This window comes from Melanerpes formicivorus, unplaced genomic scaffold (assembly GCF_026170545.1).
Source record: "Melanerpes formicivorus ecotype bairdi unplaced genomic scaffold, bMelFor1.0.p_v2 SCAF_3, whole genome shotgun sequence".
NCBI classification, from domain to species: domain Eukaryota; kingdom Metazoa; phylum Chordata; class Aves; order Piciformes; family Picidae; genus Melanerpes; species Melanerpes formicivorus.
Window position 1 is genome coordinate 35,248,986 of NW_027142355.1, and position 133,039 is coordinate 35,382,024.

At 43.7% G+C, this 133,039-nt stretch overlaps 1 protein-coding gene and 1 long non-coding RNA gene across 3 annotated transcripts; one reads left to right on the forward strand and one right to left on the reverse strand.

Moving 5' to 3' along the window:
* Positions 1-17,568: 17,568 nt before the first annotated feature.
* SLC38A2 (solute carrier family 38 member 2) lies at positions 17,569-34,254 on the reverse strand. Of its 2 annotated transcripts, XM_068170355.1 has the most exons (16): positions 33,974-34,253; positions 33,129-33,318; positions 32,741-32,822; positions 32,498-32,613; positions 29,486-29,559; positions 29,295-29,387; positions 28,998-29,079; positions 25,875-25,957; positions 24,818-24,876; positions 24,560-24,709; positions 23,633-23,712; positions 23,403-23,503; positions 22,911-23,035; positions 21,978-22,122; positions 21,769-21,866; positions 17,569-21,045 (listed from the first exon to the last, which is right to left on the reverse strand). In XM_068170355.1, the coding sequence occupies exons 2-16, from the start codon at positions 33,245-33,247 to the stop codon at positions 20,947-20,949; spliced, it is 1,506 nt and encodes a 501-aa protein (XP_068026456.1). In that variant the 5' UTR covers positions 33,248-33,318; positions 33,974-34,253; the 3' UTR covers positions 17,569-20,946. The 2 variants fall into 2 exon arrangements, with proteins under 2 accessions (XP_068026456.1, XP_068026455.1); XM_068170354.1 differs by having other exon boundaries at positions 21,769-22,122; positions 33,974-34,254.
* A 15,713-nt stretch (positions 34,255-49,967) lies between these two features.
* Positions 49,968-120,642, forward strand: LOC137454599 (uncharacterized). Its single transcript, XR_010990650.1, has 3 exons — positions 49,968-50,019; positions 117,484-117,669; positions 119,918-120,642. It is a non-coding gene; the product is annotated as an uncharacterized lncRNA (long non-coding RNA).
* Positions 120,643-133,039: the final 12,397 nt, after the last annotated feature.

The following is a 133,039-nucleotide window of genomic DNA, read 5'->3' on the forward strand; positions in this document are numbered from 1 at the left end:
CTGGTTAGGCCACACCTCGAGACTGTGTCCAGTTCTGGGCCCCTCAGTTTAGGAAGGATGTTGACTTGCTGGAACGAGTCCAGAGAAGGGCAACGAAGTTAGTGAGGGGCTTGGAACACAAGCCCTATGAGGAGAGGCTGAGGGAGCTGGGGTTGCTTAGCCTGGAGAGGAGGAGACTCAGGGGTGACCTTATTGCTCTCTACAGCTACCTGAAGGGGGGTTGTAAACAGGCAGAGGTTGGTCTCTTCTCCCAGGCAGCCAGCACCAGAACAAGAGGACACAGTCTCAGGCTGCGCCAGGGGAAGTTCAGGCTGGAGGTCAGGAGGAAGTTTTACACAGAGAGAGTGATTGCCCATTGGAATGGGCTGCCTGGGGAGGTGGTGGAGTCACCATCACTGGAGGTGTTCAGGAGGAGACTTGACAGGGTGCTTGGTTACATGGGTTAGTTGATTAGGTGGTGTTGGGTGATAGGTTGGACGCGATGATCTTGAATGTCTCTTCCAACCTGGTTTATTCTATTCTATTCTACTCACTCAGCACATATGGGGGAGAATGTTTCTGTTTATCTGCATAACCCCAAGGGCTGCTTATAATGATGCAACTCACAAGAGAATAAATTTTCAAACCCCTGCAAATGGATTCAGAACTTGTATTTGATTCCTGAGCTTGACTGTAGTTTGTCAGAGTATTCTTAGTCCAAAAGGGCCATTTAGAAAGCGACCTCATCCTACAGCCTTGCCTTGGCAGCACATCGTAGCTTGCAAATTTTGTGCACTCCAGTATACTGAGGCTGCACTGGAAATGTTATGGACTGATGTATGTGAAGCTGCCTGACTCAGTGCGTTTTTACTGTTACCATCATGGCCTAATGCAATTATAAAAGGAAGGAGTAAGTGCATTTTGTAAATGTGTTCTGAAATATTCATGTTCATTGCAAATGCTACCTGGTTCAGGTTGTAGATGCTTTTCCAAAAAAAAAGAAAGAAAAAAGTCATCTAAAACTGAATGGTGTTTTCAGAAAGGGTTGTGGTGCTGGTTTGGCAGAAACCATCAGACTGCTTCACTCTCTGTGGTGAGGGGTTGCAGGATCTTGTGTCTTTGGCAATCTCAGGCACTGTAAGGGCTAATTGGAAGTTTGTTAAAGTCAATGAAGAGAGACACAAGTGTTCTGTGCAAGGGGCTGAGCAGATCCCTGCAGTTGAGCCAGCAGTGTGCCCAGGTGGCCAAGAGGGCCAATGGCATCCTGGCCTGCATTAGGAATAGTGTGGCCAGCAGGAGCAGGGAAGTCATTGTGCCCCTGTACTCTGCATTGGTTAGGCCACACCTTGAGTACTGTGTCCAGTTCTGGGCCCCTCAGTTTAAGAAGGACATCGAAACACTTGAACGTGTCCAGAGAAGGGCAACAAGGCTGGGGAGAGGTCTTGAACACAAGCCCTATGAGGAGAGGCTGAGGGAGCTGGGATTGTTTAGCCTGGAGAAGAGGAGGCTCAGGGGTGACCTCATTGCCCTCTACAACTACCTGAAAGGTGGTTGTAGCCGGGAAGAGGTTGGTCTCTTCTCCCAGGCAACCAGCACCAGAACAAGGGGACACAGTCTCAAGCTGCGCCAGGGGAGGTTTAGACTCGAGGTGAGGAGAAAGTTCTTCACCGAGCGAGTCATTCGTCATTGGAATGTGCTGCCCGGGGAGATGGTGGAGTCACCATCCCTGGAGGCGTTCAAGAGGAGATTGGACGTGGCACTTGGTGCCATGGTCTAGTCATGGGGTCTGTGTTTATAGGTTGGACTCGATGATCCTCGAGGTCTCTTCAAACCTTAGTGATACTGTGATACTGTGATCTTCTGGGTAGCAGCAAAAGGCTGCTTACAGCCTTCTAATGGAAGGAATTACCAACTGAATGTTAAGCTGGCATGGCTGTGGATGGTCTACTATGTAGCCAGAACAAGAGTCTGATCCCATTCCAGGCTACCTCTGGGGGAAAAAGGGCTCAAATTCACCACTCCTTGAAAAATGGCTTGCACCAAACTCATGAATGCTATCACCTAACAGTAGATGAATCCAGGCAGGCAGAAGGAAAGACAATGCTGAAGTATTCAGCAGGAGCTTTTCCAAGGATATTGGCTACTAAAAGCAAGCTCAGGTGGCTCAGTTGGTAGCATAAGACCCTTAATGAGAAGGTCGTGAGTTCAAGCCTGCAGTGGGCAGTAGTGTCCTCCCTACTCTAGTCATGAGGTCTGTGGTGATAGGTTGGACTCAATGATCTTTGAGGTCTCTTTCAACCTTAGGAATACTGAATGTGAACACTGAATACATGCATAAAACATAGCCTGGTCTGAAACACTTCCCTGAATTTGATCCATAATGGGGAGACTAGGATGCAATGATGCAAATAAGTGCGCAGAAGTTGCAAGGGTTCAAGAGTAAGGAGCCGCCTGGGGAGGAGCACATCTCTATCATAGGCTGTGGTTGCACAGGCATCTCTTGCTTTAAGCCAGGCTGGAGCACAAGTTGAGATTAAGAACAACTCTCCAGTCCCTGAGCTCAAATCAGTTCCCAGAAGGGCCAGTGCAGAGGCAGCAACAGGTAAGTGGTGAACAGGCAGCTTTTCTGCCCCAAAGTCTCTACTAGCACTTTTAACCCATGTGGGCTGTCTACAAGAACTTGTTTGAGACCTAGATTCCCACCACTACACAAGGAACTTTTTCTCAGGCTCCCCCTTGTCTCCTTCCCAGGCTGTGTGCTCAGGAGTCCCCACTGGGCCGTTGTCTCTTTTCACCTGGGCAGGTCCCTTTCTTGGACCCAGGCAGCCTCGGTGGGGGCATGTCTGTGCTGAAGGTGGCAGGGGCAGGACCAGACTAACAGGGACCAGAGCAGGGTCACATGTTGCTGGACTTAGTGAGGCTGCCTGAAAATACAGGTGAAGTAGCAGATGATGCAAACCTCTGGTGAGGCTGATTCTTGGGACACTTTATACAATAGTCTGTAAGGAGCACTGAAGCTTGATCTGTGCCCTGCAGTAGGAAGCACAGCTATACAAGAGCTACATGGCTCTCTGGATTATAAACCCACATTTATTCTTGTCCCAGGTAAATGAAACAGTTCTGAGATTTTGGGGAAGGTTTTGCACTTTGGGTGGTTGTTGTGTGGGGTTTTTTTTTGTTGGTTTGGTGTGGGTTTTTTTTGAAAGCTTATGGTTTAGTGCAAATGTGAGAGGTGTGAAAAACCCAGGTGGCTGAGTGGCAGATCCACTGGTAGTAGCTGAACTCAGCCACAGACTCGCTTCCTCCTGTCTCCTTGGCTGACAGGACAAATCCAGCCCCACAAATTCACCCCACAAAATCTCCCAAGCTGTCCATTGTGTGGAGCAGGCCTGGCATAAGAAATGCCAAGATTTTGACTCTGGCTTTAAAGAACCCAAATCAGGACTGTAAATGAAAGAGCGATCAGACTTCTGGGCATGCCCACCGCCTGCAGTGAGAAAAACCCAAACAAAATCGGCAGCCTTATGCTACAGGGAAGAAAGAAACTAAATTGATGGTATATCAGAACTTGTTTCACTTGCATAATTCTGTTTGAAAGTGTTCTGAATTTAACCAGGGGAGTGACTGATATAAATTTCTGGGAACCTTTCCCCACTCACAGTAAACATTCAGCAAGCAGCCAGGCAGCGTCCATAGATGATCAAGAAGCTCTTGAAGCTTACAGCACTCTGCCATTATTACAATCTGAGCAGGGAAGCAAATATTTGCTTTCAATTTCACGGCTATGCAGCCTCCATGGGCACAAGCGTTCACTTATTCCTTGTTTGCCTTTTGGTTTGCATGCAGGAAGAGGGTTCAGTGCCAGTGTGGAGTATTACATACATAAAGCTATTTGCTTTTCGCTGACGTTCATCTAGTTTGAAATGGCTACTGATGCTTTTGATTTGATTCCTCACGTGAATTAAACAAACATGTGCCACTCATAACAAACACTGCTGCTCATGACTCATTAAGTTGTGTTTCCTAACCAGGTAATCAATTGCCTGAAAATGCTGTGACAACAGAGTTGATGAGCTGTGCAATGTGAAGAGGATGATGACACAGCCAAAGGCTGCCTTCTTCAGACCTTTAGAAGAGCGAGGAGAGGAGATTCGAGGAGAGGAGATTCGAGGAGAGGAGAGGAGATTCGAGGAGAGGAGATTCGAGGAGAGGAGATTCGAGGAGAGGAGATTCGAGGAGAGGAGATTTGAGGAGAGGAGAGGAGAGGAGATTCGAGGAGAAGAGATTCGAGGAGAGGAGAGGAGATTCGAGGAGAGAAGAGGAGAGGAGAGGTTCGGAGAGGAGAGGAGAGGAGAGGTTCGGAGAGGAGAGGAGAGGAGAGGTTCGGAGAGGAGAGGAGAGGTTCGGAGAGGAGAGGTTCGGAGAGGAGAGGTTCGGAGAGGAGAGGTTCGGAGAGGAGAGGAGAGGTTCGGAGAGGAGAGGTTCGGAGAGGTTCGGAGAGGTTCGGAGAGGAGAGGAGAGGAGAGGAGAGGAGAGGAGAGGAGAGGAGAGGAGAGGAGAGGAGAGGAGAGGAGAGGAGAGAGGAGAGGGAAGAGACGAGAATTAACCAGGTTGGAAAAGACCTTCAAAAGAGTGCTGCATTGGAAACTATAAAATCAGAAGGATTTTTCCTCATAATTTAATTTCATGTGTGGAAAAATTCTGGACTCAAATTCCTGGATTTTTCCTTACCTTTTTTTCCCCTTTATTAAGGCTAGGTTGTATTCTACATGTTGTCCTATCATGTTGTGGAAAGGGTGGAGCACCAATGTCATTAGTTGAGTACAGGCAACACTTTCTCTTTCCACTAGTGTCAGGACCTAACACTTTGCTAATTAAAATACCCCACTGCCAGCTCACCTGCCTTGCCCAGTGCTCTGGGTTTGCTGAGCTGATCCAGATCTCATTCCATGTATGCCTGCCGGGGCACAGGGACAGCAAGCACACACCACACCCTTCCTCATCTTGGTGACAATATGCAAAACCTAGGGCGATCCATCCAGGGCTGCTTAAGTATGGATATTCATTTATGTCCCTTCCAAATGCTGAACATTTGGAGAGTGAAATAAAACTTTTAAAAACAACTTTTCAATCTAGTCTTGAGCTGCTCTTGGAAAATATTTGACTAACAAAAAAGATCACTCCCTGCTGCATTTATCCAGTCTTAAAATATTGTGTCATGCAGAATGAATTCATATTTCATTCACAAGCCTGTGATTTTCACTAAGAAATTAGTTCTTGCTGTAGATGTATTTATTCTGTCCTATGCCAGTGACACAAGACTATTAATATCGTTATGCTGACACTTGAACTGTCATGTTTCTGCAGTAAAGCTTGCCCTCTGGTTTCTATTCATTTGGGTTATTCTATGTTAGTACATTGTGTGGGATGGCAATGACCTGGGATGCCTCATTCAGATGATGTGAACTAACACACAGTGAGAAGCCAAGGTCTGTATGCTGAGTAAAGCAAACTTTTGAGGACACACAGCCTTCTTCAGGTAAGATGTAGGGGCAAAGTTTAAAGTTTTGTACAACTGGAAGGAAGCTTCTCTAATCTAGACTATGTGTATAAGTTAGGCCACCTGACAGAAAGGGTAGGTGGTATTTTGTGCAGCAAAATGGAGAAGTTTGATAAATTTATCTCCTGAAGTGTGGAAAGGGGTAATGCATCACCTGCCTGATGGAAGACTGGGGAAGGAGGAGATTCTGGTGTGAGGTGAAACTTGGTTTCATAGCAAAGTATGCTGCTTCTATTTTAGGCCTCCACAAGAGCTTTTACAATCATCATCATCATAATAATAATAATAATATTAATAATAATATAAAAAACTATGTTAGTTTACCTAATAAAAGATGCAATCATTGCCTACAAAGCTTGCCTTGTTTATGTTCTCACACCTTTTTGGCTACAATAATGCTGTCTATAGATACAAATACTCCTCGACTACAGCTCACTTTGATATGTGAGAGTATACTCCCTTCATTTTACACCATGTGAAGGAAACAATACATTCCTGTAACAAAGTTCACAGAGGTGAATAACAAAATGAAAACGTTATTCTCAATAGGAAACTCCAGGTTTTGTCATGGACTTTTATGAGAATATGTGCTCCTCTCCTACACTGCAGTTTTTCTGCAGTCCTGTTTAATCATAGAATCAATAAGGTTGGAAAAGACTTCAGAGGTCTTCAAGACCAACCTGTCACCCCACACCTCATGACTACTAAACCATGGCTTCAAATGCCACGTCCAATCCCCTCTTGAACACCCCCAGGGACGGTGACTCCACCACCTCCCTGGGCAGCACATTCCAATGGCCAACAACTCTTTCTGTGAAGAACTTTCACAGAAAGAGTGAAACTAAACTTCCTAAACTTCTCCTGGCACAGCTTGGGACTGTGTCCTCTTGTTCTGGTGCTGGCTGTCTGGGAGAAGAGACCAACCCCCACGTGTCTACAACCTCCCTTCACGTAGTTGTAGAGAGCAATAAGGTCTCCCCTGAGCCTCCTCTTCTCCAGGCTAAGCAATCCCAGCTCCCTCAGCCTCTCATAGGGCTTGTGCTCAAGGCCTCTCCCCAGCCTTGTTGCCCTTCTCTGGACACGTTCAAGTGTCTCAATGTCCTTCTTAAACTGAGGGGCCCAGAACTGGACACAGTCCTCAAGGTGTGGCCTAACCAATGCTGAGTACAGGGGAAGAATGACTTCCCTGCTCCTGCTGGCCACACTATTTCTGATGCAGTCCAGGATGCTGTTGGCTTTCTTGGCCACCTGGGCACACTGCTGGCTCTCCACCTGGCTGTCAATCAGTACCCCTAGGTTAAGATGCATAAAAGATTTCAATGTTAGTTCTTGTATGGGCAACCTGAAAATTTAGTTTCTTTCTGTTTTCTGCATGAGTTTTGATATATATATTTTTGGGTTTGGTTTTTTTCTGATACGCAGTTTTGTCTCTTTTAATTTTACTGTCCTGGGAGATAGGTGCACATCTTTCAGAAAAGCAGGAAGTGCTTTGTCTTTACCAGAAATTTGCTGTGACATGTAATGCTTTTATTGATCTGCTGTGGTGTTGTCCTCAGATATGCTTCCCTTGCAGAGCCTTTTCCCAGAGCTCAGAGTTAGGGAGATGAGCAGCTGAAGTTCTGATAATCCCAAGCTAAAGCCAAACCGTCCTCCTAAGTCTAAATATAAAATGAATAGCAAGATGTGATCGGGGTTTGCACATGTCAGATTTGTTTGCCAGATCAAGTTCTGACAGGAAATGGCAATCAAGAAAAGCATCCTCAAGAGGATTCTAATAATTCTGACATTTGAATATTTTAATATTTTTTTCATTTGATCCTCTTTAAGGATTTACACAGTGCGTCAGGACAGTGCCTTCTGCATAAGAAAATTACTAGACAATAATGCTAAAAGCTCTTATATCACAGAAGGATGAACAAACATTTGCAACAGGAGGACAATGAAAAAATTAATTTAAAGGAAATAGTTGCTCTTAGTAACTCAATTACTTAACAGCATCAACAGGAATTGTCCTAATTTTCTCTGAGGTATGGGGTTGGCCTGTAATTAGTCAGCAGGAAGGAAACAGAGCAATATTGTTCTGTGTGCTGTCATATGGCAGAATCACAGGAATGTCAGGGTTGGAAGGGACCTCAAGGATCATCTAGTTCCAACCCCCCTGCCATGGGCAGGGACAGTTTCCACTAGACCTGGTTGCCCAACAGATAATGATGTCTTTGCCACCCCCAGAAGGGGCTCAGGGAAGCCTTGGTGCATGCAGCATGGCTGCTGCCTTTCCACTCAGTGGCCACTTTGTGTGCAGACGCTTGCACAGTGTGGTACTTAATTTGGATCCCCAGAGCCTCAAACACAGTGCAGTTAATGCAAACTTTGCCTTTAAGTTCTGGTCCTGTTTCAGATGATGCTATTCCTCCACAGCACCACCATTGTGCTTGGAGTATAAAGGCTTACATTCCAGACCAATAAAAACAACCAACCAACCCTGGGACTGTCATAATGGTGCTGTCAGGTTTGAAGATGGTTTTAACAATCCCTAGTCAAGTTGATTAGAAGTTGAGTGAGCACCTTCAGTGGGTTTTAGAGGGGGATTTTCAGCTTTGTTTCTGTTATTTCTTCAATTAATCCTTGTTAACTTTGTGGCAGGTTCAGAAAAATGTAAATATATGACAGCTAGTATAGACTAGACTAGACTAGACTAGACTAGAATTAACCAGGTTGGAAAAGACCTTTGAGATCACCAAGTCCAACCTATCACCCAACACTATCTAATCAACTAAACCATGGCACCAAGCACCCCATCAAGTCTCTTCCTAAAAACCTCCACTGATGGTGACCACCTCCCTGGGCAGCCCATTCCAGTGGCCAATCTCTCTTTCTGTGAAGAATTTCTTCCTAACATCCAGCCTAAACTTCCCCTGGTGCAGCTTGAGATTATGTCCTCTTGTTCTGTCATAGGCTGCCTGGGAGAAGAAACCAACCCCCACCTGGCTACAATCTCCTTTCGGGTAGTTGTAGAGGGCAATAAGGTCTCCTCTGAGCCTCCTCTTCTCCAGGCTAAGCAACCCCAGCTCCCTCAGCCTCTCCTCATAGGGCTTGTGCTTGAAACCTTTCACCAGCTTTGTTGCCCTTCTCTGGACACATTCCAGCAACTCAACATCTTTCCTAAACTGAGGGGCCCAGAACTGGACACAGTACTCAAGTTGTGGCCTAACCAGTGCTGAGTACAGGGGAAGAATGATCTCCTTGCTCCTGCTGGCCACACTATTCCTGATGCAGGCCAGGATGCCAGCATTGTGGATGAGATCACCACTCTTAAGGCTGAAATCTCCCTGCCCATGGCAGGGGGGTTGGAACTAAATGATCCTTGAGGTCTCTTCCAACCCTAACAAAGGTTGTTTTTAAATAGCTGCGAACAAAGGTATTTCCTGTGAGTCAAGGCAAATTCCTCCCTTCAAATATCACCATCAAGCTCTCTTGGGCAGAAGAAAATATTTTCTCTTCCTTCCTGTCTTGTTCCTGGAAAATGGCATCCAACCTACTATTTTCTGTTGATTTATTTTCAGGAAGTGGAATTAGTAATCAAGGTCAGAAGCTAGTTTGTGACTTTGCCATTTTACTGTCATCCTTGTGTTTCATATTATTTTAGTTGACTGTGATTAGAAAAGCATACAGCATTGATGGCATATGTAGAGAGACAATCCCGAGGTCCCTCAAGACTGGGAATGAGGCTGACCATTTCTGTAGGGAATAACTTGTACATCTTGTATTTGTAGCACCAAAGCTCATCACTGCAAAAACTTTCCATGACATGAGAGTGTTTTTCTGGAGAGGGGCACGCACGTGCCTGTGGGATCTGTGCCTGTTTAGAAGGAGGAATGAGCTGTTGGCAGTTTGTCTGAAATGGTTGTTGCAGGGCCGTGCTAGCTGTTGTGGGGGCCACAGTTGCTGCACAGCCATTGCAAGGGCCATGGCTGCTACATCAGCTGTTGTTTCCCACCACTTCTTGGCTGTCCTGGGATGTTTTGTTGTGCCAGGAGCCAGTGCTCCTTTGTTTTCTGGGATGAGTTTACTCATTGTCAGCTTGAAAACCATGACAAGGAGAGATTCATGTATCTTTGGCTAAGAGTCAGAAACAAGTGATATCTGAAAAAAACTTACTCCTTCCTTTCTGTGGGAAGAGGTTGGTTTTGGCTTGTTTCTAATACTTATCCACTCTAAAAACTCTGTGTTCAGATGGTGATCTGGACCACCATGCCTCTCAGATGAACTATCTCTTTGGTTTCACTGAGCAGACAAATGCTAGCAATTGCTCACAGTCAGCAGGAAAGAGTTCCGGCTTATTGTGATGTATTTTATTACTTATGTTAATGTGCAAGTGGGATAGAAGGCAGCCTTGTGGGCACTAAGTAACAAGAGTTAAGTAATGACTCACGTTTCCCTTGGAGACTGTCAAGATGTATGGGCTTTTTCCCAACCTTTTTCACATGTTTTCAAAACAATTTAAAGTGATTGTGATATTCATTAATTGACTTTTCTTTTTTTTATGAGGCTGGGCTGGCTGATGTTCTGTTAGGTGTTCTGTTAGGTGTACCTCATCCCAGATTGCTTCCACAAAGTCCTTCCTCCCTTCCTGTTCAGGGAAAGCAAAGAGGCAAATGATCATGAAATCACTTTGGGATTTTTCATGTTCCACACAGATATTCTTCTCATCTCCCTTCTTATTTTTCAGTGGGTCTACTTTCTTCTTCACAAACATGGATTTATTCCCTTTTTTGTTCCTTTCCAGCCCTTTTTTTTAATTCCTGTGTTTCTTCTGGCTTACTTTCCTCCCCTGTGGCTTGTGACTTCAGCAAGTCTCATTACCCACTCCAAAACAGCAGTCACTGGCTGTGTCTTCACTCATGCTTGCTGGGGAGGAGAAGAAGAAGACCTGAGGGACTGGAAGCCCACCATGGCCATAGGTGCTTGGCTGAGGGTGGTGCTTCCGTGCCCTATGTGAGATAATTGGCTGCCAGCAACTCTCATTCCTGTCTTTTGTGGACCTAGAGAGTCTTGAGAAGCTGATTGAGGCAAGGACCTTTGGCTAAGCATCCCTTTTCATCAACATGCCTTTGAGTTTTTATCTTGGAAACCTTTCTCTTTTGGACAGCAAAGCCAACTTGCAGCCTGGCCACTCCTTCACTCCTGCAGCATTTTTCCACATCTGCCAGCTATCTGGAAGACTGCAGGGTGAGTGGGATGATGGATGCAACACTGGCTAAAGGAAAAAAGCACAAGCCCTGAAGATTTGCAACAGGTCAGTGTGCAAGGTAGCAGGTAAGCATGGCTGAGCTGCAGCAGGAGGATGAAGAGAAAACTTCATGCAACTATGTTTTCAATTGTGCTCTCCAGTATCAAAGGTAAACCATAGTTTAGTAGCATTAATGCATCGATTGGCTTCCATACTCACTGCCATGACATTGTAATATTTCTCACTGCTTCTTTAGCACCAAGTCTTAAAAAAAACCCCTCTATTTTTTGCTGTATGGTAGTCTGTTTGCTAGACTGGGTGAAAAAGGCCTATTTCCTTTGTCTCTCAAATCAGTTTGTCTTTACACTCCCTGTGAAGAACATAAGGGAAATTTTACAAAGCAGATTAAAAGCAAAGACATTTTTTTACAGAGAGAAAAAAAACCCCAAAAACCCACCACCAAAAAAAATACCCCAAACCAAAACACAAAACAAAAAAACCCACCAAACCACCAAAACCCCCAAAAACCCAACAAAACCAAAAATAAAGGCCTAAGAAGTTTGCAAAACCTTGAGAGTTTAAAAAGTGAGTGGTTTTGAGTGTCTGTGGTGGAGTGAATAAGGAAAAGCAGCAATGCGTTAGTCTGAGGAAGAGTGAAAGAAATGAAAGCAGGAAAGATCTTGCAGGGGAAGTTCTGCATTTTTATCTCTGTGTTACTGGACTGTGTATAATAATTCATTGTTCACAGGCAGGGAAAGCACCATGTCTGGTTAGTTAAGCAAGAGAAAAGTCTGAATCACATAAGCAACTCGATTCAGATTACCGCAGAATGGACAGAAACAAAGTAATCTCTCAGAGTATTTTAGGTTCCATGGGTTTAAATTTGGTCAGTATCTACAAAAATAAGAAAGCAATAAAAGTAGTTACTCCAAGTAGTTTTCGATGCCCTTTTCAGAAGGGTTTCATAGTTCTCCAAAATTTCTGGGTGACAAAGATAGGATCTGGTTCTTTCCCACACTATCCACACGCAAGCAAGAAAGGAAATACTTCAGAGGTTCAGTTTTGGTCACGTTGCTTCTAGAAAACGCAGAAGAGAAGACTGGAGTTCCCTGCCAAACTGAAATTTACTGAGGAGGGCAGACGGATATCCCAACAGTTAGCCATGCTCAGACATAATAACCGTCACAGAACCTCTCCACTGGGACTTGGAGATAAGCTGTGTGTTGAACCAAGATACAGATTGTTTATACAGGTTGAGAAATGTACTGCAGTATGGAAACTGGCTCTGTTAAGTGCAGGAGTAGTGGACTGCTGCATCTGACTCATCACAATGGCTGGAAATCTGTGGCAGCAAAAAAGCAAAACCATTTCTTTTGTTAAACTACCGACCCAGTTGTGAAACACAGCTCATGTGCCAATCTGACCCACCTGCTGGCATAGCCTGTATTTTCTTTGCTAGTTCAAAGGAGCTCGCTGCAGAACTTGAGACTGGATCTGTGAAAATGAAAGGCTGCTGCGTTTACACCTCATAATCAATATAGTGTTGGCGCTGACTGTCTAAGATCTGAAGGAGCCAGGTATGTGAAATACAATATACATGAAATGAATGCAGTGAGACAGAAGAAATAGACATGAAAGGCTACTACAGGCTTCAGAAGTACAGTGTGCAAAAAGAGTTTGGAGAGTCCTGGACCTTTCTGTAACTATGGAAAATAATGTAGCCAGGGGAATCAATACTGGTTCTTGTCTGTTTTTCAGAAGAAGAGGCTTGTTAGCTTCACCTCCCCATCTGACTTCTTAATGTCTTTCCAGTGAAGTCCTGTTAGATTGGAAGAGCCCTTGTGCCCTCTATTCCCGTTGTGCACACACAGACGCAGATGCAGACAGAGTCACCCCAAACCATCACCGTTACATCAGGTCTGACTCATTTAGTTGAAAATGTTTCTTGGGCCACCCATGGCTTTAATAATCTGATTGGGAGAATATAAGCCTTCTTTGTGCTCAGAAATACCATATTTGCAGTAAAGCCAGAGGCCTGTCTGATCATTGGGAAAAAAGGAAAGTGTCAAAATCCTCCACAGGCAGAAGTATGCAGCCCCTGTGAGCTGGGCTGCTGCAGAAGGTTACAGATGGTCCCCCATGAGTGCCTGATCAGTGGTAGAGCAGATTTCATCATTTCCTGCAGTCAAGACATTTTGGCTAGATTTCTGCAGGCGGGCTGCTGTATGGGGCAGGCTTGCTGCTCCTGGCAGTGCTCCTGGCAGGAAGTACCTGCACCCAGTGCTGGCCCCTGGTAGCTCTTCAACAGCTTCTTGTGATGGCTCAGTTTCCTGTGGCCAGTATTCTCAGCAACTTCCTCACTTATTTCCCCCAAACTCCACATCTCTCATATGCCATTTTAGTCTGGAGTCCAGCAATCCTTGCAGAGCAGCAGTTTCAGAGCTGATGCTTCCCCTGTTTTGTCAAAAGAGCAATGCAAATATTTTAGTGGTGGCTATTTTCAAACCTGTCTTCTGAGGGTCTCTCTGTTGGTTTCTGCTATTTGCTGATGGACACGAAGTGAAACTTTGTTCATTCTTTCTGCAGCTGCTCCTCATGTTTGCACCATGCTGTGGCTCTGCTGTGGCCTTTTTGACTGCTGTCTTGTTTTCCTTGGCCTTTCACAGGGGCACACCCCTCATGTACTGCCTGCAGTGGAAGCACCTGTCTATCACCAATTTTGTTAATTGTCCAAGTCATAGAATCATAGAATCACCCAGGCTGGAAGGCACCTCGAAGATCATCTAATCCAATCCCTCTGCAGTGAGCAGGGACATCCTCAACTAGATCAGGCTGCACAGAGCCCTGCTGAGCCTCACATTAAACATCTCCAGGGGTGGGGATTCAACCACCTCCCTGGGCAACCTGCTCCAGTGCTTAGCCACCCTCATTGTAAAGAACTTTTTCCTAACATCCAATCCGTATCTACTTGTCTCTAATTTCAGACCATTATCCCTTGTCCTGTCACTTTGTAAACAGTCCCTCTCCAGCCTTCAGGTACTGGAAAGTGGTGATTAGGTTTCCCCGGAGCTTCCTCTTCTCCAGGCTGAACAGGCTGGGAAAGGTAGTGCTGCTGGGGTGCTGGTAAACTGGGAATGGAGTCATAGATAAGAGTGACAGCTCTGACACTTATGACAGCCAAAAGCAGCTGCAGAAGATGACAGAAGGAAATGGATATGAAAGCAGGTGTCATAAGAGACTGAAACCAGAAAGGCACTGGGCACAGATCTGAACTGGAGATGGGATAGCATGTCCACATTCCCAGGGCAGGACCAGGGGAACTCCTTTGTGTCATCTCAACTCCTTCTGGCACTGAAACCTGGCCATACCTCAGCCATCTCCTGCTCTGTTTCTCCAAAAGGAAACATGAGTACACGGATTGAGTGGGAGACCTTTTGGTATGATCTGATGTGATCCAGCCACTGCACGAACACTTGGTAGGGGTGAGGTGCCTAGGCATGACTAGGATGGAGGAGACTTAGCTACGCCAAAGGAGAAGAGATGAACTTCAGGGGAACCAGAAAAAAGTGAAGATGCCATCTGTGACCGGTTGACGTTGTCCCCTTAAGAAAGGGAATATGGTGGACGGAAGTTGGTAAACGGAAAGAATAATCTAAACTAATTTCATTGGAAGAGTGGGAGGAAGCACCTTCTGAACTGGGACAGCAGGAAGGTATACTGGGCTTTCCAGCACTTTTCTGCAGTCTTGCTTCCGCCTCTTCTTTAGGCAGCAGCTTTCTGTGCTGGGCTTTCTGCCAAGGCTTCGGCCTTGAAAACCAATAAGCTACCAGGCCTGTATTAACTGCTTTCCAATTAACACAAGTGCTTCTAACTTTTTTTCCTCTCTTTTCTTTCTCTTTCTATCCCACTCTGGGGAAAGGGGGAAAGAGGGGAGAGCGGAGGTGGGAAACCCCCCTCAGCAGAGGGGGGAACCCTCATTTCTGTGTTACTTTTTTGTATATCTTTATATATATTGTACATATTGTAAATTTGTATATATTCCCCTGCATATCCTACATTGCTTTGTAAATATACAGCTCCACTGCTTTGCTACTTCAGCTTGTGAGGTTTTTTTTCCTTTCCCTTCAATTTTTTTTTTCCCTTTTACTTCACAAGGGGGAGGGAGGAGGCTTTTTGGCCTTACCCTTCCAACCCACCACACCATCTCTTACCCATGGGGGACTCAAGAGGTCCCAGCATTGTGAATAAACCTGAAGAGACAGCTTATCCGTCTTCTGGAGCAAAGACCATGTGGTGGATAAAGAGGTTCAAAGCATGGGATTTTAGACACTCACACACAGCACAATTTCTTTTCTTCCTTTTTTTTTTTTTCCTCCAATCATTGCACCATCTCATTCATCATACAGCTCTTGGAAGGAATCTGAAATATGAAGAAATGATTACTTCACATATTATTCAAGTTGATGGAAATGCTTGATTGCAGAGAGATGGGTTTAATTGTTCAACTAGTCAAATAGCGTTCTAAGGGAAAGGCTTCCCTACTGCTATGGAATTCCTGTGTGATGGTAGGCAAGTTATGAGAATGAACATTTCCAGGCACAACCAGCTCACTCATTTGATGCTTAGGGTTCTTGCCTCAAGAACGATGATGGGATTGTTTAGCCTGGAGGAGGCTCAGGGGTGACTTCATTGCCCTCTACAACTACCTGAAAGGTGGTTGTAGCCAGGAAGGGGTTGGTCTCTTCTCCCAGGCAACCAGCACCAGAACAAGGGGACACAGTCTCAAGCTGCGCCAGGGGAGGTTTAGACTCGAGGTGAGGAGGAAGTTCTTCACCGAGTGAGTCATTCGTCATTGGAACGGGCTGCCCAGGGAGGTGGTGAAGTCACGGTCCCTGGAGGTGTTCAAGAGGAGATTGGACATGGCACTTGGTGCCATAGTCTAGTCATGGGGTCTGTATTGATAGGTTGGACTTGATGATCCTTGAGGTCCTTTCCAACCTAAGTTATACTGTGATACTGTGATACTGTGATACTCAAAACTCGATGCAGTTATGCATCAGACACATGTAAGCAAATGCTTCAATGCAAAATAAGGAACTGTAGGACATTGAATTGTGGACTCAAATGCATGTCTGCTGCAGTGCTGTCTCTGCACTCCAGTTCCCCAGAGGCATAGATTCATCAACACCTTGCAGGCCTCTAACATCGTGAAACTGAGTAATCACTTGTGTTTCACAAAGATGACATTGAAATGACAGCTAGAGAGAAATAAGGACACTCATCCCTCGTCAAGGTGGCCTTTGAACTTTGAGCAAATACATAAAACGCTGCAAACACACACACAAAACATTTAAAAGATCGTTACTCAGTAGGGGTTCCAGTGAAAAACAGTACACAATTGGTTTAGATTGAGGACAAAGTATCCTACTATAGAAAGTCCTCCAGGGGCTGGACCATCCAGGGGGAGGCACAGGAAACTCTAATTTTTTTTATTCCATCCCATAATCCTGCAATCCCTATACAAGCAGACCTCATAGCCCTATTCTTTCTTCTCCCTCCTTTCCCGGCACATGCGGCTGCTGCTATCCCTGTGGTTTGTGGGGGAGCATGGCTTTTCTGTGGCCTTCTGTAGCCAGCTAACTTCTCACTGTGCCACTGGACCTAGCTGATTCTCATAGTGTGTGTGGGGGGAAGGTTTTGGCCTGGTATGTCCAGGTGGAGGACTGGGCCAAGGCTGATTCTGCTTCATCTACGTATTTCCTTTGTGCCTTTGCATCTTTTGGTTGCATTTAACCTCCAATGCTGTGTGTTTTAATTTACTCCTTTGGGGTAAAATGCTTTCTGCCCTTTTGCCCTGGGCAGCTTGTGGCTCGAACCCAGACAACAATCCTGTATGAAAGCAAGCTTAACTAAGGCACTTCCTGATTTTTAGGGTACTTAATTACGCCTCTTTCACTGTTCCATTCATAATGTTTTGTTATGTCACACACCGTGTTTCACCTCCTATTCAGACCTTAGCATTTGGGATATACTCATATGAATAGATACAGATTTCTGGAGAACAAAGACCTGGTATGCCACACTTGCTTTGTATCCAAATGCTAAAATACAAGCAAAACAGATGCACCAGTTCTGAGAATTGTTTACAGCAGCAGTTACACTTCTCCTAGAGATTAAGCTGCAGGAAAATGGCACAAAATTATGGCTGGACTCACTCATTTGTTACACTTCCACAAAATCTAATACACTGAGGCTCGTCTTGTACTGCAAAAACAAAACAAAACAATGCAGAATTTAATCTCTCAGATTCTTTAATGCTCAGAGTTGTTGTGTTTGCTGTTGTAATGTAATAAATTGGAGACTTAGTTGTATGCCCTTTTTCCATGTTTTTCTCCCCTCCCTGAAAACTGCTTATAAATTCCAGTTAAGTGTACATGAAATTAAAGACACTTTTACTATCGCTTTAAAAGAAAATCCTTCAAATAGAATAGAATAAACCAGGTTGAAGAGACCAATAGAACAGAATAGAACAGAATAGAACAGAATAGAACAGAATAGAACAGAACAGAACCAGACCAGGTGGGAAGAGACCTTCAAGATCATCACATCCAACCTATCATCCAACCCACCTTATCAACTAAACCATGCAACCAAGCACTCTATCAAGTCTCCTCCTGAACACCTCCAATGATGGTGTATCCCCCCCTCAAAAAAAACAAACCCAAACACAAAACCAACCAGAAACAAAACCCCCACAAACAACAAACACCCAACAAGAACACCACCACCACCACACTGCTTAGGATTATCTATTTATTTATTTCAGTTAAAACATACAATGTTTCATTGAAACTGTGTTGCACTCCCTGCCAACAACTGTAGCTAGACTGTTGGCCTCTAACCATACAGTGGGTATTTACATATGTACACAGAGCTACCCGAGGACATCCAAATTCGGTGGCCTAACAAGTATGTTAGATCGCAGAGGTTGTTAAGTTGCCACAGTCAGGATATCGCAACATCCACGGTAAATTTCAGAAGGAAGGTATTACGTGAACCTGAATGATGCTTTTCATGGACCCAAGTGATTCCTTTGTTTATTGCAACATATACATTTGTAATAAATACAATCTTAGTGTTTTGCTTCTTTGCACACCTTAGGTGTAACACATTTCTTCCACCTTTGCAAGCGTTACGGTTTTGCTGTAAAAGGATCTTTCCTTTGACGGTTCTAACACAGATGTACAACGCGAACCACTCCTTGAAATGGTGTAACAATCAGTAATGAGAGAGGAATATATACACAAATCCTGGATTCCAAACCTACATTATATACAGGATACTTACAGTATATACACACATACAGTTTATGTACATAGACTATCATAAATATTGAAAAATAGGCTTAGTTTTAATGGATTAATGTTTTATAAATAACATGTTACACTTATGACTGAAATATCATGGAAGACAGTGATGTCTAACTGAGGTGACAAAACAGTGGTTTAATACTGAAGCTGCTCTTTTGGGTGGTTTGTCATGTTGGTAACTTTATGTAGACAGGTTTGGGAAAAAAAAAAAAACAACCAACAAAAAGAAACAAAAAAGAATTAAAAAAACCCCCATGGTTATGTTGGAAATCAACCCAGCCAAGTGGAACTCAACTGCTGCAGGTGGAGAGCCAGTCATCAAATGACACGGAACATAAAGTCTGGAAATCGCTACATTCAGAGAATTAAGTGACATGTATGATACACTATGAGGTGTCATCACAAAAATCTTGCTCCTCTCTAGCTGCTGAGGAGTGTGCAGTAACTTCTCATTTACACCTCCTTCCTCTGGTATGGTTACTGCAGGTAAGGAGGCTATTTCTCACTTCCTTTCACTCATTTTAAATACTGGCAAGGGAAGTGCTTCATCCCTTATGTGCTACAAATTGCTCAAAGGTAGACAACATTTTAATCCTCTTCCACTTTCATACACTCGTGGAGAGGAAGAAGAAAAGCTGCCAAAGTACTGAGGAGGCAGATGCTCAGCACTTGTGTGGAGATCAGGTAACATGGGATAGTTAGCCATGGATGTACAGTACCTGAGGCAGAGAAGTACCTAAGAGGTGTTCATCAGTGCTGACTCCAGGATCTTTAATTGCCAGTTGAGTACCACTGAACTAACAATACAAACAACACAAAAGGAATCTAACTTCTCATTAAGGTTTTACACTACAGACTTAGTGACCAGTACTTACAGTCATGCAGAAGTAGCAGTACAAAATACCTGCACTTTTTTTTCATAGATTATTTAAATGGCTGGGCAGAGATTGACATTATCTGCCAAGGAGTGACCATCATCTAGATTTGTTCCTGATTAATTCTACAAAAGCAAAAAAATCTCAGGCACTGTTTAGTGAATCAATTACAGGCCCCTACTTGTTCCTTCTGACACAACGACCGCGTGGAACTTGGTGTATCGGATTTTGAAAGCGTCATGTCAGATAAAGACAGGTGACCACACTGCCATGATTATTTCATTAGTAATCTCTGTCTAGGCTTTTGTACCCAATATTGTGGTGGTTGAGAACCTCTTATAAGCCAAGTACACTGTTATACAAGTGTTATTTCTCTTCAACCTGGGATAAGAATGGAAGAGTAAACATGCACTACAAACAAAACAGCTAACGACAACCATACAGCACCTGTTTCATCAGCTAGCTAGCTAGGGCTCATAAGAAAACTTACCTATTTCTGAAGCAAACAAGTATGAGATGACTATCCAGCCTATGAGGTTATCTTTAATACTACTATACAGTATAAATTGGAAGAGGAATCCCAGTTGCATATGCGAAGAGAGTTTGTACCAAGCATGAAATACCGGTGCAGTTGTTTTGTGTATTTGACTCAGAAACAGAATAGTCAAGTAATTCAAAATCCAAAAAATGGATGAGTAATTGAAGAAATACTGTACAGTTTTTGAATATTATACAACTAGTAAACTACATTAGGACCTTTTTGTTTTCCCACAGAGTGTTTCAAGATAGATTGGACAAAAAAAAACCACCCCAAAACAATGCAAGAAATATTGCTACAACTGACGATGGACCTTATTAGTAAAGAGAACTCCCCAGGAAGGAGTTTATATTAATGGCATCATATGCTCCAGTGCCATTCAGTTTCTATCTACAATAGGAGGGGAAAAAAAAAAACAGAAAAAAAACCCAACAAAAGTAAACCCCACAAAAGCAAAAGCCCCCAAACCCTGTTTACTCAATTGCACTATTGAGTACCTCAAGAAGGAAATGTTAACACCACCTTTATGATGTCTCGATTAACTGGTTTTGTCAAACATAGCCATTCCAAAGGGTGCTCTCTTTAAAGCTTGAAAATTTGGGTTTCCACACCATTTTTTTGGGGAACTGTGGTAACTGTGGTTACTTAAATAAGCAGACAAATGACTTTCAGGGTTATTTTCACTCTACTTTGAGCTAAAGTGAATTGCATGGAAGCGTTTATAATTAAAGAGAATTTTGAATCAGTTCATTTTGTGTTTCAGCCATTAGAGGCGTTGTTTTAAAAATAAAGTTTCTTCTCATTATGCCTCTAAAGGAAGGCAAATTAGATTTAATTTAGGACACTGATTAAATATTTTTTTTAATGAGCTCTTCTGCATAATTCTTTCATACTTTTTAGAAAAAGAATTTTCTTAAAGTCAAAATAGTGCTTTTGAGGTCCATAAGAATTTTTGGTACAAAAAATAATAGCATTTCTCTCTCTTTCTCTCTCTCTCATTGGTTATTTAAACACTTTGCTGTAAATTAAAGTTTTGTCTCACATCAAATGGTTCCATTAGGCACATTCAAGTAAAACAACAAAATATCCAAGTAACAATGACGAAAGCCAAACATGGCTTGATAAAAGTCTACAGAGAGTTCTGTCCATTCTCTGGAATGGAATAAAGTTGTCACTTCCTTCAGCCAGACACTCACGTGGTTTTGATGTTAATATCCACTTCCATCATGCAGAATAGTTTCTTAAAGACAGAGTTCAAGTATTCTACAATCAGAAGAACCATCAACAAAGAATCTGCATTTTAAAGGAAGCTGAATAGCTCATTTTCATTCTCAGTAGGTATCTGAGTGAACACTGGCATTTGAAGTGGAGTATTAGAGATTAAACCAGGACAGTTAATGGCCATCAGACGAAACATTCTGGGTCCAGTCTAGAATAATCAGTGTCATAGAGCCAGTCATCACAAGTATACCACTTAAAAAGAAGAACGCAGCCTGAAAAAAAGAGAACATACAAGAAGCAGTTCAGATTCTGCTGCTACACCCATCAAGTCATACCTGTTTATGGAATAAATGCCACTGCTCACAGGAGACAAAGTTCAAGAGGTAAGAGATCACAGTAAACACAATGAGGAACTAGGTACTTTTCTCATACTTGGGGCCCTTCTTCCAATAAAAAAGTACATTTATTTTCAGCATAACAGACCTCACCCTCAGCTGAGGGAAGTTAACATAGCTGCTGCTCCCAGTCAGGCTGTGATGCTGTCCTGACTTGAATGTGACTAAGTGTGAGATCACTAAGAGCACCAGGAACAGTCAGGATGACCCATACAATTGATGAAGGTCAGTTCCTATGGGGTAAATTATGTAAATAATTCTTGAAAGAAAATGTAAAGGAGAAGGACAAGACTTTGTCAGATTTGCTCTTAAGGGTAATCTGCTCAAGTCTGGCTCTTAACAGCAACAGAAAGACCCAACTACTGCTGTGATCGAGGGGGTTGAGAGAAATCTCTGAAGTAAACCAAGCCTTGTGCTGAGTATCTCCTCTGGTTTGAGTACCTGTGCAACTCCCATGTATGAACTATGGTGACACTAAATGTCACCTCACTGATCACCTTCACCAGGACTTCAAAATTCTTAAAGGGTAAAGAAGGAATGTGAAGCTCTTGCTCTGAATTAGGAAGCAGGTTAAACTATTACATATTTGCCTATACATACCCCAATCTTTTGCACTGACTTCATTGGTTCCTTCTTCACTAATTTGATATAGAAGGCAGAAGGAAGTATAAAGATCAGCATGGCAGCTGCAGACGCACCTGTATTGGAAAAAGCACAGAAATAAATATTCATAAACAGATTAATTGGATTAAGTTTTCTGCATGTTCTGAGATCTGAAAGACTACCGGAACTGGGGTGATAATGCTTACCAATGAATCCGAAGATGTCTCGAATAGTAGGGACAAAGATGACAAGCACATTGGTAAATGCCAGAAGAGCAACTGTAATGGAACAGTGACGCCACCATCTGAACTCCTTCCCTGCCCACAGCAGCTGGGTAATGGAACTGCGGATCTTTTGAAGAAGGGAAGGAAAAACAAGAGTGCAAAACACAATTTAGTCTTCATTGTTGAAGTCAGTGACTGTCATCAGAACTTTCCTTCTGGAAGTGTTTTAAGGTAATTTTCCTGCAAACTTAATAAAAGCTGAAAGACATTAAAGGGTTTTTGTTGTTGACTTGCTTTTGTTTGGGGATTTGTTGGGTTGGTTTGGGTTTTTTTTTTGTTTGTTTGGGTTATTTTAGTATTTACTTCCTGCACTTGAGCAGTCACTCTGTGTTTATGGTCTGCTTCACTTTTCAGCGATTTAGATTTGCAAAGCACAGCCAGTAAGAGAATAAAACCCCAAGGAAAACCATCCATCTTAATCAAAAAACCCCAAACCACACCAAAACACCAAATCAAATAAAAACATAGTGATTTTTATAACATCTAAGGATACTCCTCAACAATACCGACCTAAATGGCCAGTACTCATGTTCACAAAAGCCATGCTGACTTTTATAAGCTGATAGCACAATAGTGCAAGTACTTTCACAAATGGACAATTAGTTCCACCTTACCAGTTAATGCATACCAGGAAAACAATACAACTGAATGTGTTTTATCTACTGCTTTGTAACTGTTGCCTATTTGTTTGATTTATTGAGTTAACAATAGGGAGACATTTAATCAAGCTCATCAACAGAAAAATCCTGTAAATTTAGTTATATAAATGAATGGGAATTGCCACATCAGTAAATGACTCTGGCAGGAGAGGTGATGAAAATAAACAGAAGACAGACTGAAAATTAAATTACTTACTGGGAAAATAACTACAGGTACAGTAAGGGTTACAGCCATAAGTACAGCGAGACGCACAATGAGAAGAAGAACATCAGCACCCAGATAAGCAGAGTAGGTGTGGAGCAGTTCTGGTTCAACTTTTCCTATAAAGAAAACAGTTATGTTAATTAGATGTAGTTGACATACTGCTCAAACAACTGTTTCTGCTCAATATCCTGAACAAATTTTACAGTTACAGCAATATGAATGGAAAGCCTCACCAGGTCCTGTAAGTGTACCTCCATTTTACACAGGAATAACTGGAGGCACTCAATCTGTTTCAATCCTGTGCTTTGGGCCTAGTGCTACGACTGATTTCTTTCTGTGTGTGCATTTATACAAGTATTTATAACCCTCCAACAAACAGTGTATATTTCCAGCCCTTAGTAAATGCTTGTTTGTTCTGACTTAATAATACTGTGTTTCTGCAGAACAATGAATTTAAAAGGAAGCAGAGAAGATAACACTCACCGTAAAATGTCAGGTATCCAAAGAGAGCAGCCAATAAATACATGAGGAACATGGCAAAAAAAGATACGTAGGACACGTTCATCATTCTTTTACGGCTTCGGCTATAAGAAAGAGGAAAAAGAAACATTATTCTGCTGGAAGAGAAAGAAACTTCATTATCAGTGAGATTAAGCTGCTCTATACCACTTTTGTTTCTTTAGTGACATTACAGACATGTAGCTAATGTTTACCTTTTCAGTTCTTCGTAGATAGGAAGAATTGCAGGATGGCAGACGAAAGAAAACGTTAGGATTGGGACAGCATAAACAGTCTGAAAAACAGAAGTGGTTTTTTTTAAGTATCTCATCAGATACTGGAAATTCAGCTTTTTGAAACTGACCAGTGTGGGTTTTCAGTTTTGACTTAGGAATCAGTTTTGGTTTTGACAAAGACTAGCTATTCTTTACAACTAAACTTTGGCAGAAATTAAAACAGGTTAGTATTTTCTTAAACTCAAGAGTCTGAGGTACCAAATACTCTCAAGTCTCACTGAAATCCATGCTGAATTGAATGCATTTGCATTCAGAATTACCATAGTATCATAGTATCATTCAGGGTTGGAAGGGACCACAAGGATCATCTAGTTCCAACCCCGCTGCCCTGGGCAGGGACACCCCACACTGCATCTCAGTTCTGCATCTCAGTCTTAAGCTCTCATATCTTGACCTTGACATTGGCTATTACACATACTTCTTCCCCACATACGGAGATCGATCCCTGTAATTGGGAGCATTCATGAGAGTCAAGATTCTGTGACTGTGAACTTAAAAGTCTATTCCAAACCCTGGCATACATTTCCCATTTGCATGCTTTCACTTCATCTTCTTCTCCAATCTACTTTTTAAAATACTTCACTAATTTAATTGAGAAAGCTTGAGAAATGCTGTGCTGAAGAGAGCAATGTCTGTGGCCACTCATCTCAATCAGGCACCTCAAGCTCCTCTAGTTTCTGTGTATTCAGAATGTGGAAACCCTCAGTCTACAGAATGTACACAGCGCCTAACCTTACTGGAACAGATAGTCTCAGCACATTACAAGTTTACAACTCAATTTATCTGTGGTGTTTTTCAGTCTTTCTTAGTTATTTTCAACAGACAGTCTGATTTTAAGTCAGTTACCTGTGAATTGAAGATGAAATACTTTGGCTTGCACATATCATCACTTGTTATGTTTTCATCGACCAAAGGTGCCAGCGTTGCATTTATTAACGTCATGTTCACGATGTTACTGTCCATAGGACAAGGAATCTGAAACATCTTCCAAATTACCTAGAAATCAAGTCATGTATTTACTATTAGTTTCACTAATGCAGTATATGAAACTGTGTTTGACTTTGAAATGCAGTTTTCTTAAGTCTACTACAAGATGATACTTACAACAATCAGGAAGAAGACCATACAAAGTAAAGAAAAGCCACTGGTATAGCCCAAATATCCTGTGTTCAAGAAAGATAAACAAAACAATAAGCTAAGGTACAATAAACAGAAGTACTATACAAGTCATAAGATTATGACAAAATATATTCTGTCAGTGGTCTCTTGCCATTTTCTGAGTCTTACAAAGGAACAACTTAATTATTTATTGACTTTATACTAATCGAAACCTGGACCTGAAAGTTCTATGCATACAGGGAGTCTGTAATATTATATATGTAAAACAGTAATTTTTGATAAAGCATCAGCTATTAACAGTATCATAGTATCAGTCAGAGTTGGAAGGGACCACAAGGATCATCTAGTTCCAACCCCCCTGCCATGGGCAGGGACACCCCACACTACATCAGGCTGGCCAGAACCTCGTCTAGCCTGGTCTTAAATACCTCCAGGGACAGGGCCTCAACCACCTCCCTGGACAACCCATTCCAGGGCTTCACCACTCTCATGGTGAAGAACCTCCTCCTCACATCCAGCCTGAATCTCCCCATCTCCAGCTTCATTCCATTCCCCCTAGTCCTATCACTACCTGCTACTGTTTGGGATCTACGATGCAAAAGGTGACTTCTGTTTGCATCGAGGACAATTTAACTTTCCAGGGCTAGCATCCCTATCCTGCTGTGACTGTTACAGGATAGCTAGCAACCATATTCTACTAGTTTGCTACTGACCAAAGTAGGTCAAACTTTGTGGTAAGCAAACAAACAGAAAGTTAACTGCTTAAATTTGTTGTAAAGCTACCCTGCCTATTCCCTATCTACCATATCTATTGTCCTTTTGCTTCCCACAAACATATCTGTAACTTAAGATACTTAGATCTTTCTATATTCTTTTTTTTCAATAGACTGACAGAAATTACCTAAGACACTGATTAGTCCCAAGAGACAGGTTGGGAGACAGTTCTTCATTTACTCAGTACTTCAAGACTCAAACATGCTATCAACTGATTTCCCCAACAGCACTTTCAATGCGTTTTTTTTGACTGTACTCTGCTACTCACCTAAATTTTTCAGTAAGGACAGTGGAAGAATGAGGATGACGGACACCAGCAGCACTAAATAGTCACCGTTAAGATACCACTGTCTGTAGAAAAAAGGTAGGGCTTGTAAGAAAGGGAATTATTTAAACATTTGCAGTTTGTCTTCACTCTTTATTTTTGTCAACATATGGCTTCTTAAAAAAACAAATGTAGCACCTGATGTCACAAAGGATTAGCAGTCAACTTGCTATATGGACCTAAACCCCTACAATACTTTCTTATCTCACCCCAAACCTGCATTGTGCCTTTCCTTTAGTGTCCTTTTCTAAAATCAATATGCATCTGGAAGTCAAAAGACAGGAAAGTAAATGATTGGTCAGAAAAATTGTCAGCTGGGATCAATCATGGAAAAAAAAAACCACGAAAAAGTAATTTGTGTAAATGTTGGTTCCAAACTCTCCAGATGTATTAGAATATGGCAGGGCCCCAGCAGGGCAGTGGTCCACTTTCAAAGGAAGTAAAATTCTGCTGGGTGCCCTGCAGGAGTTAAAGAAAAACAGGTGAGGGCTGGAGTTAAGGCAGTAGCTCAAACTCCCTGGCTGAGAAAACTTCAGCAAGCACTGAGAGTCACTTGGAGGCACGTTTAGTCCCTTATAGTAGGGAAGCTATGCAAAGAACCTGAGAAGTTTCTTTTCCTTCACAACATTTATTCCATAGGAAGCAGCAGCTACATTTTGAGGAAACATTTTTGAGTGTTAGAAGATTAACTCTTCCACTGACATGCCAAAACCCCAAATTTAGATCTGTGTGAACAGAATATAATCTCACTGAGCTAACCCAAAAACCGATCTTGAGTATTTAATCGTGGCAGGGTAACTGCTCTCCTCACCTTGTCCTACAGGATCATTCTGTATGCTTTCAGCAATTAAAGAGTTAACACTAAGCATATACTCCCAAATATTAACATTTGCCATCTAACAGTACTGATTTTAAAATGAACCCTGTATGATTCAGGCAAAGAAAAATCAACCACCTCATTGCAAATTTGTGCATTCTAACTCAATTGCTGAATTGCAAACCTCTATATGGTAGGGGAAACATGGACTTTTAACAGACTTGCTCTGGATTTATGTAGTATGCAGAACCAACTTGGACATCTTTTCCCCCAGTTTTATCTGGGATAATTACACATCAAACATGTATTTTAGAAAGCTCAGATGTGCAGGACATTAGTGTCATCTACCTTTTGTTGTCTTCTTTTTTTTCCTCCTCAAAAAAACCCCAACCAAACCCAATGTAGTCATCTTGTGATGAATTTTAGAGGCATCACAGCACACTCATTGCATTTGATACAGTCGTAAGAACAGACATGCCCCATGTGGGGGCCACCAGGACTTCTAGATCAAAGACTTAGAAAGTTTTTCTGTGCTGCAAAGTAAATAGTGGGATTGCACAGCTTTCAAATACAGCTGGGTAGTCTCAAAGAATGGAGCTAGTATTTGTAATAGTCTCAAGAATTTGTGAGTATCTTCTACAGTAAGCATTATTTTGGGACATTCAAACAAGTAAGTGCTTACATTTTAGGCACCAGGCTGCCAGAATGGAATCCATGCCAATGGTAGCCACCCAGACTCCCCTAAGCAATGCATGGAGAGAGTCAGTTAAACGGGGTCCACAACTGCCAGAGCACTGAGAAAAATTTAATCAGTGTACAGTTACCTAGTATCAGCCAACAAGAAAACACTTAAGATACAAATCTCAATCTTTTGTCTGTCAGATTTGCAGAGCAGCAGCTGTATCCAGTGAGATTCACAGCCTTTAGTTTTCCCTCTTAAACTGAAATAAATTTTGAGTTCTTCTCTGAAGATGAGACAGTTAAAAATACTTGCCTCCAAGCCCCCTTGCAAATACTGGCTACTTCAGGGATTTCCTTCAGAAGTGGAAAATAAGGACCATAATTCAGCCAAGGAGGGAAATGAACCTTCCCAGTGAAGAATTTGTAAACATTACACCACTAAGTAAATGGAGTGGGTGCATTGAGTACATTAAAAAAAAAAAGAGGAAAAAAAAAAAAGGATGGCTAGCACTGTTGTTATGACAGTATCTTATCAGCAAGCTGTATCAACACCACCAAATGGCTTGAACCCCTTGGGGAACACAGGCAGAAAAATGCCTACCTTCTGAACTCAGGCTTAGGTGTAAGTTGGAGTCTTGAGCTGCTCAGCCCTCTCAAGACTGGGACACTTCAGGACAAGGCACAGAAGTACAACTCTGAAGAGTGAGATTTATAGCACTTAACTCTATCCATCTCAAGTCAGGCATCTTATTTTAGATAGCTGTTTTTACACACCCTCTCAATACAGATCGATATGAAAAACTACTCTTTGGAGATGCCCAAAATTGGTGTCTAAGCCAGGCACTGAATGAACCACTACCCAGGACTACCTTCCTCCACAAAGACCAGAGTAACAATGAGCTCAAAAAAAATCTAACTTTTGGGTAGTATGGTTAGATACAAATGAATGCTATCCAAGGCACCCACTTTTCAAGTGAAGCAAGAAAAGACACTGTGGAGCCAAGACATCTCGACCAGGGCTAAATTGCAAGGTGTCCATTGTTTTAGTTTTGGACAGATAAACTCTGTTGTGGTTGGATGTTCATTCCCCATGCATTTTTGAGACCTGTTCCTTAAGACATTCATTATATAACTGCATCTTAGTCTTGTATTTGATCATTTCCCACAACATTAGCACTAGAAAACCAAAATAATCAGTCCAAGCCAGTTGGAATGTAATCAGGAAAGAAAAAAAACAAACCCCAAAAACCAAAACCAACCATAACCACATTTACCTTTCCTTATTGAGAGTATGCACTGACTGGTACACGCATTAACACTTACCTGATGTTCTTTAGAGAACACCTCTCTGTGATATGATGCAATACCTGTATTTTTCTACCCTTTTTCCAGGACAGGCTGGATCTAAAGGAAGTGGAGCGCTCAGGGAAAGGGCAAACTTACTGTATCTCTGTCTGAGTAAGGAGCTACCCTACGGTGTACCGAACGTGGTCTTCGTATAAATATATATACAGTCTCCGTATTTGTTTCTCCTAATAGTTTCTCTGATGAGGAGTTCTAACACCTACCCTGTAGTCTCTTCGATGTTCATAAATGTCTTGATGACCAATGGTAACTCATATTTCACTATGAAGAGGTAGCTTGACATAGCTGTAGGTGAATAACATCATAGATCATTACAAATATAGAATATGCCACAAGATGCAAGAATCACATAACATGTTTCATAACTTCACTTGAACACAAGCAGTTAATGAACACATGTTGTGTGAAAAAAAAAAGAAAGAGAGAAAAAAGAAGTCTCCAAGAATAAGTAGGGAACAATTGCTATTGACAGTAAAGACATTTTAAGATCCTGTCCTCACCTCCAATGTTTTGCATTGTAATTGATCCAGAAGCAGCAAGTTTTCCAGCCATACCGAATGCCTTCATTCCCAGCTGTTCGTACAATAAAGATCCTACAACAAAACAGAATTATCCCATTGGAGGGGCATGCTTCACAAAGATACCATATGAAACAAACACCATGTGCTTGTGAAATACTACTTTGACATACCTCCTTCATTGGCAGTCTTCAAAAGGAGATGCACAGAATACAAAGAAAACACTGAGACAAACATCAGGAGTATTCTGGGGGAGGAAAAACATACGCACTTTTAATAGCTGTAATTGACTTACTGTAACCTTATTAAGTAAAAGCAGATCAAGCATAAAAATTAACCATACTAAAATATTATCTGAGGGGAAAAAAATGCAGATTCTAAGGCCAGCTAAAAGCATTCTGAAAACTCAATTAATGCCTAGTTTAAAAGGATTTTCTACTAAAATGCATTTCAGAGGCATGTCAATTCTAGTGTAGGATTAAACAATGCTTATATTCAGTGTAAAGTGGCATAAGCACAGGCAAATGTCAGGCCATTTTAATTAGCTAGACATGATACAAAGAATCAATGGAAATGCCTTTGTATCATTTTAAGGAACTATTTCTCTTATCTCTTCTTCTTCCTGTCTTTGTTCAAGAGCGTGTCATGCATCTATTGACCATTGAGTTGTGTCTTAACTTTTGTCTAACAAGATTATCTCTTGGTCTTAAATCAGCTTTTCAGCTTAAACCTGTGTTATGTCTTTTTCTAAGAGTAAGGATGAAACTGCAAAAGTCTACAAAGACTTCTTAGAATTGAAAATCTGTGTATATTCAAAGATGTGCCTTCAAATGTAAGTATGTATTTGCTACCATTAAAATAATAACTAAAGAAAAAATGCTTTCTCTTCCTATGTGCTTACATGGGAACTGGTACTGCCTTATCTTCCCCAGAAGCACATTTGCACATCTAAAATTCAGATCTCTCAACAACAAATCTCCCCAAAGAAATGCACCTCCTGGAGTAGCTCGCTAGGGGGTACTTCTCAACTGCTGAAGAACACGATGGAAAATTACAACAGGCTCAAAACTCCCTATCGCTTGAAATACCAACACAAGCAGAATTCTGCTTTACAGGAAGCCTAGGAATCAGCACATCTGCTTAAAAACGGCAACCTTCCTTTAGAGTTCTCAGAGTACTCTTTACATTTCCTTTAGCATCATTTTTAGCACTGGTGAAATTAGTAAACAGACCACAAAATTGGGAAATAATAACATCAGAGAAAAGCTTCACAGATCTGTACAAGGAATCTAGGAACCTGAAGCTGCTCTGACAATTTAACACCAACGCATGCACACAAATAAGCTTCTCTATTTCTGACAGGTAGAGATTAACCAAGACTTAACCATCAACTAGTAACAGCACAGCAAGATGTACAAGTCATCAGAACAGCATAGATCCTGGATCCCTCAGTTGTAACGTTGAATGTCTGCCCAGGGCACTGGCAAGATCAGCCAGCAAACCCATCTCGAATCTCACTGTTTCTGGCATACAGGCTGTTGTTATTCATTGATTCAGTGCTGAGACAAGTGACAAGTCACGGCACTGACACAAGTGACTCTGGAGAGTCTTCCAAGAACTTACTGCCTTAATCGCATCTGGATCTGAAGCTGTAACCTACTTATTAAAGGATATCTGTAATGCCCTCGGTGTCATCCTAAATTCTCAGTATTACCAGTGGTTGCTTTCCTGCCTCAGAACTATACAAACTACACTGAATTTTGGAAGGCAACAGGACACTTTAACATAGAATCGGAACTAATGTAAATTGGAAATAAAAGGTAACTGAACCACCTCAGCACCTGATTGTTAAATCAACAGTTTTGAATGTTTTTTTTCTCCAGGAAAAATGAGCCAAATTATGTGCAAATCTGTTCAAATATCTAACCTTGAATTCTTTTCTTTCCTCAGAGATGTCCTAATGTGCATTACGCTTGTTATATGTGCTGCGGAACATCTTTAGAGCATGAAAACGATGCGTAGAGAGATGAAGTATCTATCTCTTCTGAATTCATGCTGCCAAGCTGTTCAGTTTAGCATCATCTAAGTAAGCAAAAGTCTTAGCAAAAAACAACACATCATCATATGCTTAAAATATAATCCTTCAGATCAAAACTTTGTATCTTGGCAGTTTCCTGAGGAAACTTGGAACACCATGTTGAAACACTGTGAAATACCTAGAAGTAAATCTGACCTTTTAACTTTCTGGAAATCTGGCAACAGTGAGGCAAATTTCCAACTAAATGTTACTGTTCACCTGCTCTTGAACGTTCAGGACATTGATCTAGTTCCAGGAGAAAGATACAAAGTTTCTTTACACAAAGCCGTGGATTCCCATTTGCACTGGCATTACATGGTGCGTGAGTTGAACTGCCTCCAATATATGAAAAATATACTCTCTCAAAATATTTAGAAGCACTGTAATTGTTTCCTCATGCCATTTCCTGTTCCTATAGTCTGAAATCTGTAACTAAAAGCTGTTGCCAGCAAAGACATACCAATAAAGACGTGCTGGTTGTTCTACATCCCTCCCAAGCCAAGAGACAGCAATTTTTATAGGTTTACTCGACACCAGTCCCCTGAATAGAGTGACCACATCCCTGATTGGTAGGGCTGGATCACAGGAACCTTTAAAAGTAGATATGGCCAAAGGCAATATAATCCTCTTCCACCTTCATTGTCCCCTTCTATCTCCCTACAGCTTGATCCTGTAGCTCTTGTGCAATTAAGACCTCCACTAACTGAAAGATTTCTGTTGTCATTAATTTCAACCAGTGAACTCTGACAGGAAAAGCGAATGCAGACTCTAGTCTGTTAAGTAGACCCTCTCTTCTCCACTTGAATAATGTAATGCTCAAGGAAAATCTCAGTTGTTCACGAAGAAACTACAGCTATGTAAAGGAGAAATTGCTGTAAAATGTTTTGGGGGTTGCAAAACTTGTCATGGGTCTGTATGTGGCAAGTCCTTCTCATGGTTATCAGTAATCTCTGAATTTAAAACAAGCTGTAAATCATAAAACGCAACTCTGCACCTGCATGAGGGGCTGGGTATTCTGTAAAAGGTTGTGTTCTTCCATCACGTATTTTTCCATTATTAATTAAAAAGTAGAAGTATTTATTTTTATTTGCAACCAAAAGATACTTACATAAAAAGAGCAATTCCAGTGTTAGCCATGGCAAAAGAAAGACCAAGGATGCCACTACCCACAATAGCATTGCTCAGATTAAATACTGACATTCCAAAGGAAGTCGTACCCGGATGCTGAGAAAAGGGGGAGAGAGGTAATAATTAGTAGAAGGATACTAACTATTTCAGAACTAAAACTACTATAAATTTGGCAAAACAAGCTTTTTTTTTTTTCCTTTTTAATTCAGTGCTGTGTACTTACATATTGAGTTTCATACTTTTTCTTCCCAAGACTGGAGTCAAGCAAGAAATTTTGATTTTCTGGATCAATATCCGCATAGTGGCTGTAAAAAACATTGCATCATTATTGACTACGACGGCGGCTTGCATATTCACTTCCTGTTTAGCATTTCCAACCCACTTCAAAGGGAACGGAGAAAACCAACTGAATGACCCAAAAAGGAAGAAGCCCCCGCCTGCCATTCTTTCTGCCCAGCACACAAAGCATCGCGCGTGTTTACGTCCGCTGTCGTCTCCGCGTTTCTGTAAGGCATGTCAACACCCGACAACGCCAGCCCCGCAGCGGCGTTTTGCGGCTAAATCAGCCCGTGTCCGCGGCCGGCTCCGGGACGGCCGAGCCCCCTCCTCACCTCTTCATAGCAGCAGGCTTGGTGGGGTAGGGATAGCTGAAGTCGTTGCTGTTGGAGCTGTAGCTGCTGCTGTCCTCGTCGGGGGATATGTTGAACTTGCCCATCTCGGCGCTGCTCATGGTGGTGGCGATGGTGCCGGGGGTCGGCGGCCGCTCCGCTCTTTTGTCCTTGGCGGCGGGGCTCGCCGCGCCTGCGGAGGTGGGAGGCGACGTCAGTGCCGCAGCGGGCGCCGCGGCCCGTCACGTGGGCAGCGCGCGCCCGCGGCTCGGCGGCCCCCGCCCGCCGCCGAGTGGAAAAGTACCAGGCGAGCGCGCGGGACTAGGGGCGCGCGGGCAGACAAAGGTGAGCCCCGCGGGGAGGCGGGGCGAGGCCGGTGTCACTGCCCGACCTGCGCCGAGCCGTCCGCACCAGGGTACCGACAGCTGCGCCAGGGACCTGGGCGAGGCGGCTTGCGGTGCCACGCCGCACTCACCTTCCCCCACCCCCCCCGCCCCCTTCCTTCCACGACAGCGGAGACTGATGCAACACCACGGGGAAATTGTCACACTGGCTACTAGAGCCTCCAGTCCCGCGGCCGCCTCTGTTTACTTCCCCTTCTCCCTCCCCGTCGGCGACACCGGGCATCCCGGCGTTTTCAATGGGAAAATGCAGATCGGTCACGGGACTGCACCGCAACGCAGTCGCTTGGGGTTTTTCCACCCTATGCGCACCCGCGGCCGCATCCGGCAGGGTGTTAGGCGGCACCCGCTGGACAAAGGCGCGAAGGACCAGCCGCGCCGCGTCCGAAAACTCGCCCCGTTCCTCCTGGCGGCCGCGAACTGCCGGCACCCGTCGCCGCGCCGTACCTTCTCCGCAAGAACTTGAAAGCGAGGTTTCCTCCCGACGCCTCGGAATAAGGAGATGCTCTTCTCTTTGCTTCTGCTTCTTGCAAGTGAAAAACCTTTAACTGTGAAGCGTCAGCAAAAATAAAAATCTGAATAAATAGAGGTGCGTGTATATATATATAAAAGAAACACTTAAAAAGCCAGCGGTATAAAGGGGAATGAAAATATTGTGTCCGTGGCGCTCAAGTGAAGGCGTGCAGAGCGCAGCAGCTGTGTCGCTCCCGGTCTGACGGCCCCCTCGGGGCGCCGCCGCTCTTCAGGCAGGAATGTGGGCGCGTCATCGCGGAGGGGCGCGGCACCCGCCCGCCGCCGCGCCGCCCCCCCCGGGCGCTCTCCCTGTCCGACTGACCCTCTGTCACCAACCGAGGCCAAGGAGCGAAGGGTGCGTGGGGGCTGCGTGTGCACCGGCGGGTAAGGGGGAGCCCGGGGGAGCCCGGGACTGGGGCCACCGGCATATGACAGCGGTCGTTGCGCTGAGCAGCTCTCCCGTGTTTACATTGGAGTAATCGCGTTTCACAGCGGAAACAGGACGCTGCGGTGCTTGTCAAGAGCGCTCTGTCTGAAAAGCTCTTTCACCTGCTTGGTGCATCTGCAGCGCGACTGCAGCACCGGGTACACTCACCGAGGAGGCTTCCTCCCCCTTTCTACACTGTGCCTGCCTTCGGCACAAGGCCGGGCTCCAGCTCCCGCGTTTCCCAGTAGCATGATGCATGACAGGGGGTGAGGTGCCACCGACCCACTGGTATTCGCTGCAGTCACTTTCTATTTTTACTAACACGAGCAAGCAATGGTGCACGTGCAAGCGCGGATGCCAAAGGGCAGCCGATGGACTCCCCGATCGTTTCCTTTGGGAAGTGGTCCGGCACGACGGCCTCCTAGTGATGCGATGCAGGATAACCCCCACTATTGGGAGAGGAGGAATGAAAGCCATTCTGCTTCCCAAAGTAATCACTGCAGCAACTTTTGAGGGCTTTGCTGCTCAGTCGCCCTTCGGAGGGGGTAGCGGGGCTTCATTGTTTGCCCCAGTCTCCCCCACATGCAGCAAGGGTGCAACTCTAGGAGGAGACTCAGCTTGGGCAACAAGGGACCATTTGGCATTGTAGTTTCTTGAAGCTAAAGGTGTCATGTGGGGTGCACGTGCCCTGGCTTGTGCTGTCCCAGTTACAGCAGCACACTCCCAGGCAAGTCTGATGTTGCCAGCCTGAAGCATGGAGTATGCATATCCATCGTGGTCCCTCTGTGCTGCATCTCCCCCCGTTCTTTTGAGGCATCAAGAACTCATGAAAGGTGTGACAAGGCAGCAGGCAGAACAGCACTACTGCATGTCCCGGCGTCGGGGCGACCACAGGCTAACAGCAATAGCTTGCACCCTGGAGGGGCAGTGAACATCAGCACCACCACTGACACCTCAGGCCCCACTGGAGCACTGGGGCCCTGCGGGGGTTGGATGGGGGTGTGTGCGTGACGTTCTCGTGCGGTAGGGCAACGCCGGAGGTCTTCTGCACGCTCCACTGCCTGCCGCGGACCCCGTCGGCGACAGCTTCGGCCGCCGGGTTGGCGCGAGGCAGCAACAGCTCAACTGTCAGCCCCGCAGAACGTTCTGGAGCTCCCCGGCCCGCAGGGCGTGGGGGAGGAGGAGGGGGAACGCTGGAGGGGCAGGGCCCGGCTGGAGCATGCGCAGGAGATGCGAAGCCGAAAATTTTCCATCACTGCAGTTCTCCCCCCGCCCCCATCCGGCACGTGACGTCATCACCCGGCTATGCTCCCCCCTCCCCGGTCGGCTCTGCCGGTGTGTGAGGTGGGGCTGGGTGCGCTGTGCTGTGCTGGCTTCCCGCGCAGCCCCGGGGCAGAGGGGTGGCAGCGGCGTCGCACCTGCTTCCGCGGGAGGCTGGTGCTGCGGGGTGTGTGCTCCGCCTTGGGCTGGCGCCGGGTGTTGGTGGTGACGCCCGACTGCTCTTGCTGCTGGCTTTGGCCGGGCGCTGTGAGGGGCCGGACGGGCGCTGCCGGTCCCGACCACTCGGCGCCGTGGCCTGGGAAGGGGTGGTGTGGGCGGTGGTCGGGATCCGGGCGCCCCTTAGCGGGGTGCACCGGGGTTTGGCGGCGTTTTAAATCGCTCCGGAGCTCCGCTCGCTCCCATTCTGCCTTCCTGACCTCAGCGCCCCTTGGGGCTATTCGTCCCGCTTGCAGACAAGGCGAAGCACAGCTTGGGGTGCTTTAAGGGTGCACCAGAAGTGCCTGCAGCCGGTGTTTTTGGCCGTCCCGAAAACTTGGACAGCGCGGCAGACGATGTGCAAAAGCTACAGCAGTCTGACGGGTTAAAGCCTAGAGACTGCGCAGCTTCGCTTGGAAGTGCAATCACAGGGCTATGTAAATAAGCGTTACTACGGGGAAAGCAGGTCATACACACTTTTGAATGGGAACGGGAGACGCCCAGTGCATTTTTCAGTCCATCCCATTCTTCAGGTGTTAGCAGTTCTGTGGAATTGCGCTTTACATGGCAGAGGGCAAGGTGACCTCTTTATTGTGGGTTTGCTAATATAACAGCAAATGCAGTGACGCAGCCCTAACATTTTTAGGACCGCAGCATCGTTTCCAGGGCAAGCACACAGATGCGGTGCATGGTTAGATGTCCCACCCGATGCAGTTAATAAATACAGACAGGAGCCATCTTCATAGATGTGATCTGGTTGCCATGAACAGTACATTATCATAGTATCATTCAGGGTTGGAAGGGACCACAAGGATCATCTAGTTCCAACCCCCCTGCCATGGGCAGGGACACCCCACACTAGATCAGGCTGGCCAGAGCCTCATCCAGCCTGGGCTTAAACACCTCTTGAAAAAACTTTAAACTGGATTTTATACCAAAAATTTCACTATGCAAGTGCTTGATGTTTTTGTAGTAAAACTGCTGTCCTTTCATATGGAGAAGGATGATGAGGCTCTGTTGCTCTTTTGTGAGGATAAAAATTGGTAAAATACAGTTCACGGAGAGAAAATAGCTCTTTATCTAATGGCCCCGTTATTGGAAGGTGCACCATGCAACACGTGAGTGCAATCTGCGCAGCTCCAGAATATCGAGTCTTTAAAAATCTTTACTCGTGCAGCCCGTTTAATGGTTCAAATGGTCTGCTTTTTCAAGTGGTTTTAAGCAGTGCCTCACTGATTGAATTATAATTTTCTTGACTTTGTAATTGCCAAGAATGTCCTTGGCAAAACATACATACAGTGTGTTTCGTCCAATTTTGAAATGTATTTTGTAATCGGAATAATAAAAGCTAATATTCATCTGTTCCTCCCACCATAGTTTCAACGATCCATTTGTTTTCATTGTCTTTCTCCTTTTATGTTCTTTTTTCCCTTCCTTCTCATCCTCCCTACCCTTCAGTCACCCTCATCTTAATACCTTCCATTTGCTTTCCTTTTATTTTGTTCTTTTATGTGCCCATACTCCTTGCAAGCTTCCTTACAAGAAATCTGAGCCTTTAGGATTGTTAAGAATAAACTTTTCTTTTTTTTTTCTATTTTTTTTAATTGGGCAATAAATTAAAAATTCTACTTAATTTTTACCTGTACAACTGAGTGCAGCTCAATTTTTACAACACCTAATTAATGACTAACTTATAGGTTCTTTTATGATATCCTTACAAACAACGTAGCATTCTGCTGTGCGCTGTTAAATGCCAATTTGCAGCTGAGACTGTACTGTAGATTCACTCCTCACTCTTAACATGGCCTACTGGTTTGCAGCCTGCAAACCATTTAGTCTAAAATTGGATTTATTTTTTTATGTTTAAAAGAACAAGTAACTGACAAGTGCCTGCATTTTTCCCTTGCTTGTGTTTTAGTCAATAAAAGACCTTTATCATATAGGAGGTTCTGGTTTCATGCTGTTTCTTCCTACACATTAAAACAGACCCTGTGGAACACTGCAAAACTATCTGTAGCACATACCCAGCAGAATAATTTCTGTTTATGGTATGCATTGGAAAGGTATGTGCATGGTAATACTGGAAAAGTCAAGTCCATCCACATAGCTTTTAAATGATACTTCCTAAATTGCCCAAAGGATATCTAATGAAATATGTAATATGTTATGTCAAAGCAATCTGTACTAATAGCTACATAGCATTCATTTTGCTTGTGCCTAGTATGAATAATACAAAAAATCCCAAAAGAGTAAGGATCTGGATCAGGTGAAATCCTCCATACTGCTGAGAGTCTGGGGAAGGATGGTAATGCAGAGTAGTGACAGAGAGTTGAGTGCTATATTGTGTCCAGAATGAAGCATCTGCACAGTGATCTCCTTTGCATGATAGGCATGGTCTGCCACGAGGAAGAGCTGGAAGCATGAGTGGTCCACAAATGTGCAGGCAGGGCTGAGGGTTTCACCATCCTTCCCATCAGTTTGGTTCATTATTCTTACCTCACACGGACTGCCTGTGGCATTCAATTAATGAAATTATAGGTTCTGATTATGTTTTCTTAAAACTTCCACTGAAGCCAAAAGGTGTTACAAGTGTGTGAGGAATGCAGGAATGCATATCCTGCCTCTTGGGCTTTATGATGGTAAGTTGGAGTTACATATTAAACTTGGAATAAGCCTTAATTCTTTCCTTCTGTTTATCCTCGTTCAGTTTCAGTTTTGCAATATCAAAACAGCAAATCACTATATTAAGAACATAAGCAGCAGCATTCTTTTAAAAAAAAAATAGTGCATTTACTATAATTATAAATTGGATTTAAACCAAAAATAGGGTGAGATTCTGAGTGAGTTTTTAAGCCGTCTGATTATGCTGTTATACTGCAGTAAACTCAGACAGTGGGTGCTGCATGAGTTATATGCTACTAGTCATCCGCAAGAAATTGTCATCCTTAAATGGACATTGCCAGCTGCTACAAAAATAATTTTTACTTTATATTTTTAACTCTGGAACATTTTTGGAGGTTTTAAAAATAGCTTTCCTCCATTAATCTTGATTCATCTTTTCCACTCAGGAAACACCGTTGTTTTTTTTCCTATGTGAAATGAACATAAGCCTTAAAGGAACTATTTCTTGCCTTTTTGTTTTGGGGTTTTGTTTGCTTGTTTTGCTTTGTTTTGTATAGCTCAAATCTAGAAAAGCTTTGGGAGTGGTATTTGTAAATTAATTGAAACAGTCATTTTCTATAAGCCATGCCACATATTTTTGTTTAGACCCTTATGGGAGTAAGAGGTTCAGGTTGGATGTTAGGAAGAAGTTCTATACAGAAAGAGTGATTGCGCTATGGAATGGGTTGCCCGGGGAGGTGGTGGAGTCGCCGTCATTGAAGGTGTTCAGAAGGAGACTTGATGGGGTGCTTGGTGCCATGGGTTAGCTGTTTGGGTGGGTTGATGGGTTGGACACGATGATCTTGAAGGTCTCTTCCAACCTGGTTTGGTTTATTATTCGTTTATTATTATTATTCGTTTTTGTTCTTTAACTGTTTTCCAGTGGCAGAGTGTACAATTTAAGGCATACCTTTGTATTCCCAGGGATGTTATTGCTATAATTAATTACTGCAGTCTGTACATCAACATCACTTGCTTTGACAGCAGATCTTTGAGAATATTGTTTGCCAACTAAATAACACTTCACATCTTGGAAAGGTCACTTGCCTTTTTGTGGCTAATTTCTCAAAAATAGTGTAAGTTTAAGAAATTAGCCAGAATTCTGTGGACAAGGTTCAGTGCAAGAGCTGTATTCAGAAGGGAACAAAACTGTACATCTTGTGTAGTTGGCAAAATGTTCCTGTGCTTTACCAGTTACTGTGGGTGCACTGATGGGGCAAAAAAGGGCAAACAACAAGCATTTTATTTGGATGGAAAACAAACCCTTGGTGAAACAGCAAGATAAGTTCCTCACTCAGTTTTTCTTGCACAAAAAAAAATACAGTGAATATAGATAGCAATAAAAACATACTATAATTTGATCTCCATTCTTTTAGTATGTGTCTAAATGTGTATGAATTATCTTTATTTATTTCAATTGCTGATATTCTTAAGTATATTAAGATCTGTGTGACTTGGATCCTACTTTATGAATGACAGCTGTTATCTGCCCAGCGTAAAATTATGCTTATTTTATCTCTGATAAATAAGACACAGGAATGGCTGTTTAAAGTATCATAAAAGGTCCATAAAAATCTGATTACATTTTCTCTGACAGTGGCCACTAGAGGATTCCTCTGTGACAAAGGGTCAGAAGGAACATCGGACCATGCAGTTGTACATTGTATTAGCCTGTTGATTAGGATTGACTGAGCCGAAGTTTGTATCCATGTTTGTGTTTAATAGTTTCTGATACTCATCTGCACAAGACTGTTGAATTGCTTTTGAACCCATGTTTAACTTGACATTTAGCATAAGCACCAGGAAAGCTTACTGAGGCATTTACAAAACCTTTTTCTGTTTGTAAAGCTGTTTTACCCACACTTCTTCCTGATCAGTTCGTCTGGGATCCCCGTGGTCTGCACAGTAAGAGCTGGATTTCAATATCTGAAGGGGGCCTACAGGAAGGCTGGGGAAGGACTTCTCAGGATCTCAGGTAGTGATAAGACTAGGGGGAATGGAATGAAGCTAGAGGTGGGGAGATTCAGGCTGGATGTGAGGAGGAGGTTCTTCACCATGAGAGTGGTGAGACCCTGGAATGGGTTGTCCAGGGAGGTGGTCGAGGCCCCGTCCCTGGGGGTGTTTAAGAGCAGGCTGGATGAGGCTCTGGCAAGCCTGATGTAGTGTGGGGTGTCCCTGCCAATGGCAGGGGGCTTGGAACTAGATGATCCTTGTGGTCCCTTCCAACCCTGAATGAAACTATGAAACTATTTTATGCACCTTTGTTAAAATGTCCACAGTTGCCTTTCTTGAAGCCAAGTAATTCTAGTCAATCTGATAGACAGAAACCATTTTAGATCTTCAGTTCCTCTGGTTTCCTCTACTGGAGAAAAGATTGCTGAAGACGTCGTAGATGTCTTCTCATTTGCTGGAGAACAAAATTGAGACTTGGAGTCTTCTATAAAGTGGCAGCAAGGAGATTTTACTTCATCATTTTTTCACCATTGTTCTGTGTTCAGGCTGATGTATGGGGATCTGCATGTTCTGAGGCTTATGTATAGGGATCTGCATGTTCCAAGGAAGGACTTTTTATATTCTTTGTGGTAGGTCTGCGTATTCTAAATTGGCTCACATCCACATGCAGAAAACCTGTAACCCTTAATTTTATTTTATTTTGTGTTTTGGAAAGATGTTTTTTAGTTTTGAGAACCTATGAATGTCTTTTGTAAATTTTTTTTTTGCTTGTGGAAAGAAAAATCACTGTCCTACATGAGTGCAAAATGGACAACTCTAATTTAGTTAGAAAAGTCTGCATGGATAAAATCGTGGCAAAAATTAGGAATGGTTAAATAAATGAGTCTATACAGACTCCCTTATAGGCCATGAGAAGGTTTGAAATTCATTAGTGAAGAAATTAATAGATACACTCAGTGTGGTGGGAATGGCATTTTTGTTTGTACACATACCAGAGAATTTCTTTGCTTGTAGAGACATCGCCCCTCCTGTTTATCTCCTATTTGCAGAGTGCTTTTATGGACTAAGCAGCTGCTGAGTCACGCTTTCACTGAGTGACTGACAGCCCCTATTTCTACTAAGAATTGGTAGACTATCTCTCCTGTGTAGCAGAGGAGCAGCGTTAACACCCCTTAGGAAATGAAAGCATGACGCAGCGTTCTATCTGACTTCATTGAAAATGCCCTAAGCAGGAGAATGAAAATGTGTTTAGGCAGCCACGTAAAGCAAATAAAAATCTGCCCATGTGATATTATTTACTGGCAGTAATGGTTCATTATTAAAGAAAATAACACAATAGTGCTCATTTCAATGTGCTGAACGGGCAGTTTCGCAGCGCAGTTATTCAGTGGGAATTTTGCCTGAATATATGAGTAGTAATAGATCTGAGTGAGACATGGTGCTTTCTCTTGGCAATGTTTCTTGAACAAAGAAAAATATATGCGTAACTAGAGTGGTGAAGTCTAAACCTAGATAATCTACCCTTTATGATACCAATATATAACCTATACTGAATAGTTTGTGAGGCCAAAATAAATTATGAGAAGCTGTAAACATTGCCTTTCTCTTCGTAAATGTAGGAAGATTTTTATTATGGAACTATAAATGTGTCCAATGCATTTATTTCCCCTTCCTATATGGTGTTTTAAAAATCTCTGTTCTTTGAATGTGGGAGTAGATGTTTGGATTGTGACAAGCAGAATCCAGTTTACATTTACAGAAATACCTGCAGCTATTACTTGCTTTAAAGTCCTTTAAGCAGTTAGTTTATGTTGCTGCTGGAAGCATAACTGTTCCATAAACAGCGTGGTACTTCACATTTCATTTAGCCATTGCTTTTTTTGGTACGTGGGTAGGTATAATCTTTTAACAGAGACAGAAATTTACCTTTGGCCATTAAAGATTTTTACTGTAATTTGTCATGTAAACACATATCTTCAGGGGTTCATTGCACTCCTGCTGTATTCCCTAATATTTTTGGCAGTGCATTCAGTGGGGAAAGAATGAGTGCATTTATTTTTGGGCTCCCCAAGTCAAGAGAGATAGGGTCTTATTATATCAGCGTACTAGATATGCCCATCATTTATTTCCACCGCTCCCCCCCCCCCCAATATTCTTTCATATTGAAACTTGAAAACCTTCACTATTGCCAAAATGGTCTTAGAAAATATAAAATTAGAAGATTTTTTTTTCCCTCTTATAGAGGATGTATGAGACAGTATCCCCACAGAGAGAATAACTGACCTAGACAAAATAATACAGCCACGTAGAAAATGAAACTAACAATGTTGCTTTTCCACACCTATCCTTCTAGTTCCTCTAAGTCCATGCAAAACATCTTTTGTTCTGTTATTTGTCTGCTTTGCCTCCAACTGTCTACCTCAGGTCCAGGACCCTTACTATGCCAGATCAGATTGGAACCTTGTAAACCCTTAATGACACAGTTTTTATTTTATGCAAAGTTCTGAAATGAACATATATTAAGGCTTTGTAAGAAAATTTATGAGGCTGGAGGCAGAGGAGGACTGATTAGGAGGAGTCATGAGGAGGCAATCAAGTCATCCAGAGAACAGATCATCACTTTGTTCCTACATTTTGATTGAAATCTTGTCATGGATCCCTTACCACAGTACTCCCTAGGCTGAGTTCTCACCTGCATGTGTATAATTTTGTTCCCAATCATTGTTGCAAAATGGTCATACACCATCTTCCCAGAAATTGAAGGACCATTTCATGCAAGGCTACTAATGAGTCCCTCAAAGTGATGGGAGGAAGCACAAGGTAGCCCCTGGGTGCTAACTGGTTTCTAGCTAGTGCCCGGGTCAGGATGTTTGGCCTTGAGAATCAGGGGCTGTGAGAAATCTCCCTCTGCAGTTAAATGAATGCTGAAACCTGTGTTGTTTTTTACAGGGTATAGCGCCCCGGACCAGCCTGCCTTGGGACTCACAACCACACCCTGCCCATGTAAGCGCAGGTCAGATCAGCCCCTTCTTGCTTGCATGGTGTGGCAGGTCTAGCTGTGTTCAGGTTTTGTCTCTTGCAGCCTGGGTTCACTGGCTGCATTCCTGATGGGACCTTGGACCTACATTACAAGCAGCTTTGTCGCCAGTGCTGGACCTTGAACTCGTGCTAGGCAGCCTTGTCCCTGGTGCTGTCCTGCAGGAACATCTGTCTGCACACCCTGGATGGACCATGGACCTAATTCAGTATTTGGGACTGTTGGTGGACTGTGACCCTACCATCACCCTGCCCGTATTCATGTGTGGGACTGGTCTATTGCTGGGAATGCTGGTGGTCTTTGCCTACCTGCCCTGGACTTCCTGTAGGCTCCTAGCTCATCCTCCCTTGTGGCAAAATGTATCTCGTTTCTTGATACTGCCTGCCTTCAGTGAGCAACTTGGTAAGAGTACAGCCTCAGATGGACAGAGCTTCCGTGTACACCTTCATAGTCTGCTAACCTTTGTGACTCCTGTAAAGATGGCACAGCTTCATGCTTCCTAGCTATATCTTTCTCAATGACTTCCAGTGCATGAAGCAGAAATAAATGTTTTCCCAAAATGTTACAGGTCTTGAGGAAATGTTTTGCTACTGCAGGGACTTGGTATTTACATAATATTGTGTTTCTTGTAGTTGAAGAACTTCAGTAGGGATTTGGCCCCAAATCTTGCAGGTATTAAGAGGAATCATAGAGTGGTCTGGGTTGGAAGGGACCTCCAAAGGTCATCTAATTCAGCTCCCTCTGCATTAAGCAGGGGCATCCTCAACTAGATCAGGTTGCCCAGAGCCCTGGGAAGGTGTGGGAATCTCTCTGAAGAGCTTCAGTGGGTAAACAAAATACTGTCTTGCTGAGTGCTACACTTTAAAAACAAACTTAGTTCAACTCTGAAGCTCCAGCTGCTTAGATTATGAGATAATAACCGAGATAAATCCACAGGCCAAAAGTATTGAAGAACGTCAAGGTCTCACATTGGTTTGTAGAATGCAAAAGCATTCTGGAATATTTATTGTAATATTTTCTTTCCAAGTTTTATATTCCTTATTATTGAATGAATTAAAGAAGAAGAATCTTACTGCTGTAAATTTATAGGACTATGCAAATAGTTGTGTTTTGAAAGCATTTGAATTGTAGAGCTTTATAATATTGTCTTACCAGGTTTCACGATTCTGCATGCACAAATACAAACAGGCACACTGTCATATGTAGATGATTATTGCTTTATAAGAGTTCATAATTAATGAAATTCCATCACTAGAAGTTAGAAATATTCCTTAAAACATATGCAGCTGCAGTAACCCATCTATGAGTCTTTTAAACATCATCAGAATTTGTATGACTAATTCAGTCTTTTATCTGTCTGTGGATAATCATGTAGATGCCAGGCACACAGGAATGCTGAACAGATAGTATAATTAGTAGTGTAAATCTGAGTGGGTAGGCAGTTGGATTTTCTTCAGTCAGTTCTTCCTAGCCGCTGTCTTTGAAGCTGCAATCCTTCTGAACCAAGCATGGTCTCAGGTTTGAAACATACATTAATGCAATGATAAGAAACTTGCTGCAGAAGGGTTGTGCTGTATTGGGGTGCTCCCATAGCCAAACCAGCTGTGAAGTTTCCTTGTTTGTTTCAGTGCAAAGGCAGTAGCTTTCCAAGATAATGTTCAACAACCCAAGCTGTTTTGCATGAAATGAATAAGGAAAGCTCACATGTCTTTCATCAGCTCAGCTCTGGACATAGTGTCTTTCACTCAATTTGTGATCACAAACATCTGGTTACTGGTAACTGTTCTTGCAGCTGGGCTGACTTGAGATTCACAGTGTGATCTGAGGCACAAATGAAGGGAAGAGGAGAAGAAATACAGCATGGTGTGATCTTCCCTTCCCCTTCTCTTCCAGTTCTCTTCCCCTTCCCCTTCCCTTCCCCAAGTGCTTGTCGATGAAATCAATGACAGACACGTGCTCCTTTCTGTACTTGTATTTGACACAAAACGTTGCCTTCTTTTCTTCTATGAACTTAGACAATACCAGGAAATATGTTTCCAAGCAATGGGATAATTCAAATAAAACCTCAGTTAGAATTTATCCAGACTAAAAAGAAGAGAACACTGAGCCCACCCTGGAGTCCAAAGAGCAGGTTCTGGTTAATTGGCACCCTAAGGAGCCAGTCTCCTTCCTTTTAGGGGTGGTGGTAGAATGGTTACAATAATTAAGCTGTTCTAACTCTGTAGCTAAAATTCTCCTGTGGGAAAAAAACATTCCAAGAAAAAAATGGCTTTGAAGAATGAGGTGACTATTCAAAAATGTTGTGTCTACAAAGGAAATAGCTATCTTGCTAAAGCTTGTTGGTTCATTTTGTCATGAAGCAGGTCTTATAAAAGTCTTCAGCATTCATGTACAGTTGTCAGGCATTAATGCAGTCATTAATGCATGAATGTTTTGAGCAATCAACTTGTTATTGTGTTGATTTTTCCACCCCCTGTTTTAGAAAAAGCTTCTATTAATTCCCAAGAAGTCATTTTTCTGCTTTCTACGTTTTCTCACAGTTGGTGTAGGATTTTTACTTAAATTTGGAGGTAGTAGTTTTTGGTTGAGGAGTAAGAGATTAACTTGAACATACAATGAAAAAGAATTCTCCAAAGACACTGATATATTTGTATTTTGCTTCTGGAGCAATTAACAGGTTTTATTGAATGCTGCATTAAAGAAATCATAGAAAACAGATGAAGTAGCCCTTGAAAGTCAACTAGTGTTTAGCCTGGAGAAGAGAAGGCTCAGGGGTGACCTCATTGCTGTCTACAACTACCTGAAGGGTGGTTGTAGCCAGGAGGGGGTTGGTCTCTTCTCCCAGGGAACTAGCACCAGAACAAGAGGACACAGTCTCAAGCTGCACCAGGGGAAGTTTATGGTCAAGGTGAGGAGAATGTTCTTCACAGAGTCATTCGTCACTGGAATGTGCTGCCCAGGCAAGTGGTGGAGTCACCATCCCTGGAGGTGTTCAAGAGGGGATTGGATGTGGCACTTGGTGTCATGGTTTAGTTATGAGGTCTGTGGTGACAGGTTGGACTTGATGATCTTTGAGGTCTCTTCCAACCTTGCTGATTCTGTGATTCTGTAGTCCATCTTCTGTTCTCAAGGCATATGTAAGGATACCTAAATCATTCATGGCAGTGATTTGTTCAGTTCTTCCTTTTTTTGCAGTCCACTACTCTTTGGTCTCTCTGCAGTAGCCTTTTCACATGTCTGAAGACTGTTATTATGTATCCCTGCAGACTTCTCATTTGTAGATGGTGAGGAGCCTGGTCTTTCCCATGTTTCACAAGCTCAGGGAGCTCTACCTGTTTTCCTCTGTACTCTTTCCATTTTTTTCCTTGGTATTCCCAGAAAGGATGCCTCTGACTGAAGACAGTACTCTATCGGAATGAAGCCCTCCTATTGACACTTTTCCAGGATGATGTTTGCTTTTCTTGCAACCTTGTGGCATTGCTGACGCATGTTCAGTCTGTGACCCACTGTGACCTCTGATCCCATTTGTGGAACTGCTGCTCAGTCATCCTTGTTTTAGATTTGTTCAATCGATAATTCCCAAGTGTTGTGCTTTTGATTTGCCCCCAGTGAAACGTGTTCTATTTGTTTAATGACCACATGCATCTTATTTTGGTGATGCATCTTTTCTCTTTCTTTGGTTCATCCTTCTGAATTCAGTGACTGCCGTGCAGGGCTTACAGCTTTTCCAAGCATTGCATCCTTTGCAAAGCTGTTAGGAGTGCTATGGATTCCATTGCATGAAAATACTGAAAAGTTCCCAATCCTGTATCCTGGGTGTGAAACATCCTTGCCAATGACTCTTCTACTGAAGCTCCTGTGAAGAGAGAATTATCCTGCCAATATGCCATGACTTGAAAGGGTTGAAGCTTTGTTAAACAGTCCAGGCCCTGGGGAGCATTGAGCATCTTCCGCAACAGTGCTGATGAAGGTCGTCATGAGGTCTAAAGCTGAAAAGACAATAGCTCTAGACACCAGTGCCTCCTCCACACAAACAATTATATTTGATACGGTCTCTCCCTCATTGTGTTCATGAATGTAGAAATCAGCCCTGCATAAGCATACTGGAACTTCATTTTAGTATTTTCCATCGTTTAAACTGTTATGTGAATAATTACATGGAGTTTAGTCTAATTTGTCTAAATAAAAAGAGGGCTGCTGTAAGGCTCTGAGTAAACTGTGGTGCAAATGTTTTCTTAGTCGTGGAAAAGAAATGATAAATTTAACTTTGGAAAAGTTTTGTCTTCTTTTCAGTTGGATTTTTGTTATTGTTGTTGTGTTTTGTTTGTTTGTTTTCTCCCCACTCAAGTGTTATAAATGGGAATTTTTAGAAGTTAGAGTCCATCAGCAGTAAATTTGCTGATGACACGAAGCTGTGAGCAGGAGTTGATCTGCTGGAGGGTAGAGAGGCTTTGCAGAGGGACCTCGACAGGCTGGACAGATGGGCAGAGTCCAATGGCATGAGATTGAACACATCCAAGTGCCGGGTTCTGCACATTGGCCACAACAACCCCATGCAGTGCTACAGGCTGGGGTCAGAGTGGCTGGAGAGCAGCCAGGCAGAGAGGGACCCGGGGGTGCTGGTCGATGGTAGGCTTAACATGAGCCTGCAGTGTGCCCAGGCAGCCAACAGGGCCAATGGCATCCTGGCCTGCATTAAGAACAGTGTGGCCAGCAGGAGCAGGGAGGTCATTCTGCCCCTGTACACTGCACTGGTTAGGCCACACCTCGAGTACTGTGTCCAGTTCTGGGCCTCTCAGTTTAGGAAGGATGTTGACTTGCTGGAGCGTGTCCAGAGAAGGGCAACGAAGTTGGTGAGGGATTTGGAACATAAGTCCTGTGAGGAGAGACTGAGGGAGCTGGGATTACTTAGCCTGGAGAAGAGGAGACTCAGGAGTGACCTTATCACTCTCTACAACTACCTGAAGGGAGGTTGTAGACAGGCAGAGGTTGGTCTCTTCTCCCAGGCAGCCAGTACCAGAACAAGAGGACACAGTCTCAGGCTCTGCCAGGGGAGGTTTAGGTTGGATGTTAGGAAGAAGTTCTATACAGAGAGAGTGATTGCCCATTGGAATGGGCTGCCTGGGGAGGTGGTGGAGTCACCATCATTGAAGGTGTTCAGGAGGAGACTTGATGGGGTGCTTGATGTCATGGGTTAGTTGTTTAGGTGGGTTGGATTGGTTGATGGGTTGGATGTGATGATCTGGAAGGTCTCTTCCAACCTGGTTTATTCTATGTATTTAGATTTGTGTTTTTTTTTTTTTTAAATATTTAATACTGACAAGGATTTTTTGGTTTTTTTTTTTTTTTTTCATTTTCATCAGCACTTGTCCATGAAAATGAAGTATACTTGAATTTCACACAAAATTGTCAAAATTTAATGTGTTTTAAGCTAAATTTTCTATCACAGTTATTATTTTTTTTTTTCCCCAGTAGCTTCCAGTAAATAGATACTTTACAAGAACGATCTTTTGGCAACATATTTTGCTGTGGAAAGTGCTTTTCTTCCTTAAAACTTCCTGCAAAAGCTTTGCTTATCTAAAGTTCTGATGAAGATGAATTAGCCTCTTTTTGCTAACAATAATTACACTCTTTTCCAAGGCCAGTTATGAGAAAATAAATAGGTTGAACTGCACTGGTACTTACATTTTTTTTGGTGTCATTTAGCTCAGCATATGAAAAGGCAGGGATCTACAAACAAACATTCAAATATGTTTTGCCTGCTCATCAACCTTGAAATTAGCTGCAAAAATAACGCACACTTATGTATAACTCCCTTGATGTAGGTATGATATGGCAGGATTCCTGAGACCAAACTTGCATTTTTCCAAGTGCTCTTTAGGAGTGCTTGCTTATTTAGTGCAAGTAAAGTTACCAAATACTCACCTGCTATGGATTACATGGTTTCTGAAGTGTTGCCCTGCGTTTCCCTTAAAAGGAGTAAGACATGGAAAAATTACACTAAAGAATGATGCATCAGCCAGGTGATTTTCCCTTGAGGTATAAATTATTCAGAGGGCCTGATTCTTGCTGATGTGTTACTCAATGAACAAAAATACAGCCTGATATAAAGCAGTATTTCACTTTATAGTGCTTTATAGTGTGTTATATTGCTTTTGGCCGAGTGATATCGCCTTGTATCAGGATAATAAAACCAGAATCACATCTGTATTATCTCAAATGCAAGAACAAATAAGTGACTTTTACCATCGAAAAGATCCAATTCTGGCACAGCCAAATATTGAATGAACTGGCCTGGATTTAACTCAAGGTTTGCACAGTACAAGACTAGGCTGAAAGAGAGCAAATATTGTTACCAAATCGGTGACATATGACCACAACTGAAACATGGTGGAAAAAGGAACTTGAGAAATCCAAGACAATAAGGTAAGACAGTAGTCTGTCCGTGGTTTATTAAAGTTTGGAAATGCAAACCCTGAGAGACCAACTCGCCCCTTAATTTTGCAACTCTCATTCAAAGCATTACAAGGAGTATTGTTATTTGAAATGAGAAGTTGAAGCTTAAATGGATATTTTCACATTTTTATACTTTATGATTGTAAACAAAAGCTGAAACTTTATATGGTTTTAATTTGGGGTTATTACTTTTTAATCTTTTACACACAAAAAAATCCACATACTGCCCAGACTTCGATACTCTTGTGCTGCCTTCAACAGTAACAGATGCTGTAGACTGTCTGAAAAGCATCAGGTAGGAGTAGCTGAAAGTTTAGGTCCTGCTTTGCTAGCCAGTATGAGACTATCCTACATATGACAGCTTGTGATGGAGTGCAAGGACTGATTTATCCAGGCTGTTGTCACCTGCCTGCCACTTTCTTCCAACTGGAAATTTTTGTCCTCCTCCCTAGCCCCAGCCTCCAGCAGAATTGAATGTCTGGTTACTCATTAACATTATTCTGTCAAAATGATTTAAGTAAGTTTAAATGCTTCATAGTGAGGGAATTTATATATATATATATATATAAAACCTTGACAGAACTGGGTTAGAGAAGACTAAGCACACAGTGACACCAGCATATAGGAAAGTGCAGGTATCTCACCTGCGATGGGTGGTGAGGCCTGAATAAGCAGCTGGGGAAGTTTGAGTGAGTAACCACTGGCACTGGGTCTGCCACAACCAAAGAAGTTTTCTGAGCTTTCTTTAAACCTAGCCTCACTTTCAGTCCATTTTTCAGTTAAGAAAAACCTGAAAGTTAACAGCAGTCTCAGTGAAATAGCAACTTCACAACATCTGAAGGAACAAGCAATCCCAAGAAAGGGAGGAATTTTTTAGATGTATTTTGTGGAGTTTGGGGCGGGGGTAACATCTTTAATGTCTGTGGTTAGCTTGCCTTAGATGTCTCAACTGCTGCTAGACTTGATGCCTTCTCCCTTTCATTGAAGGTGTTAGGAGCTTGCAGCAGAATTCTTCACACCTTTCCATAGCTGTTCCCCAGGCGCAGGAGCATATTTCTTGGGTTGTCAGTTTGTGTTATGAAGATAATGTCAGTTCAAGGATTCATGTGCTGCTTTTGCTCATCTCTCATTCCTGCCCTTATACCAGAATGTATTAGCCTCTTCAGGGTTACTGGTACCTCAGATAATTTCAGCAATCCTCACTCTCTCAGAGCCTTACCACAGTTCTCTCAGTATCGCTGAGGAGGTGGCAAACTGCTGTGGTGAAAGAGGAGAAGCCCAGACTTCTAAAACTGGTTTTGCTGCTGAAGTCTTCTAAAACTGGTTTTGCTGCTGGAGCCAGTGACTAGTAAAGCAACCACTGGAACAATAATTTCTGAAATTATTCTAGGATAAATAAATGTTCTATAAAAGTTATTTGGAAGACTGTGCAGGTAACTGGGCACAGATGGGACATTTTTAGGACATATAATCTGAAAGTATGCACATTTACTATGCTCTTCACCATGCCAAATGAAGAGCATCCAAATTTTATCTTTGGCTTTAAGATCTAGAATAGATTGCAGTATGAGGTTTGCAGTATTAAACCTAATTATTGTAGGCAGTTGCATTTGAAATTTTCTACTTAGAAGCATAAGTATTGAAGCATAGACTTTTGTTAAAAAAAAAAACACAACCCTCTTACAACCCAGCTGTTTTGACCCTGGCCAAGAGTGTGAGAACCATTGCAACACTGTTCATTGAAAGTCATGTGTCGTTTTGGTTAAAGAGTTTGAAAACCTGGATGTTCTGGGTAACAGGGAGTTCTTTTGTACTATTTCTTCCTGTATTTGTGAACCTCGTGTTGCAACAGAATCTTTGTCATTTGAGAACACCAGTAATAGGAGCAACAACCACAGTTCAACTGCCCAAGCGCTGATTTACAGTCCTCTTTGTAGGGAGATTATTAACAGGCAACAGTCCAAAATATTTCAATGACCTTAGATGTTTCCAGGAAAATGTTACTGATTTTAATAATGACTATGCAATATGTAGTAAACACGAATGCAAGAGGTTAAGAGATCAGTAAAGAGTTCTTAGCACCATGAGTTTAACACAGGAAGCAGTGGGGAAAGTCTAAGGTCAAACGGTTCAGTTAAAGCCAGAACGGAAATTGGGGCAAGAAAAAGAAAACGGTGTCATAAACATGATGACATCCTTGTGCTAGGAAGGTGACTCACAGTTGTAAAACCTAGACACAAAATGTTCTTATAGATTCTAGAAGGTATGGCAGGGTTGAGAGTCCAGTCATGTTTTCACCACAGATAAATTAATTTCCCCTTTTGTTGAAAAGGTCAGGCAGATCAAATGCAATCAGAGAAATCACATGGTAAATCACACACTCCAAAGTATTCATTTTAATTGGTTATGAAATAGAATAATGTGTCAAGGAGTTATTTTTCAGGTTAGGCAGAGCAGGAGCTTTCTTAAATTATTTAGGCATACAGCAAAAAAATGTCATTCTCGTGCCGAGCAGCAGTTTCATCCTGAGGTAAAGAACTGTGTTTCTGCTTATTTGCAGTGATTTCAAATTTGTGATGGGTTAGGTTACCAGTTCAGGATTATTTATGGGGAAAAAAAAAAAATAGAAGCACATTTCATTCAACACTTCCAGTCACTCAAGAATTTTCTAGGAAACAGTTATTTGTACTGCTGTGATTTTCATTGATAGGCATTTTTTATTGTACCGCTTACTTAAAATTAATCCTCTGGGTTTGGGCATAAATAAGTGTGTTCTGTTTTTTACTTCTTGGGTTGGAGTTTCGAAGTGAAAAGGAAAGCACGTTGTTCTAACTCACATCTAGAACACATCAACTAGTTGTAACAGCTGAGGAAAGTGTCAGGATCATCGTGGTTTCCAATGAGGGGAAATACAAATGCTGTGAGAAGCTGAGTTCTTTGGCTTTGACTCAGCAAAGCTCTTAAGCATGTTCTTAACTTTAGGCACGAATATTCCCATGGAAATCATTGGTGGTGACTCAACAACTTGCATGATCAGGTCCTTCAAAACGTTTGTTTTCTTTCCTTATTTTACATGTGTGTTTCAGGTTCTCCTACAGTAAAGCATCAAGCTGCTACATGTCCCTTGTACTTGTGGGCACAGAGGAATTTACAACATAAGCATTTTCTAATATATTTTGTGAAATCTGTGCCACCACCTCAAGTCTCCTCTGTAGATTCATTGCAGCACAGAAATGCTGCAGAACTAACACATATTCACTCTGGGGGGGGGGGATGGGAGATATTGTTTCATTATTGTCAAAAGACATTTATTTGTGGGAGAGTTTATGGAACAAGGGCTATGGATCACAAGGTTTATTGCTTTGCATGTGAGGTTGGGTAACTATTTAACAAAATTGTATTGTTTGCTTACTGGAGTCATGGCATTTTGTAAAGGAGAAGAACCTTTTGTGAAGTAATACAGAAATATGGCTGTCATATTTGTAAAGTAAATAATCTGTGTTCATTTCTCAATAACGAAGAGTTTCGAGGTTACGCAAGTGTGCCAGCGCAAGATGGTTATTAACTGTTTAAGAGACAAGACTCTAACTACCCCACGGTGACTTTCTTTTTAAATTCTGTTTTGTTCATATTAGTTTACCATTTGTTGTGCTTACAGCCACCTCTTTGCTTCTAGAGAAAAGGAAGTAACCTTTCATACGTAGGCAGTTTACTGCCTGCACTATTAGCCCACCCCATGGCTTCCTTACTAAAAAGTTCAGCCTCTATCTTTATTCTGCATTCAATTAATGCTTTCTGAAGTAGAATAACATCCTCTTCTTCATTGTTTCTGTTGATGCTGTGTCTTGGGATTTTGACAGGAAAAGGAGTTGCAGTTTCAAGCCAGAGTTAGCAACTAAAGGTTTCAAGAATGCAGACTCAGTGATTACCACAGAAGTGGCCAGAGCAGCTAGCTTGAATGTGGGTCCAAGATTCTTCCAAGTTTTATTTTCAGCAGTGGTTCTGATTACAGTTAACTCTAATAATCGTAGTTAAAACTGACCTTCTTCACAAAGGCCTATTTGCTGCATCTAGGCAGGCAGAACCCTAATTTCTGCCAAGGACTTCTAGGCAACACAGTAATAGTCAAATGCTAATGCTAACTCTGCTGTCAGTAATAGTGGCTTCATCCCTGTACTTTAAAATCCTGTAAGCTGTGAGTAGACTGGCTGGTATTGTCAGATTTTTTTCCTTCCAAAGTGCACCAGAAAAGTAAATTGAGATCCAAAGTCTACTTACTTGATTTCTGGCAGTAGCTCTGATGTTCCCGAGTATATGAATGTGTGAAACAAATCAATACAACAGATCAGTGAATCGATGGCCCAGATCAATGCACAGCTCTTTTCTTTAACCTGGATATTTAAGCCAGTGCAGAGCAGCCAGCAGCACTGCCAATCAGGTAGGCACGAGGCTCTGCATTAGGGCATAAGAACAGGTTTGTATTTTACAGTTTGGAGAAGCAGTTTCAGTCTTTCAAAGTATGGAAATTTGAATTACTGTAGTCTGTGAACTACTCTACATTTTGTGACTCAAAAAAACCCCCAAACCCTAATAAATTACATCTTCTGTGCAAGCCTGGCTCAGGCACAAAAGCATTAGCTGTTATGAAAATGCACCTTTGCACAAAAAAATGTCACTTGTGAAACTTATGCTTCTAATAGCTCCTTATTTGCTATTCTTTGGAAGTTGTTTTATAAATGTTTGAGATGCCTTTCTTCGTCTTGGAAGATGCTCTGGGACTTTGAATTATCTGTCTCTGAGGAAGGAAGCCATTTAGAAACCAGTGGCTCTAGCTCCATCCTTCACACAAACATTATGTTACTCCAGTGTTCCAGGGTGAATAATATCAAGTAAACCTCCTAGAATTAAAGCAGCTTTTTCAGGAGGACAGGTAAGATTTGAGGTGTGTGACATTACTGGTGATGTGCATGATGTGCCATAACAATAGAATAGAACAGACCAGGTTGGAAGAGACCTTCGAGATCATTGCGTCCAACCTATCATCCACCACCACCTAATCAACTAAACCACGCAACCAAGCACCCCATCAAGTCTCCTCCTAAACACTTCCTATAAAATCATAGAATGGCTCAGGCTGGAAGGGACCTTAGAGATCATCCACTCCAACCTCCCTCCCTCCCCGTGCAGGGATGCCTCTCAACTAGACTTGGTTGCTCAAGGCCTCATCTAACTTGGTCTTGAACACCTCCAGGGAGGGGGGCATCCACAACCTCTCTGGACAACCTATTCCAGTGTCTCACCATCCTTATACTGAAGAACTTCTCCCTAAGATCCAGCCTAACCCTGCTCTCCCTCAGCTTCAAACCATACCCCCTAGACCCATTGCTAGACACCCTTATGAAAAGTCCCTCTGCAGCCTTCCTGCAAGCTGCTGGAGGAATTACATGCTGGTGAAAATCAGATTGAAATCTTAAATTCAGAGAACCTGAAGCATCTGAATTCTCTCTGTGTGCTGGAACTTCAAGACAAGCTAAAAATCCATTCCTGATGAAATTAGTCTGCTTCAGAGCTGGAGAGACTTGACCTTACCAACAAGGATATCAGTAGGTAACGTCAGAAACAGCGTTATGGCTGTGACAAGGCCTGGCTAATGAATTCTAATGACAGCTAATTCCTTAACTCATGTATTTTACTTTCTAAAGTATAATTACACCATCCTCCTCCACCCTGCCTAAACAGCTCCTGCTCCACCACCACCATTTGTACACTCATCCCAGGGCCAGGGGCAAGACCCTCAACCAGCCAAGACACCACACAGAGGAGCTCAGCCCCAGTAAGGAAGCCCCGACATCACCCACAGATGATATTGGAGTGGTCATCAATCATTGCCCTACCTAACCGGGGGGCCACCAGGCCCCCCGGCCTTTGTTGTCACCACCACCATCACCCAGTGTGCACCATAGGCACTCACCACTGATGAGAGGAGGATCCTCAGCCCAGATGGGCTCAGCTTAGGGCTTCTGCCTTTCCTGGGGGGGATTAAAAAGAGGAGTGGGCAGGAAGGGCCAAGTGGCTGCACCTGAGGTGGGAGGAGACTGCAACAGAGCCCAGGTGCTCTGGGATTTGAGGAGAAAAAAGGAGAAATAGGGTGGGTGGGGGAGAAAAGGGGCAGATATGGTGGGAAAGGAGAGGTGGTGGTGAAAGGAGGGGATTTTAAATTAACTTTATTTTCCATCAGTCTTCCATAATGCCCCACTGCAGTTCATGGTTTGCTTTGCCTCCATGCATAAAGAACAAACCCACCAATGCTTCAGAAAACAGAGCACAATGGTGACTACTACAATGAAACCTTTCCAGAAGTATCAATTTGCTTGGCAGAAAAATCTGTGCTTTTCAGATCAAAATAACAAGTTTTAACAGCAACAAAAGTACTCCAAGAGTGAATTTTCTCCTTGGATACCAGCAGAAAACACCAGGATGATGAAGGGATCGGAGTCTGTGCCCTGTAAAGAGAGGCTGAGAGCCCTGGGGCTTTTTAGTCTGGAGAAGAGAAGGCTGAGAGGGGATTTAATATATGTGTATAAATGTCTGTGGGCTGGGGGTCAAGAGAGAGGGAACAGGCTCTGCTTAGTTGCACCCTGGGATAGGACAAGGAGAAAGAGATAGAAGCTCCAGCACAGGAGAATAGAATAGAATAGAATAGAATAGAATAGAATAGAATAGAATAGAATAGAATAGAATAGAATAGAATAGACCAGACCAGGTTTGGAAGAGACCTTTGAGATCATTGCATCCAACCTATTATCCAACCCACCTAATCAACTAAACCATGCAACCAAGCACCCTATCAAGTCTCCTCCTAAACACCTCCAATGATGGTGACTCCACCACCTCTCCAGGCAGCCCATTCCAATGGGCAATCACTCTCTCTGTGTAGAATTTCTTCCTAACCTCCAGTCTAAACCTCCCCTGGCACAGCTTGAGACTGTGTCCTCTTGTTCTGGTGCTGGTTTTAGAATAGAAGCTGGGTTTAGTTTTAGAATTCCTCCTGGTGCCAGGAGTTAGTGGCCCTGGAGGCTGGGCTGTTACTTCAGAGTAGCTGAATGAACCATTAATTCAACTCTGTCTCTGATAAGAAGAACGCTCAATACTTGTGCCGAGCAGTTCATTGACATGTACCTGTGTGAATGTTTAGTAGTGTTTTGGGTTTTACAGCTATCTTAAATTTGTTAACAAAAGTTTCTGATCTCTGGGTCCTTCTCAACTCTTGAATATTGTGTGTATTTAGTTAAAATTAACATCTTAACTCTGACCAGTTCAGTCCTCGTTTCATGCACTGGCATATTCATGTTGAATGAATGCATAAGGGAGCACAAAGGCACCCAAACAAGTTAAAATTGTAATTTGAGTGAATACTTTTTGAAGGTTTGGCCTGGTGCTATTCAAAATGCCATGCTTCTGAATCAGAAGTGATAAACTCACAAGAGAGAGTGCTGGAAATAATCCATGGACATCCTGTTCTTATTAGATGTGGGCTAAAGCATTCTGACAGATTTCAAACCTGCTGAAATACTAGTCATTAAACATTCTGATGTTGATTTCAGTGTTAATGGGAGCACATCTTATCTCTTTAAGGGTGCCTGTGATAAAGGTAGAAGACAGAATTATATATGGTGAAAAATAAGGTGAGAAAAGAAGCAGAGAGCTGACTGTGTGAAGAAAGAAAGAGACACACTGGGAAAACAGCAGAGAAAAGCAAAAGCAAAAAAAAAAATCTCTCAGTCTCTTTCAGGACTGAGACTGTGCCAAACCTTGGACTTGGAGGCTGTTCTGCCCTTAATACATTGCACATGATTGTCTGTAGCTAGAAAAACATTTTTTGTGGTTTTGAAAAATTGAATTATCCTTATATGAAAGAAAACAAACTAGGAGTTTAAATGACAGAGTGAAAAAAAGACCAAATTAATTTTGTAAGCCCTCAGAGAGTTTTAAAATCCCTTAGGTTCACAAAAACTCAAGACTTCATAAGGTTCATATATTCTGAGAGTAGGGTGTACAATGGAGTTACTTCCTTCTACTTTAATTAAGTTTTCATCAGACTCTTTCTTTAACTTCAACACAACCATGTCCTCTCAAGACATGATCGTGTTGAGGGCAAGATCCAGAATATCCTGTTGAACCTTCCTGTGTGATCTAGATAGAGAATAGGTAAGGAGAGAGTTTATCATCCAAAGCTACAAGGCCATAGGCAGTTGGATATCAAAGTATCATAGTATCATTCAGGGTTGGAAGGGACCACAAAGATCATCCAGTTCCAAACCCCCTGCCATGGGCAGGGACACCCCACACTAGATCAGGCTGCCAAGAGCCTCGTCCAGCCTGGTCTTAAATACCTCTAAGGATGGGGCCTCAACCACCTCCCTGGACAACCCATTCCAGTGCTTCACCACTCCTCCTCACATCCAGCCTGAATCTCCCCACCTCCAGCTTCATTCCATTCCCCCTACTCCTATCACTACCTGAGATCCTGAGAAGTCCCTCCCCAGCCTTCCTGTAGGCCCCCTGATGATGAATATTTATTTCAGCACATATGCCTTGTTCCAGATACACTTTAAGTTCTGCATCTTGACCAACTGGAGGTATTTAGTGTGTCCATACCCTAGAGAGGGTGGCCCTTAGTGTATTCCTTAAAAAAATTTATTCCCTGTTGGTTGCCTCTAGATAACTTGCCAGTCAGCAGAGGTTTTTGGCTTGGTCTTAGGAACACCATTCCTCTTTTTGTCTAGGCTCCCAGCTTACTGTTTTAACAGACTAATAGGGTCCATTTTGCTTACACCAGACTGCCTACTAAGCAACGTGAAGCTGACTTTAATTGTTAGCTCCAAATAGAAGCAAGGGCTTGTGCACTCAAACTTGCAATGCCAATGTGTCTCCTAGGCAAGTAATACCTATCGAGTGGATGCCAAAGCAGGGGGGTGTGTGGATTTAGATACTGAAACAAGTGGATGCTGACAGTCAATATCATTAAGCTCTGATAATCAACAGGGATACCATGGGACTGGGTGAACAAGAGAATGGCTGTGCTTGCTTAGAATGGGAAGTCACCCAGCCCAGCAGGCTGGCTATGATACTTATCTCACAGGGAGGCATTCTGGTCATGAAGGTGGTTTTTGAGAGCGAGCTTCATCACTAGCACTACAGCTAGGGTGACTCTTGTAATTTCTCCAGATCCAGGGAACATGACTCTAAAATATATGATGTTGGAGACTCTTTTTGTTCTTTTTCCTGAATGAAAACATATTCCTACCTCCAAACTACCAGCAATCTTAAGCAGATACCTAGGGAAGAACATAGGAAGAAGCGATATGATTGCTGCTCTTAAGCCCATATAAACTTCTAGCATCATACTTAGTTCCTTGCAAGGAACTCCACCCATTTCAGGAGATCTACACATTTTAGTTCAGTTTGAATTCTTATTTGGAGCTTCCTTTGATATCCCTCAATCTTGAATTGGCAGATGCAGTACAAAATTTGTGCCAGATTACCCTCTCCATGACACTTATGATTTTATGCATTTCTGCCACATCCCTCAGTTATCTTTACCCAGAGGCCCAAACGTTTTGATTGTTTCCTTACATGGAAGCTGTTGCAGACCTCTGTCCATCTGTTCTTGTGCTTTCACATTTTTCACTATAAAGTGTGTTCTGCATCCCCTTTCTTTACTTAGATTTGGATCAAACTCTAGATTGGGGGTGAAGTCTTCCTCCAGTCAGGATTGTTCCTTAGAGTTAGGTACCTTCAGTAGTAGCCTAAACAATTATATGTAGTAACTAAATTTTTCTTAGGACACATCTATGTACATACATGTGTGTGAGTATATGTAAGTTTTTGACATCTGCTTCATCTGCTCTTCTACCATGGATGACATAAAGCTTGTATTGTTGTACCTGGAGCAGGTTTGGGAATTCAGATGTCCTGACTTCCTGACATGTATGTGACCCCTTAACTGGAGATTCACACAGCCTCTTTCTTGTGCTTCAATTATAGGATCATCACTTATTCCATGTGCAGTGTGACTTCTTCAGAGACACCCATACTGCACTGTGGCCTTACCTCCCACTTCAGGGAGTTTCTGAGAGATGACAGGGGTGGGTTTGCATTTGCTTGGGATCTGGGGGAAGGTTTTCTTTATCTTCTGTAATTGCTAAGCTGTTGTGTAACAGGACTTTGTTCTTCCACCTCTAAGCAGAATATTAGCTGCTGTGCTACTTCACCCACTACATATCAGTGTAGGGAGCATGTTCATGTGCCATGCAGCACTAGAAAGCATTCATAGTGGCACCATAGATATCACAGGACATGGGTCACTGAGCAGTTGCTAGTGACTTTGATTCATGTGCAGGCAGCGTACTGACAGATAGTGTCCTGAAGAACCGTGCTGACAAAGGCATAGGTGCATACAGGATAAAATAGAATCATAGAAGAGTCTGGGTAGGAAAGGACCTTTAAAGGTCATCTAGTCCAACCTTATCTGCAATAAGCAAGGTCATCTTCAACAAGATTGAGCTGCTCGAAGCCATGTCCAACCTGACCTCCAGCGTTTTCTGGGATGGGACATCTACCTCCTCTCTGCAAAATCTGTTCCAGTGTTTCACCATTCTCATCTACCTTATATCTAGACTGAAGCTACCCTCTTTTTGTTTAAAACCATTACCCCTTGTCCTTTCACAACAGACCCTACTAAATAGTCTGACCCATCTTTCTTATAAGCTCCCTATAAAGTATTGAAAGGCTGCAGTAAGGTCTCCCCTGAAACTTGCCCAGGCTAACACCCCAAAATCTTTTAGTCTGTCCTCATAAGAGAGATGCTCCAGCCTTCTGATCATTTTTATGGCCCTCTTCTGGACTGACTCCAACAGGTCCATGTAATTTCTGTGCTGAGGACTCCATAGCTGAATACAGTACTCCAGGTGGTGTCTCACCAGAGTGGAGTAGAGTGGCAGAATCAACTCCCTTGATCTGCTGGCCATGCTTCTTTGGATGCAGCCCAGGATATGGTTGACTTTCTGGGCTGCATGTACACATTGCTGTCTGATGTCCAGCTTTTCATCCACCAGTACCCCCAAGGCCTTCCCTTCAGGGATCCTCTCAATCTTTTCATCCCCCAGCCTGCACTGATACTGGGGGTTGCCCTGACTCTTTTGCAGGGCCTTGCATGTGGCCTCATGAAGTTGCATGGGCCCATTTCTCAAGCTTGCCTGGGTCCCTCTGAATGGCATCAGACTTGTCAACTGGTTCACTCAGCTTGGTGTCATCTGCAAACTTGCCGAGGGTGCACTTGTTCGCTCTGCATCACTGGTGAAGATATTAAACATCACGGATCCAAGCACAGACCCCTGAGGGACACCGCTTGTCACTGATGGTGTTTCAAGACTTGTAATTTAGGCTTAGGTGTTTAATAACCACTTAGATCTAACTTACATTGCTAGAATATCATGAGAAAATATTTCTTAACCTCCTTATACGTCAGTATTTCTTTCTTCCAGAAGCAGTTGCCCACGTGATGAGTATGTGAACCCGTGCAGCTTAGATATGCTCAGACACTGTGCATATTGCACAGAAAGTTGTTGAGCAGCCATTGCGTCATAGTTGCCTACCTCACACAGCAGTGTCAACCTGGATAAGAAATCAGTAATGTCCTAGATGCCTGATGTGGACCTTTATAGAAGATAACTACAACACTAAGAAACTACAGGTTCAAAAAGAAGGTATTAGTGTTATCCCTACTTAACATACAGACTTCAGGCTCAGAGGGATTTTGACTTATCTAAGCCAAGGTCACTCAGAAAGTCTTTGACAGAACCCAGAAGTGAGACCTGTTGCCTAGCATTCCAGGATTGTAACTGGTCACCAAGGCTGTTTGCCTTGCCTTGCTTTGCCTTGCCTTCTTCTTTTCAGTGTTCACAAATTTTAGAAAAGTTGTGATCCCCATTCTTATGCTTTCTACTGTACTCCTGAGAATAAAAACACAGAGGAAGGTATTGATGAGTCATGGAGTTGGTGAGAGTAATGTTTCTTTCAGTGACTTTTCTTTCCTTCTAAGCATATCCAAATATTATTGCTTTCCAAAGAGTAGCTTTACAAAATAATGGGTGGGTGATATTATCTCTCTGTTGTCTGGTTTTCATTTTAAAAGGAAATAAATCAGCTTCCTTACTTGGGGACAGCTGGTTTAAAATTTAGATGATTATAACTGGGAACTTACCAGAATAGAGATCATAGAATCATAGAATCAATAAGGTTGGAAAAGAACTCAAAGATCATCAAGTCCAACCTGTCACCCAACACCTCAGGACTACTAAACCATGGCTTCAAGTGCCATGTCCAATCCCCTCTTGAACACCTCCAGGGATGGTGACTCCACCACTTCCCTGGGCAGCACATTCCAATGGCTAACAACTCTTTCTGCAAAGAACTTTCACCTCACTTTGAGCCTAAACTTCCCCGGGTGCAGTCTGAGACTGTGTCCTCTTGTTCTGGTGCTGGTTGCCTGGGAGAAGAGACCAACCCACTTCTGTCTACAACTTCCCTTCAGGTAGTTGTAAAGAGCAATAATGTCTCCCCTGAGCCTCCTCTTCTCCAGGCTAAAAGATATTAAGTTTAGATATATATTAATAACCCCCATCCAACAGAAGATTCATCTGTGTTTGTTGTAACATTTTTAGTCATTGTTATCTAGTGGGGCAAGACTATGACCTAATTAGGGTGAAATAGTTTACTGAAGTTATAGTAGTGAAAAGATGTGTCAGGTTTCTTGGTTTAGGGCTTTGCTCATTTGTTGTGGGTAAAAATCAAAAAAGGGATGGAGAGAGAAGAATTCAGCATCACCTTTATCAGAAGAGGAGATGTAATAGTTTTCTGTTATAGTTTCATCATCCAGAGCTGTCTCAGACAGAGCAAGTCACTTTGACTTTTGGCCAGGATGGTCCTCAGGAAGGTCAAGACAGAGACTGGAGCTGCATGGGTGTGGGTCCCCTTGGTCACTGATACCCCATGTGATCATTGCCTGTGTAATCAAGTGCATTACAGTAGTGTAATGCTGATTCCTCTACAAAGGCTCCTGTACATGTGGAAGGATACCCTGTCCCTTCACTGGTGTGTTGCTTCTCTGCTCGCTTGCAATCAGGAGTAAGAGTGTTAATGGTGATGGCAAAGGGACAGTTCAGGAAGTATAACTCCTGAAGTATAGCTCCTGAGGGAGCTCCCTCTTCCGTGTATGCAAAGGAATAGGGGCTAAAAGTCATGGCAAGACAAAAAAGAAGGGGCTCGCTTCACACTGAGGTAAACTGGCAACAAAGTTTGTTGCCAGAGAGTGCAGAGATGCAACAAGAAATGTCAAGGCCCTTTTGGAACTGAATCTTGCCAGGGAGGTGAAAGAAAAGAAGAAGAGCTTTTGCAAACACATCAATGACAAAAGGAGGAGCAGGGAAAAGGTGGGCCCACTACTGAATGATATGGGAGATAAGGTAACTGAAGAGGCAGAGATGGCAGAGTCACTGAATGCCTTCTTTGCCTCAGTCTTTACTCCTAAGACCAAACCTCAGGAACACTCTGTTCAGTAGAGCTATTTGAAATGAGAACTGATGCTGAAAAATGAAATTTAAATTAACTGCACAACATCCAGATCGATGCACCTTCCTATGAGCAGAACAGCAGGTGCTCCTCTGGTTCATAGCAACCGGTCCATCTATGGCCACTGACACGTTATACAATAGATTAGACTAGACTAGACTAGACTAGAATAAACCAGGTTGGAAGAGACCTTCAAGATCATCACGTCCAACCCATCAACCAATCCAACCGTCCTAAGCAACTAACCCATGGCACCAAGTACCCCATCAAGTCTCCTCCTGAACACCTCCAATGATGGTGACTCCACCACCGCCCTGGGCAGCCCATTCCAATGGGCAATCACTCTCTCTGTATAGAACTTCCTCCTAACATCCAATCTAAACCTCCCCTGGCACAGCCTGAGACTGTGTCCTCTTGTTCTGGTGCTGGCTGCCTGGGAGAAGAGACCATCATCTGCCTGTTTGCAACCTCCCTTCAGGTAGTTGTGGAGAGTGATAAGGTCACCCCTGAGTCTCCTCTTCTCCAGGCTAAGCAATCCCAACTCCCTCAGCCTCTCCTCATAGGGCTTGTGTTCCAAGCCCCTCACCAACTTCGTTGCCCTTCTCTGGACTTGTTCCAGCAAGGAACTTGGCTCAGTTGGTAGTGCATATGACCCTTAATGGGAAGGTCCTGAGTTCAAGACTGCAGTGGGCAGTAGTGTCCTCCCTACTCTAGTCATGAGGTCTGTGGTGACAGGTTGGACTCGATGATCTTTGAGGTCTCTTCCAACCTTAGTGATACTGAACATCCTTCCTAAACTGAGGGGCCCAGAACTGGACACAGTACTCAAGGTGTGGCCTAACCAGTGCAGTGTACAGGGGCAGAATGACCTCCCTGCTCCTGCTGGCCACACTGTTCTTGATGCAGGCCAGGATGCCATTGGCCCTCTTGGCTGCCTGGGCACACTGCAGGCTCATGTTCAGCCTACCATCGACCAGTACCCCCAGGTCCCTCTCTGCCTGGCTGCTCTCCAGCCACTCTGACCCCAGCCTGTAGCACTGCATGGGATTGTTGTGGCCAATGTGCAGAACCCGGCACTTGGATGTGTTCAATCTCATGCCGTTGGATTCTGCCCATCTGTCCAGCCTGTTGAGGTCCCTCTGCAGAGCCTCTCTACCCTCCAGCAGATCAACTCCTGCCTCCAGCTTGGTGTCAGCAAATTTACTGCTGATGGACTCAGTGCCCTCCAGTCACTCTGACCCCAGCCTGTAGCACTGCATAGGGTTGTTGTGGCCAATGTGCAGAACCTGACGCTTGGATGCGTTATAGCACCACTCAGGCCTCTAAAAATGCCAAGGAAAGATTTATATATATATTTTTTTTAATGTAATCAAGAAATTTCATCTAGAATGGATTCTTCACAGGAGATCTTAAACTAGAAATCCAGAAATAGTTAGAACTAGCTTTAAACAACGAGCAGCAAATAATGAGAAGAAACACTTTGTATTTCATGTCTGGGAAAATAACTGTTTTTCCAACTATGCAACTTGGTCTAGTTGAGGATGCTCCTGCTTACTGCAGAGGGGTTGAACTAGGTGACCTTTGGATGTCCCTTCCAACCAAGACCATTCTATGATGTTGGATGTCAACATTCTATGATGTTGGAAGTCAACAAGGATGTTGACTTGCTGGAGCATATCCAGAGAAGGGCAACAAAGTTGGTGAGGGGTTTGGAACACAGCCCTGTGAGGAGAGGCTGAGGGAGCTGGGGCTGCTTAGCCTGGAGAAGAGGAGACTCAGGGGTGACCTTATTGCTCTCTACAACTACCTGAAGGGGGGTTGTAAACAGGCAGAGGTTGGTCTCTTCTCCCAGGCAGCCAGTACCAGAACAAGACTACACAGACTCAGGCTGCACCAGGGGAGGTTCAGGCTGGAGGTTAAGAGGAAGTTTTACACAGAGAGAGTGATTGCCCATTGGAATGGGCTGCCTGTGGAGGTGGTGGAGTCGCCATCACTGGAGGTGTTCAGGAGGAGACTTGACAGGGTGCTTGGGTGCATGGGTTAGTTGATTAGGTGGTGTTGGATGATAGGTTGGACGCGATGATCTTGAAGGTCTCTTCCAACCTGGTCTGGTCTATTCCATTCCATTCCATTCTATTCTATTCTATTCTATTCTATTCTATTCTATTCTATTCTATTCTATTCTATTCTATTCTATTCTATTCTATTCTATTCTATTCTATTCTATTCTATTCTATGATTTTCAGTACCATCTCTTTCATGAAGGTAAATACTGCAATGACTTCACTGAGTGAAATTGCTTGTTTATTGTGGTCTGTATGAGCCTTTTTTTGGCCATGTGTGAGAAATAAGGAATTCTGTTCCCAAAGCCTTAAAAGCTCTGGCACTAGTGAATACATGAGGATAATGCTGCTAAGAAAAATAACTTCCTTTTTTTTTGACCCATTGCTTCTCTATCTCCTTTTGAGTGGTGAGTATTAACATCATTGTCCACACACATTCATGCACAGGAACATTTAATCTCAGCTTTCCTGCACAGTTGCTGTCATGTTAGAAGGTGATGAAATGAATTCTGCCTCAAATATTCTCCTGATTTTCTTATTTTCTGGAGTGTATTCACATAAATGTTCTTTGCAGCTTCCTTGAATGTATAGGGCTACAAGGATGATTAAGGGACTGGAACACTGCTTTATGAGGAAAGGCTGAGAGACCTGGGGCTTTGTAGTCTGGAGAAGAGGAGACTGAGAGGGGATTTAATAAGTGTTTATAAATATGTGAGGGCTGTGTGTCAGGAAGGAAGGGACAGACTCTGCTCACTCCAGTCTCTTCGGGGGCGTGGGTTTGAGGAGATTGGACGTGGCACTTGGTGCTATGGTCTAGTCATGGGGTCTCTGTTGATAGGTTGGACTCAATGATCCTCGAGGTCCTTTCCAACCTAAGTTATACTGTGATACTGTGATACTGTGATACTTGTGCCCTGTGACAGGACAAAGGGCAATGGAGCACAGGAAGTTTCACCTTAACATGAGAACTTCTTTACTGTGAGTGTCACAGAGCACTGGAACAGGCTCCCCAGAGAGGTTGTGGAGTCTGCTTCTCTGGAGACTTTCAGGACTAGTCTGGATGCATTCCTGTGTGACCTGTGCTAGATTCTGTGGTCGTGCTCTAGCAGATGGGGTTGGACTCAATGATCTGCAGAGGTCCCTTCCAACCCCTAACATCCTGTGTGTGTGAGATCCTGTGTGTATAAGCAGTTACATCCTGCTGCTGCATTATTTTTTTGCTTAATATTGAAAGAATATAATATCCATTACACACATTAATATAATATGCATTGTACATTGGTACCAATGCTTGTTGTTACTACTGTTCTTGATGTCTTCCCGGAGCATTGTAACCTGCTATTGTCAAAACAGGAACCTCCGTGTTTATGCTTGCAAAATAAGGATAAAGGAGTAGAACTATCCAAAAATGCATTGAAACACAGGTTGAGATATATATATAATCAGAGCACATCCTCAGCTATATTCAAAATAACAAAAAATTACTGAATTGAATGTAATGTTTGTATATCAAGTTAGAAATAGCTTAGTTCTGGTGACTTCTACCAGATTCTATTTTACAGAGCAGAAAGTTTTCCGAGCTTAAATTGCACAGGTCATTAGTCAGATTGGTTTCTTTGTGTTGTAGTCAAAACTATCTTTTGGATGGCTTGTGAGCAACATCCCTGCTGAATATATTTTCCATTCTGTGTGCAAAGTAAGAGGTTTTCTTTTATTTATGCAAGAAGCCTGATCAAGACAGTGTATAATGTAGCTCTGAGCCAGGTAAAATATAATATCTTTGGAAGCAACTGTATTTTCATTGAACAATAATAATTTGCCTTTACTTTTGGATTCTAAGCATTTATTGTTTTAATCTTGTTTTCCATAGACACTTCAGTAAAACACTGCCTATTTTATTGCAACTATATCCTTAAAAAACCCCACAAAACCTGTTACTTGTAAAGAGCAGCTTAATATGGGTTTGAGTTCCGACCAAAATTGAACAGAAACTCTTGTTAGGTTATGGTGTCTCATATATGAAATGATTAAGAACACTTAGGATCTTATGAAAGAACTACCTTTCCATCTGAGAGAACTGGGAGAGGGCAAAAGGCAACACAGCTTGTTTTTCTACTGCACCCCATTTGCAGGCAACAGTACTGCAGACGAATATGCAGTAAAAAGAAACAAAGTCTGAAAGTTAATACCCCAGGCGCCAAACGTGTCTGTGAAAGAGGAATGCAAGCAGACATTTCTATGTGCAGTACATTAATTCCTGATGGGTTCTTTCTCTTTTACAAACGTCACATTGTAGGATGGAACAGAATCCAGTCTCGTGCACCTGCCTTGGTGTGTGTAAGGTAATGGCATAGCTTTGTTTCCTTGCCATGGGGTTAACAAGCTACAACAAGTGATTAATACTTCTGCTGGTAAGACACGGACGACTCAACAGGTCAAGCCTATCAGAGCTGGCTTCTTACAAACCTGGGTTTTTATACTGCCAAAATATGCTCAGCTGTGAAATACTGGGTTTCTCCATAACACCCAAGGAGTGGGATACTGAGGAGGATGCATGCACAAAGGACCATATCTTGCTTGCCACATTGTTTCATATGGCAGTCAGTTTTTCAGTCTCCTGTTTCCCTTTTTGAAATGCTGATGATGTGATGGAAAAACCTCAGCTTAAGAATTCATGTGTCTGAAACCAGGGTGTGACATAGTTGTAGGATGTGAAATTGGTGCAAGCCTTGCCACAGTCTCCAGTGAAGTGAGGAGGAGGTTCTTCACCATGAGAGTGGTGAAGCCCTGGAATGGGTTGTCCAGGGAGGTGGTCGAGGCCCCGTCCCTGGAGGTGTTTAAGACCAGGCTGGACGAGGCTCTGGCCAGCCTGATCTAGTGTGGGGTGTCCCTGCCCATGGCAGGGGGCTTGGAACTAGATGATCCTTGTGGTCCCTTCCAACCCTGAATGAAACTATGATACTATGATACTATGAATTCAAGCTTGCAGTTTGAGGTCTTGCTGTGGGAGAAGCTGAGCCTGGGCAGAGGCAGTGGGAAGGTCACTAGTGAGTGTCCAGGCCACAGTGGAGACCAGAGCCACTTTGTAGATGGTGTTCATCCTCCTGAACAAGTGCACAAATCTCTGCCAGCTGCATCAGCCGCTTCTGGTTGTGGCTGGCATTCCAGAAGAGACCACCAACCTATAGCAGTTACAGCCACCCAACAACTGGAAAAATGCAGCAGCTTTTCTAAATTGTCACCCACAGCTGAAATGATAGAAGAATCACAGTATCACAGTATCACAGTATAACCAAGGCTGGAAGAGACCTCGAGGATCATCGAGTCCAACCTATCAACACAGACCCCAAATCTGAGAGATCAAAAACAATAAGCAAGTCCCTGAGTCTTTGACCCTTTCAGGACACATTTTCTTTCTAAATTGGTGCTCTCAGTTTAGATCTTGGAGTAATTTATCCTGCTGTTTTCACACACAGTCCAGCCTGATCTAGTGTGGGGTGTCCCTGCCCATGGCAGTGGGGTTGGAACTAGATGATCCTTGTGGTCCCTTCCAACCCTGAATGAAACTATGAAACTATGAAACTATGAACTGCACAGCTCATAGCTTATAACTGTGCAGGACTGCAGTCTGCAGTTCTGATTTGTCAACACTCTTCATGGTTTCAAAAGAAATTTTTCACAACTGAGAACTACAAAATTTGGTCATGAAGCCAAGCTTATGAAGGGTTTAAATAGTGAAATATTATTAGATTAATTTATGTCTAGGGAAGCAGAATAAGTGAGCCTGGAGTTTCTCACTGCCTTTGTTATCCAAATATTTGACAAAAATAAAAAGTGGTCTTTAGAGGAGCAAGGTGGTTTTTTTTTTTCCAAGAAGGAAGCTGGTAGGATACAGTGGGAATTTATGTCTCATTGCTCCTTCATGACTAGATTTCTGTACAAGCATACAGTCAGTATAGACATCTTGCAATTAGCATGGTTTGAATATTATAGATTTCATATAATTGTAATTATTATTTTTTCTCCACATTTTGCAGAACTAAATGAGAATCCTAAATGATGAATTTATCATTTGAGGCAGGTGATTCTTGTTGGAAATGCAGTGTTTTATACCATGTAGTAAGGATAATGGTTATGAAGAATGTACAATAAAAATATTACCATACCAAAGAGCTTGAGTCGGCTGCGACTTGTTGACTGAGGCTGCACCATTGACCATGAAAAATTTAAGGGAGAAGGAGAAAAGCAGGCTCTGGATTTATACATGATGGCTTTTTCCCACTCATCACCCCTTTGGGAAAGAGTAAAGTTTGTGTTTTATGAAGGTGCAGGATGTGAAATCTCCAGATGCTCAGAAAGATGTTCAGTGTTGCATAATGAAAGCTGATGAGTGGAAATGCCCTTTAAAGGCGATTTCCTTCCCTTGGACAACAAATGCTGTCATCAGCTATTTTTTATTAGCTCATGAATTATGTTCCTGTCAAGGCAATGGGATTCTGGTTGCAAATGTATCTTCAAGCCTAGCAATAGGCATGTAATCGTGAGCAAAACCTGGCCAGCTGCAGTGGCATGAGATTTTTCACATCGTCCATGATGAGCACTGGATCAAGACACATCTCTGCAGGAGAAGCCTGAGTGTTAAACACCCATGACATTGGCTGGGATTGCAATGGTTTTTGTTTTGTTGTTTTGTTTTGTCAATCCCCTAAGAGTAAACATAGTAACTCTTAGAATACACAGTTTAGAAATGTGGGAACAGTGGAAACGATAAATGCTCAATCAAGTATAAGAAAAACAAATCCACAGAATCACAGAATTCCAGGAACTGGAAGGGACCTTAAAAGATCATCAAGTCCAACCCCCCGGCCAGAGCAGGATCACCTACAGCAGATTACACAGGAACGCATCCAGGTGAGTTTTGAATATCTCCAGAGAGGGAGACTCCATAACCCCCTTGGGCAGCCTGTTCCAGTGCTCTGTCACTCTCACAGTGAAAATGTTTTTTTCCTCATATTTATGTGAAACTTCCTATGCCTCAACTTCCTCCCATTGCCCCTTGTCCTGTCACTGGGCACCATTGAGAAGAGCCTGACTCCATCCTCTTGGGACTCACCCTTTACATATCGATAAACATTGATGAAGCCACTCTTGTTTCTTGGCTACCTTGTATGTATATTTAGAGAGCAAAATATTTTGGGGAAGCAATCCACAATAGTATGGTGATGTTATTCTGGAGGGAAAAAGAAAAAGAAAAAGAAAAAAGGTATGCTACTGTGTAAAAAAGTGGAAACCAACCAGAGCAACAACAGATTTGGAACAAATCTGGTTCCTAATTTCCACCTCCAAAGGAAACTACTCAGTACAAGATGCTTATATTCCTTTAGTAATATAATGGGTAGGACAAGGTGCTTTGGTTACTTCCAATGTTCTTCCTTAATGTAGCAATGCAAACAGTTCAATTCCTTGATGCTCATACTTTTCATATATTTTGTAAGAGTTATCATTTTTTTCTTTTACCCTCAGGCTATGTGTTAACCTCTTTACTCTCTCAACATACATTAGTCTCTGTAGATCTTTTATCTCCACTGTTGCTCTTTGTTAAATCCCTTCCAGTTTGTGGCTGTATATAGAGTCATACAAGAAGGATCTGTGTATCCTAGTACCAACAGTATAGAATTATACATTTTTAGGCTTATAAACATTCTCCATTCAGCATCAACTCAGCATTTCTTTAGTAAGGCTACTCTTTCTCCAAGGTTTTACAGTTACCATTTCCTATATGCATTTTTCTTTTTCTAACTGAATCTCTCTTTGTTGTCCAACAGAATTTTTTATCTTATGGTCCCCACTGACTGGAAAAGGTGGAACATAACTCCAGAAGGGAAAGATGGATGTCCCAGGGAATTATAGGCCAGTCAGTCTCACCTCTGTGCCTGGTAAGATCATGGACAGTGGCACTGAGTGCACCCTCAGCAGGTTTGCTGGTGACACCAAGCTGTGTGATGTGGCAGACATGCTGGAGGGAAGGAATCCATCCAGAGGGACTGTGACAGGTTGGAGAAGTGGGCCCATGACAACCTCATGAGGTTCCACAAGACCAAGTGCAAGGTCCTGCATCTGGGTCAGGGCAATCCCAGGCACTGATATAGGCTGGGAAGTGACTGGCTTGAGAACAGCCCTAAAGAAAAGGACCTGGAGGTCCTGGTGCATGAGAAGCTCGACATGAGCCAGCAGTGAGCACTTGCAGCCCAGAAAGCCTGGGCTGCATCAAGAGAAGCATAGCCAGCAGGTCAAGGGAGGTGATTCTCCCCCTGTCTACACTGCGGGGAGACCCCATCTGGAGTACTGTATCCAGTTCTGGAGCCCTTATTACATGAAGGATCTGGACGTGCTGGAATGTGTCAAGAGAAGGGCCATGAGGATGATCAGAGGGCTGGAGCACTTCTATGAGGACAGGCTGAGGGAGTTGGGGCTGTTCAGTCTGGAGAAGAGAAGGCTCCAAAGAGACCTATTTGTGGCCTTCGACTTCCCGAAGGGGGCCTACAGGAAAGCTGGGGAGGGACTTTAAGGGTGTCAGGTAATGATAGGACTAGGGGGAATGGAACAAAACTGGAAATGGGTACATTCAAATTGGATGTTAGGAAGAAGTTCTTCCCCATGAGGGTGGTGAGACACTGAAACAGGTTGCCCAGGAAGGTGGTGGAAGCCTCATCCCTGGAGGTTTTTAAGGCCAGGCTGGATGTGGCTATGAGCAGCCTGATCTAGTGTGAGGTGTCCCTGCCCATGGCAGGGGGGTTGGAACTGGATGATGCTTGAGATCCTTTCCAACCCTAACAATTCTATGATTCCATTTGTGAACACATATCCAGTTTTGCTATTTGTCTTGCATCTCACTTATCACTGGAAAAGTAGCCTCCTTTGATGAACACAAGTGCAGGATCTAGATGTCACAGCATTTCCCTAGAAATCCTGTGCTGCTTACTACTTTCTTCCATGTTTTAAATGAGGAAACTAGATAAAAAATGAGCTTTCTAGTGGTCCACAAGACCTTCACCAACCACCTTCAAATTTGGTATACAACTCTGTAGTGCTTCACAGTCTTTTAGGAGGTTTCCTGCCTGTAGTCAAGCCCAAGCAAAGTCCAATACACAGATTAGAAGAGAAAAGAAAGGGAGACCTGCTCTCACCTCTGCATGCGTGCTTCAAGGAGCTGGAGGTGGCAGACCCTGGTAGAGCTGGCACCTGCACACTGATCCTGCCCTTCTAAGCTGTTGGAAAGCAATCTGAAAAATCCCACCTGTGCTAGTACTGCCTGCGATGAAGCACTCCTCTTCTGTCAGTCCTCCTACAGTGATAAAGCTGTTAACCAACATTACGGAGGCACATACATGGGAGACATCTTTCCCTGGAGTTAGAGCTGTGTGGTGAAATGTACTCCCACATGATGTATGGATGCCCATGAAACTTACTCTCAGACCTAAATGTAAAACTCTTTCCTTAGATTTAGCACTTGCCTAAGACTTTCTCATATGCAACAAACAAGTTATTTATTCCAGTAGCTGGAAAGGGAGAAACAGGATTCGTGTTTGTTAAAGTATTTTGGTTGTATTTTGTTATTATGGTTGTGTGGGTTTTATGCTTACCTAAACAAACAGAAATATTCTAAAATACTCTGGTTAACCAAGTAATTTAGTGAACACTTCAAGGAAGGTTTAATATAACTCAACCTTGTTGAGCAAACATGTTTTTCTACAAGTCAAATAACCCAGTTGAGCTCTTTGTTGATAGAAAAGAATGTGCAGGACCTAAATGCCAGGATTACCTGAATCATGTTGTCCACATGACATGTTGCAGAGGGACCTTGACCGACTGGACAGATGGGCAGAGTCCAATGGGATGGCATTCAACAAGTCCAAGTGCCGAGTGCTGCACTTTGGCTACGGCAATCCCATGCAGAGCTACAGGCTGGGGTCAGAGTGGCTGGAGAGCTCCCAGAGAGAGACCTGGGGGTGCTGATCGACAGCCACCTGAATATGAGCCAGCAGTGTGCCCAGGTGGCCAAGAAGGCCAGTGGCATTCTGGCCTGCATTAGGAATAGTGTGGCCAGCAGGAGCAGGGAAGTAATTGTGCCTCTGTACTCTGCATTGGTTAGGCTGCACCTTGAGTACTGTGTCCAGTTGTGGGCCCCTCAGTTTAAGAAGGACATCGAAACACTTGAACGTGTCCAGAGAAGGGCAACAAGGCTGGGGAGAGGCCTTGAGCACAAGCCCTATGAGGAGAGGCTGAGGGAGCTGGGATTGTTTAGCCTGGAGAAGAAGAGGCTCAGGGATGACCTCATTGCTCTCTACAACGACCTGAAAGGTGGTTGTAGCTGGGAAGGGTTTGGTTTCTTCTCCCAGGCAACCAGCACCAGAAAAAGGGGACACAGTCTCAAGCTGCACCAGGGGAGGTTGAAACTCGAGGTGAGGAGAAAGTTCTTCACTGAGCGAGTCATTTGTCATTGGAATGTGCTGCCCAGGGAGGTGGTGGAGTCACCGTCCCTGGAGGCATTCAAGAGGGGATTGTATGTGGCACTTGGTGCCATGGTCTAGTCATGAGGTCTGTGTTGATAGGTTGGACTCGATGATCCTCGAGGTCATTTCCAACCTTAGTTATACTGTGATACAGCGAAGCATGGTACACGAGGCTGCTGGTTAATTCCTCTGCTACTTTCTTTTGGTGCCCTTTGGGGACTCTACTCATGGTGCAGGGTAGAGCACACACCCAGTTGTGGAGGGCTCCAGCCTTATGTGGGGAGAACAGATGTAAGGGCAGTGATGTGAGTTTCAGCTGTGGGGCTGTTTATTAGTGTAGTAATTTTGCCTTTGTTGTCAGGAGTAAGAATGATGCAACTGCTCAGAAACGTTGAAGCAAAAACCCCCTTTGAAAGTAATTGCTTCCTCCCTTTGTAAACTGCCTGCTCTTTAAGCACTACGAATCGCTGTAATTAATCCTTAATTCAAGTTGCTGTATCAATGTTACACTGTTATGTTTACTTAGATGTAAAATGCATTACTCTGTACCAGAGAATGGCATCAATCCACAGAGTCTCCGTGACAGGCACAGGCAGCTCTAAACTAAAACATTAGGTGGAGTGTTAAGAAGCTAGTTAGGTGCCAATATGTTAATTAATTAATCACAGGCATGTTTCAAAGCATTCTTTATACCTCAGGTGGGGCTCCTGGGCTATTATGAAATCCAAACTTCCCTTAGGGTTTTGAGGACTGTGCTTCTAAATTCCTCAGAAGTTCAGGGAAGTAAAAGGGTATGCTTTTGGTATGAGTCACTTCAGTGAGGTTAGAGGTAATAAATGTCTTATTTTGTTTTATATCAGGAGAGGAGGGCAGTAATCAGCCAGCAAGCATTCAGTGAAGGGACTAGGAGGAGGACAAAGATTTTTCTAACCCTGTGAGCCTATTATTCTAGCCACATTTAATTTTTAGGTTGTATTTTTGAGTTTAATTTTCCTGAACTTGCTTCATTTTACATGCAAGCCTCTCATATAGGTCACCCAGCCTTCTCTCAAGTTCTGGGGAGGAACCCATGGTTACCCTTTGTGCAAGCTGCTTGTGCAATAAAGAACAAAGAAAATACAAGCACCTTTCACTGTTCAGTACCAAGACCCTGAAAACAAGTATTCTTCTCCCCTATTTTTGCAAAGAACACCTCCTTATTTTCCTCTCAGTGTTTTGTCTGTGAGCCTAGGAGGTGCCTGCAAAGCTGTATCTGTAGATAACCCCACGGTTCCCTTTTCTTGGGTAGTAGTAGTAAAAGAGGAGATATGTATCAGCTTCATTCCATCCCAGTGAAGCTGTGGGGTGAGCAGGTGATGCCATGAGACTTGGGAAAAAAGGAAAAAAATACAGAAGAAAGAAAAAAGAAAGGAGACTTGATTGGATGACTATAGGGAATGCATATTATTTTATAAGCCATACAGCTCTGCCATGGGTATGTGCTGGAGAATTGTGAGCCACCAAGGAAAGTTCCTGAGCTTTGTGGCTATCTGGGCAGCCCTGCACAAGGCACAAGATGACATCTGAAAGGTATCCTTGGTGAGGCTCAGCAAGACTTACACTTGAGAATGACCATGCCAACCAGAGACTGGAGTGTGTCAGAGACCTGAAAATATCTCTCCACAGTACTGAGCTGAGAAAATGTGTCTGGTGATGTCTGCATGCAGATGGTGATCTGCACTGTCACCCACTGTCTCATTCTGGCATCTCATGCCAAAGGAGAAAAAAAAAATTGGTGAGCTGTGGGCCTCTTGCTGTGCCTAAAACTTTCACTTGAATTGGCAGGAAGAGTAAGTGTAATGGAATTTTTTTAAAGGGTTGGGCAACTCTGTTTATATCTGACTCATGTTGCATGTAGATTCATGAAATGTAAAGCAATTCCTGGATTAGGTAGAGACAGCAGAGAAGTGCCTCACATGTCAGGACAAAGCTAGTACTATGTGGCATGTTAGTACTGAGGGAAGGTCACTCAGTTTCGAATTTTTTCTAATTACCTTTCCCACTTGGTATCTGATGCTTTACCTGCGGCGAAGTTGTGTAATGCCCTGGGAACGCAGCTATGTTTTCCCAGCTAAGGTGCAGAGGAGAGATGGCGTTCAGAGAACCCCTCCTAAGTCCTGCACAACTCAGCCTGGAATATGTTCAGGCAGGACTTTGGGAGCGCATCCAGTACTGCACAGATATCACCGATGAAGTGAAAAGATAGCCAAATACTTGGTCTCTTTCCTCTGGTTCAAAGAGTTCTCAGTCCACTGGAGAAATGAGAAAAGCAGGAGAAATTTTTCCCTGCTTTGAAAGCTTCACAAAAGCTCCCCAGAATGAGGTATTTGAGGCCCCCTGTGTGGTTTGAGTGCTTTGTGAAAAGGTGCCTTGTTTCTGAAAGAGAAAACAAATTCAACAGAACTTCAAAGGTTTTGGTTGAATTCTTCTGAGATTTCAGCCAATGATTCAAAAAGGGGGTGATCAGGAAAGAGGGAAAAATACAGATGGATGTTGCTGTGAAATGAGAACAACCTTTCACCTGGATTTGTTCTGCAATAATCATGGGAATATGGGCATAAACTCAAACAAATATTGAAAGGGAGTGGCTTATTCAACGCCTTATAAATAAAGTACAAAGCTATCATAATGGGATCTTTAAAGCTGGTAGAGCATTTGGTAACCAGGAAAGATTTGGCAAGGGCCTCTTATTTACATTCTACTGGATTCAGCTGTTTTTAGCTCTTCATTTGTTGCTTTCAGCTAAAATGGCTAAATGTAAGCCCAGAAGACAACTCTTCTTTTATCAGTCGTAAAATTGATGGCTATTACTGCATATTATTCTTGAGTGTATTAGTAGAATGACCTGAATTAGGTGTTAAACAAATAGTCTTATAACAAAATTGACTTTTCCGCCCCCCTCCATTATTTTTTTCTTTCCTTCTCCCTGTTTTGATGGTTGCAAAAGAAAATCCACACCAAATACAGCTCGACCAAAAAACCCGGGAATTAAATAACGTAGAAGGACAGGATGAAAAACCCCAAAGCAAGCTGCTTTATATGGGCGAGTTTTTACCTTTAATGATGTGTTTTGTTTAACTTTTCTAGAGCTGCACTGCCAAGTGGCCCTTAATTTACAGAGCTGTCATACACTTGAATGCAGAGGAGCAGCTCATTTTGAAAGAAGCTATGGAACAAAACTTGGTTTTACATTACTGGAAAGATGTATGCTTTCTTTCAGTATCAGCAGGCAATCAGAGTTTCTATGGACCTGGTGTTAACAGAGTTATAAGAGCATGAAATTTGAGTAACACAGTGATGAATGAGCCTGCAGGTTGGAAGGAAAAAAAAATAAATCATGTGCAATGGAATAGAATGGTGTTTGGTAGCAAAGGAGGATCCTACCTCTATATATGGTCACTACCTTGTTCATGTTCGTTCAAGAAGAGCCACACCTTAGATGCTTCATGGCTTGATACTGCAGGGTGATAACTGGTTGTCACTTTGCTGTGTGTGTGTGGGACCAGCACTCTGATATAAAACTCTGAGTAGGACATGCCTCTTTGCGTGTTGCAGCTTGTGTTGTTTTGGTTTCAAGCTTGTGATCACAAATATAAACTGAATTTCTGCATCTCTGCCCATTGGTGTTGATGGAGTGGGGGTTTCTCAGAAACCATCTCAAAATACGTCTGGGAGGATTCATATCTACAGCATAGCAACTTATTTACATTAGTAAACAGTCTGGTGTTTTAACTAACTCATATCTTCACTTGTTACTTAAGTCGTTATATCTCTTTCCATTGATAAAGACAGAGAGATCACAAGTTCCCTGAAAGACAATGGGAAACACCCACTGGTACAGTGGAGCCCAGGACTAACCTACTATTGGCAAGCAAAGGCAGAAAACCAGACAGACAAATGAATTAAACGATGAAGAGGAACAGAGGCTACATGTCTCCCAGGAAATTAATTATTATGTAGTAATTTACTCTTAAAACTTAATTATATGAATTAGATATTACATAGATATCCACACTGCTCCTCAAAAGTGGCCTTGAGGACATAAGTTGCTTCCATTTTGGTTTTCTGTGAGCATTTGCCTCTGCTTGACTCTTTGAGTCTGGTGGATATGTGGGGTCCTGCCCACCCTAACAGGCACTCTCTTGCTTCTTCTGAGCTGGGGCTTTACTCTTCACATAGACAATGAGTGTGACATTGATGATGGCCCCCAAAGACAGCCTATATTTAGTTGTTATACTTTCCATGTTGATGACAGGATGAATGCAGGGAGAAAGCAGAAAGCTTATCTTCCCATTTGAAGCACTGTCCTTGCTGTCTGATATTCTCACTGGCCTTTGGTACTACAGGAATCCAGCAAAAGTGCTTTGTTGCTGAGATGAACACTGACTCCATCTCCCCAGCATGCAGTGAAGGGCCACAGTAGAGCAAACCTTGGAAATAGTAGGGATTAAAAAGATGGGTGAAAAATTCCAGCAAAACTTGATTTTACCATGCTGCCGGCCTTGCAGAGAGCAGCACAAGAAGATGGACTACTTCTCTGGGTAATATTTCAAGTGGCTTCTTGCATTAGTTTAACTGACAAGACACAGAATCAGCTCAGTGATTTTTCTCCTGCCTAAATGGGTATTTCTGGGGAAATGTGACAACTATGTGTCTCCCAAGTTGGATCTGAGCCTATATCAAATGCATCTCACAAGCATACAGAAAAGCTGTTCAGTGCTAAGACTCCAACCTAGAGGCTTATGTAGTCTCTGTACTAAATGCTTGCATCTTTATTTTGGTTGTGAGCTGTGGTATAAGGTCTGTGAGATCAAAGCTAAACATATGTAGCCATGGTAACCTTCAGAAGTTCTCTTTCATCAAGAGTATGAGGATATAGGAACAGTAAGAGGATGAACTGAATATGTAATTGTGGGACATGGCCTGGCTTGTTGTTTTGTTCATGTTTGGTAGGAGAGTATGGAAACCTACCCTTCCCCTGGTCTCAAATGTGTAGTGTGGCTGATTAGAACAAAATGCTGTTGCTTCTGAACTGATTGCATGGTCTGCATGATTTCCTCCTTTATACCCATATGTATTACAAAGGCCTCTTCCCTGTTGAAAATTCCAGCAGAGTTCTTTTTGCCTGATTACCCTGCCTTGGCAATGTCACGTCTCCAAGGTGTGTCCACCCAACTTGGATCAGAGATACTTTTTGAAGAAAACCTTCCTATCATTGCCACTTGCTGTGCTTTGAATTAATCTGCAAGTCTTGGAGTATACAGCTTGACTGAATTCCTTCTTAATGAAGCTAGTCCTGTTGATGTTCTCCAAGAGCACACCTAATGGGACACAGGGTCAGGATACAGCTCATCCAAAGTAAACCTTGAAATACACACGGTGTGGTTGCTGGGTCCTCAAGCAGCGACTTTTGCTCTACAAAAACTGCCTGTTTGGACACAGAGCTTGCAGGCTCCCTCTGTTTTACCTTCCCACTTTCTACAGCTCCCTTCCAGTCAGTCATTCCAGGTTACTCCTTGCATTTTTCAAATCGTTCTTCAAAATCTGACTTCATTGCAATTCTCTTCTGCTATCGCTTTTCAATCAAGAGTGAGATAGCTCTGAACATAGGCAAAATGTGAAGCAGACCACAGGGTGGGTGGCCAGAAAGCCACAGGCCTTGCATCTGCATTGTCTGGGAAGAATTAATAAGGAAGACAAAGATGAAGGCTGGACTCTTGAGATGTTTTTCTGCCTATCTCCTGTTCCCTGTCCCCACAAGCCATGAGATCTGATCTTTCAGCTGGGTGGGTGATTTTTTATTTTTTCAAAGCTGTGTATTTTATTAAATTTAAAAGGAGCCTATTTAAAAATAGGCTACAGCACTCTGGACTGAGATCTCCCTTAGCCAATATATACACACGGAGGGGTGTGTATGCGATTCCCACTGTCCTGCATGACCAAAGTGTACATATTTTTACTGACGGGAAAGCAACCAATCCAGCATTGTTGAAGGTGATTTGGACTTCATTTCTGCTTTTGAAAGTGCTGGGGTGTATTTAACTTTGTGCATGGGACTAGCGTGAGTATATGTTGCTTACACGTATGCTTCAGGGTTTTCAGAGGAACAAGGTGCTTAGCTAGTTAAGAACAAGCATGTGCACATAGAGCAAGAATGATTAAACTTGGCTGCATGAAGGCCTCCTCCCTCCCCTGGTCCTTCTCCCCCTACATCTTCTCTCCAAAAGTGCATTAAACAACTTCCAAAGTGACTAACGTGCTCTGGGGAGAGTAATTATTTGAGATCTTTATACTTCCCAAGTTCTGGAGGCGATTATCATTTGGCCTCGTCCTTCAAAGTGTGCTTGCTGAGTGTGGAGCTCTTATAACTGCATGCCTCTGAGATATTCCTTACATAACTCCCCAGTTATGAAAATACAGTGTTTAATTTTTACAGGCGATTAGGTTGTTTCTTCTATTGTTTCCTGTTAAATTCACCACACCAAATTCCATCCCATGGGAACTGAGAGCAGTCAGTAACTGAGAGGAGGTTTTAGCCTGTACTTTTCTGACAAAATTGGGATATTTCTCATATTTGACAGTGCATCTATTAAAGGGGAAAAAAAATCCTGTGTGTTGGCCACTCCCTCTGTATTAAAACCTTACTTTAAATGTGTTAAGATTCCCACTTGAACTTGTCAAATGGTTTAAACTTCTTGAAAACAAAAGCATGCTTTTTCTGTACTCATTGATCTTGTCTTTTGATGCCATGCCCATTGTGCTACAGTGCATCTGGAAAATAGCTTGTGATTTTTCTTAAGGCAGGAAATAGTATTTATGGCTGTACAGTAATGTTTTACAGTGTGTATGAGCAAAAGAGGACCCACTTCACTTTCAAATCAAACCCAGACCATAACAGAAGCTGTCAGGGTACTGTGCCTTTGTTTTGCTGTTTCTCAGGAATATGCCTGACATTCTACCTTCGTTAGGTATGCTTTCCATGGTGCATGCTTCAGGGTCTGCATAGCTATGCTACAGCCTGAGAAAGCAGAAAGCAAAGTGTAAAATCAAAACAAATACAGCAATGAAATATATCTGTCAGGAACAACTTTGATGGAAATCTGCATATATGTTGCCCTAAAAGAAGCAATATGTCGAGCAAGGTACTTGCACTTCTTTTAATCTGAAGTTATGTAGTTTAGCTCAGGATGGATAGTCAAGTAGCAACTATTCCTTACAATAAGTGATTAAAGAGTGGAGGTCCTTGCCATTGTATGCTTTAGAAAATGACAGATAGCAAGATCCAGCAATACATGTGAAGTTCAGGTAGGCAGCAGCTACAGCAGAATGGGAGCAAAGAGTGCTAAAAACCCCTCAGGCTGTGAAGTAAACTGCAGTTTTTAATAGTTAGGATAACTTCCAGGAAAAGCAGAATCTTTATGTCAGTCTTGTGTATCTTTCTTTTAGTTAACATGTTTATTGGTGGTGTGACTTGGGGATAATGAACTAGCTGGAGCAGAGATCTGATTTTGTATTGACAAATCCAGGATTTTCTTTTGATTTTCCTTTCCCTTCCATCTACAGAAATGTGACATTTTGATTCTGCTGAGAAGAGGATTTTGTGCAGGCTTCCTAAGAAGCATAATTTATCAGTGTAGCTTCTGAGGGGTGAACCTGAATGAGTCTCTCTCCTTCAGGATGCAAGAAAATCAGCATTAACTCTTACCTCTCAGGCTGTCTTACTGTCAGTAAAGCTCTGCAACTAAACTGGATGACATATGGGTTTGATTAAAGCCCCTTGAAATATAGCCTAGCTGTTCTAAAAGGAGTTTGTTTTCTTATCCCTTATTTTCTTAGCTATCTAGCTTTTATAGTCTTGGAGCAGACTTAAAGTAAGATATTGATATTGTTTAATATTAGTAGCTGATGATACTGAGGAGAGGCCATTCCAGCCTCTTTGGAAAACCAAGAGACTGAAGAACGAGAGTCCCCTTCCTCTGCCAGGGCAGGAGCATGCTCTGGAAGTGTTGTGGGTTCTCTTTCCCCTTATAACAGGAGGGAAGATTAAACAGTGCACAGAAACAAGGAGTCATGCTGTTTGTTGCTGGCTTCAGGTGGCCACAACCACCACTCATATTGTGTGACTGTCATGCAGCATGTATGGACACAGATAGGAGCTTCACTCTGTGATGTGATACTTGGCAGAAGGGAATGGGAAACCACACAGCCTTGTCCTTCACTCCTTTTGTAGTTTATTATACCTCTACCTTTAGAGTAAAAATGGTGGAAACTTCTGTTTTCCATGTGGGACTATGGGGCTTACCAGTTGTGCTGAGTAGAGAGACTGAGTTAGTCTGGATGTTGCAGTGACCTGGAGTGTCCAGACTATCTGAAGGGGGCCTACAGGAAGGCTGGGGAGGGACTTGTCAGGATCTCAGGTAGTGATAGGACTAGGGGGAATGGAATGAAGCTGGAGGTGGGGAGATTCAGGCTAGATGTGAGGAGGAGGTTCTTCACCATGAGAGTGGTGAGACCCTGGGATGGGTTGTCCAGGGAGGTGGTCGAGGCCCCGTCCCTGGGGGTGTTTAAGAGCAGGATGGATGAGGCTCTGTCCAGCCTGATCTAGTGTAGGGTGTCCCTGCCCATGGCAGGGGGGTTGGAACTAGATGATGCTTGTGGTCTCTTCCAACCCTGAATGAAACTATGAAACTATGAAACTACTCCAGAGTCCTTGCAGAAATAAGCATATCATTGGGGTGGAAGCTGTCTGAAGTCTCCTGGAAGCTGATGATTGTAAAAGCCACCTTTGCCTTAAAACATGTAAAAAATCTGACATGGTAGAAGCTGATGACCATGACACAATACATCAGTGGTCATCTAGAACATGAGTTGTACCACTTGGAAGGGTTTAAAAAGGGACTAAAAGTGAGGAGTATGGCATGTCTGGGTGTGGGCTGGATAAACCAGTATGTGGGCTGTGCATCCAGGTTACCACAAAAGCAAGCAGAGACTGATGGAGAAAGCCAAGAATGGTCAAATAAGCTGCAGTAATGGGGCCCTGAGAGGGGAAAAAAAAAAAAGAAGAAAGGAAAAAGAAAAAAGGTCATGCTTTTTGGGTGAAGTGCTGGCTGGTGAATAAAAGACTTGGAATAAAGAGCAAAGAAATTCCTTCTTACTGTTTGATGATTGTATTAAGAGAAATACAATTTAATGCCCATTTTCAGTAAATAAACAGGGTTGTTACCCTGTTTATACACAATTCAATCTTCAGCTTCCTCAACAAAAACAAACTGAACATTAGCTAAAGACTCTGGCCCAAAGGGGTAGTAGTGGTGTCTAACGGGAATAAATAGAGGGTAGGCAGAGCTCTTTCAACCTGCTCTTTGAAGACTGAGCTGAATACAGCCTTTAAGAAAGGTACAGGTACACAAATATTTACCTATTAGGTCTCTATTCACGATAGGTTAAACTCTATTGTACACAGTTGTTGCCTTCCCTCCTCCAGAGATTTGACTTCTGACATGTGACCTGCTTTTGGAATTAGAGAGCTGGGTGGCCATGCACCCTTGCTGGGCGGCCATGCACCCTTGCTGGGCATTTGGAATGGGTGGCAATGGCAGGTTGTGTGTGTCACACTGGCAAAATCCTGTGCATTGTCTTTCTTCAGCCCCAAGAGCAGCTCAGAATTTGGCCCTGGATCAGCCTGGGACTCCTGTTACTGATGCACATCCTGGGAGCCTGTGGTCATGCTAATAGAGGATTAGGACCTCATTACAGTAATTGATGGATAGAAAGTGTCATCATTTGGAAACGCCTGTTGGCAGAGCTGCCTTTCTCATTTACCTGCTCTGTAATTAAGATACAACTGGGAAAGATCTTAAGGAATAACTGTCACTTTCACATGGTGCCTGTCATATAGTTTGATCTAGTTAAATAATTTTAGAGGATTAATTCAGTGTAATCTTGGATTTGCAATTTTGTGAGATTATGTATTTTGTTTTTAACAGAAGCAGGCAGATAGTTCAGCATTAAAGTGAAGAACAAAAATTCTGCTCCAGACAGACTGGCCCAAAGGAACAACCTTTATTGTTCTGAAGGATTAATTTCCTCCTGGGAATGTGCAAGACTGCAACAAAAACACACTGTAGGTGAAGAAAGAAGTCAGGGCTTTACTTTGCTGGCTTTGTGTGATGCCTCAGATTTTGTTTTTCCTGTTGCTGAGAGCCCTGTATGGAACAGACATGGGCTGGTGGCTTTTGGAGGAGGGCCTGGAGAAGCAGGCAGTAGGTCTGCAGGCAAGAGCTGCTCCCAGGTGCCACTGCTAACCTCCACGTGGCAGCCAACAAAGGCCCTATTAATAGGGGACAAGGAGGCAGGACTGTGGCCAGTGCGGAGGAACATGATAGCAGCCTCTCCAGGCCAGGGAATCTGTAAAATAAACCCCTGGGCAGCATGAACGTGGAGGTGAGGAATGTGAAATTGAAGTCAAGCTATTTGGGAGCAGCGCATGTCCAGCGCTGCTCAAGATGGAACTGGTCAACAGAAGCAGCATAGCTGATTATAAAATAAACTGTCAAGAGACAAGCTCTTTTTTAGTATAAATAATTTCCAATCTAGTCAGATCAACTGCCTACTTTTACCCAGGAATGTGGGCAGTATATATGTCACAGTGGCCATTGCCTGGCCACCTTCCCAGCCTGGTTCTGGCCAGGCTGATAGAGTCAGTCAGCCAAAGCAGGCACAGCCTCTGTGACCTGCTTATGGAGGCATGCAGAAAAATGACTACTGCCTCCCAGCCAAGACTGTGCTCTCTCCCACTTGTGGTTATGTCCCAGATGCATTTTTGAGCTGTTCTACCCAAGGATGAAGTTTGTGCTTGCCAAGAGCTGTGGTCCTTCATTCCCCACTTGTTCTTTGTTTTGGCTCTTGTTTTCAGCCTTTCTATTCTAATCCTACTTTCATCTCCTGGGTTTTCCTTTTGTCAGTTCAGGTCTGGCCCACCATAAGTACTGGTGCTGACACAAAAGAAGCTTATGGATCTGTGCAGACAGAGGGGACATGGCAGGAGAAGGACACGGCCCCTTTCTGATGAAGCACATTCCCCAAGGCACTCAACGCTGCCCAAACTGCTCCTTCAGGTGTGGCAACATTGTGGCCTCTCCAACCTACCTTGTGGCTACACTCTTCAGCTGTCATCAAGAAAGAGAATGTACCAATAACTGCAGGCAGTGTATCTGGTCTCCTCATGCTCCTCAGTTCTGCCCTTTTCTTTGCTAAATCAGCTGATGACAGAACAACACAAACCAGCTGAAAATAGTACATTTCAGCTGAGGATAACTAGAGAAGGGAATGAAACTTAAACTTGATTTGGGCAATCAGTCTTTCCATCATTCCCTGTGTTGTGAACATTTCACCCTTAAAAATCTTACAGTGCTAGGTGTTGAGGAATGTTTCAGCTCAGCAAAAGAAAAAAAAAGGACCAATACCTTTTGATGCAAACAGGCAAAGCATGTGGTAGGCAAAGTCTTTTATAACAACCATGACTTCCATCTGACAAATTTTGTATAGCATCCACTTTCTTTTTAGTTCATAATGTTATTAAGGGGAGTGCTCTGAACTGAGACTTGAGTGTTTACTATTTTAGCAAAGGAATAAACAAACAGAAGATGGAATAAGATCTGTTTTAAAAGGAAGAAGCCTGATGAATGCTATGACAACAGAGCCATTGTCTGAAGAGTGGTTTTAAACCTGATTTAGCTTGTAAAAGAAATGTAACAGTACCCACCACATACATTATGTCTAATGCTTTCCCTTGGGCTGGAACGAAGGAATGGTTCATTCTTCTAACTTGTTCCAGGTATAAATATAATGGTGGGTTTTTTTGATTTTGAAAATATCCTCAGAAGCTGATGGCATTATTTAGAAGTATCAGTATCTTATGCTGTGTCCCCAGAGAACCTCTGCACCTCTGTGGAACATGAGCAAGAATTTGTTAAAGAGGAGGCACGAAGAATACAGCAATAAAAATCTGCTACGTGTGGCTTTTGATTATCTCATTTAGTTTACATGTTACCTACCTGTATGCATATCACCAACTTAAATTCTAATTAAATTTGAGCCAGCAGTGTGCCCAGGTGGCCAAGAAGGCCAATGGCATCCTGGCCTGCATTAGGAATAGTGTGACCAGCAGGAGCAGGGAGGTCATTGTGCCCCTGTACTCTGCATTGGTTAGGCTGCGCCTTGAGTACTGTGTCCAGTTCTGGGCCCCTCAGTTTAAGAAGGACATTGAAACACTTGAACATGTCCAGAGAAGTGCAACAAGGCTGGGAAGAGGTCTTGAACACAAGCCCTATGAGGAGAGGCTGAGGGAGCTGGGATTGTTTAGCCTGGAGAAGAGGAGACTCAGGGGTGACCTCATTGCCCTCTACAACTACCTGAAAGGTGCTTGTAGCCAGGAGAGGGTTGGTCTCTTCTCCCAGGCAACCAGCACCAGAACAAGGGGACACAGTCTCAAGCTGTGCCAGGGGAGGTTTAGACTCGAGGTGAGGAGAAAGTTCTTCACTGAGCGAGTCATTCATCATTGGAATGTGCTGCCCGGGGAGGTGGTGGAGTCACCGTCCCTGGAGGCGTTCATTGGTGCCATGGTCTAGTCATGAGGTCTGTGTTGATAGGTTGGACTCGATGATCCTCAAGGTCTCTTCCAACCTTGGTTATACTGTGATACTGTGATAAATCTGAACAATAAATTCTAACTCTTCAGTCATAATATTTCCCTCTTTAACAGCAATATTTTAAGGAACCTGAAAAAGATTTATAACTTTTCCTCCAAGTTCTGTATCCATTTTCCTTGTTTAAGAATTGGAATGGAACTGACTACATATTTGTAACCAATATAGGGTATTTGGCATATTTGTGGAGTAATTTTATTCATTCTTTTTATATATTAGGATGACTTCATTCATGCTGAGGTTTTTGAACATATATCAGAAACTGCCTGAATTTTTACTTCAAATAATTATTCCTAAAATGGAAACAGTGTCTTGGTTTTGGCTGATGTTAACTCTTTGCAGTTCTTGCTGTTCCTAAATTTGGGTATGCCTGGACTTCACAGCCATGCTGTCTGGCTTTGATTACCTGGATGTTATTATCAAAGAAAAGGCCAAATGAATACTTTGCAAATTAACTATAGGCTCTGTTCTTTGGCTAATCTATGAGATTTAAAATTAATCTAACAACCTGGTAGTCTTTTTTTTTGTAAGTGGGAAAAAGGAAAATGAGCAGTTTGGAGAACCTCATTGCTGCATGGACATTTCTCATGTTTAGGATCCATGGTATTGGCTCTCAGTAAGACCTGCTGTGTTTAGTTGTGTATTGCCACATCCTTGTGTTTGTGTGTTACTTTGTTTCAGCAAGGCCTGAAACATCCACGTTCCCAGGAAAGAGGCTTTCTTAAGAAGCCCTTATTAGTTCTGACTTGCCTGAGGACTGTCTGTCTTTCCCAGCATGCGACATCTCTTTTGTTCTTGCCTCTAGCTTGCTGGCCTAGCAATGAAAGTTGAAATCTGGCTCTCACCTAAGCCATGCCCATTGATGGTAGAACCTAGATTTAGAGTGCAGAATCTTTCCTTTTCCCCTTTAAATGTAAATCAATACCATGATATGTGATGACAGTCTTGATGAAGTGTCTGAAAGTCTGTCTGCTTGTGAAACAACATGTGCACTTAAATAGAATGATTTCTGGCTTTTTTCTAATATAGGAAAGCTAGTTACCATGTAACTTTCAAATCCTATTTGAAAGATAGGCTTGCTTGTAAAAAACATTTAAAACATTCAAACCTAAATTTGCCAGTAAAACACTGTTGTCATTCCTGTGTTGTTTTGCCTGCCAGCTTCTGGTGGGACCACTAAGGATCAAGAGGTGGGGCAGTGCTAGACCTCTCTCAGAGAGACTGGAAGGTTTCTAGCTGTACCCATTGTCTGGTAGAATAGAATAGAATAGAATAGAATAGAATAGAATAGAATAGAATAGAATAGAATAGACCAGGTTGGAAGAGACCTTCAAGATCATCGTGTCCAACTTATCATGCAACATCACCTAATCAACTAACCCATGCAACCAAGCACCCTGTCAAGTCTCCTCCTGAACACCTCCAGTGATGGTGACTCCACTACCTCCCTGGGCAGCCCATTCCAATGGGCAATCACTCTCTCTGTGTAAAACTTCCTCCTGACCTCCAGCCTAAACCTCCCCTGGTGCAGCCTGAGACTGTGTCCTCTTGTTCTGGTACTGGCTGCCTGGGAGAAGAGACCAACCCCCGACTGTCTACAACCCCCCTTCAGGTAGTTGTAGAGAGCAATAAGGTCACCCCTGAGTCTCCTCTTCTCCAGGCTAAGCAGCCCCAGCTCCCTCAGCCTCTTCTCATAGGGCTTGTGTTCCAAGCCCCTCACCAACTTTGTTGCCCTTCTCTGGACACGCTCCATCAAGTCAACATCCTTCCTAAACTGAGGGGCCTAGAACTGGACACAGTACTCGAGGTGCAGTGTACAGGGGCAGAATGACCTCCCTGCTCCTGCTGGCCACACTACTTCCCCTCCACTTCTCTTCCTCATCTGTCCTCTGTCCCATTTTATCTGTGTGTCCCCAAAACATTGGATTGAGATCAGCTCATTTGTCTACCAGATGATGCCTGCTGCTAATGACTTATTTTTTTGTTCTGTACTCACTTGGACTGTACATAAACCAGTAAATAACAGATGAAATGACCCATATTAAGTTTGAAATCCCCTGTGCCACCTGATCTCCATTTAGGAATTTAGATTTAATTGGTGTTGTGTAGGCTGGTAGATATTAATCTGTGATGTGGGATAGGCAGTCCTTAATATTGTTTTGGATTGCGTATTTCAGGGTTTTTTTTTGCGCTCTTGTGCTCAGAGCACAGGATGTACATCAAACGCTACATCAACTTCCACTGGAATCAAAGCAGCAGGATTTGCCTTTTATGGAAGGTTTGATTAATCTAAAGAAATAATTGTTTATCCTTGTTCTGTTTTTCCAACTTTTAATATTAATCTCATTGAAAAAAAAAAGAGCAAAACAAAAAAAGAAAACCACAGAGAAATCTCATACAGAAGTGCTTGTAGGAAGCAGTATCACAAACTGAAATTAAGTGCTGCCTTTTGGAGTATCATTCTTGCTGGGACTCTTTGTTCCCAAGCAGTTATGATTTAAATGAGAATGTCAACACATTGTATAATAACATGAATATTCTTTTGAAGTATAAACTGAAGAGACGAGGGCAAAGAAGAGAATGGTGCGTGTGTGTGTGTGTGTTTAAAACAGGGGGCTGCATTGTGAGAAAATTACTGTACTCATTCTCTTCATTCAGTTGGAAAAGATTCACAAGTCTTTCATGTCAAAATGAAGTGCTTTTCCAACTCAACTATTATTCTCCTTCAGAGTTGTAGGAGATTAACAAAGTTTCCGGCTAAAAGGATGTCATTTGAAAGCCGTACTGCTGTGTTTACAGTTGCGCAAGAGCAGCCAACAGATCGCTTGAAAGCGCAGAAATGGGGAAATGGCACTCTACCGTTGTGGAAAATCCCAGTGCTCGGGACTCAGGCGTTTTGTAGCGGGGAGAATTTTCTTCAGCAGATTTGGCTGAATTTTTGGCATTCTCGTATTATCTCACTCTGCTGGAGGAATGCAAACAGTGCTCATCTGTCAGTATAGCTGCTGCAGCTGGATGGCCTTTGGGATTTTTAGAAAGATGGAGATGTATCCTGAACGTGGCGATTGCAAACAGGCAGCTCTAAACAATATAACATTTCCACGGTGATGAGTGAGGTATGACAGACAATTTGCTTTGTGTTGCCCTGTTGGTCTGCCTATTGTGACTTGCAGAGAAACTAATTTGAGGCCGGATATGTAATCAGATGTGATGCCTGAATTCCTGCTCCACTAAAGTGACCGTGGTGGTTTGGGCCTTAACTGAAGTTCAATCTACCAAAAAAATAATCTGGAGTTGATAATCTGGAGTTGGTTTGGAAGTAGGAGAAGTAAATTTTTTTGGTTTTTTTAATAAAATATATATGTATTAATGACAGGGAGGATTTACAAGGGTAAGGAACAAGGATGAATAGGAAAATATACAAAACCAAATGTGGATGGCCTTGTATCTCCCTCAATGTATGTGGATTTCAGTCCTTTAGAGAAGCATGGATGCAGCAGGGAGAAGATCAGGCCCAACTATGTGGCAGAGTCAGGAGGGCAGCAGTAGCTGTTGGTCCTTTCAAACAGGCAAGGCAGAAGCAAAGAGAAAGATGGCTGCCTCCCCCCCCTCCCCCTTTATAGTCTTGCTGGACAGGAAAGGGGAGATGAACAGACCAACTTAGACCCAGGGGATCCCTCTTCCTGGGAGGGGGATGTCAAGTCCACCTGGATCAGGTTTATTTTGTCCCCTGGGGAAAGCAGGGCTCTTGCAACCCTCCCCCCACCCTGGAATGGGTGTAACCCAGCACAGTGATCAATAAAGGTGCTAGTTATTAATAGTGCATAAGTGTGAAAGGCGAAACTAAAGCTCCCTTTTTGTCAGTTTCTAGTAAAATTTTGTTAGAAGATTGAAAATTTTGCCTGAAGTGATTAGGAAACATTTGCTTTTCCTTGTCAGCATTATCTATGGAACAGTAAAACTGATTGTAATCCTGCACTACCCAGCATCTCTGGCTACCTTGCAGAACACAATTTTCTCTTCAGCTGTGAACTTCAAACTGGGAATTGCACAGATGTTAGCTACCCTTCAGTTTTCTTCCACCTTACTTCACCAGAGCTATTTTTAGCCACATATACCTATTAACTCCTTCTCTGTAGAAAGGTAGGTGTTGGTCTCTTCTCACAGGCAACCAGTGGCAGAACAAGTGGGCACAATTTTAAGCTGCACAGGGGAAGCTTAGGCTTGAGTTGAGGAGAAAGTTCTTCACAGAAAGAGTAATTGGCCATTGGAATGAGCTGCCCAGGGAGGTGGTGGAGTCACCATCCCTGGAGGTGTTCAAGAGGGGACTGGATGTGGCACTTGGAGCCATGGCTTAGTTGTCATGAGGTGCTAGATATTAGGTAATAGGTTGGAATTGATGATGTCTTTTCATCAACCCAGTTTTTTCCAACCCAGTTGATTCTATGATTCTAAACGTTATGACTGTGCTGCAAGCAGAAATTGATATAGATACTTGAACTCACCTTAAAAAAGCTAGCTCTGGAGAACAACTGTTCATACTCAGATACAACTTCTTAAATTCATCATATATACATACTTTATTAGCCAGAACAGGGCACACAAGCACAAACTCAGTACTGGACTGGTATCCCCTTCTTCAGCCTTATATTTACTCTTAGTGTTGTGTTACTCATTTTTATACACCAGCCCCACTCCAAAGTGAGAATTAATGTCTCTCTCTCTTCTTCCCAGTAGTGGAATTCTTACAACAGGAGATGACAGGTGAGAGTGCTGGCAAGAGTGGGGAAAGTGGTTGAACTTGATGTCCTGTTCTGTGCTCACATTTGCTATGTTATGGCCTAGGCTTAACCCAATTTACAGGTAGAGCTCGAAGGTATTCAGAAAATGCACATGAGCTTGAGCCTCATTTGACTGATGAAAACCTGGATCCCCCACATCTTAGGAAACTGGGTGGAGATTTATGCATCACTTGCTTTAACTTGCATACTCAAATTTCTCCTAAATTGCTCTAAGTGCCTATTTATTTATGTATCCATCCAGATTAGGCCCTTTCTTTTGCCCTGCATCAGTCTCCATCTAGAAAAGAATAGCAACAATTGCTGCCTCTCCAGGATGTTGTGTAATGAATATTCAAAGAATTGGAAAGCGTCCATCTATGATGACAGCAGAAGTTAGTATGGACCAAGCACCACTAAGTTACCTTGTCACTGTGGCTTCTAGACCAGGAGAGGCAAATTAATGGAATAGTTATTTTTGCTCCCTTCTCTAGATGTATCTTTGAATTGTTGAGGATTTATGGAAGGATACTTTTTCTTCATGCATCTCCCTCTCTTTTCCCTCTCATTTGTACACTATATAAGCCACTCTTTGGAAATTCAGCCAATCCAGCCATGGTGGACAAATGATTTTTTTCATACTTGCTTACTTGCTGTCATTTCCAGGTAAAATTTAGACTCGAGGTGAGGAGAAATTTCTTCACCAAGAGAGTCATTAGTCATTGGAATGGGCTGCGCAGGGAGGTGGTGGAGTCACCATCCCTTGAGATGTTCAAGAGGAGATTGGACGTGGCACTTGGTGCCATGGTCTGGTCATGAGGTCTGTGGTGACAGGTTGGACTCGATGATCCTTGAGGTCTCTTCCAACCTTGGTGATACTGTGATACACTGTGATACTGTGTAAAACGGGATTTTCACCTCCTGTAAACATAGGGCTTTACATCAAAGTAGAAGCACACTGCCCTGTCAAAAGTTAAAATGCATGAACACAGGCACCCCTGTACATGAGAGTGAGAGCTGTTGTGTGGAGATTTAATGCTTATGTATAGTAGCAACTCAGATACTTGCAAGTGAAAGAGGCTGTTCAAAAAGTGTTTTTGAAAAAGCATAATCCAATTGTGAGTTTCATTAAAAAATTACTAACCTCACTAAACAGTACAACAAAATTGCTGAGGGATTTTAAACTCTAATCTGTGAATGCAGCATTATAATTTTACAAGAGTAGCTGTTCTTAATACACATCAAAGTGCATGTAATTATTATGTGACATTAGCCCTTTTTTCCCACGATGCTATAGTTAATCTTGACAACAGCCATCATTAAGTACAGTCTTCTAAGTCCCTTGATGATAAAGTTTAAAAATACCTTTGGTTCAGACCATTCCACTCTGCCATTATTCTCCCTTACTTGGCTCAGGGTGATGATCTTCACTCTGTTGTCTGGAGGCAGAGTCTGGACATGCTGGACACTGCCGTTTGGAGGCTGTTTTGTGTGTGGTTTGGGAAGTGAAGCTGGGACAAGTGACAGTTTGAATTATCCTTTCTCCTTCCCTTTCCCCTTCCCTTTCCCCTTCCCTTTCCCCTTCCCTTTCCCCTTCCCTTTCCCCTTCCCTTTCCCCTTCCCTTTCCCCTTCCCTTTCCCCTTCCCTTTCCCCTTCCCTTTCCCCTTCCCTTTCCCCTTCCCTTTCCCCTTCCCTTTCCCCTTCCCTTTCCCCTTCCCTTTCCCCTTCCCTTTCCCCTTCCCTTTCCCCTTCCCTTTCCCCTTCCCTTTCCCCTTCCCTTTCCCCTTCCCTTTCCCCTTCCCTTTCCCCTTCCCTTTCCCCTTCCCTTTCCCCTTCCCTTTCCCCTTCCCTTTCCCCTTCCCTTTCCCCTTCCCTTTCCCCTTCCCTTTCCCCTTCCCTTTCCCCTTCCCTTTCCCCTTCCCTTTCCCCTTCCCTTTCCCCTTCCCTTTCCCCTTCCCTTTCCCCTTCCCTTTCCCCTTCCCTTTCCCCTTCCCTTTCCCCTTCCCTTTCCCCTTCCCTTTCCCCTTCCCTTTCCCCTTCCCTTTCCCCTTCCCTTCCCTTCCCTTCCCTTCCCTTCCCTTCCCTTCCCTTCCCTTCCCTTCCCTTCCCTTCCCTTCCCTTCCCTTCCCTTCCCTTCCCTTCCCTTCCCTTCCCTTCCCTTCCCTTCCCTTCCCTTCCCTTCCCTTCCCCCATTTTGAATATAAGCTTAAGCTTTATACATACATACCTATATATTTCCCCCCCACCCTGAACTTCACTGATGTCAAAAGCAAAGCAAAACAAAATCAGAGCAATCATAAGATTTGGAGGAGAGATTGCCTTCCTAAAAAAGCAGGTGTGGAGCAATAGAGGCGCTCTGTTGTGGTTTGGAGCTGAGTGATGCTTTGTCCTGCTGTGAAGCCTGCAGCCTGCAAAAAGCCCTAAATAATCTTGGTGGGTGTTTTGATAATAATTTGGGAGAGCAGGGAGATTTTAACTCACATCTTCCACAGTTGAAAAGCGCAGTACATGAGGCTGAAGCGTTTGAGGGACAGCTGTTTCTGGCAAAGGAAACAGAATCAAAGCTCCCTGAAGGTTGGGGGGGTCATCGTTTGTTTCTGTAGATCGTTCCATGTTTTATCTCATCCTTTCCACTAATGGAAACATCTAACAAGCCCAAATCTGAAATATTTATTCAAGAAATTCCCCTAAAATACAGACAAATATGTTGTGTTCAAAGCTTTCAGCATTTTTCATCCTACCCTTGACTTCTTGAACTGGTTTGCACAGGTCATTTTCTGATAAACCCTATTACAGCATGAGCCTTAGTTAGATTCTAGAGAGAAGAAGACACAGAACCAAGTCATGAATGTAATGATAAAAATACTTACCATAGCCTACAGACTATTAGAAATATGTGATAGCAGCAGAACTGTTGTTGCCTTTACTGGAATCTTTATTTTCTGTCCTAATCTTTATTTTCTGCCTTCCAGTATCTGAAGGGGGCCTACAGGAAGGCTGGGGAAGGACTTCTCAGGATCTCAGGTAGTGATAGGACTAGGAGGAATGGAATGAAGCTAGAGGTGGGGAGATTCAGGCTAGATGTGAGGAGGAGGTTCTTCACCATGAGAGTGGTGAGACCCTGGGATGGGTTGTCCAGGGAGGTGGTCGAGGCCCCATCCCTGGGGGTGTTTAAGAGCAGGCTGGATGAGGCTCTGGCCAGCCTGATCTAGTGTGGGGTGTCCCTGCCCATGGCAGTGGGGTTGGAACTGGATGATCCTTGTGGTCCCTTCCAACCCTGAATGAAACTATGAAACTATAATGGGCAGATGCCTTTACTCTTTGTGCAAAAAAAAACAAAGGAAACAAAAAAAGGAAGTGTATTCACAACATCTTACTGGAAATGGATGATCACACCTTGTATCTGTATTTCTTTAACTGAGAACAGAGCAAAATAACATGTTTTTATCAGGCGTGCTTTATAGCTGTGCATTCCTGCGCGTAAAGACTCAAGCGCTTAAGATCCTTCTCGAATGACACAGATGATTACTGTTTTGTTCCCAAGGGAAAGCGTATTACAGCATCAGTATTACCACTGGTAATGAGGTGCTCACAGATGAAAAAAGAAGGGGTAAGACAAATATAAAATGAGTGACTACCCTGTGGCAAATATTGCTTTATAAATGTTTTCATAACAAGTCCAAGAATCTGAGTGAGGGGATCATGTGGTAATACTCCCTAACTCTTGCATTAAACAATGGGAATTTCCACTCCCAGTGCTGTTAATATTGCTGATAGTTCCTTTGCCTGATGTCAAGTACATGATTGAGGCTCTGATATCACAAATCAGGGGTGATCACTTCACCAGAAAGTATCATATGATAGATGACTGGCTTCTTAGAGGGAGCTTTCCTCACTCCTGCAGATCTGCTTTGTGCTTCTTCCTTACCACAGTCTTCAACACCACTGCTAATATCTGTGAAGGGCTGGAGAAATAAAAACTCTGTGGCAGTAGCTAAGCATTTTATCAGTGATGATTGTTAGATGAAAGGATGAGGGAATACTGTCAGTGTATTTGCTCTTGGCTCTCAGATGTCATGTGGTGAAGTTACATTTTTGTAAAGGCTGAGACAATGAATGCAGCAGAGACCCAGACCTTACTGTTTCTACAAGACGGCTTCCTTGGAGGCTTTGCATGTCTGAAGTCTCACAAGGTTTACTGAACTGCACAATAGTGGGAGCAGTTATTTCTTCTGATTATGTCAGACATCTAATGGAAATTCTTTCTCAACTGGTTTCTTTGCTTGCAATAAAATCAGAGCCACAATTCAACTACTTCACAGTATCACAGTATCACAGTATCACTTAGGTTGGAAAGGACCCCGAGGATCATCGAGTCCAACCTATCAACACAGACCCCATGACTAGACCATGGCACCAAGTGCCACGTCCAATCTCCCCTTGAACGCCTCCAGGGTCGATGACTCAACCACCTCTCTGGGCAACCCGTTCCAATGACGAACGACTCGCTCGGTGAAGAATTTCCTCCTCACCTCGAGTCTAAACCTCCCCTGGCGCAGCTTGAGACTGTGTCCCCTTGTTCTGGTGCTGGTTGTCTGGGAGAAGAGGTCAACCCCTTCCTGGCTACAACCACCCTTCAGGTAGTTGTAGAGGGCAATGAGGTCACCCCTGAGCCTCCTCTTCTCCAGGCTAAACAATCCCAGCTCCCTCAGCCTCTCCTCATAGGGCTTGTGCTCAAGGCCTCTCCCCAGCCTTGTTGCCCTTCTCTGGACACGCTCAAGTGTTTCGATGTCCTTCTTAAACTGAGGGGCCCAGAACTGGACACAGGACTCAAGGTGCAGCCTAACCAAAGCAGAGTACAGGGGCACTATGACCTCCCTGCTCCTGCTGGCCACACTATTCCTAATGCAGGCCAGGATGCTATTGGCCCTCCTGGCCACCTGGGCACACTGCTGGCTCATATTCAGGTGGCTGTCGATCAGCACACCCAGGTCCCTCTCTGTTTGGGAGCTCTCCAGCCACTCCGACCCCAGCCTATTGCTCTGCATGGGATTGCCGTAGCCAAAGTGCAGCACTCGACACTTGGACTTGTTGAATGCCATCCCATTGGACTCTGCCCATCTGTCCAGTCGGTCGAGGTCCCTCTGTATGTCTCTCTGTAGAGAGACATGCAGTAAAGAATCACAGAATCACAGAACAGTCCAGGCTGGAAGAGATCTCCAAATGTCATCTAATCCAACCTCCCCACAGTCAGCAGGGGCACCCCCAACCAGACTGGGTTGCCCAGGGCCTCACTGAGTCTCACCTAGAATACCTCCAAGGAAGGGGCATCACCCACCTCCCTGGGCAACCTGTTCCAGTGTTCCACCACCTTCATAGTAAAGAACTTGTTCCTAATATCCAGTCTAAATCTGCTCTTCTCCAGCTTAAAGAGCTATTAGCCACTTTTTAAAATGTGAAAACTTCAATGTACATCAAAGACTCAGCTCTCCACACCCTGGTGATAAACTGAGTGCTGCTACAGCACTACAGGGAGGTGCTACAGGGAGGGTTTCTGAATTTGCCATATGCATGAAAAACCTTCTACTATTTTTTTTTATTTTATGTAACTCATCACTTCATTTCAGTGACAGAGATGCTTATTTCGTGTATGTTATTGATAACTTTTCCTTTGTTGACTCAGCAGCAAAAAGGCCTGTAGAAAAGGGACAACTTCATGGACAAAACCCAGGGAAGTGGAACCTGCCGTACACCCCTGCCGTACACCCCTGCCATACACCCCTGCCGTACCATGGCCAGGACTGAGCAACCTGGTCTATGCAGCATGGCTGGCAGCTCAGCATGGGGACTGTGCATGGCGTGGCCCCTGACCTTGCCTGGGTCACTGCCCCATGATGCTTCCAACACTGATAGTGTGAGGGGAGTTAGTGAATGAGCTACTGCACTGATAAAGTGTCATGGTTTAGAGTGAGACAGATTGCTCTTTTATCTCTTCCAAAAGGGGCAGAAGAAAAAGGCTCACACAAAGGATTGGATAGGATTGGAAAATTTCAGTGGAAAAGCCATTCACAAGTATACACAACAGTACAAAACATATAAAATACACAAAAATCCATAGTCTGGGTTTAACATGGAAGTTGATTAAGCCAAAGCTTCACACCAATCTCCCTTTCGACCAGGATAACCAACTCAGGCTTTCATGCCCCCTCCCTACCAAGCCTCTCTACCCTCCATACCACACCATTTGTGGCACAGCAAAAATTCAGCTTGGCAACTCCAGGCCCCAGTTAGGCAGCTCCATGCCTAATTTGCAGCATGCCAAGGCCAACACCAGGCCTCACTCCTCCGCAAGAGATTAGAGCCTGGCTGTCTTTACTGGGAAGAGAGAAGGAGGGGAAAGGGAAGAAAACTGATTTTTCAGCCAGTTTCAGAGGGGTGCAGGACTTATGGGTATGAAATACAACATCTTGTCCACCTCCTGGACACTCTGACTCCTCTGAAGGTCTGTACTTTGTGGTTCCTTAAAGGCACCACCTAGCCTCAAACTGCCACATAAAGCCTTCAGGTATCCGCTCCTGCTCTTGCTCACGATGGCCACAACCATTAATCCCTTCTTGGAAGGAGTGATCAGCAGTGGGGGGAGGTGGTGTTTTTCACTGGAAAGGCTTTTTTGTTGAGTGAGTTAAAAAGTAAGATGCCTGGTAAGAGTCTGTGCTCAGATGGTGGGAGAAAAGCGGCATTGTAAGGGGAGCAGGGCGAAGGAGGTGGATATGTCAGAGGTGAGATGATCCTTTCCCTTAAACTCTCTGCTGGAGCAGTGTATGCAATGTTAAACACTTGACATAAAGAAACACAGGATCAGTTGGATGTCACTTTTTCCTAGGCCTCAGGAATGATCAGAGATATATACTTAAAATATGAGGAAAGCCAGGATATTCTCTTTTCTCTGAGGAGTGAAGGAAAATGGTGGTAATCTCCAAACCAGTAAGAGTTTACTGCAGAATCAATAAAGGCAATGTAGTATCATTATACACCTGCTGTTACTAGGACAAGAATTAATGGGTTTACATTAAAAAAAAAGGTAAGAAAAGTTTAGGCAGAAAGTTTAGACCCAAAGTTTCAGCAGAAAAAGCTATCAGGAAATACTTTCTCAGGGAAAGCATAGTGAAATGTGGTTGCCTGAAGACGGTGAAGATTGATGTTGAATTGTTTGAAAATGAGTTTGAGAAATATCTGTCAGAAATGATGTGTAGTCAGTCCTTAAAGCACAAGGATGTACTACCTGAGTTCTCAGGCCTTTTCTGGACATTTTAAAATGATTTATGTGCTGTAATTTATATTTTTTTTCTTTTTAGCCTTTCATGTAAAGGGTTTTATCCTCCAAATTGATTTTTTTTTCTCTTCCCCTATTTTTTTCTCAAATTCATCCTTGTTTGTGGATGTGCATTGTGATTTTTAAAAATAAATGGCATTTCACTTCTTGTTTTTCCTCTACAAAATGCTAAGCCATTCTCATAAAGTGCTCTATCAGATAAAATTATCTCTGCTGTTTAAGGGTTGTTACTGTGAAGAAAACGCAGATGCCATAGTGTTCAGCCACCAATATTAAGCTACTGTAAACTAGCCAGAAACATGAAGATTACAGATTGACCTCTCCTGGGTTTATGTAGGGTTCTCCTAGGAGCAGAATGGTCCAGGCAGAGAGGGACTTGGGGGTACTTGTTGATAATGAGATGAACATGAGCCTGCAGTGTGCCCAGGCGACCAAGAAGGCCAATGGCATCCTGGCCTGGATCAGGAACAACATGGCCAGCAGGAGCAGGGAGGTCATTCTGCCCCTGTACACTGCACTGGTTAGGCTGCACCTTGAGTACTGTGTCCAGTTCTGGGCCTCTCAGTTTAGGAAAGATGTTGACTTGCTGGAATGTGTCCAGAGAAGGGCAACAAAGCTGGTGAGGGGTCTCGAGCACAAGCCCTATGAGGAGAGGCTGAGGGAGCTGGAGTTGCTTAGCCTTGAGAAGACGAGACTCAGGGGTGACCTTATTGCTCTCTACAACTACCTGAAGGGAGGTTGTAGCCAGTTGGGGGCTTGTCTCTTCTCCCAGACAACCAGCACCAGAACAAGAGGACACAGTCTCAAGCTTTGCCAGGGGGGGTTTAGACTGGATGTTAGGACAAAATTCTTCATAGAGAGAATGATTGCCCCTTGGAATGGGCTGCCTGAGGAAGGTGGTGGAATCACCATCACTGGAGGTGTTTGGGAGGAGACTTGGTGGGGTGATTGGTGCCATGGTTTAGTTGGTTAGATGGTGTTGGATGATGGGTTGGATGTGATGATCCTGAAGGTCTCTTCCAACCTGGTTTATGCTATTCTATTTCAGTGTAGAGGTACCTGGAGGACAGCTTGTGCTGCTATGCTTATAGTGAGTGGTAACTTCCCTCTACTAGCAGTGAACACTTGCAAACTGATGATATCACACATGTAAGTAATGAAATCAGCTTTGCAGTTTATCTGGGGGATGATAATGAATTATGGGATCTATCACATTATCCAGATGACTTAGTGTAATCATGTTTATTGTGTAGTGTAATCACTGTTTATTGCTCATTAGCTTTCAGTGTGCCAAACTGCTCGATGCGTTTTGTATTGGTGATGCTTTTGTAGTTACAGATAATGAAATCACACATTTCACTTAGTTTTAATGGGAAGGATTTTCTTTTCCCCAAATTCAGCAAGTTGCCACCATTCCAAAGCTTTTTTCCTTAGAAATGATGAACGTCTGGCTTTGCCCTGGATTTGGCTTGCAACTCTCAGCCAATTGTTTCTTCCTGCTGTCCTGTGACTCTTTCACCCAAGTGGAACAGATACTACTCACCTGTATTTCAGCTTTGCCAGGTAACATGTTTGCATGTAGTGTTTTGCATAAAGCTGAATATAGCAACTGTAATTAAATCCTGGTAGGAGTCAATGGAAAGGCCTGATGATCCAGGGATGCTGCTGCTAGTAAAGCCACAATACACTTCTCAGAGAAGTAATCCAAGTCCTTCAGTGCACTGTAAAGCCAGGGTGATCTCCTTTCTGAAGGCCAGGCATTGCTCTTCACGTTTGCTGGGTGCTTGATCACTTGTTTCAGAGATCACAGCTGAAGCAGTATCTTGAGTGCTCTTTTCCCTTTGCCTTTCCACTTTCTAGATGTTCTTGAACATTGGTTTTTAGCACTGCCTGCTACACAGAAGACTGCCACTGCATGAGGACAGAGACAGTATGTTTGTTTAAATAATACTCTAATCTTAATTAATAATGTAGAATTTTCAAGTATATGAAAAGAGAAGTGCTAGACTGATAAGCACGCCAGCTATTAGTGAAAGCATTGGCCAGGAAGGCCAATGGCATTCTGGCCTGCATCGAGAATAGTGTGGCCAGCAGGAGCAGGGAAGTCATTGTGCCCCTGTACTGGTTATGCCACACCTTGTGTACTGTGTCCAGGTCTGGACCCCTCAATTTAAAAAAGACATTGAGACACTTGAACGTGTCCAGAGAAGGGCAACGAGGCTGGTGAGAGGCCTCGAGCACAAGCTCTACAAGGAGAGGCTGAGGGAGCTGGGGTTGTTTAGCCTGGAGAAGAGGAGGCTCAGGGGAGACCTTATTGCTGTCTACAACTACCTGAAGGGTGGTTGTAGCCAGGAAGGGGTTGGTCTCTTTTCCCAGGCAATCAGCATCAGAACAAGAGGGCACAGTCTCAAGCTGTGCCAGGGGAAGTTTAGGCTCGAAGTGAGGAGACAGTTCTTCACAGAGAGAATTGTTAGGCATTGGAATGTCCTGCCCCGGGAGGTGGTGGAGTCACTGTCCCTGGAGGTGTTCAAGAGGGGATTGGACGTGGCATTTGGTGCCATGGTCTAGTAGTCTTGAGGTCTTGGGTGACAGGTTGGACTTGATGGTCTTTGAGGTCTTTTCCAACCTTACTGATTCTATGACTTTATACTTTTAAAAATCTATGATCTATCAGCCAAGTTTGCTCCATTTATTTACTCAGAAGATCCTCTCTGATCAAATGTAAAGACTTCACACATCTTGGTGGGACTTGGAGGGGAATCTATTAAAATATGGCTATGCTGCCTGGATTTTTCTGTATCTTTCATGGCCTCTCTAGTTCCCATAGTGCATCAGAGTGTGTGCTTGAATCTCTCTGTGGTAATACTATCTGTGAGATTCTCAGAAACTGAGAGTTCTGGCCAAAATAACTCCAGTGGGACCACAGGCAGGCCAAAACTAACATGGTTTGAAAATCTATCTTTATATGCTTACATATAGCTTTTCTAGGAGCTGTTTCTTCAGTGTGCATGCTAATGGGATTTCTAAAACTGAAATGAAGTGAGGCTCTGTTCTCTAAGTATTTGTCCATGCCACAGTCTGAGGTCACTTGCTAAGAGAGAGCGGATAGTAGTGTATAACATGCATAAATAACAACCGAGTCCTATTCCCTCTCATGAGCACCTTGTGCCAGATTTCTGCATCCCCAGTCTGCATATTTGGGATGCAGAGCAAATTACATTAGAAGAAATTGCAGGGAAACAGTCTGTATAGTTTCAACAACTTGTACACATCTTGTACAACTTGTACAAATGCACTCATGCAACTCTTGGTCACTCACTGTGATGAAATCTGGTCTCTTGGTTGACTCTCTGGGCTGATTTCCTGAGTGTCTATCAGGCACTTCTGCACCCTGGGGGTAAGTGCTCATCTGATGCTGCCTCCAGTAATATTTGGGAGTTGCACTGCCCTCCCTCTTACATTTCATTTCCTTAGGAGACTTTTAAGAAGCACTAGAAAATCCTTGCAGATACCAAGGTGATTTTTATCCCACAGTTACTTAGCTCAGGCTTAAGCACAGGTTCTTGCAAGCAGAGAGCAGAGCAGAGTTGCTAAAGCATCTGCTTTCTCTGGAGGTCAGCATGCCCTTGGAACTCCCTGGGAGTGTATGTGAACTGGATAAGATATGTTTTCCTCTTTTGCTTCACTGAGACCCTCATCTGGAAGGATTTTTAAAATATCAGAACAGGAATAAAAAGGAGTTACTGCTCCTTTCATAAATTCTTTCCCCCTCTGTTAGCTCCTTGGTTTAAATGAAGGAATTTTTTTTCCTGTCAATTAGTATTTTGTTACCTACTCTCCCACAATTTTTGTTACCCACTCTCCATATATGCATTGTCAGACATCACCAGTTTCATTAACTAGACAGAAAATAAGAAAGTTTTATTTTTTCTTCCCCCCCCCCAACTAAATATGAAACAAAACTTTGTAACTGCTTGAAAGGTCTTCATACTATTGACCACAATATTTTTACGTCTGTGAGAGAGTATAAAGTATCTTAAACTGAGTTTTCTAGTAGACTTCCCAATGATTTTATGATGATAACCTTGGGACTGGTGTGACTCTGCTCTGTTATGAATAAACAGGAGTTGATCTGCTGGAGGGTAGAGAGGCTCTGCAGAGGGACCTCAACAGGCTGCACAGATGGGCAGAATCCAACGGCATGAGATTGAACACGTCCAAGTGCCGGGTTCTGCACATTGGCCACAACAACCCCATGCAGAGCTACAGGCTGGGGTCAGAGTGGCTGGAGAGCAGCCAGGCAGAGAGGGACCTGGGGGTACTGGTCGATGGCAGGCTGAACATGAGCCTGCAGTGTGCCCAGGCAGCCAAGAGGGCTAATGGCATCCTGGCCTGCATCAGGAACAGTGTGGCCAGCAGGAGCAGGGAGGTCATTCTGCCCCTGTATACCGCACTGGTTAGGCCACACCTTGAGTACTGTGTCCAGTTCTGGGCCCCTCAGTTTAGGAAGGATTTTGACTTGCTGGAACGAGTCCAGAGAAGAGCAACAAAGTTGGTGAGGGGTTTGGAACACAAGCCCTATGAGGAAAGACTGAGAGAGCTGGGGTTGCTCAGCCTGGAGAAGAGGAGACTCAGGGGTAACCTTATCACTCTCTACAACTACCTGAAGGGAGGTTGTAGACAGGTGGATGATGGTCTCTTCTCCCAGGCAGCCGGTACCAGAACAAGAGGACACAGTCTCAGGCTGCACCAGGGGAGGTTCAGGTTGGATGTTAGGAAGAAGTTCTACACAGAGAGAGTGATTGCCCATTGGAATGGGCTGCCCAAGGAGGTGGTGGAGTCGCCGTCATTGGAGGTTTTCAGGAGGAGACTTGATGGGGTGCTTGGTGCCATGGGTTAGCTGTTTGGGTGGGTTGGATTGGTTGATGGGTTGGACGTGATGATCTTTAAGGTCTCTTCCAACCTGGTTTGGTTTATTCTAAATAAAGGTTTATTCTAAATAAACCATCACCCACTGACAAACAGAAGAGAGGTCCAGAGCTGGGTAGGGGTCCTGGGAAGTTTTCAGTCAGCATCTCTTAGCAAGCTAGTGAAAATACTGACCTGCAAATAACACCTAGTTCTGTTACTGTGTGACAGGCAAGGCTAAATATGGTTTAAAAAAAAACCAAACAGAACAGCCTTTCAAATTTGGAAATAATAAGATGCAGTTGGCTGTCCTAGTTAAAAAATCCCAAAGACAGAAGATGACTACTTAATCTATGTGGGAGCCTGGGTACGGGTGGGGATAGCTGTTTGGCCCAAATACAATCTGGTATATTTGGGCACGAGAGACTGGGAAGAGAAAGGAGGAAGGAACTTTGATGCAATAGGAAACTTCTGAATTTATCAAGGCTGGTCCTCTGCACAGCCATGGAGCTCAGGCCTTACATATAGTCTATGCTATTCTTGGAGCGCGCAGCAGAACAATGGCTCCATTTGAAGAAGCTCTTTTATAGCTTGCCAATATAAAGAAGGCTGTGGAAAATGATATGATCATGTAATTGAACACTGTAAATAGATATGCTGACCCAAAGGATAATTTAAAATTAGCCCACTTTCCTGCCACATCTAAACTTTGTAGGCTTCACAGAATGAGAAAGAATTGATTCATTTTTCTGGATTTATAAGTGTTCACTTTACTTCTATGTGATTTATAAAATCAAGTGATTTGACAGGACAATGATGGGAGCCTTTTTTATCTTCATTGAAATAGAAGGTAGATTAACAGAATAGACTAGACTACACTAGACTAGAATAGAATAGACCAGACCAGGTTGGAAGAGACCTTCAAGATCATCGTGTCCAGCCTATCATCCAACACCACCCAACCAACTAAACTATGCAATCAGGCACCCTATCAAGTCTCCTCCTGAACATCTCCAGTGACGGTGATTCCACCACCTCCTCGGAGAGCCCATTCCAATGGGCAATCACTCTCTCTGTGTAAAACTTCCTCCTAACCTCCAGCCTAAACCTCCCCTGGTGCAGCCTGACACTGTGTCCTCTTCTTCTGGTACTGGTTGCCTGGGAGAAGAGACCAACCTCTGCCTGTCTACAACCCCCCTTCAGGTAGTTGTAGAGAGCAATAAGGTCACCCCTGAGTCTCCTCTTCTCCAAGCTAAGCAATCCCAGCTCCCTCAGCCTCTCCTCATAGGGCTTGTGTTCCAAACCCCTCATCAACTTTGTTGCCCTTCTCTGGACACGCTCCAGCAAGTCAAAATCCTTCCTAAACTGAGGGGCCCAGAACTGGACACAGGACTCGAGGTGTGGCCTAACCAGTACAGTGTACAGGGGCAGAATGACCTCCCTGCTCCTGCTGGCCACACTGTTCCTGATGCAGGCCAGGATGCCATTGGCCCTCTTGGCTGCCTGGGCACACTGCAGGCTCATGTTCAGCCTACCATCAACCAGCACCCCCAGGTCCCTCTCTGCCTGGTTGCTCTCCAGCCACTCTGACCCCAGCCTGTAGCACTGCATGGGGTTGTTGTGGCCAATGTGCAGAACCCGGCACTTGGATGTGTTAAATCTCATGCCGTTGGACTCTGCCCATCTGTCCAGCCTGTTGAGGTCCCTCTGCAGAGCCTCTCTACCCTCCAGCAGATCAGCTCCTGCCTCCAGCTTGGTGTCGTCAGCAAATTTACTGATGATAGACTCAATGCCCTCATCCAGATCATCAATAAAGATGTTAAAGAGCATGGGGCCCAGCACTGATCCCTGGGGGATCCCTTTGCTGGTTTGAGCTTAATGTATAGTTATGAAATTAAGATCTGTGAATTCTGTGAAATCTGTGAGGAATAAATGTTACTTTTTATGATGCTGCCACAGCTTCCCCTATGACGTAGGATTAGTTTAGATTATTAAAATTGGTTCTGTGCAATGCAATAGAAGTGGTGGCGCAGTCTTGAGTCAGGCAGACATAGTCTGCAATTGAATTTTGAATGGCCACTTTCAAGACAGCAAGCTAACATGACAACCATAGTTGGCTGACATGCATGACATCAAGGAGGCTACATGCCATGGGATGTGATCAGTACTGCATTATGGAGAGGTTTTTCAGTAGTTCCATTCCTTACAGAGCCAGATGTGACCCAGGTCAACCAGCCTTTTGAAGGTATTCCAAACTGCCTCAGAGGAGAGGTGGTTCACTTTGACCCTGAGCGGCACAAAGGCCTGAATCTGCACCTTGTCACATCCTAATAGGTGGCTGTATATTATACCAAGGCACTTGACACTGTGGGCAGGCTTAATTCTTTGCAGTGGACAACGTACAGCAGTATGCTGTGGATGTGGAGAAGGAGCAGATAGGGGCAGAGGTGGCAGGGCCAGGGGTGGTGCCTGGAGGGGCTGATTCCTGCTGTGAGGAATAGAGTGTGGCCCTCTGGTAATCAAAGTGTCAAGGTGGTTTGCAGAGTGACAGCACAGCAGGGAGGGCCCATCATTCATAGTATCATAGTATCATAGTATCAGTCAGGGTTGGAAGGGACCACAAGGATCATCTAGTTCCAAGCCCCCTGCCATGGGCAGGGACAACCCACACTAGATCAGGCTGGCCAGAGCCTCATCCAGCCTGGTCTTAAACACCTCCAGGGACGGGGCCTCAACCACCTCCCTGGACAACCCATTCCAGGGTTTCACCACACCACACATTCAGGTGTGTGCCCAGAAAATAAGATCCCAAAAGGAAAAATAAAACTAGGCTATGCTGGTAGTAGAAAATGGTCTGCAAAGCAGGCATTTTCCTGTGATTGTCTGATACTGGGATTATTGCAGGAGCAGGTAGGAGTGAAGTAGGACCTTGTACCCACTGCTGGCCTTGGGCAGATCTCAGACACTTCATTCCCCTTTGGAATACTGTGGTTCAAAGCTTTGGATCACCTGAGCACCCTGCTCAGAAATCCAGACTGCCCCCGTGGCACATAGTTTACCCATCAGGGTCTTCCCTGGAGTGGTTTTGATCCAGTGTCATGAAATCATGCCAGATGAATGTGTTGTGTCTTGGGCCTGTGACACTTTTCTCACAGCTTTTAGATATTGAATGTCTCAAAAAAAATCAAGAATGTTGAAGTAATGTTGAAGTAAAGTTTCTAAAGCAATACCATACTGAATTTTAAGTACACGTCACCTGGGAAATTATTGGCAGGACTGACCTACAGCCATTTTATCTTGGATGCTTTTCCCATGTACTGCCATATACATTTGCTTAGTAGCTGAGAATTCTGCTGAATTTCATTTTGTTTCCCTGCTGTAGCCTTAAGCTGTGGGCCAAGTGGCAGGTAGATATTAAATCAAGCTGCATGCTGAGTGTGTCTCTGTGGAAGAGAGGTGTCCTTTTATTTCCTGAGGACTGCTATGTAGCTCCTTCCCAGCGCGATCACTCCAGGCAGCTTCTGGAGGGAGATAATTTTTTCCTGCGCTTGGTTTTGCTGTGGTGTTGGAATTCATAATAAATGTGGTGTTGGAATTCATAATAAATGTGGTGTTGGTTTCTCTCCTTTCTCTGGTTATTTAAACCATGCATTTTTAACATCATGGCTAGAAAGAGAAAATGGGAGTGTTGAGGGCTGAGCTTGGAATGGAACCCAAAAGTTGGAGCTTCCTGACTTCTGTGTGTCTGGAGCCTCAGCTGGAAAGCTGCTTTGTGTTTGTTTGATTTGCATTGATATACTGTTACATCATATATGTGATACAATAGATTAAAAAAAGCCATGTGGCTTTTGTCAAAAAAAAAGTGAACTATGCACTTCCAGTAATTATTACCATATGGGTCTTGCACTGTTTCTACATATGCAGCTAAGTCACTCATATACCACTGAAATGCTGGTTTGTTGTTCTTTGGATTCTTTTTGTGATCTGAGAGAACAGTTGAAACAACATATTTATTGCTATTCCAATGCCTTTTTTTCCTCTCAATGAGAACAGTTGAAACAACATATCTATTGCTATTCCAATGCCTTTTTTTCCTCTCAATTCCTTCTGTCTACTCCATAGCTATGTCCTATGTGCATAGAAAATCTCTAGGCAAGAAAGTGAGCTTCAGATGTGCTTGCTTAATGTAATTTAAATAAATTTTATACAAGTGGGTTATGCAAGCAATTTTCCTTTAAAACTGTTTAAAGACTGGTGGTGATAAGGCAAAGAGAGGTAGGAAGAGTCTTCCATGTGTGGCAATGTGACTTCACAAGTTGAACTAGTTGTTGCTTCACATGCAGATCTTACATGCCAAACCTTTTGTGAGTGAATTCAAGTAGTGCCCAAGTGTGAATTGAATAGAATAGAATAGAATAGAATAGAATAGAATAGAATAGAATAGAATAGAATAGACCAGGTTGGAAGAGACCTTCAAGATCATTGTGTCCAACCTATCATCCAACACCACTTAATCAACTAAACCATGCAACCAAGCACCCTATCAAGTCTCCTTCTGAACACCTCCAGTGATGGTGACTCCACCACCTCCCCGGGCAGCACATTCCAATGGACAATCACTCTCTCTGTGTAAAACTTCCTCCTGACCTCCAGCCTAAACCTCCCCTGGCGCAGCCTGAGACTGTGTCCTCTTGTTCTGGTATTGGTTGCCTGGGAGAAGAGACCAACCTCTGCCTGTCTTCGGGTAGTTGTAGAGAGCAATAAGGTCACCCCTGAGTCTTCTCTTCTCCAGGCTAAGCAACCCCAGCTCCCTCAGTCTCTCCTCATAGGGCTTGTGTTCCAAGCCCCTCATCAACTTCGTTGCCCTTCTCTGGACACGCTCCAGCAAGTCAACATCCTTCCTAAACTGAGGAGCCCAGAACTGGACACAGTACTCAAGGTGTGGCCTAACCAGTGCAGTGTACAGGGGCAGAATGAATGGTCATATTTAATCTTGTCAGTGACATTTTAAATGCTGTACAGTTTGAACTATCCTGCTCTAAAGCTCTGCTCCTTTAACTCGTGCTGTTATTGTCTGCTGCAGTTGTTGACTCAGTAGATTTTCTGATGTGGTCTGGGAATGAGTTCTTTTGGACTTTCACATTATCATATTACAATATACACCACAGATTATTTATACTGGGGGTTAATTGCATCATCTGAATGGAATCCATTTTCCATTGTATCTACAAGTTTTCATTTGAAAATAGTATTTTCTCATCTGGAAATCTGGAATAAAACGACACTGATTCTTAAGGAAATGAACTCTACATTGTGATTTCTGGTATATATTTGACTTTAAACAAACACACTTGATTGTAATAATTAACTGGGAATTATTATTACAGGACGAAATATATCACTTCTGAACTGTAATGGAATATGGAATCTGTCCAGCTAAGTGTAGCAGATGAATAAAATAAAGAGTATTAAGCCTTTTCCAAGGGACTGAGTTGCTAAGTAAAACTTATCCATGCTTAGTATAATCTTAACTCTTCTCCCAACCATTTTTTATTTCATTTTAAAATAAAATCTAGAAAAGTTCCCTGGGACCAGCGAGTAGAAATATGTAATCTCATTCATGTGCAAAAACAAGTGGAAGACAGGACTTCATTGTGTGAATGCTTACTTTTTTTTTGTTTGGCTGTCAACACATAAATGTGAAAATAAATTGGAAGCATTAACTCAACCCCCCCATTTTTTGTCATGGCTTATTGGTAAATTTAAAACCTCGAGTTCATTTTTGGTCAAGTAAACACTTCGGCTTTCCCCTGAAACAAAGCACCTCATTGAATTGCATGAGACACCGCAGAAAGGAAGGGCTGATACACAAGATGGAGGATGTGGGACCTCTCCTGTGCGGCCTTCTCCAGGGGTTTCAGCACTCTGTGGGTCTTAAGAGTCCCCGCACGTCTGCTGCATGCCCCTGAGCTGTTTCAGGTGATGGTCACTCACCTCTGAGAGAGGGCTCTGCCTGAAGCTTGGGCGAGTGTGATGCCCGGTCTCCACATTTCCTCTTCTCCCTTTGCACAGTGAATGTACTTCAGCCACCAAAAATAAGAGAACTGTCTTCCTCCTCTTCATCCCAGATGAAAAACAACAGGGGAGCTTTATTTTTTCCTCCCATCTCATAAATAAAACAATTCCTTCCCTCAGATGGCCTTGCAGGGGGAGTCTTGCCGGGACCCTGTCTGCATCACACAATGGCCGCGGGTGGCCTCTGAAGCAGAGCCAGCCAGGGAAGTGGCAGGAAAAGCCAGGCCAGTGGCCCCAAGCCACATGGTGCTGGGTGGCCAGGTTGAACCTGTCCTTGCCATACTCTCATATCAGAGCACTCAGTGCCGCTTCTGCGATCAGGAAAAGTGGCTGAAACTTTTGGTGAGTTGAGGAGTGAGTCTGCTATTAACATGCAGATCTTTCTATAAAGCAGCTGTGCTTTCTGGAACACCCGGACTGGTGCACACATGCCTGCTTAATGCCCACATTTTGGGCACATTCTCACTTGACAATAGTGGCCTAAAGGTCTTGTGGAAGAAAGATGTTTTCCGTGACTGTTTTGCATTTCCTTATGAAGGTCTGGACTGAACTGGAAACAAGTTAAACAAATCTTGTTGATAGGCTTTGCAAAGCTTTCCTAGTTGGCCTCCCATTGTGCTGTTGAAAACTGGTGTGAGCAAGAGGAAGGATTTGACAAGATGAAAAAAGACCAAGTCAGCAGGGGCACATGTGTATGTGCGTGTCTGTGCACACAGAACAAAAGAAAAGGGGGAATTATGAAGCTGTTAATTTGTTAATAATGAATGGATAGATGCCAAGGCCCAGTCTGTATTCATGTGCTGTGGTTAGTTGAAAACCAGAAATGACCAAAAGAGAAGCCTTAGTAAGTTCTTTTCATCTGTCTTTCCTCTAGAGGCACCAGGGCTGGGTTGTCAGTTCTAGTCCCATATTAGAATAAACCTTTATTAGAATAAACCAAACCAGGTTGGAAGAGACCTTCAAGATCATCGTGTCCAACCCATCAACCAATCCAACCCACCCAAACAGCTAACCCATGGCACCAAGCACCCCATCAAGTCTCCTCCTGAACACCTCCAATGACGGCGACTCCACCACCTCCCCGGGCAACCCATTACATAGCGCAATCACTCTTTCTGTATAGAACTTCTTCCTAACATCCAACCTGAACCTCCCCTGGTGCAGCCTGAGACTGTGTCCTCTTGTTCTGGTACTGGCTGCCTGGGAGAAGAGACCATCATCCGCCTGTCTACAACCTCCTTTCAGGTAGTTGTAGAGAGTGATAAGGTCACCCCTGAGTCTCCTCTTCTCCAGGCTGAGCAGCCCCAGCTCCCTCAGTCTTTCCTCATAGGGCTTGTGTTCCAAACCCCTCACCAACTTTGTTGCTCTTCTCTGGACTCGTTCCAGCAAGTCAACCTCCTTCCTAAACTGAGGGGCCCAGAACTGGACACAGGACTCGAGGTGTGGCCTAACCAGTGCAGTATACAGGGGCAGAATGACCTCCCTGCTCCTGCTGGCCACACTGTTCTTGATGCAGGCCATTAAACCTACCAGCATGCAAGAGCAAATGAAGTAGGAGTAACCAGAGGTGTGATGATGCAAGACACAAGGAGAGTGAAAACTGAAGTGTGCTTTCCATCAAGCTGAATGTTGATGTGCTGGAGGACTCTAGTAACAAAAAGATCAAATTCAACACAGTAAGGAACATATTTTTCCCTTGTGCCAGTCTCTCTAGAGGTATGCTCTGTCATTCAATCAGCAAATATTCCAATAGTCTGTCTGGGGAGTGCCTTTCTTTGTCTCTACGCATGAGACTTTTTTTGATTCCTTGTATACAGGGGCATTGGAAAAATCACCCTCCTGGAGTTGGGTTAATGGGGCTAGGAAAGTGGGCCCTCAACATACAAAAGCTATGTATGTATGCAGTAAAAGCTATCTTTTGGGTCTGTTTTTTATTTTCAGTCTAGGAATGAGGGGGAAGTTCCTGGAGACTTACCAAACCATTACAGGTGGTTGAAAATATTTAACTTGTCTTTTTAATAACAGACAAACATTTATGCTTTTAAAGTCTTTATTCCAAAATCTAGCTTACTCCCTAGAGCCATTCAACAACTTACTGACAAGATCAGTCTGAAATGTGGGATATACTCCATGAAAAGAACCTTTCCATTCTTCCCAGGCAGAAATTCCTTGCAGGTGCCAGTCACCACTGTGGTCCCATGCTCATAAGCCAAGATTAAGGGGAAGACTTCTAGCTAAAGTTAGCACCTACCTTGGCCTAAAGGGATCTTTTTCTGATAAATTGTGAGAACTTAAAGACTGCTTTTTAGATTCGTAGAGGGAGCCACATCTATTGAAGGGCAGAAGTGCTTAGGTTGAAGGTTTCTCTCCCACTCTAGTGTGTATCCAGCCCGTGCCTCATGGCAATCCTGCTCCCAGCCACGTGCTACTTCTGAGAGCCTGTGTGGGTGTGCAGGGAATGTGCATTTGTGGTTCAGTGGGTGCAATACTGATCGTTAACAAGGTTAGCATCTTCCAAGGTTGCTAATAAAGGATGTCCTGCCCCCTCCCTTTCTTTGACTGGTGCTGTCAAGACCTGCCTGGGCAATTCAGCTACTTCTCTATTGGTGAGGTGCTCTAGGTTCTTGGTTCAGACTCCTGTAAGCTCTCCAGGCCCAAAACTTGGGCCTAGTATGTTTGGCTGGACATAAATCAAAGCAGAATTAAAACAGAAAAAAGAAGTTGTTTGTGTTTTAGAGATACCATATCATTCGGACTTCAAAATATGAATCCTGTTTAAAGTCTTTTCCCCTCCCCTGTGGTTTAGATTCATTACTTGCTAGACTTCCTTCGTCTCAGCTGCAGTTTTAATATAGATTAAGAAGGAAAACAGGATCTTTGTTTGCATTATAAAGGAGTCTAGATTGTGAAGTGATTGCCAGTATATTTTTCTTATTCCAACTCTACCTCAGCTTGTGATGAAAACGTCATCATTGTCAAGCCACCTGTACAACTGCAAAGTGCCAGCTGAATCTGTCAGTGGTGCAAAGAGGAAATGAAGAGACTTTGATCCTCTGAACAGTCTCTTATCACCTAAAGATGTTGATTAAGATTAGCTTTTGCTATGACCTTCAGTATGAAAGATTTCTACACTTTTAATCTAATCTACAACATGACTCTAGCAAGGCTATCGTGAGATTGTTTGAAAATGGGCTGCAATGGTTTCACTCTACTCTTGCATGCTGCAAAGCTTGTGTGACACCTGCCACACCATGTGAGTCCCTGGGGAGTGTGTGCTCCCCTGGCACTTGCACAGATCATGAACATGGCTGTCACCTTGAGCCTGACCACTGGGCTCCCAGCTCAGCTTGTTTCCTCACCTTGGTTCACCTCTGCTGTTTTAGTGGCCACTGACATGTGAAAAGCTGCACTGTTGGCAGAACTGGCCACTCCTGGGTTCTTAAAGGAAGCATTGTAAGGAATAGTTTCCCAGTGTAAGCAGGAGCAAACATGGGGTTTTTTTTTTGGTATTGTTTTTGCCCTTTCTGGGGATGTCTGTATTTCCTCACCTACCAAGTTACTGACTGAGATCACCTTAGGAATTGCTATGTGGTCACAGCCTCATGGTCTGGTGTAAATGCTATTCTGTTCCCTGCTCACACCTACAATTTTCCCATTCTCCCCTGTACTGACATTTTTATTTATGTGGCCTGCTATATTACTAAGTCTTCCTTGTGCTAGGTTAAGTAACCAACAGAAAAATGATCATGAGAATACATTGAGAAGGTATCTTTTTTTCCTGGCTGTGTGTTCCCTCTGCTTCTCCTGCTCATTTAGACATTTTCAGGGAGAAGAGTGCTTTGAAAACTAGCAGAAACATGATAACCAAACCTAAATTGTTTCAATTTTCTTAGGGTATAACCCCACCATATTTGAATGCTGTACAAGTAACTGAGGCAGTGTAAGAGGTAGGACAGGGGCATTGATTTTTGGCAACTGCTCAGCTCTACTTGGCTCAACTCTGATGAGAAGCAGAAGTCTCTGTCCCTAGCAGGCTCTGGCTGCCATTTAATATGTTGGTATGTTAGTGATCTGACTCCTGTTTGCTTGACAAGCAGCTAAATCGGGTTAAAGTATGCTTCTCCCTCAGGCACACATCGGCTCCTTTGCACTTGGGACCAGGACACCGTGATTTGGGTTTGCACGGCTGCAGTCCATGATCCACTCTGCTACTGGGCAATAGCCTGCAACAGTGGGGTGGAACAAGTAGGGCTGGAGGGAAACATCTCCCAGTACCGTGGCTGGATTTGTGAGAGCTCATTTCTCCAAACCCATACTGAGTAATAGGGCTCAGGGACTCTGCATGGTGTACCAAGTGGCCTGGCCTGTAAGTACCAGCTTTGCTGATGGCAGCTGCCTTTTGGCAGCTCCAATGGTCCTGGAAAGACCCTGCACTGGCTTTGAAGAGAGGTGGTTAACTGCTGTATTTCATCAAGAATAACGATTTTGCTCAGCAGTGTAATGTGAGTGAGTTGTAATGGATGCAGTGGGTCTCTTCAGGTTCAAAATGCAACAAGGATTCCCTACCCCCCACCCTTGCCAATTCTATCTCTTCCCCAGCAGCCATTTCTTCTCCAAGCTGTACTAACTCCATTCCTTTAGTTTTTTGTCCTAGCCAAGTGCTTTGATCAATCTAGTATCTTTGAACTTTTTCCAACATATTTCTAGTCTATCCACCTTGAATGAGCCTCGACAGAAAAATTTAAATCCTTTCAGTTTAAGCAGAATATTTCTTCCCCCCCCCCCACCCCCCTTGCTCTTCTGTGGGTTTTGTTTTCTTAAAACAACAACCCACAACAAAACCAAAAAACATCACTTTACATAAAACCTAGACTGGCATGTTGTAAGAATTAATTGACTATTTCTGCATGTAAGCCCAGGCATAGGGCCCCACTGAAGGCCCACTGAAGTCTTTGGTGGGTTTAGAGCAACTACCTCTGTTTGAAAACTTGTGATGCTCCTTACTCCAGATAACTGCTGCATCTCAGTTTTTCTCTTCTTAAGACGTGCTCTCCCTTACTTCTTCTCTCGTCACTTGTGAATAGCTCTGCACAAGACTGTTTTGCCTACTTGAGCTTTGGATTACTAGTGGTGATGCTGCAACTGCCAGTCAGTATTTGCTCCTGCCTGTGTCCTCTGGGCCCCAGCAGCTCTCATGCTGACTGGTATTACTAATACAGTCTGTTCTCAGACCTGATTCTGGTGCAAAAAAGGTATGTAGAGGAATGTTCAAGAGACTTCTGTCTTGTTTAAAGCAGACCTACTATTTTACTGCTAGATTTCTTTTGTTTTTCTTTGCTGCTTTCCTCCTTTTCATCATCCTAGTGTGGCATGAATGTGAGTTCTTGTAGTTGTGCAATGAAAAATGTACTATATCTGAAAACAAAAATAACCAACCCCAAACAATACCCACTCCTGAACTGAAATTTCCCCTTTAAAACTGCAGCATTAAATCTGGCCATGATCCAGCCTGGAGACTTTCCTTGGCAGTGACTATGATGCAGAAACCTCAGTTTGGAATTGCTCTTTCGGACAGAGATTCCTGCAAGAATAACAGGAACATGATAAGCCAAGTTATGCCAGGCAGTGAATCCCACTCCAGGACAGTGAAGACAATCTGTCCCATTCACCTCCCATGGACGTCTCTGGGGCTGCTTGAACGTAAGCAGCGGGGGGAAAGGGGAAGGGATGAGAGGTCAGAAATGTAGCTGTTGTTTTAAATCCTCCTGTTTCTCAAGGATTTAAGTCATGTAGGTGAAATAGTTCAAGCTTCTACTATGGAAAATGATTATCTGTTTCACATGTTCTTTCTGCTGTGCCTCATTAAAAGCTTGTTTCATTGTTAGACTGTGCTGAACTCTTACTGGGAAAATTACTGCTCTCTGTTTTCTGGTCTGATCCATCTGCCTTTAAAGATAGATCCGTTTGATTCAGTAGGTAACTGGGGAGGTGAGAATAAGTGATAGAAAACCAAATATGTGCTCTGAGTGACCCTGAATGATGGGAAAGAGATCCACACACTGAGGTACATTGTTGGAGCAATGGTATAAACTGAAGGCAAAAGCACATAAATGCACCCCATTCACTTCTAATTTGGGCAGTGAGGAGTCTATCCACTTCTTACTGTCTGGCTTGGAATGACAAACAGGTGAGTCTGTCTGCCTCACTTTCCACCAGGACATTGCTGGTTTGCAGGGCCACCTCAAAGCTTGTGTGTATGTGTGTTGCTTCTCACAGCGAACGCTATGTAGGGGCATATACACTCTGCTGCTATTTAAAGCATGACTCCCAAGTTAGTTCTGAAATACTACCTCTGCCCTGGTTGGCAAAACTGATCCTGTGCAGTACAGACAAATTAACATCTCTTTGCTCTGCATTGTCTCCAGGGCGAGGTCTCTGAGGCAACAGTTCGCTCAGGGCAAGGTCTTATCCCAAATATCTTCACCCTGCTCAGTTTCAGCGAGTTTGTCATTATGTTTTGCTAACAAGAATGAGGTGGCCTCAAATGGTAGTGTAATCTCTGCTTGCATTTTTATTTCTTTTATTTCTTTTTTTAAGAGTTTTTTTTCCCCCCTGCTGGTAATACAATATTTATGTCTGTTGCTTAGAAAGCCCAGCCAAAGCTCATCCATATTTCTGATGCTGGATGCAGTCCATGAGCAAGTCATGATTTAGTTTTACGTGACACAGAGGATTTCTTTTTTTAACTTTATTATTATTAGTTTAATTTAAATAATATAGTTTAGAGAATTGCACATCCTAGGTCTTTAAAAGCCCATCCAGTGGGCTCTTTCCTCATGGTACTTGAACGAGAACACAGTGTTTTCTGTATTGTTTGGAATAGCCTGGGAAACAATGCCTCCCAGTGTGAACAGATCTCCTTCAGTGAGCTGGCAAACTCATCTTGGAGGAATGTGGTTATCGACTAACTCATGATTTCTGATAGCAATGGATAAAAAGAGTGGAAAAATACTCAGCTGCCTGCAGTCCAATAGCACAGCAGTTTACCGATGTGCATGATAAAGTTCCTTCTGTTTAAAATGGTCATAAATCCTATTGGCCCAAACACAGCATCTTGGCTGCCCAGGGGTGAGGAAACAGCTGTGGACCAAGGCCTCTGGTGTTGTAAACTGGTGTGGCTCTGTTGGTTCCTGAGAAGCAGTTTCATCAGCACCCATTAAAATTTTCATCCTGCTGTATGTTGTGACACTGTTCATTGAATCTTAGAATCAATAAGGTTGGAAAAGACCTCAGAGATCGTCAAGTCCAGCCTATTACCTAACACCTCATGACAGCTAAACCATGGCTTCAAGTGCTTCATCTAATCCTTTTTTGAACATCTCCAGGGATGGGGACTCTACCACCTCCCTGGGCAGCACATTGCAATGGTCAACAACTCTTTCTGTGAAGAGCTTTCTCCTCACCTCAAGCCTAAACTTCCCCTGATGCAGCTTGAGACTGTGTCCTCTTGTTCTGCCACTGGTTGCCTGGGAGAAGAGACCAACCCCCACCTGGCTACATCCTCCTTTCAGGTAAGTGTAGAGAGCAATAAGGTCTCCCCTGAGCCTCCTCTTCTCCAGGCTAAACAACCCCATTGCTTGTCTAAAGAGTACATGGAGTTAATGCTTGTGCTTGTGGGAAAACATTCGGATGGAAAATGTAACCGTCCATTGTTAACACGAGAGTCTGGATTCAATGACTGAAAGTTGGCATTGGTTTGTAAAATATAAAATAAGGAACACACAGAATAAATTAACTTGCATAGAGATTGATACTCTTTTTCCCATGGGGTGAGACTGGAAGGGAGCAGGTTTTAAGCCATTTCTCCAGTGAGCAGAAGGGAGCCAAGGGATTTTAGTTCTTGGAATACTGTAAAGGTCAGTGACATTTGTCCTTGCCTCAACTTGGATGTTGCCCAGGTTTTGGAGTGAAATCTTCTACTTCCTCCCCATGTTCTGCATGGATGGTGTGCTGGCAAATGTGTGATCATAGATGAGCTACAGGTGTGCAGAGGGGAGCTTGCTCCTGTGTCTTGGTCCCTCCTTCCTTGCAGTGGGCCAGGATTTATTTCCTTCCAGCATCTGCAACAGGCTCAGCTCCCCACCCGTGGAGTTTGCCAGGCTTCAGGGCCTGGCTGCCAAAAGGATTGCAGCAAGAACATACTGGTAAAGCAGAGCCTGGTCATGTATTCACTGTTTTTACTGCATTTCAGAGTGATGCTTTCCAAGGAATACCTGAAGGACAACAAATATTTGCAAAGCTGAAGGAAAGCAGTTCTGCATGAGGCTGTTGTTAGAACAGTTGGCCAGGCTGGGGCTGGCAGCAATTCACATTGCAGTTTGACCTAGAGAAATGAGATTGTAACAATGGCTGACAAGGAACAGAGAGATGCCCCCAAAGACAGCAAAGGGAAGGACGTGCCTGCACTCCCTGCCCCAGTTTATCCTTCTTCCCCATGTGCTTAAGAGATGAGCCACTCTTGCTGCTGCTGCTACTGCACTTCTACAAGACCATCCAGACCCCCACCAAGACTCTCTGGGTCTGCCCTGTGAAGCTGGAGGACCGTATAATTGGATGAGTGTATAATTGCTGTGGTGGTTTAGCTTAGCACTCTCATTTCTTTTGTTTTTACATAAATTAGTTTCTTAAGAAGTATTTTGACTAGCAGGAAAAAGAACAAAAGGAAAACCAGCACCAACGCAACAGCTGTGTAGTTCATCAGAAAGGTTTCCCAGGTCTGGCACCGCCCTGGGCCCCCTCCTTCCTCCTGCCACTGCCATCTCCTCTTGCTCAAACTTTAACACTTTAACCTTATACACAGCAGGGGTGGGGAAGGAAAAGGTTCAGCTCTCTTGTACAGCCAGGAAGGTGGATTTCCTAGGTCTCAGGCTGCAGCCTGCATTTTTGAAGCTTTTGTTTTGGAACAAAAGGGGTTGAAATTCCTGCTTTTGAGCAAGGAGTATATGAAATGTAGTTACTGCAAGCATCCACACCATGGCACTAATGTTGAAAACCGGCTCTTGGCCAAAAATGAGAGCTCATGTCAAAACATGCTACAATAGCATATTTTACTACAACACAGGAATGTTAATGCAACACAATTAAATATTATGTTGCAAGGAAATTACATGTCCCAAACCACTGCAATATGTTTCTATGACCCTGGGGAAACTCTTTCTCTCAGTGGTGTGTTTATACTTATGCCAATTTGCTTTTCCCATAACTCCCCTTTTGGCATTGCCTTTGAAATGTAATTCATGCTCCCAACCAGTTCGTGAGGCCCATGGCTGCCTCTGACATCCAGCATCTTGCGCAAGGAGGAGTGGGGCCAGCTGACTGGGCGCGCTCAGGGAAGCCTGACTGATTTGTGTTGAGTAAGGGGAAGACACCTTAATGAATGTGTGTCATTGCAGTATAATACCAGTACGTCTTTAAAAGATGAGCTGCTTTCCTATATCCTGAAGTTTGGAGAGAGCCATCAAAAGAGTAAATGATAGATTTGCAAGCCAATGCTTTATATTAATCCTTAGCTGTCTCGTTTTGGTAGTTCCAAGTTAGAGGAACAAAATTATGAGGTGAAGAATATTTAAGGAAGTCATGAATTCTCTTTCACTCTGGAGACCTCTTTTTACTTTTCTGTTTTGTGTGTGCATATTTCTTGTTTGTTTGTTTGGTTTTTTTTTTCCCTTTCTTTCGTGTATGTGTGGTTGTTTGGTTTTTTTTTCCCTAAAGTCTTATTCCTCTGATCTGAAAAACTCCTGTTTTCCCCTTACTCTGCAGGTAAGCAGACCAAATTGGAGGTGCATGGAGAATCTGGTTCTCATCCAGAAAAAAACCCACCATTGTAGCATCACAGCAGCGCAGGGACCAGCTCTGGAATTAAGTCTTTCAACATATAACTGAATTGAATCTTTCTCTGGATCCTGTGGTTGAAAAAAACTACCAGAGGACTGCCTGATATGCTGGAAAAGGTTGGGAGCTCATCACGCAGGCTGCCACCAACCTGCTCTGAGGAAGAGGCATGGGGATCCAGGCTTGGACTAGATTTCCTCCAAGGGTGTGTGTAGGGGCTGGCTGAGGCCCTGTCCTCTGCAAAGTGGACTAAGCCATGCCAGCCTTGCATGGGTGGTGATGCAAACCTCGAGATAGGTTTGCTGCCACAGCCTATGTGATTATCATAAACTGTTCAAGTCAGAGCCAGTAATTTACATTGTTGGTGGGAGAGGTGGTGAGGAAGAGGGGGAGGCAAGCCATGTTAAGAAAAACTTGGGATTTTATGTCCTTTTTTTGCCAGCTTAGAATTTTTTCTGTGGTCAAAATTACTGAATGTTTATAATGTTTATTCTAGTTTATTTTTCTAAGGGTGAACTGCTGGTGTGGGGAAGCAAAGCAGCTATGAAAGCTGTAACACTATTGTCTGTCAGAAAGGGAGAAATAAAAGTATCACAGTATCACAGTATAACTAAGGTTGGAAGAGACCTCGAGGATCATCGAGTCCAACCTATCAACACAGAGCTCAGGACTAAACCATGGCACCAAGTGCCACGTCCAATCTCCTCTTGAATGCCTCCAGGGACGGTGACTCCACCATCTCCCTGGGCAGCCCGTTCCAATGACAAACAACTCGCTCGGTCAAGAACTTTCTCCTCACCTCGAGTCTAAACCTCCCCTGGTGCAGCTTGAGACTGTGTCCCCTTGTTCTGGTGCTGGTTGCCTGGGAGAAGAGACCAACCCCTTCCTGGCTACAACCACCTTTTAGGTAGTTGTAGAGGGCAATGAGGTCACCCCTGAGCCTCCTCTTCTGCAGGCTAAACAATCCCAGCTCCCTCAGCCTCTCCTCACAGGGCTTGTGCTCAAGGCCTCTCCCCAGCCTTGTTGCCCTTCTCTGGACACGCTCAAGTGTTTTGATGTCCTTCTTAAACTGAGGGGCCTAGAACTGGACACAGTACTCAAGGTGCTGTTTTTGAAAGCAATTACCACACTAACACTTTAGAATGGGTTGTCTGTGTCCTTGATACTGTCACCCAGGGCATGAACCTGCCTGCTGGCAGCTTAGAGAAACACAGGTTGAAGGACCTCCAAAACCTGGACCTTTCTTATAGCCCACTCCAAACGTCTACCTGGACAGCATCTCGGTCGCTGCCTCTTCTGTTTAGACAGAATTGTGCCTTTGTTTTTTTTTTTTTGTCCTTTTTTATTTCCCCCCTCTTTTTCCTTTTTTTCCTTTTTTTTTTCTTCCCCTGGGCTGATGTGAATCAGGTCCTGAGTGGTAACAATCAGGGCATTCAGGATTTTTTTTCTTTTTGGTGACACTTTGAATGTCAGCTGAGCTCTTCCAGGAAGGGCCCTACCACAGCAGTGCCCCTGTTCATGGCTGGAAATGAGCATGGAGCCATGCCCTGATCTAATGAAACCCTTTTTTATCTATTGTAAATCGAATGGGTAGGAGATGCAAGAGTGTGCTCCTTGGCCTACAGACTGGGGAGGCTCAGGCACCTCTCCAGATAACTAGGGGTTGAAGCATTCCGTGCAATTTGCTAAGTTATCAGGACTTCCACTGTTTAAGTTTGCATGTCTGTTCTCCATTCCACAGAGTACAGATACTCATTTTCTTTTCCACACAGAACAATTTAAAGTTTCCACTTTGGAATTAGTGTAAATAATGCCTTCTGCTGAGCTCTCTAGGCAAAAGACTGCCTATGACCTAATACCATAAGGGCAGTTCCTCCATCTGTAATCCAAGAAAACCATCTGAAATTCTTTAGTGGTACCAATACCTAAGGCTGGTATGGATGCACCCCACTTCTGACAACATGCATAATTACATGTAGCAACTTCATGGTTTTTAAAATATCTTAAAGACTCCTTGACTAATATTTGTGTTATTTGAAGTAGTAATCTAATTGCATCTTCTGCAAGCCCATGCACACAGTGGGTCAGGTTCTTTTCTGTAGGCAAAGTCTGTTTGCTAACAGACACTTGAAGAGCTGGTTATAACTCAGTATAACACATCATCCTGCATACTATGCTTATTTGAAGTATCTGGACAATGTGGACATCAGTTAAAAACCTCTCTGTGATGTGACCACATCACCTTCCACCCCTTCGGCTCCTGTCCAGTTCTTTGCACCCAAAGCTCAAAGGGAGGTCGGTAGATGAGGCACTGATGCACATCTCTGCAGACTGGCCACTCATGCTGCAATAATTAAACTCCCAGCTGGTGTGGAAAGGGAATTCTACTCCACAGGCACTGCTGATTAGCTGAAAAGGGAGAAAGGTAGAATTTGGTCTGGGTGTCTTGATTCTGCATAATTTCTGGGGCGTTGCACATGAGGCAGATGGCCCTCCACCCGTCTGAGGGCCAGCTCTCCCTTGCAGTCACAGCCGCATGACTCCTGGGGCGTGTAATCCTCCCTCACTGAAGAGAAGGAGCAGGAAAGGTGAATTTAGGTCTTGTTGGCAATTTTACAAGTGGATTCTTGTGCCTCAAGTAGATTAACAGCACTGTATGTGAATTCTTCAATATTGTGTAGTTTCTTTTCAGCCTCCAGTTAGTCTACGTTGTGTGTGCAATTCCTTCTTCCACGACACTTGACACAGCAGCTGCCAAGCTTGGTTTCTGGACAGGCCTGTCTTGGGAACAGCGTGTGCCCTGATTTGGTTAAAGGGTGCTCAGATTGGATGTGTGTCTCTGCTTGCCCCTTCCATTGCAGCTTTGTTGTGGTAACCTTTATGAAACCCAAACCAGCTGCTTCCTAGTTTTACACAAAACACATTAATTGGGGCCTCTGGCTTTGGTGAAACAGCCAACTCCTACTTGTGGGAGTTGTCTGCATATGATGCTTGTCTCCACAAATTGCAGAAGTTTACCTCACCCCAGAATTTGATATAGGGAATATTAAGTTTTGGTAAGTGAAAGCATATAAAAAACTTTGTAGCAAGTCCTTCACAGCCCCATACCTATTAAAAATAGCTGTGGACGGATCTGATTTCCACTTGTCAGAGCAAAAAACACTGCCAGGCAATTCATCTGTGTCTGTCACTGAGTATATATATTCTGATTGCCCTTTTAGTGAGCTCCTTGCACAAGTTCTCTCCAAAAAGTGTGCAGTGAGGCTGCCTTTCTGAGTCAGCTCCTCTGAAAGTTATCAGCTACTAAAACCCAAACAGTTGCCAGCCACAAAGGTAGTGTCTTAGTTTAGGTTTTTAGAGTGGACAGAAAGACATTTCACCCCTCCCCAAAGGAGTAAACCAAAAACACTCCTCACAGAATTGGAAATTTAAATGGAAATACTATTTACACAAATGCAAAATGCCCAAATTCACATTTCAGCTTGCAAGTACCTCATTAAGCCAAAAACCTTCCTACAAACCAGGCTCCAATGCCCCTCCAGGCCTCCCACCACTCCTCTCTAACCCCCCCCAAGCTAAGCCTAACGGCGCCACTACCAAGCTAGCTTTGCCAAGGCTGAGCCAGGCTGCAAACCTCCCCTCCCCCACAACACAAGAGATAAGAGATCTGATCTGGGAAGTGAGAGAGAGGCAGAAAAGGGATGAACTGACCCTGCAACCTGTTTATATAGCAGATGCAGGGCTTATGGGATAAAATAACAAAAGATTACAATTTCCTGTGTCTATCTAGCCCCTTGGAGGAATTTTCAACTCTATGGTTAAGACATCCAGGCTTAAACCCACAAGAGATAGCCACAGCAGCAGGAGTGGAAATCTTTACATCCCCTTGATACATTTGACTCAGTCATATGTCTATCAATGTATGTAATGTACTTATACATGATTCTTAGTGCATTTTTTAACAGGTACTTACAAGCCTGCAAATTCTATGCCTCTTCTAAAACATGTTAACTTCCAATAATTATTTAAGGCACGCTGGAAGACAGAGTCTGTATCTCTTTTTATGAGGTCTTTTAATTTTGGAAGACCTGTCCCTGTGTTTCACAAGCTGCTGACACAGTGGTACTAACCATGTGAGCACCATTGATTTTGATTCGAGGGTCACGGTCCAAACCATCCCTGTCTGCCCTTGGCCCAGCATTACCTCCCAAGTCCCTGAAGTCAAGGGCAGATCTTGTCTAACATGAGGAATGAAGTCCTAATCCCTGTAAGCACCTTTCCTAGATAAGCCCTTGGTGCACGGAGGAGTTTGTTGCTCTGACTGTGTCAACATAATCAGAGCAGTGTGACTCTCCTAGAGCACCTCCTCCAGCTTGCTCCTTTTGGTACAGCCTTGTTTATGACGGAGCTTTTATACAGCCAAGTGCAGCAGTTCTTTTAAACAGCCACCTGGCAAAGCTTAGCTGCACCCAACCTCAGCCATACTGGCTGGGAGCATGTGATGGCTCCCAGGTGCAGCTGACCCTATTTGGGTCCCTGAGATGCAGGACAGTGAGGGTGAACACTATGGAGGGCCTGAGGCTGAGGGTGAGACCTGCATTTGAACTGGCAGTTAGAGGTGCACATCAGCTGTGTGTGCCATTTAGCAAACATTCCCAGCTAAAGCAAAAGATCTTGATGCTTACAAATCACAGATACCTAGGGTATCTAATAGGGCAGGCTTAAGTGCTGCTGCCCAGTCACTGTGTCACAATGGTTTCAGCAGTCAAGGGGTTGAGTTTGCTACCAACTGTCTTAGCTCGTTGATCTTCTGGAGAAATGAAATAGGAACAAAGTGGTTTTGTGGTTCAGAAGCATCAGTTTGTTTCCTATCATGACAATCCTGCTGTTCTTCTCTGGGAAGGTTGCTTTATTGGATTGCACCCTTGTAACAGCAGCCAGAATAGTATCAGCAGCCTCATGCCTCAGTTAACTCAGCTTTACATGAAATTAAAGAGCATGCCAAGCCAGTGAAAATGGGAACCTGAGCAGTGGTAGGCGGTAGCCATTCATCTGCTCCTTGATGCTTTGGCGTGTTTTCTCTGTCCTAGAGTCCTCTGTCCAAGTCTGGTTGCCTCTGGCAATGGCAGGATAGATAGGGCCATGCAGGCACAGTATGCAAGAAAGAACAACCTATTATAGTGAGAGTTTTTTGTTTGTGGCTTGTGCTGTCATGCAAGGAAATTGTCCATGTTTGGACAAGAAAGGGAGGGATGGCTGGTTGCTGCACAGAGGAGCTGGGATTGCAATGAGATGCTGCTTCCCCAAACGAAAGAACCTTTTCACCTCAGCTTATGCCTAGTCCTTGTTGATTGTGGCATACCCATGTTGCAAACGCTGGACTTAGCCACATCTTGGGGAAAGACTGCCCACCCATATGTGTTGGTCTGATCCTCTGCAGCAGGTTGTGAATCATGTTTCCATAGGGTGTGAAGACAACTGGAGAATGGAGAAAGCTCCTGAGCATTGCAGACAGCTGCAAAGAACATGAGGAGTGGTCACTGTGCCAGTGGTGGAGGGTGCCAGGAGCTGGGACAGGTGCTGCACCCTGGGCTGGCTGGCTGCTGGCTTTGTGCTGGGGTTACTTTACTGTAGTACCATTCCAGGGCAGATATACTCCACTGCTCAGAAAGGGTTGGGAGCTCAAGCACAGCATCATGATAGTACAGCACTCATGCTTCTTCATTTTGAGTCACTAACTTCTAGATAATGATACCCAGAGCCACAAAGATACTGAAACCCTATTTGAACAGTGTGTTACACGGAAAGCTGCTACCTAGAAGTGCTCTAGTTTTTTAGGAACAGCTTCCCAGTTTGGCAACAGTGCAGCATGTGCTGGCATTGCTGTGCTGGTGGAACAGCTCTCTGCAAGGTGCTTCTCCCAGCCAAGAGTGTGCATGGTTCATCATCAAATGCTGAGATACATCTCCCCAGCTGCGGGGGCCAAGATCTTGGCTAGTCATCCCAGGCTCCCCTTCTGGGCCAGGAAGGGAAATGAGTGTTTGTAGAAAGAGGTTTGTCTTATATTAAAATAGCTGCTTGCCATCATTCTTATCCAGTAGCTCCATGTCTGGAGATATATTTGGGTGGTGTAAGACAGGGATTTGGGTCTCCTCTCTCTGGAAGGATCGTCAAGCCAACTCCTTCTTGCGAGTCCCAAATCATTGGGCTATAAGCCCCCTGCTGGGGCAGGACCATCTCCCAACTAACTAGTGATAGGATGAGAGGAAATTATCTCAGATTGTGCCAGGAGAGGTCTAGATTGGATTTTAGGAATAATTTCTTTACTGAAAGAATAGAATAGAATAGAATAGAATAGAATAGAATAGAATAGAATAGAATAGAATAGACCAGGTTGGAAGAGACCTTCAAGATCATCGTGTCCAACCTATCATCCAACACCACCTAATCAACTAACCCATGTAACCAAGCACCCTGTCAAGTCTCCTCCTGAACACCTCCAGTGACGGCGACTCCACCACCTCCCCGGGCAGTCCATCCCAATGGGCAATCACTCTCTCTGTGTAAAACTTCCTCCTGACCTCCAGCCTGACCTTCCCCTGGTGCAGCCTGAGACTGTGTCCTCTTGTTCTGGTGCTGGCTGCCTGGGAGGAGAGACCAACCTCTGCCTGTCTACAACCTCCCTTCAGGTGGTTGTAGAGAGCAATAAGGTCACCCCTGAGTCTCCTCTTCTCCAGGCTAAGCAGCCCCAGCTCCCTCAGTCTCTCCTCATAGGGCTTGTGTTCCAAGCCCCTCACCAACTTCGTTGCCCTTCTCTGGACTCGCTCCAGCAAGTCAACCTCCTTCCTAAACTGAGGGTGGTCAAGCATTAGAGCAAGCTGCTTAGGGAAGTGGTGGAGTCACCATCCCTGGAGATATTGAAAAAACTTGTAGACGTGGCACTTTAGAATGCATTTCGATGGCTTGGTGGTGTTGGGTTGTTGGCTGGAATCAATGATCTTAAATGTGTTTTCCAACTGAAACAATTATATGATTCTGTGATTCTATGAAGCATCATCCTTCACCCAAGAGACTGGGTGGATGAGAAGACACTGCCTTACAAAACTTATGCAAAACTGAGGAACAGTAATGTGAGGAGTGGCATGCCTCTCCTCTAAAAGCACTTATCTCTGAATAAAAATGGTTATAATTGAAAGACATGGCTTCAGGCAGAAGTTTCCCACCATCTGAGGAAATCAGTGCTCTAACCTACTGGGCTATTATCTGAAAGACTGGAGTGCAGCTCCATCCTCCACCTGCATTTTAATTGAGAGGCAAGTGCCTGAGCAGCTGAGTCAAACCTGAGCTGCTCGGTGCAGCTGTGTGTTAAGAGAGGCACCTGGAAGTGACAACCTGTGGCAGGCATGGTACAGCATGACAGCTGAGCCTCCGGGAGCCAGAGCAGGCTGAGAGGAATGTGCAAAACTGAATTTGGATGCAGGCACAAGGGAGTGGTTGGCATATCCCCTGGCCATGAAGGCGATGCCCTGGCTGACAGCTTGTGATGGGCAGCTGAATGTGTGTCCCTAGAGGCACTGGCAGCATCTGTGAGGCCTAGGGGGCTTTTGGCATCACAGCATGAGGGACTGCTGCAGAGGGACTGCTGCAGAGGGAGGAGCACCATTCTGCCTCCTTTACAACATGAGGTATCTTCCCAGTGTTGAGTGAATCCTTTATTCTGCCAAGAACTGATAGGGCCCTGTTCCTCTTCTTCCTGGGGGAAGGTTTGGCTGCAGGAGAGGTTTCACAGCAACAACTTCTTGTCTTGCAGTGGATACACGCTTATTTAAAAGGCAGAAGATTTAGGCATTTTCCTTAGGCCAGTGCTTCTGTGACTCCTGCACCCTCCATGCCTGCACTGTGCAGTGGGGCACCTCTTCCCTGGGGCTGGGCACCTGGCTGTGTGATGGCCCCCTGTGAGTCTTGAGGCAGTGCCCAGTCCTGCAAGGGATCTCTCTGAGATGCTGCCCAGAGCTGTTTCAGGCTTCACCTTGTGAGCAGCTTGCTCCTCTGGAGCTATTGCCTTGGCTGATATTAGCATTGGAAACAGTGAATGGCAATGACTGAACTTTCCAATTTTCTCGTGTCCATGTGAAATACCTATGGGTGGTTGCACCTGGCCATGCTGTGGATGAGGCTGCCCGGTGCTACAGGTGATGTGTTGAGGCAGTGTGGTGCTTACCTGCTTGGCTCCAGGGCCCAGTCTTCCCAGGTATGTTTGAGTGTGCTGGCAGAATGGTAACTTCAACAACATGTCCTGAGTCACATTTTACTGTGATCATAATATTCACTCTTAAGTTTTCCTTACGATGCTTTTCCTTTCTAGGTTGCAGATGATGGCCTTTGTCTCACAAGTGAGGCACACTGAGCCAGGGCCAGGGAGAGAGAATGTTGGGTGGAGGTGGCTATGCTCTACGTCCCTCATCCAGCAGCAAAGATGGACAGCAAGGAACCTCCTAGAACCTGGTGTGGTTTCTCTAAGGCAGACTGTGTCTCGTCCCAGGACACAGCCTGTGCCTTTGCCTTGTGCACCACCATGAAAACCTAGCATGGGACTGAGGAAAAGCAACAACGAATGGGGAGGCTGAAAGCATATCTGAGCATTGAGGATATATTTAATAAACCACGATTCTGCTTTTTCATCCCTCCCTCCCCTCTTCCCCTTCTACCCCAGGAGATGCCAGATTGCAGATTATACATTTTGGACCTAACTGAAAACAGATGCTGCGCTCCTGCAAGCCACTTCCCCATGTTGCCTATGGCAGCCCTGGAGTTGTGGGAGCTGCCAGCACTGGAATATACTGGGAGGTCATGGTGCCCCATGCAGGGAGCTGCCAAGTAAATCACCCTGCCCTTTACCTCTCCTCAGGGCCCCAGTGCTAGGTGGTGGTTTTGTTTGTTTGTTGGGGTTTTTTTTTTTGTCCCCAAAAGGGAAGCTGAGAACAACCTCTGATTTTCTACTTTTTTTTTCTTCTTCTCCCCTACAAGTGTTTGGGGAAAACAGAACTGAAACAAGCTGTAATGTTTGGGAACCAGCTAAAATTAGTGTTCCTCATGAAGAGTAATGCTGTCTTCAGAGAGGATGTTAGTTTGGGTTTTGAATTCTTTCTTATTTTTTTTTTTTCCCAAAGGACCTGCTTCTTCCTTGTGGTGTGGGGTGGCTTGCTGTGCAGCTAGGAAAAAGGTGCCCAAATACCCTGCTTTAACCCACAGCAGAGAGCTCGCTGCTGCTGCTCTATTACAGTAATTAAAAAGACAATCAGTTAGATGATAATGATATATGATGTATTCATCAAATGAGTTTGCTCCGTACTTCTCTGGGCTTTTTCTGTGAACACAGTGCTGGCACAAGATCCTGGCAAGGCCATGGGAACCTGCACCGTGGTCCCTGCAGGATTTAGCTGGAGAGATATCGTGGTCCCCCTGTGGGCTTGCCAGCAACAGCTCCGCTGCGCTGCAGCGCTCGGTAGCCATGGGGACGTGGGGACAGCCCTTTCCTTAGAAGGCTAATAAAATCTCCGGCGGGGATGGCTGCATGTGACAAGCCGTGCTGTTGTTTCAAGGTTTCATGATCTTAAAGAGAAAGGGTGGTCGAGGGGAGAGAAGTGCCCTTTATGTATCTATTAAATAAATTAAGTTTGATGGAGCTCTGCTATTGTCCCCTGAAGAAAAGAGGGCTGTTAGGGAGCAAAGGAGCTGAAGTGTCTGCCAGAGTGTCTAATCGATGGAAAGTCTTTACATAAAGAAACTACGAGGCTCAACTAAGTAGGCTAGTTAAAGCCAAGTAGCCTCTTCCACTTTAAACAAAAACTAGATAAAAGCTTCCCCCCAGCACGTGGCCAGAAAGAATGGTGCTGCCTTGAACCCGACCGGGGGTGCACTAATTTGTTTGCCGAACCGAAGTGGCCTTCCTGACTTTAGGGAGGCTGCAAATGTGCACATGGTGGAAAATGTAGCTCTTGCTTGCATTACAGTAGAAAGTGAGAATTTGCTTAAAGAATACCTGGCTTTGAGTTGACAAGTTTTGGAGAGCATCAGTGCTGATCAAGTCTTAATAAAAATATGGCATGGAAAAAAAATGCTCTCTGTGTGTGTTTAAATGTCTATGTGTTTTAATATTCTCACTACTGTGACAGTGGAAGAAATGGTGATATGGGCTGTATTTCTACACTTCAGCATATTTTAACCACAGAAGAAGTATTTTAAGATCTGAAGTTCACTGAAGTGGGTCTGATTCCTCAGAAGTGGAGCTGGCCTGGGGTTCTGGGCGAGGCGGGGGGTGGGCGGCATTGTGGCTCTGTGAGAAGGCCTTTGGAAGCTCTTTTCCATAAAAATTGAAAAGCCTTTTGCCTGGCTGTGCCAGGGGAAGTTCAGGCTGGAGGTCAGGAGGAAGTTTTACACAGAGAGAGTGATTGCCCATTGGAATGGACTGCCCGGGGCGGTGGTGGAGTCGCAGTCACTGGTGTTCAGGAGGAGACTTGACAGGGTGCTTGGTTACATGGGTTAGTTGATTAGGTGGTGTTGGATGATAGGTTGGACGCGATGATCTTGAAGGTCTCTTCCAACCTGGTCTGGTCTATTCTATTCTATTCTATTCTATTCTATTCTATTCTATTCTATTCTATTCTATTCTATTCTATTCTATTCTATTCTATTCTAATAGCCTTTTTAGTTCATAGAGAGCTGTGTATGGGAAGGGCTGAGCACGTAATTTCCTTCAGTCAGATGCAACCAGCACCAGAACAAGGGGACACAGTCTCAAGCTGCGCCAGGGGAGGTTTAGATTCGAGGTGAGGAGGAAGTTCTTCACTGAGCGAGTCATTCGTCATTGGAATGTGCTGCCCAGGGAGGTGGTGGAGTCGCTGTCCCTGGAAGTGTTCAAGAAGGGATTGGATGTGGCACTTGGTGCCGTGGTCTAGTCATGGGGTCTGTGTTGATAAGTTGGACTCGATGATCCTTGAGGTCCTTTCCAACCTAAGTTATGCTGTGATACTGTGATACTGTGATGTGTGCTAGGTAAAGTCATGGTTTAGTAGTCATGAGGTCTTGGGTGACAAGTTGGACTTGATGATCTTTGAGGTCTCTTCCAACCTTATTGATTCTATGATTCTAAGATGCTTAAAATGTGCCTGCTACAAGTGGTAAAGCTTGACTGAAGCAATGGTGGGATGAAGAATGGCTCCTCTTGAGACAGCTAGTGGCATTCAAGCTGCCCTTTGCATTTACAGTGGTTAGTATCCTGGGCAGAACTATTGATGGGCTGCAAAACACATATGTGCTTCGTTCCTGACTCCAGTCCTCAGTCACTGCTGTTAGGTTTTCTTCTTCTTCTTTTTTCTTTTTTTTTAGTCTCTCTCCTCCTCCCCACCCCCCATGTTTTCCAAACAATAACTATTGTTTCTATGGCAGGGTGTCCCCAGGATGGGACAATTTCCCAATGGCATCTGTCAAATTAATGTAATATTACATTTAAGCATGCATTTGTTTCATGCACTTAGAGCCACATTTTAAAACATGCCTATTTTTGTTTAGGTAATTGTAGCAAACTTAGTGGTTAGGAAGCAATGCTCATTACTGCTCTTATTATGGTTAGTTAAGCCAAAGCTTTTGAGTACAAGAGGATGAAAATAGAAAAAAAACAGTCAACTTCTAACTTGTCTTCATCCCAGGACAGAGATTTTTTGGTTTGTTTTAAATCACACTTGGAAACTGTGCTCGTTTGTGTTTACTGCCTTTGTGTATTTTAAAAAGCTGGTGTTATTATTGCCTTTATTTCAGAAGTGAATGCCATGAGTGTGAGAAAACTGTGTGTGTGTGTGCTGTAGCTACAGCTTCACGGAATCACAGATTGTTAGGTGTTGGAAGGAACATTGAAAGATCATCGAGTCCAGCCCCCCTGCCAGAGCAGGATCACCTAGAACAGATCACACAGGAATGCATCCAGGCAGCTTTTGAATATCTCCAGAGTGGAAGACTCCACAATCCCCCCTGGGCAGCCTGTTCATTTTTCCTCATGTTTCCATGGAACTTCCTATGCCTCAACTTGCACACATTCATTGCCCCTTGTTCTGTCATTGGACATCACCAAGATGAGCCTGTCTTGGCACTCACCCTTTACATATTGACACATATTTGCACACAAATGCAGATATTTACATAGAAATATCAATGAGGTCATCCCTCACTCTCCTCTTCTCCAAACTAAAGAGACCCAGCTCCCTCACTCTTCCCTTGTAAGGAAGAGGTTCCACTCCCTTAATCATTTTTGTGGCTTATTGGGATGAAGGTGGTTTTGCCTTCCTAGACATGTCTCCGTCTGGCCAGCCTGATCTAGTGTGGGGTGTCCCTGTCCATGGCAGAGGGGTTGGAGCTAGGTGATCCTTGTGGTCCCTTCCAACCCTGACTGACACTATGATACTATGATACTGTGACTATCAAAACCTCTCTGCCTGAGAATAGAGGACCTAGTGTGGGAATTGCAGGGGGGCAGCAGCCTGCAAACCTGCCTATCTGTCTGAGGACTATGGGCCCTGTGGAGAACATAACACTGGGATTGAGAGACCCTTCACTTTGCTTGCTTTGTTTTCAAACTGGATGTGGAGCTTGATGCCTCTGGTGTGCAGAGCTACATGCATATAAAATAAGGCAGAGATTTCCCCTCTGTGTTGGGTTCAGGAAAAGGATGAAAGCTCCTGGGTTAGGATCAGTGAGGATTTTGTACCTGTAATTGTGGTCACTGTGAATTTGTCAACTGAAGCATGTTTTTGGAAAGCTTTTTATACAGTCTGAAGCCTTTCTCCTAAGTAATTATAGGAGTTATTAAAGAAATTTTCAAGAGTGCTTGATATAAAGGAAATCTCATACAGAGCAGGGATAAGGAGAGGTGCTTTGGCAAGAGTCATTAATAAGATCAGATGGGAAGAGATTGTCAGAAAAAGGAAATTCTCTGGCTCTGCAGAATGGCAGGTAATTAATAATTACTGAAATTATCATTAGTAACAAATAGCATAC

Coding starts and splice junctions, on each gene's coding strand:
- SLC38A2 (XM_068170354.1), bottom strand. CDS start 33,247: ATGAGCAGCGCCGAGATGGGCAAGTTCAACATATCCCCCGACGAGGAC. Junction 32,614..32,740: donor AAAAGTATGAAACTCAATAT/GTAAGTACACAG, acceptor CCCTTTTCTCAG/CATCCGGGTACGACTTCCTT. Junction 23,713..24,559: donor ATTTCATCTTCAATTCACAG/GTAACTGACTTA, acceptor TCTGTTTTTCAG/ACTGTTTATGCTGTCCCAAT.